At 40.9% G+C, this 141,993-nt stretch overlaps 1 protein-coding gene and 1 long non-coding RNA gene across 6 annotated transcripts; one reads left to right on the forward strand and one right to left on the reverse strand.

Moving 5' to 3' along the window:
• The first annotated feature begins 1,115 nt into the window (after positions 1–1,115).
• On the forward strand, positions 1,116–104,121 carry LOC134529858 (myelin regulatory factor). 5 transcript variants are annotated; one of them, XM_063364373.1, is made up of 23 exons: positions 1,116–1,305; positions 41,399–41,492; positions 43,233–43,364; positions 48,754–48,833; positions 50,404–50,619; positions 61,322–61,552; positions 62,293–62,388; positions 64,433–64,604; positions 65,624–65,723; positions 65,981–66,159; positions 71,081–71,303; positions 74,267–74,482; positions 75,092–75,313; positions 76,668–76,824; positions 77,729–77,885; positions 80,921–80,995; positions 82,770–82,956; positions 87,604–87,706; positions 90,046–90,197; positions 90,820–90,934; positions 93,709–93,895; positions 96,868–97,084; positions 98,028–104,121. In XM_063364373.1, exons 1-23 carry the CDS (start codon positions 1,218–1,220, stop codon positions 98,109–98,111), a joined length of 3,483 nt encoding a protein of 1,160 aa, XP_063220443.1. In that variant the 5' UTR covers positions 1,116–1,217; the 3' UTR covers positions 98,112–104,121. The 5 variants fall into 5 exon arrangements, with proteins under 5 accessions (XP_063220443.1, XP_063220445.1, XP_063220446.1 ...); XM_063364375.1 differs by having other exon boundaries at positions 74,282–74,482; XM_063364376.1 differs by having other exon boundaries at positions 71,099–71,303.
• Positions 104,122–106,240: 2,119 nt separating this feature from the next.
• On the reverse strand, positions 106,241–117,534 carry LOC134529859 (uncharacterized). The gene is made up of 5 exons (XR_010074720.1): positions 117,399–117,534; positions 115,967–116,202; positions 112,015–112,179; positions 108,942–109,085; positions 106,241–106,975 (listed from the first exon to the last, which is right to left on the reverse strand). It is a non-coding gene; the product is annotated as an uncharacterized LOC134529859 (long non-coding RNA).
• Positions 117,535–141,993: the final 24,459 nt, after the last annotated feature.

Genomic DNA, 141,993 nt, shown 5'->3' on the forward strand with positions numbered 1-141,993 from the left:
TTTTTACAGTCCCTATATATAAGTTACATAGATAGGGGCATGCACTTTTCGCGAAAAGATTCCGAGACTAGCTGAAAGTTAAAACACTGTAGAAATGTCTGTATTTCGTGATTGGGTGAGTTTCTTTTAGGTACCTACATCTAATGCCAGTACAACCAATCACAGTAATTCAATACGGAATCAAACGCGTCCTGAGTGGCTCGGTCAAGTAAGGCAACGACTTCTCCCACAGACGGCCGCCAAAAAGAAGAAGGAAACCGCTGGTGTGGGTATACCTTGTTGCAGTCTAATAGGAGTTTAGATTTTTTTCGGGGCGACTGAATTGTTGCCCATTGGAAGGGCAGCACTTCAGGATTTTTCTGACAGTGGTTTATTTGTACAGAGACTGGAAGGGCAGCCCATCCAATTTCTGAAAACACGCTCCTGTAAGAGTTTAAATAATCGTGAAAACTTGCCCATTGGATGGGCAGCCCATCAGGATTTTTCTGACAGTGGTGTGTTTGAAAGGTTGTCTGAATTGTTGCCCGTTGGATGGGCAGCCCATCAGGATTTTTCTGACAGTGGTGTTTTTGAAAGGTTGTCTGTATTGTTGCCCGTTGGATGGGCAGCCCATCAGGATTTTTTCTGACAGTGGTGTTTTTGAAAGCTTGTCTGAATTGTTGCCCGTTGGATGGGCAGCCCTTCAGGATTTTTCTGACAGTGGTTAGTTTGTAAAGTGACCTAACCTAACCTAACCTAACCTAACCTATCCTAAACTAACCACTGTCAGAAAAATCCTGAAGGGCTGCCCATCCAACGGGCAACAATTCAGCTTCCCCCTTTTTTTTTTCGCGAAAAATGCCTGCCCCAATACATAGATGTTGCTTTAAAACAGCATCAAGTGCATGTTGTAGAGTGGGTACTGGCCCGCCGGACAGCTAGCGTCGCGCGATTGGCCGCCGCGCGCTGGAGAGGAGGGGAGGGCGAGCGGGCGGGGGACTGTCACTCGCGCGCTGGAGGGGAGGGGACTGTCACGCGCGGCGCTGGAGGGGAGGGGACTGTCACTCGCGCGCAGGAGGGGAGGGGACAGTCACTCGCGCGCAGGAGGGGAGGGGACAGTCGAGCGCGCGGCGCAGGTGAAGCACCCGGGCCAGTCTCGCCGGACGGCTGGCAGCATGGCGGCAGCGCCTCGCAGCACGTAGGGAGCGGCTGGCGATGGGGCCCCGCGAGGCGCGCTGATGGAGTACCCCTGGCCGCTGGCCCCCGGCGGCGCGAGAGACGGCGAGGACTCCCGCCGCCTCGCGCCCGACCGCGCGCCGGACGGAGGTAGGCTGTCCCCGGGTCGTTGCCACAACGCCGACAGCTAGAAAACTGCTGTGTACCACAACGCCGAAATACAGTAACGCCGAAAAATGTTGCTGCGGGGAGGCCACAGGAGCAAAATGAAAAACAACTGAATGAATTTGTGTGCTAACCTAGTCTAACCTAACCTAACCTTTGTGGCAGTCCTGCAATTACATTTTTTCGGGGTTAATGTATTTCGGCGTTGTGGTAATTCGGCTTTGTGGTACACGGCAGTTTTCCAGCTGTCGGCGTTTGTGGTCAATTTGGCATTCGGCGTTGTGGTATTTCGGCGTTATTGTACGTTCGGCGTTGTGGCGCGTCCCCCTGTCCCCCCCGCCTCGCTCGCCTCGCTGCAGTGGCAGCTTCGCACTGCAACATGAAAACATGAACCCACAGTGAACAAGCCTAAATCAGATCAACCTTGCGATGCAGGACCAGTTTGAAAGTGTCTTCGTTGTGTTGTCCGTGACACCTGTTCAGGTTCATCGCTGGGCTTATCTGGTTTAGGATTCTTCTCTGTGCGTTTATGTTTTCATTTTTCATTCTTAATTTGCGTTCTTCAATTTGTTTTCCCCACGACAAACAGTGCAGAACTGAAATGGCGTTATCCAAGAAATTGTATTAAATGATGGGCTGTGTTCCGCCTACCTGGAGTTCTTATTGCCGTTCTGTTCGCCGTGCGAAGTGCAACTATCGGACCTTATAACTTTATTATTTAGATGAAAGCAAGTATAAATTCAAACCACTTGGGTACGTAGGTACTTTACTAGGTGTTCAGTTCGAAGTGTAAAGTTGCATATTTGGAAAACGTTGGTGTAATTAAAATCAGTGCCTACGAGAGGTGAAAATTATTGAAAGAAAGAACGTGATATTAATATTTTGTTTGCTTTCGTGGGAAAACATACTGCATTTAAGTTCACCATTTTTTTCTGTATTACCTGTTTCTCAACCAACATACAGCGCATCGTTGAACGAATTTTATTTTCAAATCGGCAAACCTCCGAGTATATCGGCTAAAATATTTTAATCAGTAGCCTATTAAGATGTAACACAACTTGGAGTATGCATTTTTTTTTTTAAATTTTTAACTGTAAAGTTATGTTATATACATTTATATTCAATCAAAATTAATACTTCTGGATTCAATTATATTGTATTGAACGGTAACACACATATCACCAATTCGTGGGGAAACATGCAGCACAAACACAATTGTTTTATATGCTTGATGAAGGGTGACACACGCAAAGCAGTTATGGGGATACCCATGTCCCACGCGGTACTTAACACCATCTCTTCAGGGCTGGGAGGTACGTTGACACCACAGCACCAAGGCTGGCTGAAACATCGACTTAAATACCAGCACAATTAGCGTAAACCATACTTAAGTACGTGCATGGTTATTTTAACTTCATTATTTCGCCATAAAATGAGAGGGTCATCACAAAAAGGGGGTTGCTCTAAAGTCGGTTTACGGACGATAATTTTACGTGATCACGTCATAAGAAAACATTGATGAAAAATTGCATACTTTTTAATTTTCAAATATTATTTACAGTTTTTGCAAATTTAATTTAAATAATTTGTTTAAATTTAATCACGAAAAATTAGTTGAAAAGCCCGCCTTAACCTGTTTGATATTATAGAAGATTTTCTCGCACGGTGGTTGGCCGGTTCTTGCACGCTCAGCTCAGGCGGAACGTGACAATTTTTCGTGCGTGCAGCAGGCGTTCATCGATTTATAAGACGTTGTCACGTCAAAAAAATGCCATAGAATTTCTACAAATTGCTTCTGCCGGGGACACCTTTCGAGAGGGCTGTGGACGCGGTTGTATTTAGAGTTCTCAAAGGGAGAAAGCATGTGCAGTAAGGGCGACACTTGTTCGGGCGTCAGATACATTGTCGCCCTTGCGCGCAAGGCACTGAACTGCCGTGTTGTCCACGTGCCTAAGAGGGACTCAAAAGCTGTGCGTTTCTTATCTTACGGTGGTGACGTGTTTCTCTCTGCTGGTCAAACCTGCTGTGAAACAATCTGCATGCAAAAAAGAAGCCAAGGCCCGGTTTTACGTCGCTTGGTTATGCCCAGATGCAGTAGGTCGTCCCATGTTAGTGGGCTCCAAGCTACGTCAGTACTTGGTGCTCGTTGATTAGAGTCAAGCCTGGGACATTGCAGTTCAATCCACGACCCTCGCTGCATGAGCGATAGCGGCTTCCAACTGCGCAAAAACACCAGTTAAAAAATACATTTTTCCCAAGGAATACAATTAAGAGATAAAAATTTCAAACATTCATAAACAACTCCAAAAGGAGCCCTTGGTTAACGGATATTCGAAACACACAACCTGTTATAAATACTTATCAGTATTCAAATTTCACGATAAAAGCGGAAGGACATTGTATTCTTGCTTACTTGTTATTTGAAGGGTTTAATAACCAAGTCGCAACTTGCATTGCATGCGTGGAGCACTTTTACGTTCTTTAACCGGTTTCTGCAGTAGGGAAGATGACTTAAGATTTCTTTTTGGTCGCACGCCATTGCTGGTTGTGCTGTATGTCATAAGACACCGCAATAAGGAACAACAATTATGAACATGCAAACACGCAGAAAATAAGTCGAAATCCACTGATGTCAAAAAAATTTTTAAAAAAAATCACAGAATTTTACGTGATAGGAATTAGCCAGAAAAATATTACTGCAAAGATGGACACAGTGGTCTAACAATGACGAGACTTTTGCAACAAGAACAGAAAATAAAGACGAAAATGACAGACAACACAGCGACAAGCGGACGAACCCAGCGATGATACTAAACATACATGTGGACAACACAAAGACAACACAGAGACAACACAGAGACAACACAGAGACAACACAGAGACAACACAGAGACAACACAGAGACAACACAGAGACAGCACAGAGACAACACAAAGCCAACACAGAGACAACACAGAGACAACACAGAGACAACACAGAGACAACACAGAGACAGCACAGAGACAACACAAAGCCAACACAGAGACAACACAGAGACAACACAGAGACAACACAGAGACAGCACAGAGACAACACAGAGACAACACAGAGACAACACAGAGACAACACAGAGACAACACAGAGACAACACAGAGACAACACAAAGACAACACAGAGATGCACAGGCGAACACAGTAGGCTCCTTAAGAGAGCAGTTGCGACGTTTCGGGAAATGAGATTAAATAAATTTTTTTGCCAATTATTGAGGTTTCTTATGACATACTTAGCACGGCGAACCGACTGCATGGTGTTTACTGTGCTGGATATATATTTTCTGTGAGTCAACTCAGTGCCCCTTAATGTACGAAGATAATCGTAAATTTGCGAAGATCCTTGGGTAATTATGTGACCAGCGTCCTTCATAAACTCAAGGTGAAAATTGTTTACAGTATGAGCTTGATATCTATGGTTTTATACATAAATATATTAATTTTCATCTGAAAGATTATTAATTTAACTCGTAAGTAGCATTGTTTAATTTAAATTAAATTACATTATTGAAATTATATTTTGTACACAAACTTATTACAAGAGTGTATTTTTATTCCTATACTTACTGAACACACAGTCTCTCTTGTATATATCCAAGTGTAAATGATCAATCTATGCTTCCTACAGATTACAACTAACAATAAAAATTGATATAAAAATCAACTTCAAATATTTTTGTTACTATGCAGACATTAAGCACATTAAAGGTAATATAAACTTAGCGAGTATTCACTGTATAGGCCCTATATGTGTACAAAGATATTTGAAGGAAATCCATGATATGACTCATGGAAAATACTTAAGCACTTCAATGTTTAATAATTCTTTTTTCTCACACTTTTAAATGTTCCAAAATCCAAAGCAGCATAATATTATGACAAAATTTAACTTAAATAATTTAAATAATTTAAAAAAAACTATGTGAGTAAATTTTGTTAACATGCATATTTAATTTTATTATCATGTTCTTTATCATGCTCTGACGAGCTTATCTCTGCACCGAAGTAGCTGGATATACTGACGTTTTGACTAAAGCTGCAGTGCCATCTTCAGAGTGCAGTATTCCTGACCGGCCGCTGAACCGTAGGCAAAACTGCTGCCCTGGAGATGAACTCTAAACATGTGACCGAAACGTCGACGTTTTCCACGATACTTCGACGCGAACGAATGTCACAAGACAAATGAATCTAAAAGTTGTTATCTTGTTCACGGTCGCCAACGTCGCTGTGAAAACCACGTGTCTTAAGTTTGCGCATGCATCCAGAGCAATCATTTCTTTAACTTCGTTCTCCCACTTCAACCTTTGAAATAAGTGTTGAGTGCTTAAATTATATTGTAACTACTTTTAAAGAAAACTAATGGGAAACATAGTTCTTATAATTTTGTATGAAATTTAACACAAATATAGTTTTCTTAGAAAAATAATGTCTTAACATGATCAATCCTTTAAGAATAAATTTTAATAAATATTTGGTATCCATTTTATGCGTGTAATTGTTTACCTAGTAATTATTATAAGGTTTAGCCGCACCACGCGGTTCCATTGACGTAAATTTGTAGTATCTTAAAGTCAACATGAATATCTTAACCCGTAAAACAGAAATACCAAATTAATCTTGAAAAAAATGTGGACTAGATGTTTGATTTTAATTTAAATGGTAAAATGCATATATTTGTGTATACGGATCAATTTTTTGTACAAAGTAAACAGGTTATTACTTTATTAGCTTTCTTTTTACGAGTTTCAAAAGTCGAGTGTTCCAAAGTTTATCGCAAATGATAAGCATAAATTTAGGATTACTACATTAAAATATATTTTAGCGAAAATTTGGCAGAAATTATGTACAAATTCACCAGCTGCTAGGGGAGTAGGAAAGTGAGGAGTGAATGAAAGTGAAAGTGTGCTGTTTGCGAAAGTATGTGTGTGTCTGTGTAAGAGTGAGCTATATATCCCCTGATGTATCACATAAACACTTAAAATCATGACACAACGACATTTGTTTCAAGGAAATAAAATATATTTGTATTTTAATTTCGAGCAGTGATAGTGCAGGTTTATTTGTGGAAAAAAACATTTAGTTCAAGCAAGCATTCTTTCTGATTATTACTTTCCCAAAAATAATTTATGTAACGATGAATTGCGGATTTCTCATTTATTTTTGAAGCAATCACCTATAATTTAATACATGTTTTTATATATTTATTTTTTGGATTTGGCATGCAAAGATAGTAGTTATTGGTATATAAAGTTGTTGGTACAAAGGGCTTGGGAATAATCAATTATTATTTTTTAAAACACGTATTGAATAAAGTCTGCACTCAACTAGGTGAGCCTATGGAATTATTAAAACCTCAATGAAGCGCTTCAGTTACACGTCTACTGCCAAAGCGAGTGGACGTGTGAAAATTTAAGCGGCGGCGACTCCAAATGTGTTACAATTAGATGCTTGTTGACCTCTGGGTGTATATTTTTATTTACCGTGGCAATGTTAAATAAATAGGAATAAAAATGCCGGTTTTAACCATGTTGAAGGGCTTAAAACATTTTGGGGCAGTCGTTAATTTTTTTTTAAGTAAGCACCCAACGCAAAGTCAGATTTTTTTTAAAAAAAAGTCAAGACATCGAGCGAATAAACGTTATGTATTACTAAATTGTGTTACTAAAATACAGTAAGGTACAAATGCGTACTGAGTACAGACAGGTCCCTAAAAGAGAGATTATTTTTGGTACGAGCTCAGATTTACCAAACTTAAGTATAATATTTTTATTATACCCCAGAAATTTTTGTGCGAAGAATATTAAAAAAAAAAAATTATAACCTTCCTTGTGATATAAAGTTCAAAATTAAGAAGGGAGCTTCAAATTGCGATATTATTTATGATGGATGTTACATGATCTCATGTAGACGACTGTAAAAGTCACCTAGGCTCTACGAGACCGTGAAAGTTTAATAACAGAGAATACCAATGTTAGATCATACGCAATATCAAGCTGCGAAGCGTTTAAAATACTTTACAGCAAGATGTTGTTAAATGTTGATTTAACGATGGAAAAAATGTAATATAAATGTTCCCAATTAGGCAGGTCATTCCACAACCTTGAGAAACTAAAATATAGTATTTGAAAAACCCCTACGAGGATTGCAAGTATGAACCATCTTCGCTTGAAAACCAGCTTATTATTTTCACAAACCCCTCTCTCTGGGAGGAAAACACGACAAGGTCGAAGCATTACGTAAGCTGTGGTCCTCGGTTAGCACCGTGTCGCGCTGTTGTGTTTGCCGAGGCTGTTACTGCCTCGTCGCCATGTGCCGCAGTGCTGCCAAACTGTCACTGACCGCGAGGCTGTTACTGCCTCGTCGACATGTGCCGCAGTGCTGCTACACTGTCACTGACCGCGAGGCTGTTACTGCCTCGTCGCCATGTGCCGCAGTGCTGCCACACTGTCACTGCCGCGAGGCTGTTACTGCCTCGTCGCCATGTGCCGCAGTGCTGCTACACTGTCACTGACCGCGAGGCTGTTACTGCCTCGTCGCCATGTGCCGCGGTGCTGCTACACTGTCACTGACCGCGAGGCTGTTACTGCCTCGTCGCCATGTGCCGCGGTGCTGCTACACTGTCACTGACCGCGAGGCTGTTACTGCCTCGTCGCCATGTGCCGCGGTGCTGCTACACTGTCACTGACCGCGAGGCTGTTACTGCCTCGTCGCCATGTGCCGCGGTGCTGCTACACTGTCACTGCCGCGAGGCTGTTACTGCCTCGTCGCCATGTGCCGCGGTGCTGCTACACTGTCACTGACCGCGAGGCTGTTACTGCCTCGTCGCCATGTGCCGCGGTGCTGCTACACTGTCACAGACCGCGAGGCTGTTACTGCCTCGTCGCCATGTGCCGCGGTGCTGCTACACTGTCACTGACCGCGAGGCTGTTACTGCCTCGTCGCCATGTGCCGCGGTGCTGCTACACTGTCACTGCCGCGAGGCTGTTACTGCCTCGTCGCCATGTGCCGCGGTGCTGCTACACTGTCACTGACCGCGAGGCTGTTACTGCCTCGTCGCCATGTGCCGCGGTGCTGCTACACTGTCACTGACCGCGAGGCTGTTACTGCCTCGTCGACATGTGCCGCGGTGCTGCTACACTGTCACTGCCGCGAGGCTGTTACTGCCTCGTCGCCATGTGCCGCAGTGCTGCTACACTGTCACTGACCGCGAGGCTGTTACTGCCTCGTCGCCATGTGCCGCAGTGCTGCTACACTGTCACTGACCGCGAGGCTGTTACTGCCTCGTCGACATGTGCCGCAGTGCTGCCACACTGTCACTGCCGCGAGGCTGTTACTGCCTCGTCGCCATGTGCCGCAGTGCTGCTACACTGTCACTGACCGCGAGGCTGTTACTGCCTCGTCGCCATGTGCCGCAGTGCTGCTACACTGTCACTGACCGCGAGGCTGTTACTGCCTCGTCGCCATGTGCCGCAGTGCTGCTACACTGTCACTGACCGCGAAGCTGTTACTGCCTCGTCGCCATGTGCCGCAGTGCTGCTACACTGTCACTGACCGCGAGGCTGTTACTGCCTCGTCGCCATGTGCCGCAGTGCTGCTACACTGTCACTGCCGCGAGGCTGTTACTGCCTCGTCGCCATGTGCCGCAGTGCTGCTACACTGTCACTGACCGCGAGGCTTTTACTGCCTCGTCGCCATGTGCCGCAGTGCTGCTACACTGTCACTGACCGCGAGGCTGTTACTGCCTCGTCGCCATGTGCCGCAGTGCTGCTACACTGTCACTGCCGCGAGGCTGTTACTGCCTCGTCGCCATGTGCCGCAGTGCTGCTACACTGTCACTGACCGCGAGGCTTTTACTGCCTCGTCGCCATGTGCCGCAGTGCTGCTACACTGTCACTGACCGCGAGGCTGTTACTGCCTCGTCGCCATGTGCCGCAGTGCTGCTACACTGTCACTGACCGCGAGGCTGTTACTGCCTCGTCGCCATGTGCCGCAGTGCTGCTACACTGTCACTGCCGCGAGGCTGTTACTGCCTCGTCGCCATGTGCCGCAGTGCTGCTACACTGTCACTGACCGCGAGGCTTTTACTGCCTCGTCGCCATGTGCCGCGGTGCTGCCACACTGTCACTGCCGCGAGGCTGTTACTGCCTCGTCGCCATGTGCCGCGGTGCTGCCACACTGTCACTGACCGCGAGGCTGTTACTGCCTCGTCGCCATGTGCCGCGGTGCTGCCACACTGTCACTGACCGCGAGTCTGTTACTGCCTCGTCGCCATGTGCCGCGGTGCTGCCACACTGTCACTGCCGCGAGGCTGTTACTGCCTCGTCGCCATGTGCCGCAGTGCTGCCACACTGTCACTGACCGCGAGGCTGTTACTGCCTCGTCGCCATGTGCCGCGGTGCTGCTACACTGTCACTGACCGCGAGGCTGTTACTGCCTCGTCGCCATGTGCCGCGGTGCTGCTACACTGTCACTGACCGCGAGGCTGTTACTGCCTCGTCGCCATGTGCCGCAGTGCTGCCACACTGTCACTGACCGCGAGGCTGTTACTGCCTCGTCGCCATGTGCCGCAGTGCTGCTACACTGTCACTGACCGCGAGGCTGTTACTGCCTCGTCGACATGTGCCGCAGTGCTGCCACACTGTCACTGCCGCGAGGCTGTTACTGCCTCGTCGCCATGTGCCGCAGTGCTGCTACACTGTCACTGACCGCGAGGCTGTTACTGCCTCGTCGCCATGTGCCGCAGTGCTGCTACACTGTCACTGACCGCGAGGCTGTTACTGCCTCGTCGCCATGTGCCGCAGTGCTGCTACACTGTCACTGACCGCGAAGCTGTTACTGCCTCGTCGCCATGTGCCGCAGTGCTGCTACACTGTCACTGACCGCGAGGCTGTTACTGCCTCGTCGCCATGTGCCGCAGTGCTGCTACACTGTCACTGCCGCGAGGCTGTTACTGCCTCGTCGCCATGTGCCGCAGTGCTGCTACACTGTCACTGCCGCGAGGCTGTTACTGCCTCGTCGCCATGTGCCGCAGTGCTGCTACACTGTCACTGACCGCGAGGCTTTTACTGCCTCGTCGCCATGTGCCGCAGTGCTGCTACACTGTCACTGACCGCGAGGCTGTTACTGCCTCGTCGCCATGTGCCGCAGTGCTGCTACACTGTCACTGCCGCGAGGCTGTTACTGCCTCGTCGCCATGTGCCGCAGTGCTGCTACACTGTCACTGACCGCGAGGCTTTTACTGCCTCGTCGCCATGTGCCGCAGTGCTGCTACACTGTCACTGACCGCGAGGCTGTTACTGCCTCGTCGCCATGTGCCGCAGTGCTGCTACACTGTCACTGACCGCGAGGCTGTTACTGCCTCGTCGCCATGTGCCGCAGTGCTGCTACACTGTCACTGACCGCGAGGCTGTTACTGCCTCGTCGCCATGTGCCGCAGTGCTGCTACACTGTCACTGCCGCGAGGCTGTTACTGCCTCGTCGCCATGTGCCGCAGTGCTGCTACACTGTCACTGACCGCGAGGCTTTTACTGCCTCGTCGCCATGTGCCGCAGTGCTGCCACACTGTCACTGCCGCGAGGCTGTTACTGCCTCGTCGCCATGTGCCGCGGTGCTGCCACACTGTCACTGACCGCGAGGCTGTTACTGCCTCGTCGCCATGTGCCGCGGTGCTGCCACACTGTCACTGACCGCGAGTCTGTTACTGCCTCGTCGCCATGTGCCGCGGTGCTGCCACACTGTCACTGCCGCGAGGCTGTTACTGCCTCGTCGCCATGTGCCGCAGTGCTGCCACACTGTCACTGACCGCGAGGCTGTTACTGCCTCGTCGCCATGTGCCGCGGTGCTGCTACACTGTCACTGACCGCGAGGCTGTTACTGCCTCGTCGCCATGTGCCGCGGTGCTGCTACACTGTCACTGACCGCGAGGCTGTTACTGCCTCGTCGCCATGTGCCGCAGTGCTGCCACACTGTCACTGACCGCGAGGCTGTTACTGCCTCGTCGACATGTGCCGCAGTGCTGCCACACTGTCACTGCCGCGAGGCTGTTACTGCCTCGTCGCCATGTGCCGCAGTGCTGCTACACTGTCACTGACCGCGAGGCTGTTACTGCCTCGTCGCCATGTGCCGCAGTGCTGCTACACTGTCACTGACCGCGAGGCTGTTACTGCCTCGTCGCCATGTGCCGCAGTGCTGCTACACTGTCACTGCCGCGAGGCTGTTACTGCCTCGTCGCCATGTGCCGCAGTGCTGCTACACTGTCACTGCCGCGAGGCTGTTACTGCCTCGTCGCCATGTGCCGCAGTGCTGCTACACTGTCACTGCCGCGAGGCTGTTACTGCCTCGTCGCCATGTGCCGCAGTGCTGCTACAGAGAGCCGTCACTGTCCACGAGTCACTGGTAACACTGTCACTGACCGCGAGGCTGTTACTGCCTCGTCGCCATGTGCCGCAGTGCTGCTACAGAGAGCCGTCACTGTCCACGAGTCACTGGTAACACTGTCACTGACCGCGAGGCTGTTACTGCCTCGTCGCCATGTGCCGCAGTGCTGCTACAGAGAGCCGTCACTGTCCACGAGTCACTGGTAACACTGTCACTGACCGCGAGGCTGTTACTGCCTCGTCGCCATGTGCCGCAGTGCTGCTACAGAGAGCCGTCACTGTCCACGAGTCACTGGTAACACTGTCACTGACCGCGAGGCTGTTACTGCCTCGTCGCCATGTGCCGCAGTGCTGCTACACTGACACTGCCGCGAGGCTGTTACTGCCTCGTCGCCATGTGCCGCAGTGCTGCTACACTGTCACTGACCGCGAGGCTGTTACTGCCTCGCCGCCATGTGCCGCAGTGCTGCTACACTGTCACTGACCGCGAGGCTGTTACTGCCTCGTCGCCATGTGCCGCAGTGCTGCTACAGAGAGCCGTCACTGTCCACGAGTCACTGGTAACACTGTCACTGACCGCGAGGCTGTTACTGCCTCGTCGCCATGTGCCGCAGTGCTGCTACACTGTCACTGCCGCGAGGCTGTTACTGCCTCGTCGCCATGTGCCGCAGTGCTGCTACACTGTCACTGCCGCGAGGCTGTTACTGCCTCGTCGCCATGTGCCGCAGTGCTGCTACACTGTCACTGACCGCGAGGCTGTTACTGCCTCGCCGCCATGTGCCGCAGTGCTGCTACACTGTCACTGCCCGCGAGGCTGTTACTGCCTCGTCGACATGTGCCGCAGTGCTGCTACACTGTCACTGACCGCGAGGCTGTTACTGCCTCGTCGACATGTGCCGCAGTGCTGCCACACTGTCACTGCCGCGAGGCTGTTACTGCCTCGTCGCCATGTGCCGCAGTGCTGCTACACTGTCACTGACCGCGAGGCTGTTACTGCCTCGTCGCCATGTGCCGCAGTGCTGCTACACTGTCACTGCCGCGAGGCTGTTACTGCCTCGTCGCCATGTGCCGCAGTGCTGCTACAGAGAGCCGTCACTGTCCACGAGTCACTGGTAACACTGTCACTGACCGCGAGGCTGTTACTGCCTCGTCGCCATGTGCCGCAGTGCTGCTACAGAGAGCCGTCACTGTCCACGAGTCACTGGTAACACTGTCACTGACCGCGAGGCTGTTACTGCCTCGTCGCCATGTGCCGCAGTGCTGCTACAGAGAGCCGTCACTGTCCACGAGTCACTGGTAACACTGTCACTGACCGCGAGGCTGTTACTGCCTCGTCGCCATGTGCCGCAGTGCTTCTACAGAGAGCCGTCACTGTCCACGAGTCACTGGTAACACTGTCACTGCCGCGAGGCTGTTACTGCCTCGTCGCCATGTGCCGCAGTGCTGCTACACTGTCACTGACCGCGAGGCTGTTACTGCCTCGTCGCCATGTGCCGCAGTGCTGCTACAGAGAGCCGTCACTGGTAACATTGTCACTGACCGCGAGGCTGTTACTGCCTCGTCGCCATGTGCCGCAGTGCTGCTACAGCGAGCCGTCACTGGTAACACTGTCACTTACCGCGAGGCTGTCACTGTCTCACTGTCACTGGCCACAATGATGCTACTACCACGCCGTCACCTGCCACGAGGCTATTACAACCTCGCCGTAAATGGCCAGATGGCTGTTCCTGCCTCGACGTCACTGGCCGCAAGGATATCACTGCCTCGCCGTCACTGGCCCAATTGATGCTGCTACCTCGTCTTCACTGGCCGCAAGGATATTTATTTTTCGCCGTCACTGGCCTTAGGGCTGTTACTGCCTCACCATCACTGGCTGCGAAGCTGTTATTGCTTCGACGTTACTGGCCGCAATGCTATTATGTCTGGCCGTCACTGGCTATAATGCCGTTACTCCCTCGCCGTTACTGGCTGCAATAATATTACTGCTTGCCAGCACTGGCTATAATGCTGTTAATGGCTGCAATGCTATTACTGCTTGCCATCACTGACTATAGTGCTGTTACTCCCTTTGTGTTACTGGCCGCAATGCTTCTATGCCTCGCTGTCACTGGCTATAATGCTATTGTGCCTCGCCGTCACTGACAGCAAGTGTGTTACTGTCTTACCGCCACTGTGCGGTTGCATGAGCCTCACTCTGCCTGGACGTTGGTGCTTCGTCTCTCTTACACACTCTGGTCTGGTTAGGACCTTTTCATCACACGTTTACACATAGGAAAAACATTTTAATACCGAACAAAGTAAATATTTTTTATAAAACGTTTTAACACATTAATTAATGTTTGTTTTAAAAAAAACTAATAAAATTTACTAAATAAATTTTTACATAATTGTTCCTTAAATTTATTCAACTTTGGGAAAAAAAATAAAGGATATTTCATCGATTGCCACACTTTAGTTTTAAGATCATTATAAAATTAATTTCTGAGGCAAAACAGCAAAATAATTACACCGAAACCCTTAAATTGTTTTCCATCAACATAAATATGTTTTTTTCTGGAGGGATTATTTTTTTTAAGAATGGACATGGCTTCCTTTAATTCTAATTTTTTTTTATTTTTATTATATATGACTTCTGGTTTTGTATAATCATATGTCTACTTTGATACACCACATCACTAAACCACATTTAGAGGCCATTAAAATTAATTTATCATTTACACTTGAAATGTGTTAAGTCGGTGGAAATAAATTAAGTACTTTTGTCCCACGCAAATGAACATTTCATTCCAGTAAGCTTTATTTTTTTTTAGCAAGTTTTAACAATGTTAATGAGAAAAATTATTGTTTCCTTGTTAACCATGTGTTAATTTAATCGTTGCGCTAACGTTTATGCATGCTTAGTTTGTAAATAATTTATTGTAATCCCGGTTAAAAGTTGAGGAAATTGTTGCTGTCTTTCCTATGTGGGTATGACGTGATGCTAAGTTTCACTTATTTTAAATAGTCTTTATTTGTAATTATTAGTTGTATAAATATATAGGTAAGATACACTTATAAAATTTACAGTCAGTGTTTTGATAACACCTGGCCTACGCATCATGACAATATAAATTTTTATAACAGGACAGCAATAATATATCTAACAGATACAATGGCGGCTTCAGGATGACTTTTCGGGAGGGGCTATCGCAGAAAGAAAGGTCGTAGTTGCAAAAACTGAAAATGGTCAGATATTGGCCTTGGAATATTGTTTACAAATTACAGGTTTCAAATACAGAACCTTAGTAGCTCCATGCAACTTTTGATGAGATAAAAGTTAAACATATGAAATTAAATATTTAAGTAAACATAAATATGCACTAATCAATAAAATTGGTCTCGGGAGGGGCTATCGCCCCCACCGCTCCCTTCTGGAGCAGCGCTTGAACAGATATTTAAATGTTTTAAATTAGAGAGAAATTGCTACAATAACATTGTGTTAAATAAAACGCGCTATCGAAATTCCACAATACAGTCGCTATCTAGATATAGCAACAGGGCATTGTTTTATAAGGTTTGTTTTATGTGTTGGATCACTATTGCTAAGTGTTGTGTCCCACAGGTAGATCGTCAAGCATTTGTCGGTATTGTTTCCACAGAACATGAGTGTGAATTGTGATGCTGTTATTTCACTCTAGTAACTCACTCCGCCTTAATATTTTATCATCAACACTGAATTTAAAATTACTTTGATATTTCTTTGTTTTTTTTAAAATAAAATATAAATAGAATATCAACTAGGATAAAACTGTCTAATCTTAATATTAAGTGATTATTACGGAAATGACCACTTGGTAATCAAACATAAAACTAAATAAACGTGAACCATTATTAATGGGTAAAAAATTGCGTTATTCATTTAATATAATATATTTAAATCTGCCATTTTAATAACCGATGGCTTGCAAACATTTGATAAGCAGAAACGAGCACAGGACAATGTAACTAAGAACATAAGAGAGACATTTTCAACCGAGACTCTCTGTGATTTTAGTTGTCCAGAGGAAGCATTCGTTTCAAAAGTTATTAACCTCATTAGTAAAATTGTGGAGATTAAATAAAAAGTTTAATATATATTTACATCTAATTAACTTTTACATCACTCGTGGTAGGAAAGAGTGTACTGAAATACCATGGCGCCATGCCAATATTAAGACTCTCTAGCAATGTTACATGACAAACCGTCTTGTGCGCCAGAGAGTTTACAAGCTAAGAAGTTTGTCTCGTTAGCAGCTACAGCGGTACAAATTTATCATTAAACAGAAATTGTATTTTTTTTTAATCCTTATCACTTTTTTAAAATAGCGCATGTTGGCGCAGTAGTAGTCACTGACTCCAGGATATTTCTGGGATGGTTCCTCTCTTACTAGCCATAACCGACTAGTTCCCTAACACCCCCTCTCCTAGTCGTCTCTAACGACCTCTTCATCAACCAAACTTTCAGCCATAAAAAGTTTCAATAAACTACCAAAGTGCATTGTTTCCCCATTTACACTTAAGTACTTGTACGGTGATTATGCCATCTCGTGTTGGAAATGACAATGATATTCACCGCTTTAGGCCGCAGAAAACCTTTAGGGCAGTCGGAAATCATAAAATAGATGTCAACCTACAACGTCTGTCTTATTTCGATGAAACCAAAAGTTAGACATGTTGGTCTCAGCAATATCATTGCTAACAAATATAAATGTCGACATCAACCTCGACGCGTCAGCTGTTTCAACAAAGCCTTGCGGAGTTCGATATTGACATTTTATTAGTTAAATGTTATTTTAATATTATTTTCTTGATAGTTAGATGCATATATGAGAGTAATTTAATATTAAACATTTTTTTACCTGGGCAAGTTTTGTATCAGCCTTGTTATTTTGTGATAGTTTAGCATCGATATTGTCCTCGAAATGTCACTCTCGATATGTCACTCTCGAGATATTGTCCTCGAAATTTCATTCTGCACTCACTGACCTTGACATGTGGAACAATTTTTTTTCTCAATATTACCGCTTTGACATACATAAAATATCGATATTGACAAGTCGCATAGTCTGTGGCCTGTGACATTACATCGTTTATTTCAAGCCCTTCGCTCTTAGAGAAGCAGTTGGTTGTGTGAGATCACAAGTGCGCGCTTACACCCAGTTCTGGAAAAGAATATATGTTTATAAATTGTATTTCAATTTTTGGGATTTGTGGCCCTATCGCAGTTCCAATTGTATTCATTTTCAACACGGATAACTGGATTATTTACTCTATGACTTTAAGCTGTGATGTTGCAACATTGTAAAAGCACATTTTTAGATGTCTGCGCGTGCTCTCGTCAGAGTGACGTCATATTTTATAAAAAATTTAGTCAACATTGAGACGTAGCACAGCTTGAAGGTTTGTCAGATTCATCGCTAAAGTTTCAGCGTCACGTTTCTGTTGGAAACAGTGAAGCCATAGATACTACCGCAGTACGAACTTTTATGTGGAATTCTCAGAGAGTGAGTGTTGTTCGAGTTTTATTGTACGCAGACAAATTTGCATATTTTGTGGGGATTCGTGGTTGACTGTTGTGAAAATGTATTGCACATTTTAATCTACGAAATATAAACTGATAACCATAAAAATATGCACTAGTTGCATCAATGTTAGAAAACAGAGAAAGAAACTTTAAAAATCTGGTCTACGAAATAATCTTTTTTGGAGTAGATGACATGTAATTAGAAATTTATTTTTCAAATAAAATATATTTTAAAGAATGTATTCCGAAATAAATATTTTATAATGTTCATCAATTAATTTTTTTAATCATTTACTCACATTAAGTGTTATTTTCATAAATATTTTATTGTTTAGTATAGTGCGTTCATCCTTTCATATGTTATGTTATAACTGTACCCTAGGTAAAAATATTAAATTTCCATTTTTTATGAAATAGAGTTGACACGAGAAAAAATAATTTTTGACTAATTAAGAATTTCAAAAGTATTTTGTTAGTTTTAAAATAAAAATTCTATCACTAGCGAAGAAAGCTGAAAATTAAACTTGAAACAAATCGAAAATTTGTTCTTCTGAAAAATCACAAATTTTTTGCATGGTATTCTTAACTTCCGGGACACAGATATGTTCGTAGCCCAGACATTTTGTCCGTCTATTTGTGCATGAATAGGCTATATTACCTGACTGATGCCTTTCAGAAGAATTTTATTAGCTCGCGGCTAAATGATGTTCGCCGCGACATAATATCAGACAGATATCTGTAGTTAGAGATCAAGTAAAATATGCAGGTAAAGATTATATTTTTCATGTTCGTTGTTTAGTATATGTTTAAATGTTTCACACATACATTAAAAAGTACTGTTTAAATGTTTCACACTTTCATTCAAAAGTATTACCAGATTAACTTTTCTTCAGTTAAAATAACTAGTTTTTTATCTGGCCTGCTAGTCCAATTACACCAGAATTTTAAATTAAATTAAATTTAGTGGCATAGTGGCATATTTACAAATAGACATGTTAATTAAAGTTTTTCCTTAGAGCACAACCATTTATTACAGATAATCATTTTTACTCAGCAAGAAATAAAAATTATTTTTTAAGATGTCCTTAAAGAATGTAGGTACTTTTCATTAATAAATAGATCATTTGGATGCTTAAATACTGTGTCATATTGAGGTCATACTTCACAACCAAAATTAAATTTGTCAACAACATTTTTGTCATAAAGAATGTAATTGGTGTTTTTAGATAAGTCGCAGTAGCTGAATTATAAAATGAAATCAGTTTAAGCCTATTGGGCTCAGCTTCCTCTATCTAGTGAAACTCTGGAAAATTCTGAAGTTGGTTATTCCTTTTTGGCTTACTTGTACATACTATTCTGCAGATGTAATTCATGAAAAACAATTGAAACATGTTTAAGGAATTCCCATACATGGCCTCAACTCAGAAATCCACCACCAGGTGACGAAGGAGGTTTGGCAATATTGCTGATGACTCATGCTCTAACAGGGAGAACCACATTGTTTTGTTGCCAGTTGCGTCTCAGCCTTGAGAATTCTGACAGCATGTGAAATGGCTGGGAAATTACTGCTTGTTGTTCTAGGTTCGTGAATATTTGTATTTTGTATTAATTCAGCCCAAATTCTATTTGGTTATCCATGTGGAGAAAGTTTACTCTGAAACCGAAAAAACGAAAACTAAGGGCGCGGTTGCACTGGACTCATAACTACTTCAGGTAAACATGTTAAATTTTTGCATGCGGTTACACACAGTCTGAAAATATTACGTTCGAGGCCATTTCTCATTCAACCTAAACAGATCGGCAAAGTAGTTCAGAACGACGTCTTTTCTACACAAGCCTCTGATTGGCTGTTGAGTGTCGAGAGAATAAACAGTCCTTTGGGGAAAATGAAAAATGGAGAATGTTCCTTGCACAAGTTCGTGTAATATTTTATCGACTGCATCAAAAAGATGAACAAGTAAATATATATATTTTTGTTTCAAAATTGGTTCTGACGGTAATTCTCTAAAAGAGGCACACTTGCTCAAATAAAAAAGGATCCACAACATGCACATTCGATGACTGTAGACATTCGGTTTTGGAGTTGAACACACTTCATACCAACTGCCGTGTAGCCGAACACTTTCGCGTATGTAAACATGTTTACTTAAACCTGTTCACCTGAAGTATTTCGGCGTTCCTCCTCCTTGATACTCCTGCAAAGAAGTATTACAAACATTGTTTGGATGTGAGGTTGGAAACCAGCACTGTAAACGGGCCCGCACGCATTGTATTCGATATGTGCACAGTCCTGAGAGACTGGATAAAATGATCACACCACATGTCTCTTGCTGCTCCCATGATTTGGAAGCAACCATCAGATCACACAGAGACGGTTATTTCTCACCAATAAAAATGGCTGGAATCACCTTTGAAACCATGACAACTGTACAATGTTTTAATTTACCATCTACTATGAGGCCTGTGTGTCACAGTAAAAAACACCCAGAACCCGTGCCTGAGAATGTGACAGTCGGTGAAGATTAATACATGGTGACGAACACGTATCAGACAGAGAAGAAGATATGCATTAACCCCAAACATTTCAAGCCACCTGTGAATAAAATGAGCCACACTTTTTTTTATCTCAAGGGGATCTCAACGATCTTGCTCGTGATTTAAAACTTTCGAAGCAACAGACTTAGCTTTAAGCTTCAGGATTAAAAGGATGGAATCTTCTTTTCGCGATACGAAAGTTATTTTCGTAACCGCCATTTTTTTTCTGAATATTTCTCTAAGAAAGGTGTTATGTTTTTTTTAATGATATCGAATTCGCAATAGAGGCGCCTGGTCATGATTTCAGCGTTAATGAGTGGTACTTGTTCTTAGAGTCTAGCAAAGTTAGTCTGAAAGCAGTACATCTCCACAACGGGAACAAATTTCCTTTTGTTCCGATTCCTCTGGCGCGGCTACAACCCAGATCCCAAGCAACTACACACAACGGCCACGAATCCTGCGATCTTTACATTCGACGCAATCTCACACGAGAAAGGGTACTTTTCGATTGAAAATGTTACATAAATGATTTCCCATTTTTTATCGATATCCCAGAAACACGTGAAATAAAAGTGACTTTTACCCACGGTTCGTTGTAGGTTGCAAGGAGTTTCGTGCATGAGACAGCTCAGGCGTGTGTGGGCAGCCTGAGCACTGACGTCACGAGGCCAGGAGGGCGTTGCGGGCTCTATCGCCCGCGCAGATAGCAGCCCAGGGCAGGAGCCGTGATGCTGTGATGCTGTGATGCGGTGATGCTGTCCAGACCACGCGGCGGGCAGCACTTCGTGACTCTGCTCTTGTTTCCTTGCTCACGCATGTCTAGAGACAATGACCTCCAGGAGAGATTACACGATCCTCTGCCTACTTGGGCAAACGGCGCCCGTTCATTGGGTACTGAATTTTGAGGCGTCCCAATTGGGTAACTTGTGATTGGATACTTCTTTGATTGATTGTCTCTAATTGGCCAAGAGTCCTACATATTAACAGTGAACCAATAGCAGAAACAGCACAACGGTATAATTATTTGAATTTTACCATATCACGAAATGAACCCGCGAATTTTTCCGGTCTCTACGCATGTCATAACTCTCTGTAAACATGTCTATGTATTGATTACATCCGGATTGTAAGCGAAAATAATTTTAAGATTTTTTTAAAAACAATTATTTAAATGAGTTTTCAGGTACAAAACAACCCCCCCCCCCCCCCCCAATTAAAAACGACTTTTATTTAACTCTAACTTCGGACAGCCCTTGTGATGACACTTCCTGGGACATGGAAGCGCAAGTAAATACGTGAGGCGACGGGAATGAAAGTGAAGTGGACGGGAGTCGAACATGAAGTCTACTGCGTCTGCTGCACCGCGAGCCGACCACGTGCGCTGGCATGCACTCGTACATAGTCGCGCTCGTGAACATCCAGGATACATCTTCGTATCCTAGGATACTGTTAATGAAATATCATAGTAATAAAAATCAACTTTGCAAATACGTTATCCTAGTATCACAAAATTAATAATCCAATATTCTCATCAATGGTTGAACACGAGATGTCAAATAACAAAGCACTAACTTTTAAGAAAATTATATTATTACAAGTTATTTCTTGAAATGTTTATTATTTTTAATTTATTGCATAGCTCAGTCCATTGACTTGGCTATTTTACACAAGGTTGGCTACTAACCTCTATTTTGTTACCTCTATTTTTACACATTTTAAAGCGGTATTGTGGTACTTCTTGATCAAACTTTCCACGTTGGATATTAAAAATACAACAAAATTTACCAACCAAATAATATTAAAAGTATATACCTATACACTCCCATTTTCCATATAAGCAGTAGTAAAAGGAAGGAAATTTAAAGTTTTATTTTTCTATTTGAGGTAATCTAAAAAAAAGTGTCTTTACAACGCATAAAGCCAGAGAAATTCCGGGAACTTCAGTTTATATGTATATACCATACATATACATAAAATTAACTCTATATCCATAGTGCTGCAAAGCCTTTATCTGTGCCAACATTTATGTAACCAAAATCTAACAATTGTTTGTAACTTAAAATTTTAAAATAGTTAAGTTTATTAAATCAAAAATAAGTATGAATTCATAAGAACACGAAACTTTTTATTTCCCCGAAACTCTAGGGTACATAAAGAGCCAAATATAATCGTCCTACACAATACAATTGCAAAAATATATTCCAATGAATTTCTATTTGAAGTGCTAAAAAACCTAATGGAAAACAAATAATGTATCTATGTAGTAGGTACTTAACTGCAGGTATAAGCAAGTGAGAGATTATGTTTTAAAGAAATTAAAAATTTGTCATAGCAAAGTTTACAAATATGTGGTGGCATCTGAATAAAAATTATTTATATATAAATATTTTTAAAAAAATTATCATACAAATTTTTATAGAAGAAGCTATAGCAAATATTTTTGTTATATTTTAACTGTATAAAAATATTTTTATCTGTGTAAGCATTACTGATCAAAACACGATCTTGCAGCAGCTTATAAGAAAATGCCAAATAAGTAAAAGGAAAAATATTAAAGAAAGACTTTTAAACACATAAAGAGTGAAATTACATTTGCACATAAAACCCTCTCAAAGCTTAGTGAATATTTGGGGGAATGTAGACTAACAGGTTTTTTTTATAATAATTTTAAATAATATCATAAAACATTTTGAAAAAATCATTTATATAGGCTAAGAAATTGAAGCATTTTAAGGTTAACATTGTCCCGTTCTTAAACCGCGCAGTTTTCTTTAGCATTCTTAAGAACATGTTGAGGAATTACTAGCTAACATCTTATATATAACTTGACATGCGAATGCTGTATGTTGAATTAACTCCATTTCAAAGTCTGCCTTTGAAAAATATGAAGCTAAATAATTGTGGAAATGTATCGTTGAGACCGAACAATGTTTTTCATGGCTTTTATTGCGTTGAATATTTTCTTACTATAAATACTTTATATACTATATGCAATGTGTTTTTAAATAAACACACACTAAAGGCATTTAATAGCATATATAATTTTATGATAATGTTTTGAGTTTTACTTCTTGGCTCTATAATATCATACTAACATTCAAGATTTCTTATCAATAATACGAGTAATTCAAATTGGTCAGTAACTCAAGCGAAACTGTAATTATTGTTAGAAAATAAATAACTCTTTGGGGATGTGATTATGGCAAAAATATAAATACACAATTATCGTTAACTTGAATAAAATACAGTCTCATCAACCAGTATTTATATGATATTCATCTGAGATTCAAATAGGATATTGATAGAGTTGTTAGAAAGCAAAAAAATAATAAATTCGTTTTGAACCTGAAAATTTCATATCTGTGGAAGAATTTTGGTGTCTTTAATCATTTGTTGATGACAATCATAGGATATTAACTGCACTAAGTCCAATAGTGATATCACACTTACTATAATTTATTATGTAGGTCTTCAGATTTCAAATAATTTGGTGGCTAAAAATGAGTTTGGTTTTTTGGCTTTTACAATAAATACTAACACTAATGTAAAAAAAGGCTGAAAAAAGGAAAAATAAAGATGAAAAGAAAAATAAAACATTAAAAAAAAAAGGTGAGGGGATATCCGGAGCCCGGAGTGTAGGTATAAACAAACACCGGAGTTTCATCAACGCATCATTACAAACCTTATTTTATTTATTTATTTTTTATTTATTTAATTACCATTAAAATTTGCCCACTAAAATTGCAATTTTCCAGTGCCTCTAAATATGTAAACAATTAGATATTTTTTCAACATAAAACTACCTGACTCCAAGTGTTTCTGCTCAATTTAATTATTGTCTAAGCTATTGGAATTCTGTTAAGGTTTTTGCGTCAGAAACAACAATCAAATTAGATACATCTATCATTTTTAATATTACGTAAAAAAATATCGTGGGCAATTTTTTCCAGCTTGTGAATCGCATGAAAGAAAAACAAAAAAATTTAACACACTTTTAAAAGTATAAAAATATTAATTTGCAGCAAAATCATAAAACAATTTAAAAATATTTACTAAAAAAATAATCTAAATTACCACTTTATATTTGTTTGAAAATGTCAGAAATTAAAATAGTATTAGTTTGTTCGTAACGCGCAACAATTAAATGCCCAAAAAAACTTGAACTTTACATTGACTGCTGGCGATCGAACCATTTTCACCCGCTCTTGATGTGAATCAGCGCGAAACCGTCCAAAGAAGCGAGCTTAGGTCTGCCGGCTGCTCTCTTTGCAGGTTTAGTAACGGACATCGACAGTGTTTTCAGCTGAGAAGAATCTATTTCGTGAGCGGACGCGGGAAAAAAGAGTGAAACAGTGAAATGGAAGAATGTGAAATACGGAGAGAGTAAACGTTCTCGTTCCTACTTCTCCAGTACCGTTTCTGATTATATGATGGATTACTAACTTGACCACGTGGATCAAATATCTCATTATCATGAGGCAATCAAATAATTTGCTGCGTAAAAAGATTGGCCACTAGTCTAAAAATCTTATGGAAGTTATTAACCTATGCGCTTTTTGAGGACTCGACCAATCAGATATGGTGTTTTCCCTTTTGTATTTACCGTTTTCTTAAACAAATGTAGAATGGAAGCCATAAATTCATGGGAAATATATCTACCCAATTTACAGGTTATTAACTTCTATTGTATGTTAAGGAACGTCACCAAAAAGGGTACTTCAGTGTAACCATTGGTTTCGTTACCTAATATTAGTTACATCCAAGAAAAGGGAAACATTTAAAGTATATATAAGTAGTATAAATTGGCCGATTCTGGTTCCAGGTTTTTCTTATGGGACTGTGACTAGGTGGCTTACTCAGTTGTGGTTTACCAGTCGTCAGGAATCGGCCATATTCGGGCGTGTCCGCTGCTCATTGACTATGATCAGGACCTCAGCGGCCATCTTGGATAATGCCACATTCCCAATATTAGAATCCAGAATTTTTGTAAATCTGTAATTATTTAGCTAGAAATTAAAAAAATAATCCAAAATTCATCAAAAAATTAGTTTATTAAAATAATGATTGATTCGATAGATTCGTGTTCTTGGTTAGATCCTTGACTAATTCAAAAAAAGTTAATTTTTGGTAAAAAAAATATATATAATAAAATATGGCATAAAATCCTAAAAAAAAAACTGCTATAATTCCTCATCTACCAGCTGTCAGTAACCTACCAATGCCATCTTGGCCGCCATGTTGTAATTTCGTAATTATTAACCTAGAAAATAGAGAAAAAATCAAACAATCATAAAAAATTGTTTGTTAAATTAATTATTAACATCCAACATTAATTATCGACATCCAACCTTGTTTAGATCCTTACTCGATGCAATAAAATTACCAAAAAAAGACCGGTTCAAGAAAAACAAAACAAAAATACAAACAAAAAATTTATTAAAGAAATTCTACTAGTACAAATAAAAGCAAATTACTAGCATTTATTGATTTCTACAATCTTTAGACTGTGATGAAAAATCCTTTGCATGCCATGACATGTGTTTTCACGGCAGATCTACACGACAGATGATTAACCAGGCACGTCTAACCAGTTGCCAGGCACATCCAATCGGTGCCCAGTAGCATCCAGTTGGCTGTCATTGGCCAGACACATCAGTCAAGTTGGTGGCAAGCTACGTCCAGTCGTGGGCCAGACACGTCTATTCAGTGGACAGGAACGCATGGCCAATAGGTGGCAAGACATATCCAGTTGGTAGCTAGGCATGACTGTTCAGTAACCAGGCACATAATCGACAGCCAGGTACATTCAGCTTGTGGCCGACATGACCAGTTATCATCTAGGCATGTCCAGTCAGCGACCAGGCTCGACCAGTTGATGGCTAGACACATCCAGCCGGCGGCCAGTCACGACTAGCGACTGGAAAAATTCGCGGTTTGAATGACCTCTAGGATGGACTCCACGATCCTCTATGTGCGCGGGAATATTACACCAGCTCATTGGCTACTGACTCGTGACACCTGCTAACTGGGATGCTTATGATTCGATACTTCTTACGTTGAGGGTCATTCATTGGCTCACAGTCCTTCAGGCAAACTGTGTTCCAATCACTGAAGCGGCAATAAGTTACACGCACTCGGATTCTAGCCTATCGCGAAATGAACCCGCGAATTTTTCCTGTCTATACCTGGAACATAAAATTATAATAAATAATCGTGCTCATATTCGAACATGTTTATAGCTCTATGTATCCTGGACTCGAGCCAAGAACCTCCGCTAGCAAACAGGCCTACCAACAGTACTATTCATGGCCTCCACATTCGATCACGGGTCCTGGACCCAGGATCGTAGACCCCCCTCCCCCACAATTTCACAGTCACGTGCTACATTATAATTGCATGGTTATTTCTAGAGACCCGGAAAATTCGCGGGTTCATTTCGTGTTATGCTAAAATTCAAATAATTATACCTTAGTGCGTCTTCTGCCATTGGTTTACTGTTAATCTGGAGGACTGAGGGCCAATTAGAGACCCTCACTCATAGAAGTGTCGAATCACAGGCCACCCAGTCGAGACGACTCACAAGTCAACAGCCAATGAACAGTTGGCATTTGCCCGAGTGTGTAGAGGATATTGGAGTCTATCCTGGAGGTCATTGAACCCGCGAATTTTCCGGGTCTCTAGTTATTTCTTACCTACACTCTTTTTAGAATGTTATTTAACCTGAAAATACATGGTAAAAGTATGGTTACTATTTTATAAGTCCAAACTAAGCTTTGTTTATAAGATTATTTGACTTGATGGTAACCACAGCGAGTATGTATACACCCAGGGGTCCACCCAGCCCCACCCTGGTGCTATGGTGTTGGTGCAACTCGGCCAGAGCAGCGTGCTCTAAGAGGCCGCGCCTTCAGGCAGCAGGACTGCACGTGACCGACAGGTGACTGGGCGTGACCTTGGGACCAGACCTCGCGCGGACGCTGGTTCGACTCGCGGCGCGAGCCTTTATCTTGGCCCTGAATCACTCGCCGGGAGAGCAAAGCCCGTCACACCTAGCAGTTTTACATTAATAAATAAATCTGTCAAACTAAAAGTGGGTTGTCTGTAAAGTCGGTTTACGGACGATAATTTTACGTGATTACGTCATAAGAAAACATTGATGAAAAATTGCATACTTTTTAATTTTCAAATATTATTTAACAGTTTTTGCAAATTTAATTTAAATAATTTGTTTAAATATAATCACGAAAAATTAGTTGAAGAGCCCGCCTTAACCTGTTTGATATTATAGAAGATTTTCTCGCACGGTGGTTGGCCGGTTCTTGCACGCTCGGCTCAGGCGGAACGTGACAATTTTTCGTGCGTGCAGCCGGCGTTCATCGATTTACAAGACGTTATCACGTCACAATTAGTAAATACGGCATGGCCGATGTGTCCTAGCGAGCAGGCACAAGCTGGCATCTGGTCGACAACTGCAGCTTGTGTGGTCAGAGCGACTTGCCTAACTCAGCACCCTGACCTGGCCCAACCTGCTCGCACACGTATGGCCTTGACTGCAGCGCACAGCTGGGCACTTTCATTCGCCTCACACTCTGGGACACACAAGGATACAGCGAGCTGTCTGTTCTATCTCGTGACGACACAGCCTGAACGATAAACCCACTTGCGGTCGTATTAATACAATTTAATATCAAATATATTCAAGGCTAAATGTATTAATCCGCAACGTAGCTAAATTTGCATAAATAGGTACACTAATAACTAAATAGCACTTACCTGTAGGTAGGAGGCAGTAACTCCTAACAGACGATCGCAGCGATGCAGAAGTAGTTACCTCGATGACGTCTGCCATCAGATTGAAACCTGATGATTCTTTATTTTTATTTTTTTCCTAACCTAACTAAAACTAAGTTTATTTGGGAGGGTCCGGGTTAGGGAGGAACCTAAGTGCGTCTCAGGCCGAAGCCTATACGCCTAGTCATGCTGGGATTAGCCATGCAAGGAGAGGGTCGCATGCATCATGTGCTAGGAGGGGATTGGCCAGCCATGGCAACGATTGGCGCCATGACTAACTCCCCTCGCTCTTTAATCTAGACTATAACTAGAGATAGTTTGGGCGCAGGTAAAACCTGCATAGACACAGGGAAAACCCTGGGCACTGCCATGCGGTATGCACATTTGCATGCATTGATATCGCAGCAGGATACAGAAAACAGAGGGTGGTCTGGATGAAGAGTTGGACAGAGTAGAACGCGTCTACCATGCGGGGGGTTGGGAGCTTGGACTCGTGGTCCGCTATGATCTTTCTTCACTTCTGGATTTTGTAGCCAGCGAAATTTATGTGAAGATTTCTTATTATGTCTCCATCCGAGTGTGGAATTGAAACATCCTTAAAAATCTCTACAGCCTAAGCCAATTTTGCTTTAGACTTTAATCTTGCATGCAAATAATTAATATAAATAAAACAAAAAAAAAACACTGGAGTGATATTATTGTAAGTACGGTTAGTAAAATAATATTGAATCAAATAAAAGAAATTATACAAATACTCAGTATTCAATATTAATATAAACCCGTGTATAAAATGTGTTATTTAATTTAGTAGAATCATCGAGCTAAATTTTAATAAATAATAAAAATCAATAAACATGCTAAATGTTTATGCTAATTTACTTTTTTAAATTTATTTCCTAAGTAATGTAATAATTTATAATGCAAATAAATTATACATACGGAAACATAAACTCACTTATATAAATACACTTGAATAAGTTAAGAAACACCATTACTATAAAAATATTCACAATAATTAAGTATTTTAAACCATATGGGACAGTTTTTAATATAAATCATTAAAGTATAAGATTCAGTAGCACATATATACCTAATATTTATTTGTATCCTGTGAAAATGTCGTTGCAAGGTGCGCGTCTGAAGAAGTGTGACGTGGACATAGGCGCGGGAGGTCTGGCAACACTGCGCAGGTCGGCGGGAAGCGACTGTGACCTTGACGCCCCGACCGGGCGACCTTCGCAGGGAAATCCTGCGCTAGTCCGCCACGGAACCAGGAGAGACTCTGACAGTGGCAACTGAACACACGCTATCTGTCGGCCGGGCCCACAACTACTCGCAAACAATCACTTGGATCCAGAGTTTTAGGTTTATAATGTAATAGTAAAAGAGTTCTAAAGCGACGCGAAAAAAAACTTATTGATGAATTGTAACAAAAAAACACAAGTACTATATAAATGACTATGAGATGCAAAATTTCTAGTATGCGACACCACAAAATACGAAAATTAATTTTCACTGGTTTGTTTGCCTAATCAGTAGAGACCTGCAAAATTCGCGGATTCATTCGGTGATAGGTTAGAAATCAAACACATATACCTCTTAGATAATTTTGCTATTGGCTTACTGTTCATCTTGACGAATCTCAACCAATTATAAACCCTCAACCAAAGAAGGATCGAATCACAGACAAACCAGCTGAGACGACTTACAAGTCGGCAGCCAATGAACTTGCGTTATTTGCCCGAGTGTACAGGGGTATGTGCAGTCTATCCTGAAGGCCATCGAAACCGCGAATTTTGCAGGTCTCTAAAATAATAGCTAATGTATTACTTCTCACAATCAAAATCATTAAATCTGCCATCTAGCGGGCAAGTCCGAAACTGCCTCAGAAACTAGGTGTCGATGTCTCCCGCGCCGGCGAATGGGAAACATGGCGGACGTTGCTGTGGGCCGGATGACCTCGGCGCTCCACTCTTCAATGCCAACTCTGGGATTACGCCGTATTGACTTGTGATTGATAAGGACGGAGCCTGTTGGCCTACCCTACCCAATACCTTACAAGTTAATGGTCGTACATATAACAATACGAACAATACGAAATATACACAAAACATAGCGAAAAGTCTCTTAAAAAATAAAAGTAAATAAAGAGTATAAAAACTCGTCTTCTAAAATATTTATGCAAGGACGCACGAGCTTCCCACAGTAAACTGTTACCAAAATATAACAAAATTGATTTTTTTTTTAATGTGTAAATTTCATTACCCAATGTATGAATTAATTTTTTTTAATAATGCTTAAAATAATTCTTTAACTATTAAAATAAATACGCAGATTTTATTGGTTTAGCTACTCTGTTCATGAGAAACACTTATTTAATAATTAAGTTAAAATAGCTCAGACGTCTGAGATATTGAAAAAAAAAAAAAAATTCTATTAATTGACAAGATACTATTGCGCAGTAAATGACAATGAAAACATTCTAAGATTCTCAAATTACTTTGAACCCTACATTGACCTCTGACCTTGCTGAGCCCGACTCAGCTCTCGCGTGTCTGTCTCAGAAGGAAGTATGCCTCCAACCCACACGCCGAACTAGCCGAGTAGCAGCATCGGAAAATGCAAGTATGTTCTTCAGGAACATGTTCTGCTTACAGCATGAGAGGAATGTGACGTCATGGTCGTCACGCGTTGTTAGAAAGAAAATGTTTCTGTGAAAAGAATTTTAGCGAAAATTAGATAAAATAATCAGACAGTATAAATAAATAAATTAAGATATTAAGTATTAAAAATATGTAGTTCTGACTAAACACATTAACTACTCTTTATAACATTAAGAAAATTCCCAAAAGTGCATTTATGTCAAGCAATAATTAGGGGTAGTAACAAGTCACAAATATATGTGGGAAATAAAGGTGGTACTCCCAAATATTTCTAAGAATTAATACAATTGAACACAAACCAGACTCTTTATGTTCCATCTTAAAAGGTTTCTCTATTATTTACAATAAAATAGTTGTCCAGCTCCAACTTTAAAGACGCACGTCACCCGTGAGAAGCACTGAAGTCCACTAGTTTTAACGGTTTTCAACTTATTTTGTCGTGATGAACCAACCTACAGCCAAATTTTTTGTCGGTTTAATTCAGACTCACCGTGTATATAAGAAACTATAAAGTGTTAAAGATAAAATTTTAAAAAATCTAGAACCTATTTGATATTATTGATTAAACAAGTAACATAAAATTTAATATAATTTTAGAACAAAGTCGTGCTGACAACAAAGCTACAGTTTGCATTATGAATAATTGAATATTGCCCAATTTTTTTTTCTCGTTTAAAATACGCGTTACTTCAACCAGTGAATATACATTAATGACATTATTTGAACAATTAACTTTAAAAAGTTGTCAGGTCAAATTATAAAATGTTACTTTTTGAATAAATAATAAATCTTTTTTGCCTTATGAATAGTACGAATATATTTTTCAATATCCGCATACATTACTGTGTTTAGTGGAACGTTTTCTTGATGTAAACACAACAATGTTCAACTGTAAAACACAATTACCTGCAAATACTTATTGTTTTTAAAAATAAAATTTTCAGCGAATGATTTGCTAGAAAGTAGTATTTAAATACCTTTCTATTTTTTTTTTTTTTTTTTTTTACCGCTTTAGAAGAAATTAAAGGTGAGAAACACCATTCACCAGTTCAGCCTTGAGGCAAAATAAGTCTATTTTTTCCCCAGTTGATAGTTCCTTCTACTTTCTTTTGCATTTGTTTTGGTTGTCTTGTCTTTAAAACATGAGTGCAAGTTCATTGGCGTTATTATTTAATTTTTTTTCTAGGCACTCATAAATAAATAGCGCATAAATTTTTATTTCTTACAAATTTAAACCTCTAGCAATTTAATAATGGCATCGATTTAATGTTAAACAAAACATAACTTATTTCTGATGTATTAAATTTATTCATGCTTTATGTGACATTGAACAAATAAATTATGAATACGACCTCTGACTCGGAACAAATCATAATTCAAAACTGATTACTTAAAATGAGATAAAATAGGGTAGGTTGTTATATTTTTGAATTGTCTTCAGAGTAGCAAAGTGTTTTCAGGCTTGCACTTTGTGATGTAGTTAGTAATCCAACTAATTTTAACATATATCTACATTTTACCACGAAACTTATTTCCTTTTTTTCTCAGTGTGCCCATCCAGATAAAATGTTTAAACCCTTGATCCTGTCAGGAAAATATTTTTCGGGATTAAGACCTAGCACATAAACAAATATTTCGGCCTATGTGAAAACAATTTTTTTTAAATGCGAAAGTCACGTTGAGGAAATTAATATCGTTCGTCAGCAACAGAATTGAAGTACTTCAGGATGTTATTATTTTTAAATGTGGCGTCTCCCCCCACCACCAAAAAAAAAAAGAATTCCTTCAATGCTCCATATGCATCTCATTACTTTTTGTCGTCTATTATGACCTAGATGTCTACGACAAGTAAAATGAATCCATTTCATTTGGTTTTCCGCCCAACTCCAGGCGCATGCTGATGCGAACCTCGACATGAAACTCGCTTCAGCCACTCGCCAGCAGGTGGCCGATACTTGGCAACATTTACTACAGTAAGTGGTAACTGCTGACCACTCGCCAGCAGCTGGCCGATAATTGGCAACATTTACTACAGTAAGTGGTAACTGCTGACCACTCGCCAGCAGCTGACGATATATGGCAACATTTACTACAGTAAGTGGTAACTGCTGACCACTCGCCAGCAGCTGGCCGATACTTGACAACATTTACTACAGTAAGTGGTAACTGCTGACCACTCGTAGCTGGCCGATACTTGGCAACATTTACTACAGTAAGTGGTAACTGCTGACCACTCGCCAGCAGGTGGCCGATACTTGGCAACATTTACTACAGTAAGTGGTAACTGCTGACCACTCGCCAGCAGCTGGCCGATACTTGGCAACATTTACTACAGTAAGTGGTAACTGCTGACCACTCGCCAGCAGGTGGCCGATACTTGGCAACATTTACTACAGTAAGTGGTAACTGCTGACCACTCGCCAGCAGCTGGCCGATACTTGGCAACATTTACTACAGTAAGTGGTAACTGCTGACCACTCGCCAGCAGCTGGCCGATACTAGGCAACATTTACTACAGTAAGTGGTAACTGCTGACCACTCGCCAGCAGGTGGCCGATACTTGGCAACATTTACTACAGTAAGTGGTAACTGCTGACCACTCGCCAGCAGCTGGCCGATACTTGGCAACATTTACTACAGTAAGTGGTAACTGCTGACCACTCGCCAGCAGCTGGCCGATACTAGGCAACATTTACTACAGTAAGTGGTAACTGCTGACCACTCGCCAGTAGCTGGCCGATACTCGGCAACATTTACTACAGTAAGTGGTAACTGCTGACCACTCGCCGGCAGCTGGCCGATACTAGGCAACATTTACTACAGTAAGTGGTAACTGCTGACCACTCGCCAGCAGCTGGCCGATACTTGGCAACATTTACTACAGTAAGTGGTAACTGCTGACCACTCGCCAGCAGCTGGCCGATACTAGGCAACATTTACTACAGTAAGTGGTAACTGCTGACCACTCGCCAGCAGCTGGCCGATACTTGGCAACATTTACTACAGTAAGTGGTAACTGCTGACCACTCGCCAGCAGCTGGCCGATACTTGGCAACATTTACTACAGTAAGTGGTAACTGCTGACCACTCGCCAGCAGCTGGCCGATACTTGGCAACATTTACTACAGTAAGTGGTAACTGCTGACCACTCGCCAGCAGCTGGCCGATACTTGGCAACATTTACTACAGTAAGTGGTAACTGCTGACCACTCGCCAGCAGCTGGCCGATACTTGGCAACATTTACTACAGTAAGTGGTAACTGCTGACCACTCGCCAGCAGCTGGCCGATACTTGGCAACATTTACTACAGTAAGTGGTAACTGCTGACCACTCGCCAGCAGCTGGCCGATACTGGGCAACATTTACTACAGTAAGTGGTAACTGCTGACCACTCGCCAGCAGCTGGCCGATACTTGGCAACATTTACTACAGTAAGTGGTAACTGCTGACCACTCGCCAGCAGCTGGCCGATACTTGGCAACATTTACTACAGTAAGTGGTAACTGCTGACCACTCGCCGGCAGCTGGCCGATACTAGGCAACATTTACTACAGTAAGTGGTAACTGCTGACCACTCGCCAGCAGCTGGCCGATACTTGGCAACATTTACTACAGTAAGTGGTAACTGCTGACCACTCGCCGGCAGCTGGCCGATACTTGGCAACATTTACTACAGTAAGTGGTAACTGCTGACCACTCGCCGGCAGCTGGCCGATACTTGGCAACATTTACTACAGTAAGTGGTAACTGCTGACCACTCGCCAGCAGCTGGCCGATACTTGGCAACATTTACTACAGTAAGTGGTAACTGCTGACCACTCGCCAGCAGCTGGCCGATACTAGGCAACATTTACTACAGTAAGTGGTAACTGCTGACCACTCGCCAGCAGCTGGCCGATACTCGGCAACATTTACTACAGTAAGTGGTAACTGCTGACCACTCGCCAGCAGCTGGCCGATACTCGGCAACATTTACTACAGTAAGTGGTAACTGCTGACCACTCGCCAGCAGCTGGCCGATACTCGGCAACATTTACTACAGTAAGTGGTAACTGCTGACCACTCGTAGCTGGCCGATACTCGGAAACATTTACTACAGTAAATGGTAACTGCTGACCACTCGCCAGCAGCTGGCCGATACTCGGCAATATTTACTACAGTAAGTGGTAACTGCTGACCACTCGTAGCTGGCCGATACTCGGCAACATTTACTACAGTAAATGGTAACTGCTGACCACTCGCCAGCAGCTGGCCGATACTCGGCAACATTTACTACAGTAAGTGGTAACTGCTGACCACTCGTAGCTGGCCGATACTTGGCAACATTTACTACAGTAAGTGGTAACTGCTGACCACTCGCCAGCAGCTGGCCGATACTCGGCAACATTTACTACAGTAAGTGGTAACTGCTGACCACTCGCCAGCAGCTGGCCGATACTCGGCAACATTTACTACAGTAAGTGGTAACTGCTGACCACTCGTAGCTGGCCGATACTTGGCAACATTTACTACAGTAAGTGGTAACTGCTGACCACTCGCCAGCAGCTGGCCGATACTCGGCAACATTTACTACAGTAAGTGGTAACTGCTGACCACTCGTAGCTGGCCGATACTTGGCAACATTTACTACAGTAAGTGGTAACTGCTGACCACTCGCCAGCAGCTGGCCGATACTCGGCAACATTTACTACAGTAATTGGTAACTGCTGACCACTCGCCAGCAGCTGGCCGATACTCGGCAACATTTACTACAGTAAGTGGTAACTGCTGACCACTCGTAGCTGGCCGATACTCGGCAACATTTACTACAGTAAATGGTAACTGCTGACCACTCGCCAGCAGCTGGCCGATACTTGGCAACATTTACTACAGTAAGTGGTAACTGCTGACCACTCGCCAGCAGCTGGCCGATACTTGGCAACATTTACTACAGTAAATGGTAACTGCTGACCACTCGCCCTGGGACACTCTGCACCCTGGCTGCTGCCCTCGTGTCGCCAACACAACAACGCTGTTACTGGCAAACAATTCCAACACTGCCAACTATGTTTACGTACATTTACTACAAATCTTTTTTGAAATATCTGTTTCAATACAATTCAGTTTTGTTTATTGCATCTTTTAGAATCATGTTTGAGTAAAATTTTTTGCATAAAGATATTTGACAAGTGATTCATACAAAAATGTAATGATAAAACACACATCTATGAAAACACAGAAATTACAAAAAATCATAACAAAATATGTAAAAAATTACCATATAAAACCAATATTTAAATCGCTTTAAAAAGTATTTTATTTATACAAAGCTGCATGTTTGAGAAACATGTTACTTGTAAATGTACATATAATTATTGTGTAACTCGCTTGCTTAGTAATAATACCATCTTTACTGCAAAGTTAATTTGTTTATATCTTGTATTTTACATGTAATAATAAACTTTCAACAGTGAAAGTTTTCCAAATTTATAGTTTGATTATAGTTATTTTATTGCTACTATTATTTTTGTGACACCCGAAAGAACGCATGTATAGTTTTTTTTTTTTTATTTCACTTGAAATCTAATAAACAAAAATCCCACAGTACAAAAAATCGAATTAGATCACCTTCTGATTAATTTTGTTTTATTTGAATACGAAGACTTTTACGGGTAAATTATGTAAACACGCAAATGATTTATTCTGTCAACGTGAACACAGAGCCACACGAACGCCTGGAGTTACAGCATGCAGTTATTCACATAAATATAGGCGCGCCCCAACTCCTTCCGTCGGAACGACACGGAAATGATATCACCGCCGAGCATGCACAGCTCGCGTGACCGGCGGGGATATTGACAAAGCGAGCAGGTTGCCATGGCAGCGCGGCGAAACAGCGCCACAGTTCCAACCAGATCTGGATCCGGTCAAGGCTTCCCATCCGCCGAGTGCGTCCAAGCTCGACCCAGCCGCAGAAGAAGCGCTCTTACAGAGGCGAGCATTTAGTGTCGGCCTCCCGGGTCGCTTATTGGCTGCTTAAACGGCCTTCCTTGTCTCTGATTGGCCACTGGGTCGCTTATTGGCTGCTTAAACGGCCTTCCTTGTCTCTGATTGGCCACTGGGTCGCTTATTGGCTGCTTAAACGGCCTTCCTTGTCTCTGATTGGCCACTGGGTCGCTTATTGGCTGCTTAAACGGCCTTCCTTGTCTCTGATTGGCCACTGGGTCGCTTATTGGCTGCTTAAACGGCCTTCCTTGTCTCTGATTGGCCACTGGGTCGCTTATTGGCTGCTTAAACGGCCTTCCTTGTCTCTGATTGGCCACTGGGTCGCTTATTGGCTGCTTAAACGGCCTTCCTTGCCTCGCATTGGTTGGATATGTCTAGGGAATGGAAACATTCGCGGTTTGAATGACCACTAGGATAGACTCCACGATTCTCTATGTACTCGGGCAACTATCACCTGGTCATTGGCTACCGACTCGGGACACCTGTTTACTGCGATTCTTATGATTCGATACTTCTTTTTTTGAGTGTTTGCCACCGGCTCAGAGTCCTTCAGGTAATTTGCGGTCCAATCACTGACGCAGCATTAAGCCAGCCTGTCTCGAAATGAATCCGCGAATTTTTCCGGTCTCTAGATATGCCGTACCTGGGCATAGATTGCCATATTACTGGTCAGTTCAGCCTTTTTGACGTGATAACGTCTAATAAATCGATGAACGCCGGCTGCACGCGCGAAAAGGCATGACTCATTGTCACGTTCCGCCTGAGCCGAGCGTGCAAGAACCGGCCAACCACCGTGCGAGAAAATGTTCTATAATATCAAACAGGTTAAGGCGGGCATTTTAAAAAATTCGATTTATTTGTCCAATTTCGTCATTTCAAATTGACAATTTATTGACATTGATTTGAGTTCAGTTTATTTCTATAAATAATTGTTCGTGATTATATTTAAACAAATTATTAAAATTACATTTGCAAAAACTGTAAATAATATTTGAAAATTAAAGAGTATGCAATTTTTCATCAATGTTTTCTTATGATGTTATCACGTAAAATTATCGTCCGTAAACCGACTTTACAGACATCCCCCCCCCCCCATTTTTTTTAGTGTTTGGCTGGAATGCTGAATGCCTTGGTATTCCGTGATCGTGTCGTTACGTCACCAGACGCGTCAGGTTGAAGCACGCAGTCGTGGACAGGTCTACGCCCGCAGTTGTTCACATCAGAACCTTCATGTGTGGGATCAGAGTTCCGTTACAAGGGATTCACATGACATTCATGGGGTGGAAATCTTTTTGCTATTAAGATAATATGCCAAAATTAAGGGATGTAGAAACCTCTCCCGAACACTCATAGCTTTAAGTTAGGTTAGGAAAAAAAACCTAGGGATCTGAGGCTAGGGTCTCGTGTTGAAGGACTCGGTAATTTCGCAAACCGACCGACTGCCTTTTGGCGACAGACGACCTGATGCTATGTTCATTCTGGAGCAAAGTCCGCGGCAGCAACTCGCGATTAATTGACGTAATTAAACTTATTAATGTATACACAGGCGTACACTACATTCTTAGTTTCTAGTTACACGAGCTGGCTGCAGCCTGGCGGAAAACGACGAAAGTCGCCCCCCAAAAAAACAGTAACGCCCAAAAACCAATGCGCACAGCAATGTGCAAGCCCCCAACCCCCCCGCATGGTAGACTCTTTTCTACTCTGTCCAACTCTTCTTCCGGAACCATCCTTCTGTTTCCCGTAACCAACCTGCTTGATATTAATGCATGACATTTTTGCATCCCGCATGTCAGTGCCCAGGGTTTTTTTTCCCTGTGTCTATGCAGGTTTTACCTGGGCCCAACTTATCTAGTTTTTAGTCTAGCATAGTCAGTGAGGGGAGTTAGTCATAACGCCAATCGCTGCCATGGCTGGCCAATCCCCTCCTATAGCCCGTCCCACTCTTAGATTGCAGTACGAGGCTTATGGCGCGCGCTGTTGCCAAATCTCTAACACATTACGAATTTCAGGAGATGCTTGTCTTTGTAATTTGGATCGAACAAGAAGCATTTTAAGATATCATATCGTAATTTATAATATTTTATACTATTACACATGTAAATGTGTAATAATGCCACTTTTACGTAAATTTCAAATAAAAACTACCTATTGTAGACGAAAATTTCTTATAGTTTTCTTTTCTGTTCTAAAAATCCCATATATATATATAATTATATATATATATATATCACATTTTCATGGGCCCGATAAATGCCGTATTTTTGGACAAGTCATGTCCAAAATTATAAATAAAATACGGCAATGGAAATTCTCGGTCGAGTAAGTTATGGGAAAAATCCGAACAATTGGTTCGAAATGGGGAAGATTTTTTGAAAAACAGAAAAATCGCAACAACTCCCATAATATGAATAATATCGAATCCGTTTTAACGTATGATAACTCGGATTACCTAATGCCGAAAAATGTTTTCTAAATACATTTTTGATACGACCAGCCATAACTGCATGGGTTCGAAAAAAAATTTCACCGGACAAAAAAACGTAACTGCCTTAGTAAACACCTTATCAAATCTGTTTAAATTGTTTGTAATAATATCATAATTATTTTCCAAAACTTTGTCTAAAACAATGTTTGATAAGATGCTTGGCGTTGAGAAGGATAGAAAAATAATTCAAAATTTTGTACCGTGATCGCTATTGAATTCCTTCGTATTTATTTCAAACATTTTACATATTATGTTCAAGAATCGATTATAATATTTTTTGTTGACTAAGGAAGCCATGTATTTGAAATTGCTTGTAGGACAGAACCCCACTTATCTAAACACACGACCCTGTTTCCTCTTACGACGGCAGCGCGCGCTCTTGTACTGATAAGACACATCTTTAACAGCTATTTCCACGGAAACTGTAGAAGCAATTGAGATGGGGCTGCTTTTAAAAACTAATTAAATTCATTGTGAACATTTTTCTCGCTTTCGTCCTCCATCTATTTTTAACAGAAAAAAAGTTTTCCGCGGGTCAACTTTTTGATGTGTCAGTTTGTGAGAAAATGCATTTCAATATATTAAAAAAATTATTTAAGTGAAACCTGTACAGTTTTTGTCTTAACATTTGTTCGGTGGCGTCCTAAGGCATTAATTTACTAATAAAAAAAATCTGAATGAAATACACAAGTAGGTTTTCTTTTTTTGATGTGAAACATATCGGAATACTTCAAAACAGTTCGCAACGAATAAGTTATGTTTTTTAATTTTTTCGGACACTTAAAATATTGTTAAGTATTCAAAATAAGCATTGCCTGATGCGTATTTTGATTCTATACAATATGAAAAAAAGCTTGGTCCAAAAATTAAAATTTTAAATTTCGTTTGATATTTGGCAACAACGCACGAAGAAACAAGGACAGTGCTAACGGCAATCGGCGTGTGTTAGAGAGAGAGAGAATGCGCCCATTTACTTCCACACTGCAATCTAAGAGTGGGATGCTCTATAGCACATGATGCATGCTTCCTCTCTCGCATGGCTTAAACCTGGCATGATTAGAGCGTATAGGCTTCGGCCTGAGACGCACTTAGAGTCTCTCCCTAACCCAGACCTCTCCCAAATACACTTAGTTTTTAGTTAGGTTAAGAAAAAAAAATGTTTCCCAAAAATGTTTCACGAAAACGTTGCATTAAATTTCGGCCTTGAAATTTTACTCCCATCGCACCCAAAGAAGTTTTACTTCAAAAAAAGTTAAAAAATTATCATTACTAGAATATTGTCGTAAAATACACCAACTAATAAATAAAAGAACAATCACACTCATAAGTAATTATACACTGTTTCACCTACCAGAAGTAAAACTAAAAAAAAATCTCTACTACAAAAAAAAATCAAAATCAAAATTCAAAAAATCTTAATGCATCCGAAACATAGGTAACACACGCAAATATACACACAAGCACAACACATACACATAAGAGACTACAAACATACATAATTTTAATTAAATTTTAAATTTGTAAAAAGATTTTAATAGAACCATTTGTATTTTCCCCCACAACCTTCTCGAAATAATATAAAAATCCATATTTATAAAAGTTTTTGATAAAAAATGTTGCACAAAACATACAAACTTATGTAACATATATTTACTCGGAAATATTAATAAGTACACATTTTTAATGAAATTTGCTTTTAAATTCCTCGACTAGATAACACTGTAACCAGTTATTTGTAGATGTAGGCTCAATTCATGATAATATATAAGTTAAGCTCTCCGAAAACACACACCATAAAAGAAGATTATCAGGTTATCAGGTTATACCCGTAATGTAGGTCTGGCAGTTCAGGATTCTTGTCTTAAATGCTTGCAATAGGTATTTTTCTTTCCCTATATGCTTACCATTTTTTGCTTGGCTATATTCCGTACTAATTATTGCCAAATCAGGCCTAGTGTTTCGGAGATTATTGGCCTATATACATGACATTGGTCATGACATGGTTGAAACGTATACAAAAAATTGACAAAAGACACGTGGTTCAGAGATATTTTGAATAAATGCTTGACTTTGGTCATGGCAAATTTAAAAGGCATACCAAGTATTGCCGAAGGTCTCATTGTTCGGAGATTTTTTGTATGCATGCATGCAGGACCACTTCGAAAAAAAAAATATCACTGAAAGAATAGCAAGCAGCCTTCTTACAACAATAGTTAGGCATATCAGACATGAAACAAAGTCCTAAAATGCAAAGTTAGCCCTAAAAGGACAAAGAGTTTACATGATGAGTTGAACAATACAATATAATAATTTAAAATGCTAGGCTAGTGTTTTAATACAAATTTGATAACAGTGCTCCAAAAAATCTAAAACAATGCCAGGATTGTAGTGCTTTAAATGCTCGTAGAATGAAACAGAGATGGACAGATAAATCGTGATTACTTTACATGTTAACAACACGGAGGGTGATTAGATCTTATTGAAACGTAATGATATCTGATACATTCAACCTGTTCTCTCATCAAAATTTCTTGCGCAACTTCTAATGCAATTGTTGGTAACCAATGTTGTCGTCGACACTGACAGATGATGATAAATGTTTAACGTGCTAGCACTCCATACAAAACATTTGGCTGAAACTTTTTTTTTGTAATGTTTCTCTCCACAGGCAGAAATGACTTCGTTGGTGGAATTGATAATGAAGCTCTCGACTTCAGTCAACTTGAAGACTTCATTAACGATGAAAACGAAGGAAATAATACGTGAGTACTAACACTGGCAAATGTTGTGTGAGTATAGTCATATTTTGGTACATTTTTGGTGAATGTCACGCATTGAATCAATAAATTAACGTAAAAGTAACAACATAAAATAAATACGAGTATTTTTTAATGGAAAAAAAAGATACACTTTTTTATGCTATAACTACATATTAGAAAGTTTTACATTTATGAATCTTTGGTCATTACTTCAATAATTTGTTCGAAGAAGGCTGAGTGAAGTATCGTTTAGTAGTGTTTGTTTGTAAATCGACTCAGACCACTCCCGTGATATTGATAGTCAATATTTTAAAAGTAATAACAGATTGTTAGGTAACTGACACAGAAAAATATTAATATTTCGTGGTTAAATAATAATTTTAACTCACAGATAAATAAATAAATGGTAGTACCTACATATCATAGGAATATAAAGTTGTATTTTTCAGAGCGTTTTTGTGAATAAACAATAAGTTTAAAGCAAATATAATTAATAAATGATAGTACCTACATGTCATAGGAATAGAAGTTTTATTTTTCAGAGCGTTTTGGTAAATTTTTAATACGCAAACGAGAGTTATAAAGTGCCCTCTAAAGTAGGGTCTTTCGTGTAGGTAGGAAAGTCCTTGGAATGTTTGAATTCCCCTCCATTCTTTTGTTATATTTCCCCCTCTCCCTTCTTACTCTCCCACTATTGTCGGATTGTCCATTTGGTGGATACCACCTTATGTAATACAGTGTGTCCATAAACGAATAGCCAAGTCATAAAATGTAATAGTATCAAGTGTAAGCGGTGTGGAGTGTTGGTTGTCTCGAAGAGCAACAAACATGCGCGAGCATTTTCTCGCTCGCAGCGCCACCTGCGCAACATGGCGAATCCTGAGCGTGAAGCGTTTTGTGCTCTGCAATTTGCTACGAGTGAACCTGTCATTTCTGTTTAACGTGCGTTTTGTTTAAAGTTTAATTGTGACGCCCCATGTGGCAGAAACATCCGCGGGTGGTCGAGACGACAGAGCTCTTTTAATGCATGTGTATGCCAGATGCGTGAGCTAATAATGCATGTGTATGCCAGGTTCATGAGCTAATAATGAGAGTGTATGCCAGATGCGTGAGCTAATTATTCATGTGTATGCAAGATGCGTGAGCTAATAATGCATGTATATGCCAGCCGCGTGAGCTAATAATGCACGTGTATGCCAAATGCGTGACCTAATAATGCATGTGTATGCCAGATTCGTGAGTTAATAATGATAGTGAATGCCTGATGCGTGAGCTAATAATGCATGTGTATGCCAGATTCGTGAGCTAATAATGAGAGTGTATGCCAAATGCGTGAGCTAATAATGCATGGGTATGCCAGACGCGCGAGCTAATAATGCATGTGCATGCAATATGCGTGAGCTAATAATACATGTGTATGTTAGTGTGTGGCCGGGAAGGGTACCTACCACATATTAGGAAAGATTACAAATGGAGAATTAGCAGTCAGACGTCAAGTTGTTTTTTTCCCCCATTTTATTGTTCTTGATTTTCACATTCCAATATGGCGGATGTTTGTTTACATTTGTATCAGCTGTTCTAGTATTAATTTACTAACGGATGTAGCTAAGCTGTTCGGAGGAAAATTATATCTAAATATTATTGGTTAATATGTTTATATGTATTAGAAGTCCGAGAAAGAATGTTTGTAATACAGATGTAACGACATGAACAGACGGCCGCCATGTTGGCTCGTGTGCGCAGGTACTTCGCGAGCACGCTGGCGCACGAGGCGGCGCGCGGCCAGGCGGCGAGCGCTACCCTGGCGCCGGCAGCAGTCGAGGTCGGCGGCGCGCAGGCAGTGCTGGGCCAGACCGCGCCCGGCTACACCGCGCCGTGAGTGCCCGGCACTTCGCTCCACTCTCCCTTCCAGGCACTTCAGCAGTGCCGTCCACCAGCTGTGGCTCCCATCCCTCCCTTCCAGGCACTTCAGCAGTGCCGTCCAGCAGCTGTGGATCCCAGCCCTCCCTTCACAGCCACTTCAGCAGTGCCGTCCAGCAGCTGTGGCTCCCAACCCTCCCTTCACAGCCACTTCAGCAGTGCCGTCCAGCAGCTGTGGATCCCATCCCTCCCTTCACAGCCACTTCAGCAGTGCCGTCCAGCAGCTGTGGCTCCCAACCCTCCCTTCACAGCCACTTCAGCAGTGCCGTCGAGCAGCTGTGGATCCCATCCCTCCCTTCACAGCCTATTCAGCAGTGCCGTCGAGCAGCTGTGGATCCCATCCCTCCCTTCACAGCCACTCCAGCAGTGCCGTCCACCAGCTGTGGATCCCAACCCTCCCTTCACAGCCACTTCAGCAGTGCCGTCCAGCAGCTGTGGCTCCCAGCCCTCCGTTCACAGCCACTCCAGCAGTGCCGTCCACCAGCTGTGGATCCCAACCCTCCCTTCACAGCCATTCAGCAGTGCCGTAGAGCAGCTGTGGATCCCATCCCTCCCTTCACAGCCACTTCAGCAGTGCCGTCCAGCAGCTGTGGCTCCCAGCCCTCCCTTCACAGCCACTTCAGCAGTGCCGTCGAGCAGCTGTGGATCCCATCCCTCCCTTCACAGCCTATTCAGCAGTGCCGTCGAGCAGCTGTGGATCCCATCCCTCCCTTCACAGCCACTCCAGCAGTGCCGTCCACCAGCTGTGGATCCCAACCCTCCCTTCACAGCCACTTCAGCAGTGCCGTCCAGCAGCTGTGGCTCCCAGCCCTCCGTTCACAGCCACTCCAGCAGTGCCGTCCACCAGCTGTGGATCCCAACCCTCCCTTCACAGCCATTCAGCAGTGCCGTAGAGCAGCTGTGGATCCCATCCCTCCCTTCACAGCCACTTCAGCAGTGCCGTCCAGCAGCTGTGGCTCCCAGCCCTCCCTTCACAGCCACTTCAGCAGTGCCGTCGAGCAGCTGTGGATCCCATCCCTCCCTTCACAGCCTATTCAGCAGTGCCGTCGAGCAGCTGTGGATCCCATCCCTCCCTTCACAGCCACTCCAGCAGTGCCGTCCACCAGCTGTGGATCCCAACCCTCCCTTCACAGCCACTTCAGCAGTGCCGTCCAGCAGCTGTGGCTCCCAGCCCTCCGTTCACAGCCACTCCAGCAGTGCCGTCCACCAGCTGTGGATCCCAGCCCTCCCTTCACAGCCACTCCAGCAGTGCCGTCCAGCAGCTGTGGATCCCATCCCTCCCTTCACAGCCACTTCAGCAGTGCCGTCCAGCAGCTGTGGCTCCCAGCCCTCCCTTCACAGCCACTTCAGCAGTGCCGTCGAGCAGCTGTGGATCCCATCCCTCCCTTCACAGCCTATTCAGCAGTGCCGTCGAGCAGCTGTGGATCCCATCCCTCCCTTCACAGCCACTCCAGCAGTGCCGTCCACCAGCTGTGGATCCCAACCCTCCCTTCACAGCCACTTCAGCAGTGCCGTCCAGCAGCTGTGGCTCCCAGCCCTCCGTTCACAGCCACTCCAGCAGTGCCGTCCACCAGCTGTGGATCCCAACCCTCCCTTCACAGCCATTCAGCAGTGCCGTAGAGCAGCTGTGGATCCCATCCCTCCCTTCACAGCCACTTCAGCAGTGCCGTCGAGCAGCTGTGGATCCCATCCCTCCCTCCACAGCCATTCAGCAGTGCCGTCCAGCAGCTGTGGCTCCCGACCCTCCCTTCACACCACTCAGCAGTGCCGTCCAGCAGCTGTGGATCCCATCCCTCCCTTCACAGCCACTTCAGCAGTGCCGTCCAGCAGCTGTGGCTCCCAGCCCTCCGTTCACAGCCACTCCAGCAGTGCCGTCCACCAGCTGTGGATCCCAACCCTCCCTTCACAGCCATTCAGCAGTGCCGTCGAGCAGCTGTGGATCCCATCCCTCCCTTCACAGCCACTTCAGCAGTGCCGTCGAGCAGCTGTGGATCCCATCCCTCCCTCCACAGCCATTCAGCAGTGCCGTCCAGCAGCTGTGGCTCCCGACCCTCCCTTCACAGCCACTCAGCAGTGCCGTCCAGCAGCTGTGGCTCCCATCCCTCCCTTCACAGCCACTTCAGCAGTGCCGTCGAGCAGCTGTGGATCCCATCCCTCCCTCCACAGCCATTCAGCAGTGCCGTTCAGCAGCTGTGGCTCCCGACCCTCCCTTCACAGCCACTCAGCAGTGCCGTCCAGCAGCTGTGGATCCCATCCCTCCCTTCACAGCCACTTCAGCAGTGCCGTCGAGCAGCTGTGGATCCCATCCCTCCCTCCACAGCCATTCAGCAGTGCCGTCCAGCAGCTGTGGCTCCCGACCCTCCCTTCACAGCCACTCAGCAGTGCCGTCCAGCAGTTGTGGATCCCATCCCTCCCTTCACAGCCACTTCAGCAGTGCCGTCCAGCAGCTGTGGATCCCATCCCTCCCTCCACAGCCATTCAGCAGTGCCGTCCAGCAGCTGTGGCTCCCGACCCTCCCTTCACAGCCACTCAGCAGTGCCGTCCAGCAGTTGTGGATCCCATCCCTCCCTTCACAGCCACTTCAGCAGTGCCGTCGAGCAGCTGTGGATCCCATCCCTCCCTCCACAGCCATTCAGCAGTGCCGTCCAGCAGCTGTGGCTCCCGACCCTCCCTTCACAGCCACTCAGCAGTGCCGTCCAGCAGTTGTGGATCCCATCCCTCCCTTCACAGCCACTTCAGCAGTGCCGTCCAGCAGCTGTGGCTCCCATCCCTCCCTTCACAGCCACTTCAGCAGTGCCGTCGAGCAGCTGTGGATCCCATCCCTCCCTCCACAGCCATTCAGCAGTGCCGTTCAGCAGCTGTGGCTCCCGACCCTCCCTTCACAGCCACTCAGCAGTGCCGTCCAGCAGCTGTGGATCCCATCCCTCCCTTCACAGCCACTTCAGCAGTGCCGTCGAGCAGCTGTGGATCCCATCCCTCCCTCCACAGCCATTCAGCAGTGCCGTCCAGCAGCTGTGGCTCCCGACCCTCCCTTCACAGCCACTTCAGCAGTGCCGTCGAGCAGCTGTGGATCCCATCCTTCCCTTCACAGCCATTCAGGGAATCCTTCAGCCACTTCAGCAGTGCTATTGAGCAGCTGTGGATCGAAACCCTTCCTTAACGGCCATTCAGGGAATGTTGTCAAACAGCTATAAATTCGCACCTTTCAAATACAATGATTTTTTTTGTATCAAGCCATACCATGTAAAGATCTCAGGCTTTCGCGGCCAATGTTTGGAATTGCTTGGCTTCTGGGTTGTAGCTGCGTCGAAGCAGTTAATAACATAGATTATTACAATTTTTCCTGCCCTTTAATGCTCTCGCCTGAGCGGGGAGTGTTTCCCGAAAGGCTGGAGCTGTGGGACTCTGAAGTTAACTGCTCCCTCATGATGGCGACTACAACGTCGAACGAAATGTTGGTGATATCTTCACACTGGAATAGTGAGTCAGTGCAGCCCCTCACAGCTCGTCTCCTGGGAGACTTCCCAACCCAGAGTAGCCGGTGTCGATGGTTCTTACCTCCCCTCCATAGAAGATGGTGATGATGTTGATGAGTTCCACCCACACTGGGATAGTGAGACAGTGCAGCCCCTCACAGCTCGTCTCCTAGGAGACTTTCCAGCCCAGAGTAACCAGCGGCTATGGTGCTGACCCTCCGCCATTGAAGATGGTAATGGAGGCAGTCGATGGTTCGCGAGTTCCATTAGTGGCGTCAGCGGCAAAGATGACACGACGGAGGTGATGGTTACCTTACTGGCTCCAGCAGCGATGTAGGAGAAAGACGGTGGCGAGCCGCGCACCAGTCCACCATTCGATGAAATGTGTTGGTTGGTTTACCCTCTCATAAAGTTGACCTTTAGGCCCCTAGACGGGTGAATGGTCTCACTCGGGAGTTCTTCCCCCACCGCTTTTCTCTCGAACAGCGATGGCCATGACTTCTCCCCACTCTATTTATTACCAGTTGAGGAGATCACCCTCCTTATCTCTCGAAATATTGATTGTAGGTATGGGTGTAGAGGTCCCACAACTCTCTACACTCGTCCAAGTGCAGTCGAAATGACTCTCCGGAATAAGAGACATGTTGCTAACATCAAACTGAAATTTGCTTCCAGCCGTCTGCTGTATTTATAACACAGAGTCCTCCCTTCTCACTCACCTACCCACCAGCCTGGCTTCCTTGCCAGTTCTGAAAGGTGACATGTGCGCTCTCCTCTGACCTGGCTTGTAGACCTGCCTCTTTCCCTCTTCCACCTCGACTCTTCTACATCCATAATAGATAAGTGATTTAGTCCTCTCCAGACGTGGCATCAAGCATTCCCAACCTCTTAATAGCATCATAAATACCTTTGCCGACCAATCTGGCATCATCACCAAAGAAAAATTTCAAGTTGTGATATAACTCAGGGATTAAATAAATTATTTTAATTGAGACTCACATTTACTATCGTAAAATTTAGATTATAACTAACACATCTTACTACTTTATAATTGATATAATATTAGAAGCATTTATCCTACTTTTTTGAGATTGATCAAATACTTGCCACTTCACAAACAAACGATTACCTTTCCGAATATTTTCATGCTACACCAAATAATTTTTGGTTACTTTTTAGGCTGAATTTTGTCCTCATAGTATCCAAAATGTATCGGCGAACCTCGTATATCTTCCATGTAGTACAATTTTGAATGTTAATTCCATATTTTAGCAACAGAATATTTCGGTTGAACAGATTTGAACAAATCCAGTATTTTCAAAACATTTAAGACAAAAGCTTGAAAGACTCCTTTGTAGAAAGTAAATCCACTTAGTTCCAAAATTAAGAGAATTCCTTATCAATCTATAATATCTTAGGTGTTGATACTATGCAAAGTCACGAAAAATCCAAGACACATGCCTCCACTAGCCGAAAACAATATGGTGATACCACCATTATGAAAAGCTCAATGTTAGGGAATGGGGCACTCGATTCCAAGATCACAGCCAGAAATTATGTTATGCAATATGACTGTTGAAATGGCATAATCCAAGATGGCCACGGTAAATGAAGTAATCGACCACCTCGAGTCCCTAAATGACTTCTCCCACCCCTATCACACGACCGACCAAACCTACCTACTTCAAGAGTTTTAAAATATTAGAAAACAAAGAAATGTTTATACTTCTGGCAACTTTTCTTTGAACCAAAGACACGAAACAAATATTAAATTTGTTGCTAACATTCATTTCCGCTGTTTTTACTGATGAAATGCAGTGTTGAAGAGATGCGTCTCTAGGACTTGGTGCATGGTTGCCTTGTTGCAGACACAACTTGCCGGAGAGTCCTCCCGACTCAGGGTCGGAGCCGCCGTACTCGCCGCCTGACGGCAGCTCTCAGCCGTCACGTGAGTAGCTTCCACTCTTCCTTGTACTTTCTGGAAACTACTACTCAATTTCACTCCTGATTACCTGCTGCCATTTCGCGTGGGAAGTTCCATTGTGCAGTTTTATATGTTGCTTTTATTGCATCGAAACATCATAAAACCCTTACTGAAAATATTCCGAAATAAGTGGTAAATCTTGAGGCTGCACAACAGATGGCGTTTAAATAAAAAAACTGCTGCCCTTATACTCGTGACTATACACCCAGCAGTATTTGTATTAACAGTGTATGAGTCGTGGTTTTCAACTTTGTTTTACGATTATATGGTCTATATAACAAAATGTTTTGTTCAGCGTTGAAATGACTTAAAATTGTCTGAAAATACCAATTTTTGTACTATGTATTATTATTTAAGTTTTTTATTTGAGTAATTTTAGTAAACCCAGGAGTCTCTGCTTTTAACCAGGTGACATATCAAAAAGTCATTGTGAGCTCAATAGGATAGGTGGTGGTATTATGGAACGAGTTCGCAACATGAAACAGGACACGCCTACCGGTAACTGTCGTGATTATAATTTTAAGTTCCTGCTGTGTTCTCCAGAGGCAGCAGACATCGGCATGACGTTGCATGCGTTCGTGAATAGAAGGGTTGTGTTTTCTAACCATCAAAACATTTCTCAAGACAAGATTATGCACTAACAAACAGATGACTCGAGAGTATTTAATAATATTATTAAACACTCAAACAGTGGACATATTTTTCTGGATCTTAATCTGATTTCACTTTATTTTTTCAGCTAAGCAATTTCTGTAAAAAAAATCGCATTTTAAGTTAAGTGTTTACATTAGTTTGGAATTAAATGAAAAAGCTAAAGTTTTTAATTAAAAAAATTATAGAGGAAATCTAACGGTTATAGTCAGTGTAAACAATACATCTCAATTGGGAAAATCAGTACTCAAACCTACTGAGACATAGCCCACAGAACCACAAAAATTCAAAATGACTTAATTTTCAACATTGTCATATAGATTGAATTTCCTTTGTTCCCAAGTGACTAGGAGTTAAGGTTCTTTAAATGATTCATGTAAAGGTGAATTTTGATTTAATACAATTTCTTGGACATACGCCATTGCATTTTGCACTGTTTGTCTTGAGAAAAATTCATAAATGCAAAATAAGAAACATGAATGAAAAACTCCCAGAAGACAAGCCTAAATCAACTGATGTCAAACAGATAAACCCATAAATTAACCTAAGGAGGTATTACGGACAACACAACGACGACAGCACAGACGAACACATTCAAACTGAAATATCTGACAGCACGAGAACTCCGTGAAGGAGTTTAGTCATGAAAATATAATAACAGCACAGACCAACACAGTGGTCTAACAACGACGAAAATAACAGTTTATGCAGGCAGACGCAGGACATAAACAAACACAACGACGACAACACCAACGAACGCAGTATGTGTCCTATTACCAAAACAGTTGCGAGGTTTCGGGAGCTGTCATCAGGCCCGAACAGCATGGCGTGTGTCCCAGGAAGTGCAGGAGAGGACTGGGTGGAGGTTGTGGTGTGTGCGCAGACCAGAAAGGGCCCGGCCGAGCGGCAAGTGTGCACGCGGAGCTGCTGGTGCCCAGGCACCCTCACCAGGTGCTGTACCACCAGATCTCCAGCCCGCACGACGCCGCACTGCTGGCCCAGCACCCCGTGCTCACGCCACTGCTGACGCAGGCGCAGGCTGGACTGTCGCCCGGAGGCAGTCGGCTGGGCGCACCGGAGCCGTCCATGCCATCGCTAGGTGCGCGTCTCTCCCAGCACAGCACTCATGTTATCCCCTGGGCCACTCAGACACACTGTGCTCACACCACTGCTGATGTAGTTTCAAACTGGGCAGCTGGGGTTGTGACTGCCGTCCATGCCATCGCTAGGTGCGCGTCTCTCCCAGCACAGCACTCATGTTGTCCCCTGGGCCACTCAGACACACTGTGCTCACACCACTGCTGATGTAGTTTCAAACTGGGCAGCTGGGGTTGTGACTGCCGTCCATGCCATCGCTAGGTGCGCGTCTCTCCCAGCACAGCACTCATGTTGTCCCCTGGGCCACTCAGACACACTGTGCTCACACCACTGCTGATGTAGTTTCAAAGTGGGCAGCTGGGGTTGTGACTGCCGTCCATGCCATCGCTAGGTGCGCGTCTCTCCCAGCACAGCACTCATGTTGTCCCCTGGGCCACTCAGACACACTGTGCTCACACCACTGCTGATGTAGTTTCAAAGTGGGCAGCTGGGGTTGTGACTGCAGTCCATGCCATCGCTAGGTGCGCGTCTCTCCCAGCACAGCACTCATGTTGTCCCCTGGGCCACTCAGACACACTGTGCTCACACCACTGCTGATGTAGTTTCAAACTGGGCAGCTGGGGTTGTGACTGCCGTCCATGCCATCGCTAGGTGCGCATCTCTCCCAGCACAGCACTCATGTTGTCCCCTGGGCCACTCAGACACACTGTGCTCACACCACTGCTGATGTAGTTTCAAACTGGGCAGCTGGGGTTGTGACTGCCGTCCATGCCATCGCTAGGTGCGCGTCTCTCCCAGCACAGCACTCATGTTATCCCCTGGGCCACTCAGACACACTGTGCTCACACCACTGCTGATGTAGTTTCAAACTGGGCAGCTGGGGTTGTGACTGCCGTCCATGCCATCGCTAGGTGCGCGTCTCTCCCAGCACAGCACTCATGTTGTCCCCTGGGCCACTCAGACACACTGTGCTCACACCACTGCTGATGTAGTTTCAAAGTGGGCAGCTGGGGTTGTGACTGCCGTCCATGCCATCGCTAGGTGCGCGTCTCTCCCAGCACAGCACTCATGTTGTCCCCTGGGCCACTCAGACACACTGTGCTCACACCACTGCTGATGTAGTTTCAAAGTGGGCAGCTGGGGTTGTGACTGCCGTCCATGCCATCGCTAGGTGCGCGTCTCTCCCAGCACAGCACTCATGTTGTCCCCTGGGCCACTCAGACACACTGTGCTCACACCACTGCTGATGTAGTTTCAAAGTGGGCAGCTGGGGTTGTGAGTGCAGTCCATGCCATCGCTAGGTGCGCGTCTCTCCCAGCACAGCACTCATGTTGTCCCCTGGGCCACTCAGACACACTGTGCTCACACCACTGCTGATGTAGTTTCAAACTGGGCAGCTGGGGTTGTGACTGCCGTCCATGCCATCGCTAGGTGCGCGTCTCTCCCAGCACAGCACTCATGTTGTCCCCTGGGCCACTCAGACACACTGTGCTCACACCACTGCTGATGTAGTTTCAAAGTGGGCAGCTGGGGTTGTGAGTGCAGTCCATGCCATCGCTAGGTGCGCGTCTCTCCCAGCACAGCACTCATGTTGTCCCCTGGGCCACTCAGACACACTGTGCTCACACCACTGCTGATGTAGTTTCAAAGTGGGCAGCTGGGGTTGTGACTGCCGTCCATGCCATCGCTAGGTGCGCGTCTCTCCCAGCACAGCACTCATGTTGTCCCCTGGGCCACTCAGACACACTGTGCTCACACCACTGCTGATGTAGTTTCAAACTGGGCAGCTGGGGTTGTGACTGCCGTCCATGCCATCGCTAGGTGCGCGTCTCTCCCAGCACAGCACTCATGTTGTCCCCTGGGCCACTCAGACACACTGTGCTCACACCACTGCTGATGTAGTTTCAAAGTGGGCAGCTGGGGTTGTGAGTGCAGTCCATGCCATCGCTAGGTGCGCGTCTCTCCCAGCACAGCACTCATGTTGTCCCCTGGGCCACTCAGACACACTGTGCTCACACCACTGCTGATGTAGTTTCAAAGTGGGCAGCTGGGGTTGTGACTGCCGTCCATGCCATCGCTAGGTGCGCGTCTCTCCCAGCACAGCACTCATGTTGTCCCCTGGGCCACTCAGACACACTGTGCTCACACCACTGCTGATGTAGTTTCAAATTGGGCAGCTGGGGTTGTGACTGCAGTCCATGCCATCGCTAGGTGCGCGTCTCTCCCAGCACAGCACTCATGTTATCCCCTGGGCCACTCAGACACACTGTGCTCACACCACTGCTGATGTAGTTTCAAAGTGGGCAGCTGGGGTTGTGAGTGCAGTCCATGCCATCGCTAGGTGCGCGTCTCTCCCAGCACAGCACTCATGTTATCCCCTGGGCCACTCAGACACACTGTGCTCACACCACTGCTGATGTAGTTTCAAACTGGGCAGCTGGGGTTGTGACTGCCGTCCATGCCATCGCTAGGTGCGCGTCTCTCCCAGCACAGCACTCATGTTATCCCCTGGGCCACTCAGACACACTGTGCTCACACCACTGCTGATGTAGTTTCAAAGTGGGCAGCTGGGGTTGTGACTGCAGTCCATGCCATCGCTAGGTGCGCGTCTCTCCCAGCACAGCACTCATGTTATCCCCTGGGCCACTCAGACACACTGTGCTCACACCACTGCTGATGTAGTTTCAAAGTGGGCAGCTGGGGTTGTGAGTGCAGTCCATGCCATCGCTAGGTGCGCGTCTCTCCCAGCACAGCACTCATGTTATCCCCTGGGCCACTCAGACACACTGTGCTCACACCACTGCTGATGTAGTTTCAAACTGGGCAGCTGGGGTTGTGACTGCCGTCCATGCCATCGCTAGGTGCGCGTCTCTCCCAGCACAGCACTCATGTTATCCCCTGGGCCACTCAGACACACTGTGCTCACACCACTGCTGATGTAGTTTCAAAGTGGGCAGCTGGGGTTGTGAGTGCAGTCCATGCCATCGCTAGGTGCGCGTCTCTCCCAGCACAGCACTTATGTTGTCCCCTGGGCCACTCAGACACACTGTGCTCACACCACTGCTGATGTAGTTTCAAAGTGGGCAGCTGGGGTTGTGACTGCAGTCCATGCCATCGCTAGGTGCGCGTCTCTCCCAGCACAGCACTCATGTTGTCCCCTGGGCCACTCAGACACACTGTGCTCACACCACTGCTGATGTAGTTTCAAAGTGGGCAGCTGGGGTTGTGACTGCCGTCCATGCCATCGCTAGGTGCGCGTCTCTCCCAGCACAGCACTTATGTTGTCCCCTGGGCCACTCAGACACACTGTGCTCACACCACTGCTGATGTAGTTTCAAACTGGGCAGCTGGGGTTGTGACTGCAGTCCATGCCATCGCTAGGTGCGCGTCTCTCCCAGCACAGCACTTATGTTGTCCCCTGGGCCACTCAGACACACTGTGCTCACACCACTGCTGATGTAGTTTCAAACTGGGCAGCTGGGGTTGTGACTGCAGTCCATGCCATCGCTAGGTGCGCGTCTCTCCCAGCACAGCACTCATGTTGTCCCCTGGGCCACTCAGACACACTGTGCTCACACCACTGCTGATGTAGTTTCAAAGTGGGCAGCTGGGGTTGTGACTGCAGTCCATGCCATCGCTAGGTGCGCGTCTCTCCCAGCACAGCACTCATGTTGTCCCCTGGGCCACTCAGACACACTGTGCTCACACCACTGCTGATGTAGTTTCAAAGTGGGCAGCTGGGGTTGTGACTGCAGTCCATGCCATCGCTAGGTGCGCGTCTCTCCCAGCACAGCACTCATGTTGTCCCCTGGGCCACTCAGACACACTGTGCTCACACCACTGCTGATGTAGTTTCAAAGTGGGCAGCTGGGGTTGTGACTGCCGTCCATGCCATCGCTAGGTGCGCGTCTCTCCCAGCACAGCACTCATGTTATCCCCTGGGCCACTCAGACACACTGTGCTCACACCACTGCTGATGTAGTTTCAAAGTGGGCAGCTGGGGTTATGAGTGCAGTCCATGCCATCGCTAGGTGCGCGTCTCTCCCAGCACAGCACTCATGTTGTCCCCTGGGCCACTCAGACACACTGTGCTCACACCACTGTTGATGTAGTTTCAAAGTGGGCAGCTGGGGTTGTGACTGCAGTCCATGCTATCGCTAGGTGCGCGTCTCTCCCAGCACAGCACTCATGTTATCCCCTGGGCCACTCAGACACACTGTGCTCACACCACTGCTGATGTAGTTTCAAACTGGGCAGCTGGGGTTGTGACTGCCGTCCATGCCATCGCTAGGTGCGCGTCTCTCCCAGCACAGCACTCATGTTGTCCCCTGGGCCACTCAGACACACTGTGCTCACACCACTGCTGATGTAGTTTCAAAGTGGGCAGCTGGGGTTGTGACTGCCGTCCATGCCATCGCTAGGTGCGCGTCTCTCCCAGCACAGCACTTATGTTGTCCCCTGGGCCACTCAGACACACTGTGCTCACACCACTGCTGATGTAGTTTCAAAGTGGGCAGCTGGGGTTGTGACTGCAGTCCATGCCATCGCTAGGTGCGCGTCTCTCCCAGCACAGCACTTATGTTGTCCCCTGGGCCACTCAGACACACTGTGCTCACACCACTGCTGATGTAGTTTCAAAGTGGGCAGCTGGGGTTGTGACTGCCGTCCATGCCATCGCTAGGTGCGCGTCTCTCCCAGCACAGCACTTATGTTGTCCCCTGGGCCACTCAGACACACTGTGCTCACACCACTGCTGATGTAGTTTCAAAGTGGGCAGCTGGGGTTGTGACTGCAGTCCATGCCATCGCTAGGTGCGCGTCTCTCCCAGCACAGCACTCATGTTATCCCCTGGGCCACTCAGACACACTGTGCTCACACCACTGCTGATGTAGTTTCAAAGTGGGCAGCTGGGGTTGTGACTGCCGTCCATGCCATCGCTAGGTGCGCGTCTCTCCCAGCACAGCACTTATGTTGTCCCCTGGGCCACTCAGACACACTGTGCTCACACCACTGCTGATGTAGTTTCAAAGTGGGCAGCTGGGGTTGTGACTGCAGTCCATGCCATCGCTAGGTGCGCGTCTCTCCCAGCACAGCACTCATATTGTCCCCTGGGCCACTCAGACACACTGTGCTCACACCACTGCTGATGTAGTTTCAAAGTGGGCAGCTGGGGTTGTGACTGCCGTCCATGCCATCGCTAGGTGCGCGTCTCTCCCAGCACAGCACTTATGTTGTCCCCTGGGCCACTCAGACACACTGTGCTCACACCACTGCTGATGTAGTTTCAAAGTGGGCAGCTGGGGTTGTGACTGCAGTCCATGCCATCGCTAGGTGCGCGTCTCTCCCAGCACAGCACTTATGTTGTCCCCTGGGCCACTCAGACACACTGTGCTCACACCACTGCTGATGTAGTTTCAAAGTGGGCAGCTGGGGTTGTGACTGCCGTCCATGCCATCGCTAGGTGCGCGTCTCTCCCAGCACAGCACTCATGTTATCCCCTGGGCCACTGAGACACACTGTGCTCACACCACTGCTGATGTAGTTTCAAACTGGGCAGCTGGGGTTGTGACTGCCGTCCATGCCATCGCTAGGTGCGCGTCTCTCCCAGCACAGCACTCATGTTGTCCCCTGGGCCACTCAGACACACTGTGCTCACACCACTGCTGATGTAGTTTCAAAGTCGGCAGCTGGGGTTGTGACTGCAGTCCATGCCATCGCTAGGTGCGCGTCTCTCCCAGCACAGCACTCATGTTGTCCCCTGGGCCACTCAGACACACTGTGCTCACACCACTGCTGATGTAGTTTCAAAGTGGGCAGCTGGGGTTGTGACTGCCGTCCATGCCATCGCTAGGTGCGCGTCTCTCCCAGCACAGCACTCATGTTGTCCCCTGGGCCACTCAGACACACTGTGCTCACACCACTGCTGATGTAGTTTCAAAGTGGGCAGCTGGGGTTGTGACTGCAGTCCATGCCATCGCTAGGTGCGCGTCTCTCCCAGCACAGCACTCATGTTATCCCCTGGGCCACTCAGACACACTGTGCTCACACCACTGCTGATGTAGTTTCAAACTGGGCAGCTGGGGTTGTGACTGCCGTCCATGCCATCGCTAGGTGCGCGTCTCTCCCAGCACAGCACTCATGTTATCCCCTGGGCCACTCAGACACACTGTGCTCACACCACTGCTGATGTAGTTTCAAACTGGGCAGCTGGGGTTGTGACTGCCGTCCATGCCATCGCTAGGTGCGCGTCTCTCCCAGCACAGCACTTATGTTATCCCCTGGGCCACTCAGACACACTGTGCTCACACCACTGCTGATGTAGTTTCAAACTGGGCAGCTGGGGTTGTGACTGCCGTCCATGCCATCGCTAGGTGCGCGTCTCTCCCAGCACAGCACTCATGTTATCCCCTGGGCCACTCAGACACACTGTGCTTACACCACTGCTGATGTAGTTTCAAACTGGGCAGCTGGGGTTGTGACTGCCGTCCATGCCATCGCTAGGTGCGCGTCTCTCCCAGCACAGCACTCATGTTATCCCCTGGGCCACTCAGACACACTGTGCTCACACCACTGCTGATGTAGTTTCAAACTGGGCAGCTGGGGTTGTGACTGCCGTCCATGCCATCGCTAGGTGCGCGTCTCTCCCAGCACAGCACTCATGTTATCCCCTGGGCCACTCAGACACACTGTGCTCACACCACTGCTGATGTAGTTTCAAACTGGGCAGCTGGGGTTGTGACTGCCGTCCATGCCATCGCTAGGTGCGCATCTCTCCCAGCACAGCACTCATGTTGTCCCCTGGGCCACTCAGACACACTGTGCTCACACCACTGCTGATGTAGTTTCAAACTGGGCAGCTGGGGTTGTGACTGCCGTCCATGCCATCGCTAGGTGCGCGTCTCTCCCAGCACAGCACTCATATTGTCCCCTGGGCCACTCAGACACACTGTGCTCACACCACTGCTTATGTAGTTTCAAACTGGGCAGCTGGGGTTGTGACTGCCGTCCATGCCATCGCTAGGTGCGCGTCTCTCCCAGCACAGCACTCATGTTGTCCCCTGGGCCACTCAGACACACTGTGCTCACACCACTGCTGATGTAGTTTCAAAGTGGGCAGCTGGGGTTGTGACTGCCGTCCATGCCATCGCTAGGTGCGTGTTTTTCCAACACAGGAGCTTGCTTGCATGCATGCATTCATGTTATCCTTTGGGCAACTACCTCGCTGGCAAAACACACTGTGCTCACACCAATGCTGATGTAGTTTCAAAGTGGGCAGGTGGGGTTGTGACTGCCGTCCATGCCATCGCTAGGTGCACTTCTTTTCCAACACATAAGGTGAGTGTCTGGGAGATTACATCCATGAGCATCTCAACTATGCTTTGCCCCACTTTCTCAGTATAGCCATCAACAACCCACACTCTCCAACCAACTCGAGACTCGCTTCTTGCGAAGCATCAATTAAGAATGCGAGCACCGAGTTCGGATTCACAGCTGTCAAGTCTTGGCAACGACTTTATGATAGCAAAGAACAATTTCATTTGAATACCATCACCACTACCAGTACTGTAGACAGAAGGACTCACACAACGGTCGTCGCTCGTTGAACAAAGCGAGATCTAAGCTGCGTGGCAGAACCTATCAGAGGCTCTGTGCAACTCGTCCTCCGTATAGTCATTCAACTCATTCCATCTGTGCTCGTACACACACGCGACCGGTGCAGGTCTGATCGTCATGGTGTGCTTGTAACAAAACCAAGCACCAAATACACTCCTCTTCACAGCAGAGTAGCGCAGAAGTTGAAGCGTGCTGCGAGACAGTTGTGTCCAGTACGTTCCAAATCAAAGTGTAGAGTTAGCAATGCAAAACAATAAAACCTTGTTATGGTACAAGGAGGCAAAAAAGGAGTTTACTTGGTAAAATATTGTTACGAACTAATGTGGGAAGAACTGGGTTCCTAAGGGATAGCCCAAATAAGTTTTATTACAGTTTTAATAATTACTAATATTTACATTATTAATAAATCATTGTAGTTAAAAATGTCTGGTCACCAATCACTTGCATTTAAAAATGTTTATTCGCAAGTCACTCAATGTCTGTCAAGTTCCGCAGTTCGCACTCCTCGCTGGAGCTAGGCTCGACAGTGGTTCGCCCCTTACCCCGCGCCTGACCACACACACTGTCTCACTCCACTCAGTCGCAGCACTCTCACGGTCCCGTCACTCCGCGTCGCGCCACTCTCGAAGGGGTCTCTCACCCTCTTCGCCGATGTCGCACTTCCCCTCGCTCGCGGAACTCTCCGAACTCTCGGAACTCACTCGGAACTCTTTCGGAGGCCGGCGTCGCTGCTTAAATACCTGTGGCGCCCTTCTCGAACCATGATAGTGGCTGTGACGAGTCGCGTCATCCCCGGCCGACCCGATGCCCGAAACATCGAGAAAGGCGGTGTTTATTCACCCCATTCAGTGCGGCGGCCTCTGTAAGACCGGAATTACCAGGCCACTAAAGGCGATAATAGCCTGAGGTGAGACGATGCGCGGGGAGCGGAGGGGGAGGGTAGTAGCGAGGACCCTTGTAATCCGGCCAGGTATGCATGGCAAGTGGCATGTGACATGAGTGACCGTGCGTGGCCGCCAGCCCACTCCGAACCTGGCGTTCGTAACACTGCCCCCTCCAGGGATACGTTCTCGCAACAGGGGGACTATCTCGTCGCAGGGATACGATCTCGTCACAGGGATGCGGCGCAGGGATACGATTTAGACACAGGAATACAGCACAGGGATACGATTTCATCGCAGGGATACAATCTCATTGGAGGGATACGATGCAGGGATATGATCTCGTCGCGGGGATACGCCACAGGGTAAGATATGGTTACAGGGATACGATCTGGTCACAGGGATACCATCTCGTCGCATGGAAATGTTCTCTCCACAGGAATACGATCGGTCGCAAGATGCGGTATGATACAATACCTTCAACAGTCTTTGGCTCCAAAAGTCATCAGCTCCAGCTGTCTTAGGCGTAACTGCTCAAGCGACATTTGGCTACAATGCAATTTAGTTTCGAAGCTACTAGAATATAAGACTTCAAGGCTACAAGACTCGGAGGCTACAGGACTACGAGGCTATGAAACTAAGAGTCTGCAATGTTCCAGCTGACTACAAGGTTATGAGGTTACGAGTCTACAAGGCTACATGGCTATGAGGTTACAAGGCTACGAGGCTACATGGCAACAAAGGCTACAAGACTACGAGTCTACAGGGCTGTAACTGGTTATAATAGCTCCATTCAGCAGCGAGAGTAATTTATCTCATGCAAATAACGTGTTGCAAGTAGTCCCGATTCTTGCAACAGTTGCCTACATGCTGTGCTTTACAAAGTCGCTGTTTTTATGTGGGATGCAGGATGCTCACTCACGATCACTGAAACCTTTGAACGTAAGAACATCGTGTTGTATTTACATTATGCCACCGGGTTACAGATCTAACTACATATTTGCTACTGCAACACAACCCTGCCATATTGTATGTAGTGCGTGTTTCTCACATATCAGACGATTCAAATCGAACAATTTACATGTATGAATGTTACGACAATATCATAACAAAGAAATTTACATGTCACCATTCTTTGTTAGATTTGATACATCAGTTAAAAGTACCACATTAAATTTTTATAATGGCATAAGTTAAAAAACAACTGGCAAAAAAATTGAAAACCCTTTTTTATGTTTTCTTTATTAGAAACATTATTATCTGCTTTCTTACATGCATGATGTTTCTGACAATTCATTAAAAAAGTATTATTAATTGTGTTATCACAGGGGTTCGCCACTATCTTGGTAATCAGTTATAGTGATAACGTTGGTAAATATAATTTTTTTCGGAAGTAATCACCTGCCGGGCTTTTTCCGTGTTTTTTGAAAACAGTCGGTGTACTTTTGAGTTTATTTCAATTCTATTCTAATAAATTACTTTAATGGTAACATAGAATAAAGGCTTCTACTTATTGAATAAGTGGGGCTTAATTTGTCAAATCATTTGCGATTATGAATTTCAGCCTAAGGAATTTGGTTTGGTCTTCGGATTGCTTTTGGTTTCCTTATCAGCCATACTTCTTAAATATTCTTTCTGCGGTAGTTGCATGTCTCAAACAGAATTATTGGCCCATATGTAAAGAGTAAGGTTGAGGATTTTTTAATATTGTAAAATTATATCTGCGAGATTGTATGCTACTTTATGAAACTGAAGATAGTCAAAATTTATTTTCTCTTTCATATTATTTTTTTGCCTTCTTCTAAAGAAAATAAAAATCTTTCTGTAAGCTTAGCTTTTTTATTACTATCCAAGTTGTTTTATTAAAACAAAATATAATTTTACGAATAACATAGTTTTTCTGCAAACAAATCTAATATGCACTTTATATTCATTACGAGACATGACGAAATAATTCTTTTTCCGATGTCCTAAACCCACAAAATTAATCATTTTCAGTTCTTTAAATATTTAAATTGATTTCATTGCTCTTACCATAATGTAAGGCATTTACTAAAACGCTTTTATGATGTAAATGTTGGGAAGTGCATTCACGAGTAATGAGAGGTCTGTTATGCTTTTTTCTTTATGTATTATAGATATTTATTTTGTTGTTCACGTGTGTCTTTTTGTCTTATAGATTCTTTCTTTGCCTTTCTCTGCACGCAGGTTTGGTGTCAAGTCAACCAACTCTTAGTTTGGGTCTCTCTTCAGAACACCAGCAAGGGTTGGTCACACTCTACTCATCTCTTCAAAATGCACCAAGCAACTCGATATCCCTGTGTGGATCTAAGAAGAGGAAACTCTCTGACGACGGAGAAAGTCCACAGATAGTTTCCCACTTCATTGGGACCAGTTCTTCAGCTGTCAGCAACACAGTGCATGTGAAGCAGGAGCCAGGTATAGGCACTCTCACTCATTAGTTCTAATGATTCATTTATATTTGCTCGTTATGTGGTTTTTGAAGATCTTACAATATACTCGGTAAACTTTGTGAAATAGTATATTGCATCTCATAAATGTATTTAAGATCTGTTTCGAAAATTAATTAATTATTTAAAACAATTTATCTCCTACAAACTTCTTGGACTCAAAATATTTGCTCTCAATCCTTATAAAACTTTTTTGAGTTATAAGAACTTTAAAAATTTAATATTTTATAAGAATTTAAATGAAAATACAATGAAGTTATGGGGAAATGAGAGTAACCAGAGGAATTATGCCGAGACTGGTAAATGTTCACCACTTCCCCCTCTCGATATCAAAATAGATTTTATTTTTAAATAATTTCTCCCCGAATCCACAGGCATACCATAACTTCAACCCTTGTATACCATTATCCAGTATTGAGCACCATAAATATCGGGCATATCAGAAAAAGTTGGTTACAACCCCTGTATTACCACTTCTTATTAAATACACAATGAAAATATTAAATGCAAAATTAACAATAGCTTCTTACTACACACTTATAAACTAATTTAATTTCTACACACTTCATAAGTAATATCAGTATTTCTGACTTCCTTGTACAGTATAATGTAGATATAGTGTAAATGAAAAATCCCAAAAATGTTAATATCATGATCAAAAAATTCTTGGAGTATTTTACAACGGCTGTTTCCTATATTATTTTGCAGCAAATGTTGAGGAGAAAAGAGAAAACCAAAGTGCTTTAAAGAAAGATGATGCAGTGTGTTATCTTCCTGGGGAATTTGGATCTTTCTCAGTGACAGGTAATTATAAATTAAGATGTATCAGGAATATGAGGAGAAAAGGTTATGTGTTGCAATAAAAGGTTATGCAAATTAGGGTAATTAATCACTGACACTCCAATCCACCTACCACTCACAATCAAACTTTTTTTACTGTTCTCCCACTCACTCCTCCCCATCCCCTCCCTACGAGCCAATAATTCATTAATAATTAATTTTTATTAAATACATTTTCTGTTATGAATGTAGGGACCGGAAAAATTCGCGGGTTCAATGACCTCTAGGATGAACTCCATAGTTCTACGTACACTCGGTCAAATGCCACCCACTTATTGGCTGCTGTTTTGTGAGACGTCCCAACGTAGCAGCCTGTGATTCGATAAAGCTTTGGTCGGGTGTTTCTCATTGGCCCATAGTCATCCAGGTGAGTTGCGAGCCAATAGCAGAGGCAGCCTATCGCGAAATGAACCCGCGAATTTTTCCGGTCTCTATTGATTATATATTGATTGTTGTATCTCTAAGGTCGACTCTGCCCCTCCCCTCATCACTTTCCACACTGACTCTCACCACCCCTTTCTACCACAATCTTTCACAAATCACTTTCTTTTTATTTCCCTCTCTCTCCTTTCGAACCTAGTTGAGAAGTTGGGAGGTAGTTGTCGCTGGCTTGTGTTGTCTGCCATCTTGGATGTCACAGTTTGTTAAAGGTGGCATCAGAGTCACTGGGTGTTATGTTTATTTTATAAAAATTGGAGATCGATCCTTGATCACTCCTGGGATCTCGAGGCTAGGAAGCGAGAACCTTGGCCATTGGGCCACCAGCTCAGTTGAAGAGCTAGGCAGTACATCATGTATATGAAGTGGGTTTAGTGAGGGGAAGAAAGGGGGAGGTGACATTAAAAGGTATGAAATTAGTTATTTGGGCATTAGTGGGTATTAATATTAATCAGGGGAGAAGGGGAAGTTGAAGGAAGGGGAGAAAAAGTCAAGGGGGAAGCTAGTAGTAGTTTGGGGCAGGAAGTATGGTAGAAGGGGAAGTGAAATTATAAAATATGAAATTAATGATGATATTAAAATTATTCGGGAGAAGTGAAAATGTAATTCCATAGGTGTCTACCAGGATTGCTAGCATTTTTAATGGGAGCCGGAAATTGTGACCCTATTGTAGTTGCAATGCATACACTATTTGCATCATTCCGCAGTAGAGTGTAGCACATGTCATGCCAGAAATGTCGACTAGAGTGTACTTGTAGTGCACGTGTTACTTGAATCACCACCCGCTAGGGTGTAGCACATGAAATGGCAGTAATAGTGGCCAAAGCACGCAGCATGTGATGTGGAAAGTGTCAGCTAGGAGCACTGGTGATATGGCGCGTGACGCCAGTGGTCGTGCGGGGCCGCCAGCCAGCTCCGAACCTGGGGCGTGTCGCGGTCCTGTCTGCGTTCGTAACAGTATCAAATAAAGTCATAAACATTTTATTTGATATATAATGTATCTTTTAAGACAAAGAGAATGGACTATATCTCAACTAAGTGAGGAAAGTATCCTGCGCATAGAGAAACAATAACATGTGTGAGTTTGCCCGCCAACCCATTTGGATCGTCCCACGATACGTAATTGTCCCTTCTGCTACCATATTCTTTACTTCTTTACAGTCAATATTCTGGATAAAACTGTAATCTTCAGTTTTTATCGAAAATGCAGAGTCTACAAAGTCATTTTACTTTATCTCAGAATATATTTTCACTATGATATAATTTTCATTTAAAACAAACATTTGATGTGTTGTAACTTCGTTTTTTTAGTAGGCACTTTAATGGAGCCCATCCTAAAGGTTCCTGGGTGAAATTTGAGCTGGCATATCCAACTTCAATTTTTAGTTAAGGTTCAACTTAAATGAAAGTCTTTATCAAAGAAACAGTTTTGATCCCCTTTTCCATTTTAAATGTCCCACTTAAAAAAGTGAAGAAGATTGTATAATGCTTCTTCATATTTTGTCTGAAATCTTACTAAGAAAATTGTGAAATGATGTGTTTGTCGTAATTGTTTTCTAAACATGTGCAGACCTGTCTCCGGACTCTAACTCGAACCAGACTGCAGTTCTGGACGACGACTACAGCTTCGACATCCCCGGGGAGTCGAACCTGTACCTGGACTCCAACTACCAGTGCATCCGCTTCCAGCCGTTCCAGCAGACCGCGTGGCACGTGTTGTGCGACCAGAACCTCAAAGACCTGTGAGTGCGCATGCGTCTGCCTCACCGTCGACCCAGTCCTCACGTGATCTCCTTGCGAACGATGACATTGAAGTAGCTTGGCTTCTGGGTTGTAGCCGTGTCCTCTGCGAATAATTCACCGACGATTCGCTCGACATTGCAGTCGCCATCATCAGGGAGCAGTTACCTACTCCTTACCTACATTACCTAGGTAACCTGCTCCCTGATGATGGCGACTGCAACGTCGACCGAAACGTCGGTTGAATTATTCGCCAAGGATACGGCTACAACTCAGAAGTCAAGCTACTTCAGACAATGGCCGTGAAAGCATGCGAACAATAGTTTGCTTTGCTTTAGTAAATTGAAATGCATTTAGAATGACTCCAGACGTCTGGTAAGGTTCGCCCGATTACAATTATATCTTACAAACATATACCACCTTCTTGCCCTGCAAGTAACATGTGTGGATAATAGCATTGAAGTGAATGTGACACACCAATGACCCCCACACCAGTGAAATGAAAATCGACATGTAGTTTCCCGAGGAAGGGTCTACATGAATGGATTATTAAATAAACAAAATTACAGAAAAAAATTGTTGTACTGTGACGGAAACCTATTTTCTCTATCTCTATATTTTTTGTGTGTAGATACTTATCTCCATTTGCTTTATCTTCAAACAACCTATCAGAGATCGTGCTTTGAATTACAAGAGTTCGTTGAAAACAAGAAAACGGACACGGTTATGCGTCTTAAACTGTAATATTATTGTTCAATGCAAAGAAAGTTAGGTGTCAAAGTAGTTCTTTGTTATTTTATTTAATGTACTTCTGCTGCCAGAAAAAGTTTACGATATATATATATATATATATATATGTTGCAGCCTTCATAATTACGATTCAGAATTTTAACTAACAGCTGACTATCAGCTATGACTTTCAAACAATTTTCATAAACGAAACCATTTGAACTAGATGTGTGTTTTTAAATATTTGTCAGTAATAATGTTCTTATAATTGATATTCCATTTCTGTTTTCAGATCTGTGCCATTTTACAAAGTTGATGCTGACAAAGGCTTCAACTTTTCGAACGCAGATGATGCGTTTGTGTGTCAGAAAAAGAATCACTTTCAGGTAGAGGTATCACTGCCCTTAACAAACTTATTTCGTAATACTTTATTTTCAATTTAATTATAATATAATATTTTAAGTTATTGTAAATTATAAAGGTTTAATTTTATGGACATTTTTGCAAACATTTAGTTTTGTTCTTACACACGATTTTAAACATTATTATTTATGAACACTCCTTTTAGTTAAAATATATATGATATGTGGGTGAAGATTTTGTATGCGCATATAAAAATGCACAACTTTGTATGTCAATCTTATTCTAGATCACTTGTCATGCGCAACTGTATGGTGAGCCTCAATTCGTAAAAACTCCTGAGGGGTTGAAGAAAATAACAGGCTTTCATTTACACTTTTATGGTGTTAAAGTGGAAAGTCCATCGCAGACCATCAAAGTCGAGCAATCTCAAAGTGATCGCAGCAAGAAGCCATTTCATCCTGTACCGTAAGTACCACACTGTTTAATATTGGTATTTCCACTGGCTCTATTACAGTTGCAGATAATAGGCAGAAAACTAGCTTATCCAGTCGTGTCATTATAGGCATTTTCTAGCTTTTGCCAAAACTTCAATGAAACATTGACTCTCTGCTTATATATCTCTGCCCATTTTACTATTCTATTCCGACTGGTTTTGTAATGTTTGATAAGAGGTCATAATTCGACATGCTCTAGAGAGATAATGTTTCCTAAGATTACTTACTGCTACAATACTTTAAAAAAGGCGTGTATTAAAGGAAACATACTAATTTTAAATTAAATATAACTGAAGGGAATTTCAAGGCACTACTCTAAAAACGAACCCTTTTGAAAGTGTAGACACTAGTTTTCTCACATAGACATTCGGGGAAAACTAATTGCAGATTCAAAATTTAAAGCATTATATTCCTAAATATTATTATTCAGTACACGATTTTCCTGGGTATCTTTCATGTGTGAAAAATTACTGTAGATACTATTTTTGTCACCTATGATTGAACTTAGACTTTTCTGTCAACCACGTGACATTCACTTGCCGTTTCTCAGATACCAATAAGTGCGTATGCAGAATTTATTGTTGTTTATAATTTGCGTTTATGATCCTGAGGACGTGTACGTAAAATGTTCGTGCGCTGGATTTGACGGACAGATTACACCTGAGTGGTTTTATGAGACTGCCGACTTATTCCTTTTCCGACGTCACCGTCTACATACTCCCCTGCAGACTCCTAGCTGCATCCTGAACTACACTTCCGCGCGCAAACTCATAGCTGTCTCTGGTACGTTATTTAAATTAATCATGCAATGGGGGATTTTGATTTAATACTATTTCTTGGCCATACGTAGGGACAGGAAAAATTCGCGGGTTCAATGACCTGTAGGATGAACTCCATAGTTCTACGTACACTCGGTCAAATGTCACCCACTCATTGGCTGCTGTCTTTTGAGACGTCCCAACGTAGCAGCCTGTGATTCGATAAAGCTTTGGTGGGGCGTTTCTCATTGGCCCAGAGTCTTCCAGGTGAGTTGTGAGCCAATATCAGAGGCAGCACTGAGGTATAACTATTTGTATTTTAGCCTATCGCGAAATGAATTTGCGAATTTTTCCGGTCTCTAGACATACGCCATTGAAGTTTTGCACAGTTTAGCATGAGTAAAATTCATATATACAAAATAAGAAATAAAATTTATAACATAAACCCAAAGAAAAACAACCCTTAATCACCTGATGTCAAACAGATAAACTCAATAATAAACCTAAGTAGATATCATGAACAACACAACGGCGACACACCGACGAATGCAGTCAGTTTCCTGTGACATAACAGCTGCAACGTTTCGGTTTACAAATAATATGTTATCTATTGGAGGTACTGAGAAAACACAAAACATAAATGCCTGGGTAAGAATCAGAACATAGCATTACTACGAACAAAATTTTGTAGTGATAGAATTGTTTTCATGTAAATATACAAATTTACAACCATCTGAAATTTTACATGAATATTTATTTCTATAAAAAAACAATTTAAGTGTATTTACTTCAAATAAATCGGTAATCACACCTCACCGCATTACAGTAGAGCTATCAACTTGTTTATTTATTTATTTATTGCCTTATTTTAAGTGGCGAAGTTAAGGCGTACCGCCTTGTCTTACACTTAACCACATACATTTTTAATAACTAGGTACACATACCAAAAATTGTCACAAATACATTTAAATAAAGACTTAATAAACATATAAATACAAATATGAAAATAATAAATAAAATAGCATATACGATACACATGAGCTACCTGTCCGGTATTCTCTTACATAGTATTTGGTGATTACTCTTATCTCAAAGGCAGTGCGTGCATGTGTGATGCGAGCAAATGTGTTATGACTCTTTTCCTTGCGTAGTTATCAAAATTAATTAAAAAAATATTTTAATGGGTAGGCACGATAGTAATGGGGTTACGTCAGATATCTTTCTCAAACTTTTTTTGTAACGACGATGAGGGCGTCTAATGGTAAAAGAGTATGAGCCAAAACCAAAATTAAAAAGTTGGGTGATTGAATATTTAAAGGATTGCCGTAACAGATATTTCCATATCATAGTAATAGGCTATAATTTTTTATAATATTGAACTTCTCATGGCACCTATAGGCACTAACAGTATTGCGACAATAATATCGCAGTGAAAAAGTCATTTCAAGACTTTGAAGAAGAATAAAGAAGCTCTTGGATGACACTGGTATCGACTAATGGAAACAACAAAACTTTGGGCCTGATATATCGACGTGTTCTAGCTTAATTAATAATATTAATGAAACTTCATAAGAACTAACTTAAAGCGATAAATACAATAAAAGTAACCATAAATAATAAAAAAAGAAAAGGATAAAAATCATGGGGTGGCAATGGTTGATTGCTTCTCAGGCGACACAAGCATTTTCTGTTTCACAACAAACGAAGTCTCAGCCATATTGCAGACTTAGAAACCCTGACGTCACCGAAGAAGACCGAGAAGTTCCCTATCACAGTCTCGAGCCACAAACATGGCCGAGGCCTTACGATTGGCAAGCCACATCCGAGCAAGCCACACAATCGTAATACCATAAGAAACACATTGTCACAAAAGTCTCCAAACCCTTATACTATCAAAACCTAGAAACACACCACTTAGAACTATTATTACTTAAATATTCACGACTTATAAACACTTAACTTATAAATACTTTGCTTAGTAATACAAATAGCTGTATTCGTAACTTAGAAAATGATAAACTAGAAATATCAAAACCTATAAACACAACTTAGAACGATTATACTTAGAAACTTGTAACTAAGAATCACACAACTCCATACCACATAAATAAGAACTGTCATAGGGTTTAAAAAAAAATTACATGTTTAGAACAAGCATTACGTAGAAAATTATGTCTCGTGTGTTTCTAGTTTAATAGTGCCTAAGCTGTATGTTTCTCATTTATGAAAGCACGCCTTTACAACCAACTAACAAGCGCATAAGAACCAAGCTTTAAATCCATAAACATAAGACTATTATGTGGACGATAATTATTTGTAAAAAATATACAATTCCAAGTAGCAAGTAAAATTTTTGAAGCTAGACTTAATACTAATAACTAGGGGTAGGCATTTTTTGCGAAAAAAAAACTGAATACCTATTAGACTGCAACAATGTATATCCACATCAAGTGTTTCTTCCTAGTGATTGGCGGTCGTCTGCGAGAGAAGTCGTTGCCTTATTCGACCGAGACACTCAGGACGCGTTTAATTACGAACTGAATTACTGTGATTGGTGCTCTAACAGCAGACATGCACCTGAAAGAAACTCACCCAATCACTAAACACTGTAGCATCGTCTGTGTTTCGTGATTGGGTGGGTTTCTTACAGATACATATCGATTGTTGCAACACCAATCACAGTGATTCAGTGCTGAAACAAAAGCGTCCTGAGTGGCTCGGTCAAATAAGGCAACGACTTCTCTCACAGACGGCCGCCAATCACAAGGAAGAAACCACAGGCGCGGGTATACCTTGTTGCAGTCTAATATGTGTTCAGATATTTTCGCGAAATCTGCATGCCACTATGCATGCCCCTACTAATAATATGATGAAATTTGTTTCACTTGGCTGATGAGTTGATGTAATACTCCAGTGTAGAGTTGTGTGTGCGCGCTGATGAGTTGATGTATTACTCCAGTGTAGAGTTGTGTGTGTGCACTGATGAGTTGATGTAATACTCCAGTGTAGAGTTGTGTGTGCGCGCTGATGAGTTGATGTATTACTCCAGTGTAGAGTTGTGTGTGTGCGCTGATGAGTTGATGTATTACTCCAATGTAGAGTTGTGTGTGTGCGCTGATGAGTTGATGTATTACTCCAGTGTAGAGTTGTGCGTGTGCGCTGATGAGTTGATGTAATACTCCAGTGTAGAGTTGTGTGTGTGCGCTGATGAGTTGATGTAATACTCCAGTGTAGAGTTGTGTGTGTGCGCTGATGAGTTGATGTATTACTCCAGTGTAGAGTTGTGTGTGTGCGCTGATGAGTTGATGTATTACTCCAGTGTAGAGTTGTGTGTGTGCGCTGATGAGTTGATGTAATACTCCAGTGTAGAGTTGTGTGTGCGCGCTGATGAGTTGATGTATTACTCCAGTGTTGAGTTGTGTGTGTGCGCTGATGAGTTGATGTATTACTCCAGTGTAGAGTTGTGTGTGTGCGCTGATGAGTTGATGTAATACTCCAGTGTAGAGTTGTGTGTGTGCGCTGATGAGTTGATGTAATACTCCAGTGTAGAGTTGTGTGTGTGCGCTGATGAGTTGATGTATTACTCCAGTGTAGAGTTGTGTGTGTGCGCTGATGAGTTGATGTAATACTCCAGTGTAGAGTTGTGTGTGCGCGCTGATGAGTTGATGTATTACTCCAGTGTATAGTTGTGTGTGTGCGCTGATGAGTTGATGTAATACTCCAGTGTAGAGTTGTGTGTGTGCGCTCATGAGTTGATGTATTACTCCAGTGTAGAGTTGTGTGTGTGCGCTGATGAGTTGATGTAATACTCCAGTGTATAGTTGTGTGTGTGCGCTAATGAATTGATGTAATACTCCAGTGTAGAGTTGTGTGTGTGCGCTGATGAGTTGATGTATTACTCCAGTGTAGAGTTGTGTGTGTGCGCTGATGAGTTGATGTAATACTCCAGTGTATAGTTGTGTGTGTGCGCTAATGAGTTGATGTAATACTCCAGTGTAGAGTTGTGTGTGTGCGCTGATGAGTTGATGTATTACTCCAGTGTAGAGTTGTGTGTGTGCGCTGATGAGTTGATGTATTACTCCAGTGTAGAGTTGTGTGTGTGCGCTGATGAGTTGATGTATTACTCCAGTGTAGAGTTGTGTGTGTGTGCAGCATGGACATCCGCAGCGAGCAGGTGACGAAGCTGACGGTGGGCCGGCTGCACTTCAGCGAGACCACCTCCAACAACATGCGCAAGAAGGGAAAGCCCAACCCCGACCAGCGCTACTTCTACCTGGTGGTGGGCCTGCACGCGCACTGCGCCGACAACCTCGACTACCCCGTCGTGTCGCACGCGTCGGAGCGCATCATCGTCAGGGTAACCATCTTCACACGCCTGTCCCATCCCAGTCGGCGCTTCTCTTTCTCCACTCCACTTATCCAGTTTTTGACGTGGTGACGTCTTACAAATAGAGACCGGAAAAATTCGCGAACCCATTTCGCGATAGGCTAGTTAATATACATATAGTAATACCTCAGTGCTGCCTCTGCTATTGGCTCACAACTCACCTGGATGACTCTGGGCCAATGAGAAACGCCCAACCAAAGCTTTATCGAATCACAGGCTGCTACGTTGGGACGTCTCACAATACAGCAGCCAATGAGTGGGTGACATTTGACCGAGTGTACGTAGAACTATGGAGTTCGTCCTGCAGGTCATTGAACCCGCGAACTTTTCCGGTCCCTACTTATAAATCGATGAACGTCGGCTACACGCACGGAAAAGCATGACTCATTGTCACGTTCAGCCTGAGCCGAGCGTGCAAGAACCGGTCGACCACCGTGCGAGAAAATGTTCTGTAATATCAAACAGGTTAAGGCGGGCTTTTTAAAATCAGCAATTTAAAAAATTTGATTTATTTGTCAAATTTTCTTTATTTCAAATTAACAATTTATTGACATTGGTTTGATTTCAGTTTATTTCTATAACTAATTGTTCGTTATTATATTTAAACAAATTATTTAAATAAAATTTGCAAAAACTGTAAATAATATTTGAAAATTAAAACGTATGCAATTTATTATCAATGTTTTCTTATGACGTTATCACGTAAAATTATCGTCCGTAAACCGACTTTACAGACAACCCCCTTCTTTTTTAAACTTCAGTGACACTGGCAGGGCGTGTTCCCGGACCTTAGGAAGTGTCCAGCACATTCAGTCTGCCTGGTTGATCACGTCTCAAAACCCTTTTTTTTTTTTTTACGGGATTTTTATTTTCACTGTTGCTTTCATTGTGGCTGTGGTGGTGAGGGGTCGATCAGGTAGGTTATTCATCATGATCGGTTTCTCTCCTTATTCCTTTCTCCTCTTTGCTTCCATATGCCCCCTCCTCCTGGCATCAGAATTGAAGAGACACAATACATTTTTGCCATGCAGGATTTTACCATTACGCTACATGCTTTGATTAAGTTATTTTGCTTTGGCTTCAGCCATGGCCTTGAACTTTTACACTGCAGCTTCTCCTCCTATTAACGAGCCTAAAGCAGCTGGGGGGGGGGGGGATAAATAAATTGGAGCAGCCCTCCATTCTTTACTTCTTTATTCCGATGTGATTTATTGTTTATTTTCTTTGCGCCCCTAATTATAAATGCCGAGCCAATTTTTTTTTTCACTCTCATTATCTTGTTCATTATTAACACCGCTACATTTTGACTGAACTTCGTTCCACTTCTTTTCTTTATAATTACCTCTGCCTTTTCGACTAACATCCCATTTGCTAAATGTCTGTCTGCTATTTTATTGCTTCGCAAGTATGTTATGCCATGTTCTATGCATGCTATGTCGAGAGCATGAATCCATGTGTCAACTCATGCCAGCTATTTAGCAAGCTTTGTGCAAAGTCCATAGAATAGACAGCTTGACAGGTGGAACTCTATGTGCAACTTGTTTAACACAGACTTTACCAAATATTTACCTTTCACACTCCTCTTGGCACACGACATAATTTTGCAATGATAAGTTAATCTATGCGTATATAATAGTTTACTAAGGTATTAGTAGTAAAGCGGAGATGGTTCAACCACAGTTTTCATTGCATGTGATTATTATTCAAAATGATGTTAGTAATTAGCTGGAGGAAATGACCCGGCCCTTTATTGCCAATAACCATTTGTCGCATAATCGCGGAACTTCGAATTGTTGCACGACATTGCTTCTTCTTTCTCTTCTGGATTATGTTTATGGTCTTCGTTCGGAAAAGGTTTACTTATATTCCAATTTGCTGCACAATGTCGATAGGGGTAAATATCTTCAGTTTCGTGAAAATTACCACGTAGTTCCCCCAGCAATGCCCTTACCAAATCTGTTTTCATTTTCCATGACATTGCATGGGACATTCAGTCCATAGCCCAACAGTTTTATGCAATGGGATGTCACACAGCCATTGATTGTTTCTGTTTGGTTCAAATGTAGTCAAACTAGAAAATGTCTGGTTCGAAATAATTGAAATCTCATAATATTGTTTAAATGGATAATATAAAAATCAAACAGGTTTATTCCGAGCATGTTTGCACCTACATGACATTTAAGAAATTCAAATCTGTGTTTTCTGTTGGGACTCGAATGATGGTTATGGCTTTCTGGTCACAGTAAAGGAAATTCATCTACAAAAGGGTTATTATTGATGCGGACTGCATCCTTTTATAGTCTTATGTTCGTGAAGAATGTACTTCGTGATCTCCAAGTTGTAAGTGGTTGACATAAACACAGCACATGCCATGCTTGTCTCTTACTAAAGATGGTTACTATTAGGTTGGCAGGGCACCTTGTGATGCTGCCGATAGGACCACCAAGACACACATTGATAAGATCTCTTAGGATTGGGGTCACACACACTGTATCTATTGACAGATAATTTATAATTAATTCTGAGAATTCTAAAAAGCATTGTTGCATTCACACATTATGTTTTTATTCAATATAAGTAGCTAAATGAAAAGGAATTAAGATCTAAAAAACTGAATTTCACCGTGGTGACATACCTACAACAAGCTGAGGGAATCAGTCGGAAGTTTTTCACTGGGATTCGAGAAAAATTGCCCCAATCAAGGTGAAGCAGGATATTGTGGAACCGAAAACTCTGTTGTCTGACACTTGTGAAGTGGTGCATCATGAGATTAAACATAAGTTAAGTGAACTGAAGGATATTTTGACAGCATCATGCAACTTCCAAAGGGGCAAAGGGGTATTAAGCACAGTCTGTAACAGTCTGGAGAATAACTGGGCTCATTATCATAGGTACTGTAACTTGCCATGGAACTCTCTGCCTGAAGACACTAGGCTTTCCTGTTTCAGGCTTCGAACCCCGGGCAGTTTGAAAGTGACGTGGAGCTTTGCTGGCAAAAAGGTCACACGTCGGATTCCATATACCACGTGGGTCGGGTCGGCATCAACAATGACCGACCTGACGAGTCCTTGGTGGTCCACGGCAACGTGAAGGTCACCGGTCACATTGTGCACCCGAGTGACCAGCGAGCGAAGGAGATCATCCAAGAGGTAATGTCAGTTAACTCTTCGTTAGTTATGAACTGCCTCTTTTTAAGTACTCAAACATTAGCTATGAATAAATTGGAAAATGTGGCCAAGCACTGTTTTCTTTTATCAACTGTACACAATGTTAACACAAGTCATTGAATGGAGGGTTGTCAATGACTGTGGTCGCTAATAATTTATGCTCATGTGGCATAAGTAGAGGGTTGGATCCAAACATATGGCATGAATTTAATTTATGAGAATCAAGCGGCACCCAAGTTGTTTAAAGACCCAAATCAATCTTGGAGTCTCTCACCTTAGAGCCTCTGAACATAAAAAGGGTGAAGTAAACATCTACCTTTGTCTTTTCCGAAATTCTTTTGACAAACATGTATTTCTTTTTAGAGTCTGCAGTCTTGTTGGTAATGGAAAAAACACGAACAATCGGAAAATCTTTGTCGAAGTATGTGTTCAGATCGTTCACGTGTCACCAAGGTGCTCGGGGTTGGATTCTGGTGGAACTGCGTGGGAAGAGGGGTCGTGTCCCAGCAGAAGAGCCCGAGTGATGGAGCTGTGAGCGCACTTGAGAGTGTGGGTGAGGGATTGTCACGAGCGGGTGCGTGGTGTCGGCAGTGCGACTCGGAGCAGCAGCTGCGCAACGTGCGCAGTCTGCGGCTGGTGCAGTTCCACTACCTGCCCGAGTTCGCGCTGCAGGCGGGGCTGCCCGGCCTGGCGCTGGACACGGGCGTCGTGGCGCAGCAGGTGCAACAAGTGCTGCCCGACGCCGTGCACAGTGCCGGAGACGTGGTGCTGCCCAGCGGCCAGCGCATACACGACCTGCTGCTCGTCAACAAGGTGCCTGTCCCGACACTCCAGACCACGCGGTTCTCTTGTTGTGCTACTGTGCAAGTATTCAGTACCTATGCAAGTGTGCAACTATGCGAGTATGCAAGTGTGCAAGTGTGTACTAATGAAAAATTTATCATTTCAATTTTATGGCCAAAGTCAAGGTCCATGAACTCTGCTAGGGTTTTTTTTTTTTTTTTTTAGGAATATTGGTCTTCTTTGAGGCATATTGCTCCTTTTTCGAGGAATTTTTCTTTTCTGGATTTTTTGAGGGGGAAAAATGTGAAACTTTTTTCCTCTAAAAAAGGATTTTTTCCCCTTGAAATAGGGAAATGTTTAGGAAATTTAAGAGTTTTTGAGTCATTTGTGAGGAATTTGAAGAATTTTGACACCGAGATGGCTGTCAGCTCCTTAGTTTCTCTTCGGAAACCCTCCCCGCAGGAACCAATATATAATACTAAATTTGTATCAACATATTAATTTGTAGTTACATTAATGCTCTTTTTTTGGCTTCTAGATATTTGATACAGACATTTAAAACTGTATTATTTTAAAAATCTATTTATTTATTCACTATATACTTATCTCCAGTCACATTTAAGGAAACCTAAAATAATTATTTGCTAATGTTATATTTGATGCCCCACGATTATGTGCCATATTACTTGATAGTTGAAATACAGTGTTTATAAAAGATTGTCCCAGTTTCAATGGTATATTATAACAGTTTAATTTAGACTACTTACAACAAATCATACATCAAATTGAAGGTAAACTAACATTTTTTTCTTACAAATGTTTAATATGTACACCTTTTGTTATGCGGTACACATCAAACCTAAAGTTTTAATTTTTCCCAAAATTTTGTTAACACGTCACGGAGTAACGGAAGCAATGGCCTCTTCAATTCTGTGTCTCAACTCTGGCAAATCATTAGGTAGCGGCGGAACGTTGACACGATCTTTCATAAAGCCCCAAAGGCGTTACGTCAGGTGAACGTGGAGGCCAGCGAAAAAGAGCTCTGTCGTCTCGACCATTACGACCAATCCAACGGTCAGGGACTTCGACGTTCAACCGCTCTCGTACAAACGAAACGCACTTTGAACTAAATTAAAGATTCACTCTTAGAAAACTATAGAACACAAAACGCTTTACGCTCAGGAGTCGCCATTTTGCGAAGGTGGCGCTGCAAGCGAGAAAACACAAAGCAGTACTCGCGAATGTTTGTTGCTCTTTGAGACCTTGAACCGCTTACAGTTGATACTATTAAAATTTATAACTGGGACATTGTTTTATGGACATACTCAATGTTATTGTGGTGTTTAAAATAATTTTACAAACTAGCAGTAAACAATTTTTCCAGGATCGCCTCTTCATGGAAAATGTTGGTGCTGTGAAGGAGCTTGGCCGACTAACTGACGGTTTGGTAACTCGAGTTGGCAAGCTCGAAAAAATTAACCGTAAAATAGTCAAGTGCATTCGATTAGACAGCGTAAGGTCAACAACGAGCATATCTACAGGTGAGTGCTTGCGTAAATTGTACTATTATATAAGAAAGGATTTACTGTTTTTGCGCCATTTGTCCCTGAATTTTCACAATGTCGACCAACATAATTTATAAAAGTGAAATCTTAATATAAGTTATATTTTTTCAAAGTTCACTTCACTTATAATATATTTTGAACTTTAAATATGCTAACCTTTGAAATGTATAACCTACATAATATAATTTTAAAAATGTATGTATCACTACATAATTTACAAATCTCCCAATAGATATGTATGTTAAACATTTGGGACATTTGATGTTATTTTAACGAAAATTTTAACGAAAAATCTAGTGTTTGATGTTTGAAAATTGGCTTTTACATAAACGGTTTTATTTATTTTATTTTTTCCTTACCCCAAAAATTTAAATATTAAAAATTGTAGGCCTAATTTTTTACCAAAAAGTTGACATGCAGAATGAAACACCTGATAAACATTATGCAGAATGTATGTTGATATATTTTATAGTAAACGTCACTTATAACAAAGTAATTATCAATCTTCTGAAATGTTTTGGGGTGATCAGAACTGAAATTAAAATGCAAATTCAAATAATTTTTTTAAAATTATTTTTTAGTGATGCTGTCATTCATTTGCATTTAATAACATTTTGGTAGGAATCAGTGTTGGCTAGAGAACAGCAGCAAGGTGCAAATAAATGTCTCCTTGAAACTGCACTCTCCTGAAGTAGGGCGGTGTGGTATGTTCTGGATTATTTCCCTCATGCGATCGGAATTTTCGTAACGCTTGTAAATTGTAGCCCCCTCAGAAAAGAAATTTTACTTAAAAAATATATGATTATATTTGTAAATATTTTTGTATCAACAATGTTCTTTGTAATTTTTTGCTAAACAATTTAAACTGAATTTGTTTCAGTTTCCAGTAAGTCATCAATGTCTAGCTGTAAAAGGCATAGAAGGCACCGATGCTGCAACAGCAGTCACAGTACAAATGATACCAAGGATAGATGTTTCTGCAGCTTTAAGTTCATCTACATTGCCATTGGTTTGCTGTTACTTACAATGGCATTCTGGTAAGAACTTTATGCAACTACCAAAAAATTATATATCTTAGGTAGTAGAATTTGGGCTTCGATTGCAATGTGATTAAACGGCCTGAAGGCTTGAAGAATGGGACTTGACTTCGGCTGGATCTCAAAGCGCTCATTGTATTTGCATGTTGGAGAATTGCCTATCCCATTTTTAGCAGAATTTCTGTTTTTTATTTAATTTTCCCTTCAAAATAAAAAAATATATGTAAACAGGCTTTTATAAGGTAAGTTAGCCAAATAAGGCCCCCCTTAATTATAAAATTAAAAACACATAGTATGAAGATAGTAAAATTTATGAATGTTGGACAGCAGCCTTCTTAAACATGTGTACTTCGATAATACACGATCAGAAGTACCAAAAGTAAGCTAGTTGTATGTACCAAATGACATTATCCAAAAATCATGCAAAGGGCCATATTAGGAACACCTGTTCCGAATAAGGCCCAGCAGCAGTACCAAATAAGGCCCATGTTTAAATAACTGCCAATTGAAGTCAAATAACAATAAAAAATAATGAAATTATCTATACATTACAAGGTTCAATGGTGGTAGTCCACATTCAGATAATTTGAATTACATTGTAACATTTTAGAACCTCAATCGATAAATATTAAAATTTTACAGCTGAACATGTAAATACTAAAAGTTCGCACTGGAATCACAAACCAGAAATTTTAAAGAAAAGTCACAGCTGAAAATGAACATGTAGGTACGCAATATGTCTGTGAAACTAAGTAGCCTTACAAGCACAAACTGGGCAAATGAAATTTGGTATTTTGTCAGCAGTAAGCCCCACACATTCTTCATGAACATAGTGGCTACACTTTACACACAGTCTCATGTAAGCACTCATGTCCTCTGTGCAAATGAAACAATACCAGGCTTCTTTTCCTTTCTTCTTCGTGTCACTCGACCCAATAGCAAGATGTTTTTGTGTGGCAGGTTCAGAGTGTTTTTTATTTATTTTAACATTGGAACTTCCTGGGGCAGCATTGTCTGGCTTGTCTTGATTTTGATCATTCTGAGTCTTCATTTTGTCTTCAAATAATGTCTTCGTTATCTCAACAGCTTTGTAGCTAAGCGATTTTTTTCGATTAACATTATTCTTTTTCATCACCTCAGGTGTCCATAGGATATCTTTGAATGAAATGTTTAAACTAGGTTCTGTGCCATCACAGGATACAAGAGAAGAGTCACTTGAATCACTTGTTCCCGACGATGAGTCTTCTAAATACCTTAGTTTGTCAGCTATTTTTCGAGTTTTCTCTTTTACCTGCCCATGCTTGCTCTCTTTTGGGTTAACTGGGGCTGCAGATTGTGATCCTTGTGCTGTTTCATCTGGGTTTTCTATTCTGGTAAGTTCTAAAGGAGTGTAAGCACTCTCGTGGATAACAGTAGGGTCAAATGGGTAAATGCCAGTTGCAGAAAACCCACTTGCTACATTACTAGGCGTAGCAGCTTTGGTCCAAACCTTACTAAATATTTTCCCAAAAATACTTTTGGTTATTGTGCGGTCTTGAATGTTTGTCTGCTTTGACCAATGTAGTGACACTTCATCATCCCAAAATGTTTCATGAGGACCGAAAACTGATTTATCAAAAGGCTGCAGCTTATGTGTTGTGTTGCTTGGTAAGCAGAATAGTGTAATTCCGTAGGCTTCAGCAGCTTCCACAATGCATATGTCCAAGTGTGATGATGCACCATCAAAGATAAGCAAAATGTTACCTTGTAGTTTGAATTTCGCAAATTTTTTTGAAAATATTTTTTACAAAATATTTTTTTTATTAACCTTTTAAGAAGGTTTTTAAAAATGTTTATTCTACAATAAATAATCGTTTTAGTGTTTTACAAAAAGCTTTAGTGCTGCAACAATGAGATAAAAATTTCAGAAAACTGATGTTCCAAATAAGGCCCGCGGGCCTTATTTGGTTCTCCAAAGTGGGCCTTATTTGGAGTTTGTGGCAAACACAAACTTTTTTTAAGTGTTTTACTCACAGTTTAATACACAACAAGAGTTCAGAATATATAACCATACTAACATATTCTGTAAACTACGGGCTTTAAAATGGTATATAGATACTTTGTGTCAGTTACATTACCTTAATGTGAAGTCGTTTTTCACGATTCGTCGAAATTAGTAACCACAGCCACTACGAATTCCTTGCTGGTCTTTAATGCGTGTAAAATGGCGAACAGTTCGCGTCCCAACAAGTAGTACCTGCACTGACCTCTAGATGCCAGAGGCTGTCCGCAGCATGTCTCGTCCGGTGAAAACCTCTTTGCTATCCTAGTAAACTCAATGACGGGCCTTATTTGGACCCGGGCCTTATTTGGTCAAGGTACCTTATATCTGTGTGTGTCTATGTTTGTGGTATTACTGGATAAGTGGTCAGTATAGCAAGTATTCGCTAGGGACTAGTCTTTTTTCTGGGACACATTACATTTTTTAATCTTATGGGCATACTTATAGTGAAGTTTCATTTATCTTCACACATAATGTTGGTTATTTTTTACTTTATTAATGCTTAAATATAATGTATTGCAAGCTCATGTGTATGTTTTCGCGATGGAATAATGTTCTATTTTCGAAGTGTGTATTGAGTTTTCATTCATGTGTGATTATGTTTTACTTGTCTACTGAGGTGTGCTGTGTTGGGCGTGTGTCTTTGCAGGTATTTTATTATTTTATGTTTGTATTTTATTTTAACAAATAACCTGATGTGTACAAACCTAAAACTTTATTTCAGTTATAACATTTAGCTGAAAGTGATAAGCACTTTCTCAGAGCTTGGAGCGTGTGTGGATGTGCCCCTTACTCTAACAAGATGAATTATTGGTTCAATGAATTTCAACCTAGCACTTGGTGTTGCTTCCCTGAAAGACCATGGTTTGTGTCTGATATTCTCTAAACTACTTAAGCAGAATTTCCACTATAAATATTCAGTAACTTAAATCCTCCATAATGTAATCCTGTCTTATTATACGTTACTTCATTGTGAATTATTTTCTTGTTGCAGCTTGATGGCGTTAACAGCATTACACTTTTTACATATGCGTAAGCATACCATGATATGTGGCAATCTGTTTGGAAGGTAAGAGCAAGATTTTTGCTGTCGGCCATTTTACTAATAAACTCTTTCACATTTAAAATGTACCAATGTGTACAAAAATAAATTTGAAAAATGCCGAATATTGGAAGTCAAAAATGGTATAAAAATTACTTTATAATTACAGCAGAATAAAATTAGATTGTAAGTAAATAAAAAGTTTTAAAATATATACTGAGAACGTTTAAATAATATTGTAGCTAAACACACTTAACTGCTAAAGCTTTTTTAAATAATCCTTCCCGAAAAAGATTACTGGCAAACTGATGCTGCTACCACTACAAAGGGATATATATATATACTACTCAAACCAGTATGACATCATGGCATCCATATTGGATACATCTTGTATTATTTTTTTCTTATAACTAAATACTAATTTAAAAACAACTTACATTTATTTTTAAACTTCTAGTGAGTAAAATCAGTCTCAAGGAACATGTCTTTACAGATTACAATAAAAATTACAATTAAAATTCATAACTATCTTTCAGTAATGACTCACATAATTAACTACTGAACGACCATACAAGAGAGAGAGAGCTTCACCAAGCTCTTCCCTAATTCTTCCTAATGTGTTAACTTAATAGCATCAATAAACCATAATTTATAATTAAACTTAAGAAAAGATAGTCCTGCACTCACATTTTTAAAGAAGCTGAACATTTCTTGATCTATCACTTTAGCCTCTCCTGCCCTTGGAAACCCAAAATAACTTAACAATTTCAAACTTGGACTGTACCGACTCGCTACCAAGTCTGGCAGCATCCCGACCAGTTAGCATACCCTGACTGCATGCCGGTCTCAGTTACTACTTGTTACCACTGACGTGAGACATAGCCTCCGCCAGAATGAGTCTCGAGCTCACACTAACTCCCGCTTGAATCCCCGAGCACCGCCGCGCCTACCAGAACAATCCGTGGTTGTTGGACCCACATTTCACAAACAACTGACCAGGACAGCTGAGCAGGCTACCCCCTCCACCCAGACGTGTGGCCACACCGCGCGGAGGTTTGCCAGTTCTCGCTGCCAGTGACCGCGCAAGGCGCACAGCTGAACAAACGAACTACAAAAGAATTTGACCAATCTGCACATCAGCCGCGCAACCACGCCCACCGCACGCCCCAGTTACCGCTCATGCAACCCTCGCGGCGAGTGAACATTTTATTTCAAGAACCGTGGAAATTTCAACCCGCGACAATATTAGATTTGTATGAACTATCTGTTACAGTAGAGTCCCGCTAATCCGAACCCCGCTAATCCGAAAATCCGCCTAATCCGAACAGGGCTAGGACGAAAAAAGAAATATTTTTATAACAATTATGAACCTTGAAAAGCAAAGAAAAACAAGTTCTTTTTCAAGTAATGTCTTACGTTTATTAATATGTACATAAGAAATGATGTATCTATTTCTCCTTCAACTAAAAAGAAAAAAAATATGATTACGTACATAGTACTTAAATATTTACGTATTTATATTATGCTAAATACGCTAAATAATAAAGGTGTGTTTTGTGTCTGATCTTTAATATTTGACACATCAGATGTTAAATAGCCCACGCCTCATAAAGACCATAAATGGCATTATATAAGAAAATTCCGCCTAGTCCGAACAGGGTTCGGTCCCAATTAGTTCGGATCAGCGGGACTCTACCGTACATGAATGGTGAGCTGTTACAATGATGATGTGCCTGTAGTTAAGTCAGAAACTAACTATAACTGACAGCGAGGGTGCCACATGCCAGCTGCTGTCTCGCAGGAAGGAGGCGGCACTGAACGCCTCCAGCAGCCCCCACGAGGACTGCGCCGGGTGCAACGGCAGTTCCGCCGAGATGTCGCCCAGCGAGCCCGTGCCAGCTGCCGGGCTGTCAGCCCCGGCTGTGGGGCGGCCCAGCGCGTGTAGAGCTGCCCCGAACCTGCTCGACTCGGCCGACACCGCCTGCCAGGTAGTCCCCTCCTCGTCCACTGGTGTGCCTGCGAGGTGAACCAGTTTATTTTACAAACCCGTGTTTTTAATAGAATGGCCATGAAAAAATGTCCCAGTTACGAAATTTATTAGCACCAACTGTAAGCATTGTAGAGGGGTCGTTACCTCAACACCGAAATACCATAACGCCGAATGTCAAAATTGACCACAACACCGACAGCTAGAAAACTGCTGTGTACCACAACGCCGAAATAACAACTGAATGAATTTGTGTGTGTTTCTTAAATGTACCTTAACGCCGAAATACCACAATCAAACCTAACCTTACCTAACCTAACCTAGCGTAATATAACCTAGCCTATCTAGCCTAGCCTATCCTAGCCTAGCCTAACCTAACCTAGCCTAACCTAACCTAGCCTAACCTAACCTAGTCTAACCTAACCTAACCTTTGTGGCAGTCCTGCAATGACATTTTTCGGCGTTAGTGTATTTCGGCGTTGTGGTGCGTCCCCATTGTGTAGTGTTTTGGTTCAAGGTCACAGTTAAATGATAACTCAAACAGTTTATATAAGCGCATGCGCGAGTACTGCTCTGTTGTTTTCTCGCTCGCAGCGTTAAAGAATAGCTCTTTCTCCAATTAGTAGAGAGTGAACCTGTAAACTTTATATGTGCAACAGGATGGAGCCCCTCCCCATTGGAATCTCTTTGCACGAGAGTGGTTGAACGTCGAAGTACCTGACAGTTGGATTGGTCGTAATGGTCGAGACGACAGAGCTCTTTTTCGCTGGCCTCCACGTTCATCTGACTTAATGCCATGCAATTTTTTCCCTTTGAGGCTTTATAAAAGATCGTGTCAACATTCCACTGCTACCTAATGATTTGCCAGGATTGAGACACAGAATTAAAGAGGCTATTGCTTCCCATTACTCCGGATGTGTTAACCGAAGTGTGGGAAGAATTGGACTTTAGGTTGGATGTGTACCATAACTAAATGTTGTGCATATTGAAAATTTGTAAAGAAAAAAAAAGTAGTTTAAGTTTAATTTGATGTATGATGTGTTGCAAAAGGTCTAAATTAAACTTTTATAATATACCATTGAAAGTGGGACATTCTTTTATGGACACCCTATTTATAAGACTTTGACTCTTTTGTCGCCTTTCACCATCCCAAATTACATACTTAAATCTAAGAGTTTTACTAGTTTGATTTTATCATCCTCACTTAAAGAGTTTTCGCTTGCCAATGGAAAACACCCATATCTCAGCCAGGTATTTGAACCTCGAAACTTTATAGTCTTAAGTTCGGTGTACAGCTGAAAATGCTTAAGAGTCGAAACTGTAAAAAGCTTGATTTATATAAGTATGTATTTTAAATATGGCTTTATATATTAAATTCTACGTATTTGTTGTCATCAACAGCCATGTCATTAGAGACAGAACACCGAATAAAGGACTTAAAAGTGGCCACCTCCTTCTATAATAAACTATATCAACACCTACTTTTAGTGATTTTTTTTAGCATTGAAAACTTAGAACAGGATTACGGAACTAGAATTTGAACTCGGTTTCTCCAAAAAGCGAGCCCATCTTAACTTGATGCACTTTTCTCTGTACATATTGTACTCGAATCTTTCCTCGTGAATAGCAGGCTTGAAATGAAATGTAGGGCTTGTGAGAAGGTAGGGTCATTGGGATTACGAATGATGCGGGTTGCGGGCATAAATAAATGAGGCAGTCATGCAACTTAGCAAAAGACCACATATAAGGCTGGGAACATTAAAAATACTAAACATGTTCTGTTATTCAAAACATAAATGTTTATATTTTACTTCAGTATAATGTAGTTATTTAAATTTATTTAGTAGCATGCATAAACCATTTTTTTTCGACTGTTTATCTGTAAACCTGAAAGTTTAGAGGTTGTCTTAAGAAATTTTTATTCATTATTGTTTAACTACTCTTTCTATTTTTCTTGGATACTCCAGAAGTACTGTATATATCGGTTCATCCGAGCCCTGATACAGGTGCGTGAATTATGGATTGTCTCCCAACATCTTGGATTGTGATGTCATGGCGGCCGTCATAAGTGACCTTGATCTTTAACCTTGACCTTTGACCTTGAAATTTGATCTTTACCTTCAAAATTCCTTAAAACATTATCCAAAGTAATTCAAAATTTGCCAGAATTGACAAAAATTCGTCGAAACAACGGGATTTTTTCAGTGTTTATGAAAACATTTTCAAAAAAAAAAATCTTTAAAAAATCTTAAACATTTAAACTTCCTTTTTCGAGAGAAATATTCCCTTTTAGAGTGAAAATGTCCATATCGTTCACCAAAATGGTCAAAGGCTTGAAAAGACCCCAAAGAGGCATAAATTCTTCCAAAATATTATTTTAAAAATTGACTTCAAGTCTCCAAAATCATGACCTAGACCATTTGAATAATGCCTATCTGCAATTTTGTTTTCTAAAACTTTCCGCCATCTTTGTTTTCTAGTTGTTTCCGCCATTTTTAATTATGATGTCATATCAGCCATATTGATATTTCGTAATTAATACCCAAAAAAACTGTAAAAGTTTTAAATATTATAAAAATGTATTTTGTTACAATTTTAATAAAATTTAAAAACTAAATGCACTTACATCATGGAGCTTCGAGTCCTAGATTCGAACCCGGTAAGGGCAAACATAAATGTAGACAGTTCCTTCCTCCATGGAGGCTACCCGTAGAATGACCTCCCACCACTATTATCAAGGCAGATGTTACGAAAAACTATATGATGTCAAGGCAACTATATGGGATCCACCATTTTGTTTTCGTCTGCTAGTGTTCACTGCCACAATATTAGTTTTTTCTTATCTAATAGCCATTTTGTCAGCCATTTTGGCCACTATATTGGAAATCTGATTATTAACCTAGAAACTAAGAAAAATTACTAAAAATAATTTTAAAAAATACTCATAAAAATATTGATCAAAACGATTGATTCCAGTTTTTGGTTCGATTCTTGGTTGATGCAAAAAATATATTTTAAGTTAAAATAATATTTCTATTAAATATCATCTCAATTTATTATTTTAAGAAATTTAAAAAAAAAACATAATTTTTACAAATAAATTTTATTGCATAAATTCTACACTACTGCATTATAAAAAAGCTAATTAATAAAGTCTTTAGCGTTTCTCGATTTCTATGGTCATCCTTCTGTGCGAAGTGAGTCCTTCACATGTCTGGGCGTGTAATTTCAGGACATTTCCACATGACCGTCGATTACAGCCTATAGCACACAGCTGAGAGTTCTCAGCATTGTTAAAATGGCAAAAAAAAATATATTTCATAATGCCTTGCACTGAACATGTGCGCAAATACCTTGCCACAGAAGATACATTTTGGTCGTATTTAAGAGGCCACTCCAGTGTTTTAGGGGCACTACGCAACCTGCGTTAACCCCATAAGATTCAATGCTATTTTCATTTTGCTTATAACTTATTAACTAATATAGATTTCGAAATGATGCTTGCTTGATATGTAAGACAACGATGCTCTTATCAAAGCACCTTTCTTCAAAAACGTGCATAAATTATTGTTCAAACCTAGACAATACACTTATGCATATTAGTAAAGATTAGTATAAAACCATAATTTATGCACGTTTTTGAAGAAAGGGGCTTTGATAAGAGCATCGTTGTCTTACATGTCAAGCAAGCATCATTTCGAAATCTATATTAGTTAATAAGTTATAAGAAAATTAAAATAGCATTTAATCTTATGAGGTTAACGCGGGTTGCGTAGTGCCCCTGAAACACTGGAGTGGCCTCTTAATGTGCAAACAGTCGTTGACAATTCTTGATATGACTTTTCAAGTCTCCAAAAGTACAACACCTGCTGCACTAATTAATACATTTAGAGGTATTATTAAAATCGTGTATTACAAACTTGAGAAACTTACAGTTCTTGATGTTGTCATATAGGTGCAGCTGGGTAATGGAACAATACCAGTTGTTGATTCCTTGGTTATCGATTTCAGTGCTGCTGATGAAAGTGTATTCATTGAAGTCTCCAGTATTTTTGAGCTGATAGATAATATTTTAGATGCTACAGTCGAGATAATCATGCTCGTTGGCATCACTGACACCAGGATCTCTGTTTATGATGGCGTTGACATAAATGTTGTTGTATGTGATATGTCAAACTAGGCCAAAGAACCTTCAATTGTGATTGTAGAGATTACATCAAGGTCTTTGTAGTTTCAGCTTCAAGTTCAAGTAACGATGTTTACTGAAAGACTCGCCCACTTTTTTGTTCCTTTTTCTAACACTAGTCATGCCGAAGTTAGTAATTCTGTAAATATGTTCACATAGGCACCACCCCCATGTATTGAGAAATGCGTTGATGATTTGTTGCCAACTCCCAAAATGCATGTTATCAAATTTATGAGCACTGAGTAATGCAAATGGCTTGAAATTCACTATTATCTTGGCCTTCTTGCTGTCGTGAAACCTTTTTGTGCACTGATATCCTGGAATTCCTGTCGCCTTAAAACTTTTTATGTATTCTTATCTCAGCCGTACTGTTGCTTTAAACCATGTCAGGGTAAAATCTGCATCTGAATATGCTTTTTTTACACTACTTACTGTACATTAATGCTTATTATTTTTTAACAGGCATTCTGCTGCCAAACCAATCAAATTGTTCACCAGCCAGTGGACCTGACGTCTACGACATTTAACAAAGTGGTCACTGGGAACGAGCTACCACAGCTTCAAAGTAAGTTGCAAATTTATGTTAAAGTAATTTAATGATTTACTAAAGTTTTGACAAAAAAACTACTGATCTCTTTGTTCTGTACCATATGAAGATTTTTTTTAAAAATAGGCGAGTGCAGGCATTTTACTAAAAAATTAAACTTAAAGTTTGTGTGAGACAGTGGGGTTTAAGCACACATTTCAAAATTCTTAGTTATGATGCAGAGACATAGCATGTTTAAGTCGGTCCCCGGCTTGCTTATGCGGTTATATGTTATCTGTAACACTTAGTTATACATACCTTATAATACTGTTAACAACAATATAGCATAAACGCATGCAGTGCAAACATTTACAGATGATTACACGAAATTTTCCACGATGAAATTTTATTTTAAATAAAAACATTTTATTTTTAGAAATAATTGGAACTTATAATTTTTATTTTTAAGCCATTATTAAATATTTGAAATCTTGTCTTTTCATTTCAATTTAGAACAATTATTAATTAATAGAAATACTGTAATTTCGTGAATATATTGGGTAGCTAAGTAGACCTGAAGCAGATATACATTGGCTTCGCGTTGATGATTTATTTTCAGTGCTCTTTTCACATCATTGACGACACTGAGCCACTAGTAATCACGTGTAACCCACCCAAGTATGTGACCACGTTATCGAACCAATGAGCGTTCTAAAAATGCTTGAATTTTATATAGGTAAGTGGAGTCTAGCCTGGAGTGAAGTAAATCCGCTAAATATTCTTGAATCTATTACTTTATTTTTCCAGAATGCGCATAATTATAGAACTAATTTTACTTACATCTAATTATCGAATGATAAAATATTTATGTACCAAAGATATCATGTGAATGTTTCACTTGCATGTTACTGTGTCACGCAGTTGACGGCATGTGATACCGAACTAACGCTTGCATTTTCCTACGTAAACTTTTAAAATAACAACACCGAATAACGTTTTGGCCTGTTAAACCATCGTTCCCTTAAAAGTATAAAAACACTTTCCTAAAAACGTTTTTATTAGTATGTACTGTATACAAAACGTTGTATAGCTATAGCATACTATATTGTTATAATAGTATGTAGGTATTATGTAGAAAACTTACCTTGGAAAAACTTCCTTTGTTGGTAAAAACTACAGAAACACATGTTATTTTATACTTCTGAATAAACAGTACATAACTGCGGTGTACATACGCACGGGGTCGAACTATTGAATAGGCTTGCGGCTGGAGTCACGTTGGGACAGGTTCGTGAGTCGTCATCGTCTCAAATTCGTGACGGCCGGTTCAAGAGGAGGCCGGTTTGATGTTGCTCGGTTAAGATAAATTGTGCAGTAAAACATTTAACCACAGTGGCACTTTTTCCCTGTTTCCCAAAAAAAATCAGGATGAAAAGGATATTTCAATTATTTTTTCGAAAGTTTTTCTGTCCTGCAGCAAACAAACATATTGTTACGAACGCCGACAGGACCGCGACACGATGCCAGGCTTGGAGCTGGCTGGCGGCCCTGCACGGCCACTGGCGTCACGCGCCGTCCACTGACATAGGTATGCCGCGCGTGCCTGGCCGGATTACAAGGGTCCTCGCTACCCCCTGCCCCTCCGCACCCCGCGCATCGTCCTTCCTCGGCGCCGTTATCTATCGCTGAGCGGCCTCGGGAATTCCGCGGGCCACCGCGCGGAGTGCCAAGAATAAACACCACCTTTCTGGACTTTTCGGGCGTCCGGTCGACCAGGGTGATACGACTCGTCACAGCCGCTCTCGTCGGTTCGAGAAGGGCGCCCCAGGTACTTGAGCAGCGACGCCGGCCTCCGCGGGAGTTCTGAGCGGGTCCCGCGACCGTTCCGGAGTTCCAAGAGTTCCGCTAGCGAAGGGAAATGCGACATCGGCGAAGAGGGTGAGAGACCCCCTCGAGAGTGCGACTGAGTGGCGCGAGACTGTATCTGTGGACAGGCGCGAGGTAAGGGGCGAACCACTGCTGAGCCTGGCTCCAGCGAGGAGTGTGAACTGCGGAACTTGACTTACTCGTGGAACAATTTTTAACGTTAGAATCTTTACACCCTTCCCTTACCCTGGACTTAAACACATAATCTCTCGCACAGGAAGTCGGCATGCAACCATGCGCTAAGGAGATCGACAAATCAATGCGGGTAGTAGATTGTTCGGTGTTGCGTTTAAAATTTGGGTTACTACATCAAATGAGGCAGTTTAAAATGTCAATTTTTGGCTATGTTGAGGGGCATCTGCCTCAACAATAAGTATGTTTGCTGTTCACCACAGCCTACGAAGCAGACATGTATTTTTGTTTGAGTGCTGGACACATATTTGTGTATGCAGGTCAACAGGGAGAGCTGAGCAACACTGTTCTGAGTTCTCCTGAGACAACAGCAGTTAACAGTGAAGACGGCAGCAAGAACTCTAACAAAATATCGCTTGGCAATTTCGATTCATATTCCAGCCGAACGAGTAGCCAACCATTTAACAAACAAGTAAGTATACACAATTATCCCACTGCCTTAAATTAATCATGGCCTCATCGTCATAACTTAAAAAATGCAACGTTAAGATTATTTTTTTATATTAGGTGACTAAACATTAATTGAAATGATCTACTTATACACTTGGGTTATGGGATCCCCTTTCTTTTTTGTGGTAGTGTTTTGTAGCCTCTATATAGTACACCACAACAATAACCTAAACTTAATTAAATTACATCATCCATGTTTAAAGTGTGAGAGTTATGGAGCAGATAAAATACGAAACTTTTATTTTATAGTGCCCATCTTATTGGCACAGATATTTGAAGCATCAGCTAGTTGTCTTTGTGGAAGATTCTGGTCTTGAATACTAGCGAAAGCATGGGTGCATAAATGGTTTTTTACTTTAAGATTGGTTTAAGCCAAGCTACTATCGTTAAAGAAGGGGTGGTAACAGTTCCAATTAAAAATATACCCAAAACGTTTCTAAGGTGGTAACTTACATGATAAACTTTTGCTGGCTTATTATGTCAAAGATTTGTTCATCCGACTTATTTCTTGCGGAAAATTGATCTCTTACCAGTTGTAACTAAAAGCGAGTATACTTATGTAAAATTCTCCAACTTTGTTTCAGCCAGTGGTTTGGCCGAAACCACATTCAGTCAAGAAAAATACATCAAGGCAGCGTCGTGAAACCTATAACTGGAGCGACCAAGAAAACCTATTCGGCAGTGCAGAAACATCGCAAGGTAAACTCAAGCTGTCCCTTCTTGTGTTTGTCCAACCGACCACTTTTGAAATTTGTGATGGGTATTGTGCTTTTAAGTAAATCAATTTTTTGCTGACAACCTGTATTCTCTTTTGTTTAAGACTCAAGCCTGATTTGTGTTTACTTCCATTATGAAGATTCGTGCGTGTTCCTACGCAGGTTTTTTTCTTCTTAAATATTCAGTTAACACATTTTGAGATACAGCTATGTTAACAATAGTTTAACATGTTTCAATGTAGTGTTTACTAGACGCAAAATACACGAAGTTTGGAAATTGCTGTGCATTAATTAAGTAGGTGGTTGGGAATTCCCAACAAAGCAAGTTTTGTTAAAAGATCATATGTTTGGAAACTAAGAGACATGAACATTAATGCGGAAATGTTAATTCCGCGCGCATATAGGGTGAGACTACAGTGACTGAGAGGAACAATGTTGTATACAAATGCTCTGTTGGAAGCAGGGTGACAAATTTTATTGAAAGAGATTACAAAATTGAGCATTTAAAAGAAGCTTTATAAACCGGTACGTTCAAGACCACGGCCATGCCGGACTATCAAACGTCAGTATATTTTTTATTTGAAAATAAAAAAAATAATAGCTAAATTTAATGTGCATGCGATATAGAGGCATAATATTGAGTTAATCTCACATTGTTGGAACATTTATTACGATTATTTTGTGGTTCATTAAGGAAATTTTGAAACATTTAATAGTGAAACAACAGTTTACGTAAGTAAAGTTCTTCTTCCGAATAAATACAAACTTAAGGAAGGTATATACGTGGAATGTTTTTTTTCTACCTCTGATGGGCTACAGATAAAGACCAATTTACATAAAATAATAATTTTACTACCAAAAGTTCAGCAGATCTTACTTATTTTTCTACATAATCGTCCAAACGGCTGAGGCATCTGTCATATCGTGACACAAGCTTCTCGATGCCTTCTTCGAAGAAGTCAGCCGCCAGTGAATAGAGATACAGGGCCAGCGCCTGGACTCCTCTCCCGCACGACGCCGCTGTGAGGCGGGTGGACTAACCGCGAGGCGCACTCACTTGTGGAATAACGTCAGAAAGAACTGAGTTACCTAAGGCTCAGTGTATCGCCTTATGTCTTGATCACTGAGGCCTCAGAGGCTACATGTTGATTAGTATGTCGAGAAAAACTAAAGACGTACAAGGGATGTCCGTAAAGTAAGTACTGTTTGGTAATTTAAAAAAAAATAGCGAGAAAAGGTTTTTTTTTTTAAGTTTTACTTTACTACATATCTACTTCACATTGTCACATAGTCACCACTCAGTTCCAAGCACTTTCCGTTAGTTGCATCAGTTTCTTTAAACCCTCTGCATAAAAGTTCGCCGCCTGGAAATTAAACCAGTTGACAATGTTAATTTTGAAATTTTTGCGATAATTTTTGACCCACATTTCATTCAATAATCCAAAATGACTTTTTTTCGTTTCAAAAAACGGTAGCCATCATTTTTCGACTCTGGTACGGAGATCGCTTGAATGTTTTCCGGAGATGTTTACTGAGCGCCTGTACACGTATTGTGTATTCGAAGTCCGTGTTGCCTATGGTCAAGGCATCACTTCCATTCGCAGGCAGTGAACTTCTTTGCAGAGCGGTTAAATAAACTGGTAGAGCGTTGCGAAAAGTGATTGTAACTCTGTGGTGACTATATGGAAATGTGATGTAGATATGTGGTAAACTAAAACTGTCAAATAAAAACTTTTTCTCGGGAATTAATTTTTTTAATGACCAAATGGTACTTACGGACATCCTTCGTAGATTCTCACAGCACAAAAATTTTGAAGCCAACACCGGAAACCTTTGAAAGGCACACAAACGTACATTGTTTCAATCGCACGTCTCTCATCGAAAAAGAAAGCATTGACCAGCGTTTTCGTAGCACGTGGTGTCTTACACCGGGCTGCTGGTTTCTGGAGTGTTCGGCCAACTGTGAAGGTGTGTGTTCGTCTCGTCACGGGCTGATCGACACTTCCAGTCAGTGGAGCGCAGCTCTGATTCACGCTCTGTTCAACTTCCTGTCCGACTGTTCGCGCCTGTAAATTTGCAGGGTTGTGTTTCAAGACACGCTCCTTTACCAGAATAGCTTATTTCGGCATTCCCTGCCACCCACTAGATGCATGTTCTGCGATTTCTAAACATCGTGTATAAATATTTCCCATCGGCGTGACAGTGTGTGAACCTACGTTGTAGAATTAAAACATTTTTTAACGTGATAACGTCTTATAAATCGATGAACGCCGGCTGCACGCACGAAACATTTTCACGTTCCACCTGAGCCGAGCGTGCAAGAATCGGCCAACCACCGTGCGAGAAAATCTTCGATAATATCAAACCGGTTAAGGCGGGCTTTTAACTAATTGTTCGTGATTATATTTAAACAAATTATTTAAATTAAATTTGCAAAAACTGTAAATAATATTTGAAAATGAAAAAGTATACAACTTTTCAATGTTTTCTTATGACGTTATCACGTAAAATTATCGTCCATAAATCAACTTTACAGACAACACCCTTTTTTTAATTCAGCTTATTTAAATATAGCTTATATTCAGTTCCAGTTCAGAATTTGAATACAGTTATTGCATTAGTATCACAAATGCTCGTTCAGTGCGATCAACATAAAAAATTAAATATTAGATGCATCTCCGAAACATTTTGCGGAAGTATGATATTATTTGAAGAATCTGTATGTGTTTGAAGAGTGAATGCACGTATGCTTCACAGACGCAGACTACGGCGGCATCGTGCTGACACTGCAAGGCCAGCAGTTCAACCAGACTCTGGGGCCAGAGTTCTGCGCCCTCGGCAGTCTGGAATACTCCAAGTGCTGTGATAGGACAGCCCACAACTACACCTTCTTGATACGCCTGAGCAAGTACATGCCCGACCAGGCGCTTCTGCTTCATTTCCAGTGAGTCACGTCAGCTGCGAATATGTCTACCATTTTATGATTGTTTATTTCTATTTCCATGTGTCGTCTCACCATAATAGGACTGTGCACCTTACCGCGAAGCTGTGTTTAGACTTTTGGTAGAAAAACAACTTAGAAACATTTCAAATACTGAATGTAGCAAAAATAATCCAAAAACTTTTATCTTTTGCGTATTTGATTTCTTCTCGTTGAGCTATTAAATAATATTTATTTTGACAGTAAAAAAATTTAAAATAGTAATTTCCACCGTAATTTTTTCAGTCTGAAAATTTTTAAATGAAAGAGTCACCACTAAATATCAGAGATGTTCTGCCAAGAAAAATACAGCATGACATTGCTTTGCCTCACATATAGAGGCGACTAGGCATCTGATACAAGTGCAAGAGTCGCTCATAGAGGTCTGGCACTTACAGACGTCGGATGTGCAAATAAACCCAGTTTACAGGACTTAAGCTAAGGTCACTAGTGTTCCTAGTGTTCCTATTCGTTAGAAAACAGATATATTAATGTTTTCCGAGTGACATCCTAATGCTACAGCATCTACCCCCCTCCCCCCCTCCTCCATCCATTATGGCGAAAATAATTTACATAATTTTCCTCTGAACCTTCAAACTACTTTCAAAATCATCATTATTATCATTACAAATATTCAGTTTTTAAGGATACGTCGTAGCTTATTTATTGATTATTACGGAACACTCCTGCGAGAGAAAAATACTTGTTTGTCTACAAATTTGTACTTAGGTAATTGCAAGTTTCCGCCCTTTATGGGGTGCTCCTGATAGGAGCCTACCTAATCTAAGGACTTGAAGATTTTTCAAACCAACCTAACACTAAATTTTATTTAAATTTACAATTTTTACCAACATAACAAAAAATTTCATTTTACAAATAAATGTTCTGATTTACAAAATAATGTTTACCGACAAACTAGCAACCTAAGTTTGACTCACAAATTAAACTCTATACCTTAACATAGAGCATCCCAAACTTTTATTTGAGTCATTAGCAACTAAATTTTAATTATATAAAACATTAAACCGTCTTAACCAAGGACAATATCTTCTCGCCGCGGGAGCTAGTCTCCCGAGCGTAACGCTCAACTTAGGGATCGTCCATTAATCACGTGAGGCTCGAAAGGGGGGGGGGGAGGGGGTCGGGAAAAATCACGAAATATCACAAGGGGGGAGGGGGGGGGGGGTGTAGAGAGATATCACGTGTATTTTTTTTTCCGCCCGATTTCTACTTAAACGAAAAGCGATGCGTGCCCTTGACTCGCCGTAGCCAGGCAACAATATCCCCGCCCGACGCAACATGAACCACCCGGCTCGGCTTGCCAGTCGCTAGTAAGACTGTGATTTTGGCGCCGAATACATGCGTAAATCACATATAAGCCTTTCCTTTATTATTTTTATGCCAGTGAGAATAAACCTGCAACCTAAATGTGTGTCTGGACATTTTTATCACTGTGCTTAATTTTCCAGAATTAAATTAGATTATACCTATATTTAAAGATAATATTCCGAAATTTTTAAAAAATATTTTGCACCAAAAAATACACGTGATTTATTAGGGGGGGGGGGGGGGTTTGTCTGAAATCTCACCACAAATCACTAGGGGGAGGGGGGGTTAAAAATTTGCTAAAAAAAAATCACGTGATTAATGGACGACCCCTTACCACTTACATTATAACTGCGTGATGACCTTGACTCGCCTTTAAGGCGGACGGACAGCAACTCATTTTCCAACTAAGTCAATTGACTTGACTCCGACTACATATTGAACTGCACTAACTCGTTACCACTGGTCCTATCGGCCAGACTGAGCCTGACTTCTAGATGATGAACCACGACTCAGACCCAGAGACTACGGAACCATACAGACGTATCATAAGGTCCGATTTTAGACGAGGCAGGTGAAGCCAAAAGGAGGGGGGGGGGGTATATCAGTGAACTACACGTACCAATATGGCGTCCGTTTGTTTACAAATGGATCGGCTGTACCTGTATTGGAGGTTAAATCGTAAAAAAATTTCAACTCATAGCATCACATTTGTAATATGAAGATTCTTTTTGGACTTTTAAAATATACAAGGGCTGTTTTTTTCTCAACCTCCGATGGGCTATAAAAAAGGACAAATTTACATAACATAATAATTTTACTACCAAAAGTTTAGCAGGGTATTACTACATAATAGCCAAAACGATCGAGGCATCTGTCTTATCGTGACACAAGCTTCTCGATGCTCTCTTCGAAGAAGTCAGCCGCCAGTGAATAGAGATACAGGGCCAGCGCCTGGACTCCTCTCCCGCACGACGCCGCTGTGAAGCGGGTGGACTAACCGCGAGGCGCACTGGCTCCCGCGTCAAGAGGTGTCGTAAGAGATGCGAATAGTGGGGCAGAATGCGCCGCGCTATTAGTCCACCCGCCTCACAGCGGCGTTGTGCGGGAGAGGGAGCCCAGGCGCTGGCCCTGTATCTCTATTCACTGGCGGCTAACATCGAATCCTCCCGCAATGGGCTGGAGCCGCGCCATCCAGCCCCTGAGCAGACCTCCGACCAGCCGCGCGGGCTGCCTGCTCGGGCGTCGGCACGACGGCAGACCGCTTCTCCCTGGGTCACGACCCCGCCCGGCCCTGCAGAGTGGATCACCTTAAATTCCAATATTTACAGCTGTTACAGTATTGTATTATATGTTTTACGATAAATACTGTTTGGCACAACCAGAATGCCACAGTACGCATTATAAAGAGTTTCAGATTAACTTCTGTGCCTAAATTACTTTAAAATTATATAATTTCTTCAGAAAATCATAACGTATGCATAAAAGTAAAACTTAACAGAATAAAACCATAAAATTTACTAATTCTAACATCTTTTTTTTATTTAATTGATAAATATTATTTAAATAATTCAGATGTTTATGTTTGATTATTAAATTTGTTGAACCAGATTCGTGAGAATAGCACACATCCAGACAGTTGAGAAATGTGGACAGCCCGAGGTAGCCATGGAATGCCCGTGGAACAAACATAAACCTAACTGGACTTCAGTGATAGAGAACCACCAACAAGAGCACAGCAGAGCTCTCTGGACGTTTCACGTTCATGCTGGTTCATTTGCACTTTTTGCGCAGACTTACAGGATTCCTCTCGTTCACTCCGATATAGTAAGTAATACTTTTATTTTCATAAAAATATTGTATTTTGGTATTTTCAGCAATAGAACATAAGAGTATTGGTATAAAAATATATCATTTTGTGATTTAATAATTGGTGGTTCTTAAACATCCTACTATATTCTCCAAAGATTAATTAATAATAAAACAAAGAAAATGTTTCAGGCATGCTCCTGTAATATTACAGAAACATTACAATATATCAGTAAGATTACAAAAAATTATGTAATGTGTTCTATGGTTAATGATTAAAAATAATTTCCATCTGTTTTTGGTACAAACTGGAATACTTTGGTATTTATACGTGGAGAATTTAAGCCACTTTGGGAACAGTTAATTTTTTCAAAAGTAAAACAGTATGAGTTAAGAATTTTAAATTTTTCATGTGAAATCTTCTCTCGAAAATGGGAAATTTTAGAATTTTCATTTTTTGTTTTTATATTATTTTTTTGATGAAAAATGAGAATTTTTGAGTTATTTTGGCAAATTTTGGTGAATTTTCAGTTAGTTTTGGCAAATATTTGGAGAATTTTTAAAGTTCAATATCAAAGGTCTCCAGCTGCTTAATGACGGCTGGTAGATGAGAAATTTAAGCACCTTTGGGGACATTCAGTTCTTTTAAAGGCAAAAACCATTTTGAGTAGTTAAGAATATTATAAAATTTTTATGGGAAATTTTCCTTTGATAATTGAAAACTTTTGAATTTTCAGATTTTTTAAAAACATTTTTTGTGAATTTTCCATTTTGGCATTTTTGGCAACATTTTGAAAGTTAAGGTCAACCAAGATGGCGGCCGTGGCATCATAATCAAAGATAGTGGACACCGGCTCCAACTTCTCACTCGCTTTCCAGTAGAATGCCTATTTATTTACTACTCTAATGTCTTTCTGTTTCCATACAATGTCAACTAATGTATGCAATTTTTTTTTTCCAGAATGCATGTGATCTACCACCAAGTAAACTTGGAAGTGAATACCTAGAATACAACCTTAAGTTTTACAGAGACTGTACTGAATGACATTGTAATAGGTTCCTTTCAGTGCAAAGTTTTATTTAGAAAACAGTTGTGCATTTTGCATGAAAACAAGAAGTTTATCTGTGACTCTCAAGCATTGAGATACTGTTATGTTATGGATTACTCAGTTTTTAATGAATTTTAACCAACAACTGCATCAGAAGAGGAGTCTTATGCAGTTCATATTTAATTTAAATGATTTTATTAGTTCTCGTTACCACCTAACATATATAAAACTGTATGCATACTGAAGTTACTGACTGGAACATTTGCCTCTGATAATGAAATTCATAAATTAGACTTAATGTGTACATACTATATGCATAAATAAATGAAAATTAGATTCTATTTGGCCTGATTTTGCATATACTTAACTGCTAAAAACCAATCAGTCATATATTCAAGAAGTGTGAAAACTTATGTATGTGTGTATTAAATGTGATTTTGTTTTATGTATACAGAGTTTATTGTGTTGATAAAATTAATAAACCATGTTTTATACTTCTAGATATGGGAATGTCTTAACATCTGTAATACTTATACTAATAATAATAAAATGATATTATCAGTACAATATAAGTGCGAACATACAGTAATTTTAGTAGAATATCAATAAGCAGATAAAAGTATATTACTATAGCAACCATGTTTAGATCGTTATTATAAAACGTTTGCACGTGTTTGCAACATGGATAGTATGAACTTCAGATTCAGTAGATCAGACAGTGCTGAATTTTAAAAGGAACTGTGATGTAGATAGTATTTAAAGAAAATGACCACATCTGAAAACATGAAAAATTATATTTAATATATTTTGCCTATATGACAATTTCCAAGTGCTATGGTTAAAGGGTAGGATTTATACTGCTTACATTTCACATGTATAGTTAAGAAATCCTTAGCCTCACAACTTTTCTGATACAAAATGCATGACATTTTTAAAATGTGCATGAAACATTATCTCTATTACATTTGTAAATCACAAACTGTCAGAGTAGTTATGTTTTATGTCTTACAGAACAGACTGCAGCTTGGGGGAGATGGAAAGCAACTTTGTGTATTGAATGTTTATTAATATTTAGTAAAACCTTTAGTAAATATTCAGTAAAATACTACAAATTTTCTTGAATGAAACTGAAAGCATCTTAAATTATTATTTCAGGGTTAAAATATTTTTCTCCAAAATTTCTTTAAGACCATTATGTTTCTCTTTTTGATAATTCAAAATTGGTAACATAGTTCCATAAGAAATAATTATCACTGCATATTAATTGTCATATATTTATTTCAAACATTTTTAATTATTTAGGTGAATGAATAGAATAATATATTTTTTAATGAATAATTACTATAGAAATTGTATAAAGTATAAATATTTTCACATAACATTAAAAAAATACTTTAATTTTAACTCAGAAAATAATAAATTCAATAATGTAAAATAACACACAAAATTATTCTAGTTTCTTGAAAAATTAATGAAAAACTACTTTCATTGTTAAATTAAATATAATGCAATAATAATCTATAATTATTTTAGGAAGACGTTTGTACGTGCCATCTTTTTATTTATATAACACAGAAGAAACGTATCTCAAAAACTTTACCAAAAATCTTTACATTTTTATTGTGTGTAAGTAGCAGTTTTGTGCTAAGCATAATCTTTAATGGTGATGATGAAAATGTTGATCCTTACCCCTTACATGAATCATATCAAGATGTTTGGAGCCCATTTTCCTAAATATGAAGGTATTTAAGTGTTCAGTGTTGCTTTCTTCATTTTTGTGATATGTATTTTAATTTAGGAAAAACAATAATTTTACTAATCAAAACCAAGCCAATTAAAATTATGTTATTACATTTTTTAAATATGTCTTACAAGATGAATTTCTAATATAATTTTAAAATTAAAATAAAATAATTATTCGACCAAAAGTTTGATGTCGAATATCATTTAAAACCATAAAAATATAATAAAACATATTCTAATTAAATGTTGCTAATGGTTTACCTGTTGGCTGGTTACCGTTTGACTGCAGGCATTTGATTTTTTTTTTAATTGTAAGGTAAAATTTTAATTAAAACAACATACACAATATGATAATCTATTCTTAGAAACAAAAATAATTTTTAACTACAATCAAACTTTATCAAACTTTTTAAACTAACACAAAATATTCCTTAATGTATATTACAGATAATCCAGAAGGAATATTTTTGGAAATAAATATTGACATTTTTAGCACTTTCATATGTCTCCTTTTAAGTAAAATATTAGAAAAGTAAAACTAGGGATGAATGCTGGGTTAAGCTTATGGGGTCGAAGTAAACAAAAAAAAAAAATACACGGAGTTTTTGTGCTGGTGGCTTTCGCGAAAGACTTCAATAAAACAATGTTGCAAAAATTGTTGCACAAACACACATTCCTTGAATGTTAATTGTAATTCTATTTTCTTGTCAGAGGAGTAACAAGACATAGGTCAAAATAAACACACATAATGAATTAGAATAAAATAATAATATGTGTCTGAGCATATAACTGCTATATGTTGAGGGTAAAAATTGAGATGATCTTCTTATACTTAAAAATGTACAGCAGAAATTTCAAAATAGCAACACAAATATGATTTACCTAGGTTAAATATAACAGAGAAATATAATTCCTCAAAATTGGTCTAATACTTACTAAATTAATTTAAAATTGTTAATTTTTTTACTAGCACAACTTGAAAATGCTCAGTGAAAGTGTTTCTCATTGCGTGATCTGCTGTAGTAGTAACTGTGACCTCTATCTTTTTTTTCCTATAATATCTTAGTTACGAAACACTTGTTCAAACTATGTAACATCATAAATTAAACCACAGTACAAGAAAGCATAAATTAAAACATATATGTTGTTTGTAATAGTATTTTGATCCAAATTTTATTTAAAGTATGTTTTCTTATTTATTCAGTCTGTACCTTCCCGACATACGTATTTCTGTTAGTAATAATTGGCATTACCAAATGGTTAATAATTCAAGATCTACAGTAAAATGTTTTATTTTTAATTTCATATTCTGCACAATAAACTTATGTTAGTAGATTTTCTTGTTGGGAAATGTGGCAATAACATAAGAGTATAACTTTTTTTAAAATTAGAAACTTTGCAAATTCATCCACTTACAAGATATCACGAATAGAGCTCATTAAAATAAATGTTACAAAATTATTTTTAATTTAACTCCAATAAAAACAGCCGGAGTTTGTCACCCTCCAAAATCTTATAACTCTCACAAGGTCCGGTAAGGTGTAAAAAAACTCTTCATACAAATATTAATCTCAATAGAAGCAGATTTCTGATCTATTGAAATCTTTTCAAGTTGTGCAAATCTCAAATGTAATAAGAAGAACCATTTTCTGGCTTCATTAAAGAAAATTATCCGTGAAACTTCAACAATTTCGTCCTTGATTTCTGCAGCTTTAAGAAATGCGAAAAATTCTATATTTAAAATATAAAGAGGAAGTTTTTATGAAATAATTGAACGGGTTTATGTGAAACCACTGTATAATTCTCTCTGTGAATTCTCCATTAATTTATGCTGATTTCTATCAGTTTAGCTATTGTGTATTTTTTTTAATTTTCACTTTACTGAAACATGAAAAAATGTCCACCAGTGTCGCTCATACAAAAATCATTTAAACCAACATAAACTGTAAATGTATAAGCCACATAAAGTATTGAAAATGTGATTGATATAATTTAATTTTTCATCAATTTTTAGTTCATTTTCTACTTAAAAAGTATTTTTAATCTCAATTATATTTAATTTATGCTCATATAACACTTGTTTAGTGAGGGGTTTGTTAAATATCACATTATCATTACTAGTTCATTCAAGAATACTTGTTCCCTTTACATATTAAAATTTACTTGAATGATGTTAATTTATTTATTTTGAAGTAATATTAATTTCAACATACAAAAAAAATCATATTTACTTTTGAACGCAGATAAAAATTCATGGGTCTACAAGCGTACACAACGTGACTAATTGTATGAGTTTATGTCAGTACCACCTGTCTAATGAAGTATTTCAAACTGTATTTTGTAATCATTTTGGCAGTTCCATTAGCACTTTTAAATAATTTAACCTTGTTTTGTATTTTTGGTAGCTCACCAATAACATATTCCCCTCCAAATCTTACTTAAATATAAATTTCACCTTTAGCCATGCTTGCCACATGCTAACCTAATTTATTTTTACACAGTTTACTACGACACTGACTCTAGTGAAATCTTTCGCAACCACGAACACTCGCGGTTGAGGGAACAGTGAATTATCTAAGCGAGATAGCCTGCCAGTGCATTTTAAAACTTTACATACTTGTTTTAAAATTTAATAACACCACCAAATTGATCGAGGTAAGAATTTTTTAATGTTTCAAATACACTTGAGAGGAATTATAGTTTGGGTTATCGAGAGAATTTGAGTTTAAATTCTAACTGAAAGTAGCAAACAAGATTCCTTCAAAAGTGGTATAAATTCAAGATTGCAGCCAGTTTCCCGGCTGCCAAGTCTGTATCTTATTTTAAAAATATTATATACAACTATTTTGAATTCATTATCATACTCATGGTTATCTTTAATTATTATTTCTTGCATTGTATTAAATACTTAGAAACACTTTGGTGCTACGGCACCACCATTCAAGTTATCAGACTGTCACAAGTATAGAAAAAAAAAATAAGGGAGATATTCTTAACTTGATTATCTGTGAAGTTATTGCTTACCTGTCCATGAAAGCCTGCCTAATTATAACACTGAAACTATAATTTTGTCTTTTAACTTATACATACATTAAAAGATTATATCTGTGCAAGTACAAATTGCTATGTTTCTGAAAAAGTAATACAGTGATATTTTAAAGATACCAACTTTACTACTGTTGTTAAAGCTAGTTAAGCTAGTATTTGTAACAATTGTAAAATACTTGTAGTCACATTCATATTCTCATATTCAACAAAAATAATTATTATAAATATACATTAGGTAAGTTACTTTTGTTAGTTTAATATTACTTTTAATGTGAAAGATTACAAATTTGTATTACAATATGTAGTGACTTTTAGATGTTTCATGTTTATCCTTAAAATTTATAATACAATGACTCATTTTAGTTCATACAGCGATATATAAGGTATGATGTTGATTCCATTGTTATATTTCATCTAACAGCATGCAATATTGCTCTTGTTTGAATTCAAGACATCACAATTAAATTCAATAAGATTAAATATTGTTTTTTATGAAATATACATATTAATAACTGTTGAAAGGTATTCAGAATGTAGTAAGGTACGTACGTATGTAGAAATCATTATTTTTCTTTAAGTGACTTGCCACCGAAAAAAATTCTACAAAATTGTATTCAAATAGATGAGGTATTGTCTTGTAAATGGAAAAAAGAACACACATTTTACTAAATATTTTATTTTCAACAATTGACTACAAGAAATGGCAAAATAAATACAAAACCAAAGTGTAAACTATAATCTGTAATAATCATTAAGTTTGTTGAATCATGTAATACGTAAGTTTTATATCTTCCTTAGTGTTGCATCTGTACAAAGCTTGGCTTGCACAAAACTTTCACGCATGTAATAGTGTCGTAGTATTAAGTTTGTTGCATTACATGTCCTACAAAAATTGTATTTCTGAAACTGGAAATATAAGGAACTAACAACAAATAATTTATCACGAAAGCTTTTAAGTTTATTTGAGAAATATTTTGTACCTAGGGGTATATGATATTATGTGTCACTGTCTCAGTAATATGACTGTCATGTAACAGGTAATGATATTGAACTAAATGCAATTATTTAACATGTTGCTAGCAGATTAGTTGTTAATGTAAAAAGGAAAGTAAGAAAATGGAAAATGTAAAATGTATACTAGTTCTCATTCATATTAGGGAGGAATAGTCTTTCTCTGTATACACAAAAAGTGAAATAAATTTTGTCAGAATTTTATTTGGGGTATTATTTTTCTTGATTAAGTACCTTATCGGCTTATTAGAGATATCATTTTTAGATTATAAGTCAATTACGCATCAAACGTACTTCATACTATAACACAACTAGCCCAGAAAATTTAAGTTTTGAAAATATACATTTATATTTTCAACAGGAACAATATATCTATAGTGTGTAACTATAAACAAGAAGTTTAGCTTAGCATTTAAATAAATTATCTACTTAATGCACTTATAAAAAACCTAAAAGCCCTATAGTGTTTATGACAGATTTTTGTGTTTTGTGTGGATGAATATTCTAAGTGACATTTAAAAAAGAATTTCACATTTAATTACAGCATAATCAATTATTATATGTAATATAATTATTGACATACTTCTAGATTTGTGCGCCATTCTGCCGAAGTTTGTTTTTGTAACAAGGTAAGTCTGGGATGGCCATGTCTGCATGATTACATGGTAAGAGTGTGAAGCCATTTTTTTTTCCTTTGGCTAATTGTTGCGTCATATTGGTTATAGCCCAAAACATTAGCTGAAGTGCAGTTTTTGCGGCGTGGAAACAGTTTTAAATTACTTTGTTTATGAAAGTAACTGTTTTTAACGGTGGAGATTCTAACTTATACTTATCAACCTTCATCACACGTGGTCAAGCACCATTTCCGCAATGCTTTGGGCGGAATAATATGGCAATGACGAAGTTAAATAATCTCTTCAACTATGTAACAGCATGCTATCTCCTTATAATTCCCAACTCCACGAGATAAGTGGTATCCATTTGTACTTGTTTGTATTTAGTATGAATTATTTAAAGAATAATTATTTATAGGAATATTTTGGTGACCTACCACTAATAAATAGGAATTTAGTTTTGACACAGGTTTTATTTGAAGAAAGATAAAATTTTGGATGTGCCAAAAATTATAAATAATTTTGTGGTTATGAAATTAATTATTGCATAATAAACTACTTATTCTAACAGTGGGACATGGTTTTTACAGCATATATTATTATATTATCTGAGTCAATTGCAGTCAGTCATACATTCTAATTTATTTGGTGGTTAAGAATTGAGGTGCATCTGAAAAAAATTAAATAGAAACTTTTTCTTTATTTATGTCATGTTTTCTAATAATTTTGTAAAAAAAACTAAATTATGTTAAATAATTTTTTGGTAGTTTTTCATTTTAATGGTTAAGATACATCAAAAATAGGTTAATGTAGCTACATTAAAGTACCATAAAATAGTGTGAATAATCAGTTAGGTTAACAACCTAAATTTAAAATATGTAATTCGTAACCATCCATTCAAATGGTTTTACGATATAAATTTAGCTAATCTCACATCGGTAACACCTGCTAAGGGGGGCTTCATAATAAATAAAATTCCTAAAATATGAAAAGGGTGATTCACGTTTTACTTAAAGGTAAATTTTCTGTGAAAAGTTGGCACACCTGTAATTGTCAGAGCCTGTGTCTGGTGCATTAGCCTGCTCCGTGAGACACAAGGCGTCTCTGCCTTCCTAACGAGATGCGGATATCAGAAAATCTAAAAAAGACTTAGTATCATTGCTCTCCAGACGTGGAATAAATCTTAACGCTTGCAAAAAATAACTTTGTATTGAAATGAGAATTGTTGGATGGGAGATTCCCCCCTTCCCCCCCACTCAAAGAGCACACGGCAAGATGCGGGGCAAAGCTCCAAAAATAAGAAAAGAGGTTGAAAAATACTAACTCTATGGCATTTACTAATCAATTAAAACAAGTCAATTATGGGAGCTTCGTGAGACTAGGTCTGACCCCGCAGTCGCATAGGACTGCAGCTCGGGTTACACCGCGGGACGTAAGTCACGTCAACAATATCACTAATTTAAATCTGAGACGCTGCCAGCCTGTATCTGGGTGGCTGAAATGTAACATCTAAATTGCGCAAGAATATATGCCATCCATCTTGCTGGTTGAAGTCATAAAGCAACGTCTTTAAGACACAGCACTGACGGCAGAGCGCGTCACAGGGTGCTTACTTACCACCTCAAAACATGCTTTTATAAAATTCCAAATAAACAAAATCTCAAGATAAAATTTGTAATTATTATAGAATGTTTCACAAACTGAAATACTTCCTCTTTTAATATAACTTTTAATGTGGTATAAAACAAAAATACAATCTTACAAATAAATATCAAATAAATACAACTATGTCTTAAATTTCACAGCACAAGCAAAGTACCAAAAGAAAACCCAAATCTACAGTCTTTTTTTACTTCAGTTTGACTATTTTTAGTTATAACAATAAACATGCATCTGCAAAGTTATTGAGATAACTATGTCCACCTAACAGCCAGTGCCATACATGGTGATTTCTCATACCTGAAGAAGTTTCAGAGTTTTGATACCAAACAATTAAAGTAAATACTTTATTCTAAGATTGAAATAAATGTTCAACATCTCGTAGAGATCTAAAATACATACTGTAGCATAAAGTGAGATATTTTATAAAGTGACGCACTTTGTTATTAGATTCACTATATATAAAATAAATGATCATATTTTAATACTTTCACTAATATATATATATAAGCAAAAATCAAATATTCTCATCAACATCATTTTTATCATTGAAACAATGTGCACTGGTGGGTGAGAGAGTGGAGTTACAAGTGTGCATCAAGTGGGGGACACAACAAATCCAAAAGGTTTTCAGTCGTGATCATGTTTCCTTGTCCATCTCCCTTCTGCATCACATATTGAATAACATCATTAATTTGTTCTGCTGGAACTTTTGGGCCAATCCCAGGCACATCTCGCTTCATGCTGTTGCCGGCAGCTGCAGTATCATTCTCACAGAATTCTTTCTGCAACATGTAATTAGTACCAACCATCTTGAGTGATACTTCATATATGTTTTACTCAAAAATTATATCTTACCAAAAAAAAAGATGAAAACTGAAACTAAAATTGTTTCCCAAGCCATATGTAGATGCTAAATATTATAAGCTACAAATAAAATATTGTATGGAGAAAAAAAATGTTAAATGCAAGAGCTTCAAAAAAAGGCACAAAAACTTTGCTACTGAGTGAAAAAAAATTTTTTTTGTATTGGCTTGGTTCCCATCCACAAAATTTCCATAGCAAATGTTTAAGAGAATATGTAGGCGAAAGAAAATTGCTTGAGTTTTTTTTTACAATATTCAACCACCTATACCTTTCCAGTGAAGAAGTAAAATCCACAGCAAACTGCCAAATAACCTACAGAAAGTTCAGTCAACTGGGTCAGTTGCTTTGCTGTGCCAAGAAAATACAAGACACAGAACACTGAATAAGTGGCCACACTTATTTCCCATGACACACCATTTTCTAAAACCAATGCTTTGACAATATTATTTTAACTTGAATAATATCAATGATATCATCTCTGCACTCGTTCCATGAAATAATCTAAAGGCATTGATGATAAAAATATTTTGGGATGTCTTTCTTCACTGCGAGAACACTACGTGTACTGTGCATACAGCTAAATTGGGAGCGCTCTCGATTGGAATATGAATGAAGTGAATATTTCATCACAATCGACAGCATTAAAGACAGATAGAGGTTGAAACTGCCAGATGAAGCAGTGACGGAAGGCATTGATGGGAGAAGTGAGAGTAACTCACTGTAACATATTGTTACGAACGTGAGCAGGGCCTGGCTGGCGGCCCCGCATGGCCGCCACAACGTGAGACATGCCGCGCGCGCCTGGTGGATTACAAGGGTCGTCGCTTCCCCCCTCCCCCCTCAACCTGACACCTTGCAGCTGGGGAGTTCCGTGGGCCGTCGCGCAAGTCTCCGACGCCTGTCTCGATATTTCTGGCATCAGGTCGGCGCAGGATGACGCGACTGGCCCCAGCCGCGCTCGCGACTCCTGAAGTGGCGCCTGGGCCTATATAAGCCCAGGACGGCGGCCGGTGAGAGAGTTTTCCCGCGGCGATAGTGCCACAGGTGCGGCAGAGTTCCGGGGCGAGAGACTGGGCGAGAGAGTCTGTGCAATAGTGTCGCAGGTGCGGCGGAGTTCCTTGGCAGTAGAGTTTAGTTCTGGGGCGATAGTCCGGGCGATAGTGCCGCGGGTGAGGCAGAGTTCCAAGGGTGAGGAGTTCCTCGGCGAGCGAGTTTCTCGGCGATAGTTGGGTGGCGAGAGTGCCGTGGGTGCGGCAAGAGTCCAGAGAGAAGTTCCAAGCGAAACGTCGAGCGGATCCTCGGCGAAGGGAAGTGCGACGACGGAGTCCCGCGACGTAGGCCCACGAGGGGTGCTGCGGCGAGAGTTGCGCCAGAGGTGCAGCCCAGCGAGGTGTGCGGTGTGTAAAAACCGAGTGACTGGGGAATAAACATTTTTAAATGTAATTTATTATTAGGCATTTTTTGAAGATTATTTGTTAGTGATGTAAATATTGTCAATCAATAAAACTGTGTAGTAAAATCTTTAACTGTGCTATCCATTCACGAACCCAGTAGTTTTCCCACTGTGATTATTATTTTGTTTTAATAATCCGTAACAATATATGTTTTCCAATTGCAAAAAATCCAAGTTAAATGCCAGTTGGGTATAATATATAGATTGCCTTGGTGGGAGGAAAGTGATCTGACCACTCAAACACTGTAGGTGCCTGCAAGCCTACATACCGGCCAAAATAAACCTCCAATAATCAACACTATGCAACTAAACAACACTTGAAAACCAAAACAACAAAATGTTTTAAGTGTTTTGCCTTTGAATAAAATTTACAAATATTAAAAAAATTATAATGAGGGCACTCAAAAAACCTTCAACAGCCATGTACTTACTTTTTGTGGAAAACCAGTCCCAGCACCTAGACTTGCCAGAAACGAATAGAGATCACAAAACAGTTGAGTTGGAATTCTGGCGACTTCAGTGTCACTACTGCTTCCTAACAGTCTGATCAGCAGCACCATTGTTTCAGTCAATGACTATAAAACAAATAATTACACAACATTTTTAAAACTAACTTATGCTACTAATCTGAAATCTCAAACAAAGTTATATGTAGGATGACTAAATGTTAAAACATAGTTTAAGTAACAGTTACAGTAAAACTTCCTTTTTATACCACCAGATTAAATATTCTCTTTTTTGCATTGTGTTAATGAAGACTCAGCACAGCTTTTCCTCTTTTCAACATTTTTTTAATTTCACATTCTCTTTTCATATAAATTAAGAAGTGTTTAAAAAATAATTTTTCACTGTACTATTTAAAAAAAAAGTTACTTTTCAGATTCATAGCAATTGTTGAAACCATGTTAGCTACCAACAAGGTAGGTGGTAAGTATCAATAAACTGTCTTGGCTGCTGAACTTCCGACTTGCATCACACTGGTGTTCTCAGCTAACTTCCCTCGTGCAACACAAGTCTTGGCACAACTCAGTACCATCCACTTAATTGCATTGTCCTGTCCTGAAACTCTCAGTTTTATGCAAGAGTGGGAGGACCATTGAACTCCTTCACTAGTCAGCTCCTTCTACAAATGAAGGGTACAGGAAAAGAACAGGGAATGTCACAATTGTTGTGTTTTACTCTTTTAAACATGGCAATTTCATTTTCAATCAATAGTTTCTACAAAATATTAACAGATGTCACTAAAAATGTGTTTTAGTCCATGCCCGAGGGGAATGAAACTGGGAATGTCCATAACATATTGATAAAGAAGAAGGATTGTCCTAACATTGAGAGCTGTAATTTTGAGATTAGGATTCCCGTGTGTTATTGACGTTGACTTTGAGTGAAAAACATTTATTTTAAAGAGCTTTCCGACTCTGATAAGGATGAAAACGATAGTTAATAAATCAATAAAGAAAAGAAAGAAGACCAGAAGAACTGAAGATGTCATGAAAATATTGAACCTTATAACTCATGAACAAGGAGCACTGTGTAACTGCTCAAGATTCAGGTGTTTCGATAATTTGAGTGAAGATAATCGGCGAAATATTGTTCAATGCTTCAATTAATTGGCTAGTGTCTCACATTTAAGAAATTCTATGAACGAATCAGTAGAGCATCCAGAGGAAAGTTATGAGAATGCTATCCATCATAATAAAGGTAAGGATAATAACTGTCAAAATGAACAAAGAAACAAGTAAGTTCCACATTTATGATTGCTGATTGATAATATAGGCTTGCTTGACATGAATGAAAAGTTAGGGAAGATACCGGAGAGTAGAACAATGATGAGTTTGTCACTACTAGTGGTCGAAATGTAACATTACCAGGAAAGTACAAAGATTTTTATATGTAAGTTAAAGTTTAAACATGCAGCCTTTTGGGTTTTAATTGGTTGTGAATTGAGAAAAGTTTTTAATGTTTTGTTTGATGTGTCTATTTATTATGTTTATTTCTTTGTTTTTATTATAAAGGGGAAAGATGTAAAATGTCGTATGGCCAGGCTCTGAGGCCAAAGTGCCTATTGGGTCGTTGAACATCCAGAAAGGTCAGAGGTTGTAGTATGTCATCAGATGTATGTTTAATATGATGAAACTAAAGATCTGAATAATGGTATAATGAAATATGGTGTCTCATTATAGCTGAAACATGAAACAGATGCAGCACCTCATTCAGATAATGAAGCCACTCACTGAAACCTAATGTAAAAAAAATTAATTCGTAGCTCTTTAGTAATAAACAAACTTTAAACAGAGTCAATTTTCTGACATAAGAAACTATATTTTTAATTACTGCACATTAACAATACAACCACATGAATGTCAACAAAAATAACAAATAAAATTTCATATTTAATGTATGCAATTAATGCAAAAGTGTTTGCCTATCATTTTGCATTAAGAGTTCATGAATTGAGCATATCATAAAAGAGTAAAAATAGCTTTTATTAAAGAACACATTTCATATTTACTTCTGAATCATTTATTTTTTACTTTAAAAGCTAAGAATACAAAAATCATCAATAAATTTTAAAATGCTGAAAACATTTATAATTATTATTTTTGGAATTAACTTTTCTGTCACTGTTGGATTTCTGTAGTGAACACCTGATCAAATCGGAGCCCCTACACTCACCTACAATGGCATGTAAAATGTGGAATGATCTTCCTGGAGAGCTATCTCGTTCAAGAAACATCTGAGGCCTTCCTACTGCAAAACTGGTTTAACTAAAGGCTATGTTAAATTTATGCACTGTACTGCTTTTTCACATAGGATTATCTTTCTCTGTTTTTATTGTATTGCATAAGTATGAAGTTTACCTAGCATTTAATTATGTATTCATAGCATTTTTGTTTTGTTTTATCACCTAACAATTGTAAAACAGCAAAGAATAAATAAATAAAATAAATAAAATTTGACTTCTAGATAGGTACTGTAATTGAAAATAATCTGTTTGGGCTTCTTGTTGTCAAGCCAAAAAAGAAAAACATATCTTGATACAAATTTCTAATACAAAGATCTAATGGTGGTCATTTTTTTTTTCTTCATATAAAATGAGATACAGTGGAAATATAACTACGTAACTCCAATGTACAAAGAAAAGTTCAAATACTTATGTACATGCAAAAAATAACGTGAAAATGTTTCTATGAAAACATCATCATTATATTTCAAATTATAACAGTCATAATCAGTTTGATAGAAAAACTTGTAAAATTACTCAAATTCTCGTTGAAAATTATACTTCTGCGGTAAATCAATCTTCTGTGGTTTTAAATATTGCAACAAATAATATTAACAATAAAAAAAATTAAAACAGTAACTTTCAATCCGAAACACATTACATAAACTAACAGAAAAGTAAAATATGACTTCAAAGATTATACTTTTCCAAATGCAAGCACAAATTATTATTTTCAACCTTTTTTTTTTATCACATTAGTGTTGTTCATAATCGCTCACCTTTCCAACATAACCAGCTGCTACGGCAATAAACTTTGGCCAGTCCACCAAATCAGTGTGATTCCAATCCAAAATTTCCAGAAGCTTATCTTCTTTCAGGCATAAATTTTTCCACTGCTCAGTCACAGCATCTTTTGTAATGGTCATTGTATCACTGAAGCCAAACTAACAGTAGAAAAATAGTATTTCAAAATTATACATAATGCCATCATAATACTGATTTTTAATAGGTATAGACCTCTACTTTTACCCTAGAAGCAAATTTGAGGGTGGTTTACACATAAAACTTAACATACTATTGGAATAAAATTCACCACACATACATTTTCATGCCTCACATGGGATTTAAACCTAAAACCTTTGGTATGAAAGGTTGGAGATGGGTGGCACCTATATCTATGAAAACACCAGACACACTAAAAGGTTTAAGATAGGGTTTCACATTGCACTATTATGCAAAGAGGCTTAAGGCCATAGAACCCCCATGATTACTGTGGGCTCGGAGAAGTGAAACTAATTTAATATACCACCAATCATTACACAGTGTCTGTTGCTTCCAACTACACTCCATTCGTTCACTACTGTACATAGCTTTTATCCTTCATTATAGTGCTATTTCAATACTTCAATTGCTACAAGATAATGAAATATGCAAAAAGTTTACATTTATTCCAAAAAATATTAGTAATAATATTTTTAAAAATAAAGAAGCATATGCTTCTTGCGTCGCCGTACAGCTGAGCGATTCCTTCCCCTCCCTTCCTCGTTTCCCCCTCCCTGGCTACCTCTTTCGATGGTTAGATTTCCCCTCCGCATCCCCACACCTTCCCCTGTAGTGTGTTAGTCCGCCGCAGCTCCAGCACCCTCTACTTGTGCTTATAAGGGCCTGCAAGCTCTCGTCTCGGGTCGTTCGGTTGCGGTCGGGGAAGCAGCTTGTACTGGTCAGTATCAGCGATGACTGTAACTTGCATTCGGTAACGTCACTCTTGCTGCACGATGTGGCCGTGCACTTTTTTCACATACCTTTGTCTCGCCCGTGTAAGTTAACTTTATTCAGCCACGTTGTTTGTTGAGCCATTTGGGCTAGTATGGGCCTTTCTCTTTGTGTCTCGCTGTACTGCCAGTCTTCGTATGTGGTTTGCATTGCCACTGGTGAACGTAATGTTTATTTCTTGTATTAATAAATTTATTGATTGCTGTACCTTTTGTGTACGCCGCCCCGATATTGGCCGCCTTGTTTTGTCGTGGAGCTGTTATCAGTTCCTTAATTAACTCATTTGTTTGCAGTTTAACATCTTTCGCATTATTTGTTGCGCGAGCCAATATCGTGTTCGGGCTTGTGTAACCTCTCCCCTGGCCACACCGAACCTCCGTGTTAGGGCTTACCTGTTTGATTTTGTCTAAATTGTATCAGTGTTTCTTGGAATCATTTTTATGGCCTGCGTAGCCCGCCCTTTTGATATTGTCGTATTTTAATAGTTTTGTATTTTAATGTAACATTTTTTCTGTACAGCGTACATATCATAACGGTTCACGTTATTTTGTTAAGAATTGATACTCATACATTTATTAATAAATTCATAAACAGGGTAACGAATGTGGTTGGTCCTGTTTTCTAAGCAACATACCTACCTCTCTGAATAACTACATTTTTTCACCCTAATAGCTTGCAGTCTGGTCGAACCCGTGAGTCCACCGGGCTGCAATAAAATTAAAATAAAAACAATACAATTTAAGATCACTAGAAGGTATTTACAGTATAATTAAACTAAAAAATAAAATTGGTATAAAATGTTTTTTAAGGTGCGTGTACTTATGCACAAGCATTAGAAGTTATACTTACTTGGTGTAATAAAAAAACTAACTTTAATTTTGCATGGACATAATTAATAGAAATAAAATAATATATGATACTAGTTGCAGTACCTGGCGTTGCCTGGGCTGAACAAAGGGTGATATGTTGTCCATGAGTTAAATCAAAATGGATAGCACTATATGACAGTGTGGTGGACATAGAGAAATGACACACAACTGCTGTTTGTATGTCTATGACCTATGATTTTCTGTTTACCCATGGTAGTCTGTTGAACGATTTAGAAGTTGATGCTGGGGGGGACTCCTTGCCACCGGGCGGAAGCCCAATCACAAGTGTATCAATCAATCAATTAATCAATCAATCAATCAATCCTGGAGGAGCATTATAAGGTAGTGCCTGTTCCTCTGCTTCTACCTTAACCCTACATGGACTTTGCATTACTGGCAGCTTTCTGACAACCACACCTCTGTTTCCCTCCCCAGCACTTTCCCATTGAGTCCGGAGCAGCTCTGTTTCCCTTGGTCGCCAGAGCCCCGTCGCCTGAACAGGCGTAACTAGGATGCCATTGTTCTCCAGCTTTGAATGTTAAGACGTTCTGATGAAGACAAACTCTGAAGGGCTACAATACACTTCTAAGGTGGGACTGAGAGGTATAAAGTCCGGGAGGCCTCGCAGAGCAATGAAGTGAAGAGGGCGAGCGATAGCGGGCGACGAGCGACAGTGTCGGTGCGCATATCGACGACTTGACACGGTTTAACGACACAGTGGATGAGTGAGTAGCGCGAAGCAGTGCGTTGGGACTGAGCTGAGGTGCATGGTAACAGCTCGGCTCGACAGTGGACTTACGAAAGTGTGATTAATTTGTGGACAAACATTTTAATTGTTGTATTTAAATTAATTTTGTGAATATTAGCTAATAAACAAACTTTAATTAATTATTTGGGCTATTCTCTTGTACCTGAGTTTCCCCACTTGTAACAATACTTACCTACAAGCTTAAATTGCATGGTAAAAATATACGAATAAATTTTTTCTGAGTTCAAACGTAATAGTATAATATAAGTACATGTACTTTGTTTCATATACCCTACCAACATTCACAATAGGTAGCAATTATCTATCCTAAAAAGTTTGATTACATTACAATTGTTATATTAAAAAAATCTTCAACTTTATAAGCAATGGTAAATTAGTAAATTAAAAAGTTTATGACAGAATGTCACTTAATATAAGGCATAGCTTCTGAAATAAGAAATAAAATGCTTGCCTTGTGAAAATACAATTTCTATATTGCTTCTATATCATTTCAACATGCAGAGTTCATTTAAAATTGCTATATCTACAGAGAAATAGCCCTTTTTTTATCTCCTAACAAATTTAATTTGCAGGAAATATGGCCTTTTCAAACAGACTGACTCAAATCAGAGACAGAATCACAGCCTCATGCACATCTGTATAAAAATACATGCATCCCTAACAGCGATCAAACTATTTTCAGTGGCATATGCAGTGGGGCATGAAAATCGACCCCCCCCCCCCCCCTTCCTTCTAAATCATAAAAAATCTTATAAAAATCTATTATTACCACCAACAAAAGAAAAGAATTTTAAAGCAAACAGTGGGCAGAGTGGTTCTTCCACCCTCCTAAAATGAAATTCTGCATAAGCTCCTGAGATTTTAATTACCAAGCAGGTATTTAACCCTTTCCTGCCTGGCGGTACTTGTGAGTCCCACAATGTTTGAAGCCCCATAGAAATAGTGTGTGCATGTTTGAAACCACATGCTGACTGTCGGGACCTCTGGGTCCCTGTATAGCTCCGCTCTGCCAGTTGTCGAAGAAGTTCGATTGACAGCCAAGAGGTTGCAGCACTAAAACGGCAGCACTGCACCAGTCTGGAGCGCCCTTTTTTTTTGTTTGTTGAGCTGGACATATGATAAATGCCTGTCAGGACTTAAAAGTCCCATCATTAAAAAAAATATTAAATATAAATAAAAAAATTTGGAAAAAATTATGGCCTCCTTTTATGCCTACTTAAATATAAAAATGAAATAAAAATTACAAAATTCAATTTTTTTACATTTCTAGACAGGAAAGGGTTAATGTTTATTGGCAAACTAAAATTTGACTAAACGAACCTTCTTGAGTAGCATCTTCAAATATTCTGGAGTAAGGCCAGCAGATGTAACAACTGGAGGAAATTCCAATCTTTCTTTCACTGGTGGAATTTCACCAGAAGCCTTTGCTCTAAAATAAGCTGCAGACCACTCCAAAATATCATAGGGCTGAGTTCGAATAGCATCTTTGGAGTATTCCTTTAAAATGTCCGGAAAATTTTGAGGAATTTTTAACTGCGAAGAGCACATCATGCTGGCTGAAAAAAAAGTTATGGAGATTATATTAAAAAAAAATAAAAGTGAATGTTTAAAAATATCTTACCAGAAATAAATATTTATGAATATAAACAAGCTATATTTATATTTAAAACAGACAAGTTTGTAAGTTTAACACTTATGTGAAACTATATTTTAATACTAAAAACTAAATTTGATCATTATAATGAAATTTTTAACTTTAAATATTTCTGAAGAAAATAAAAACAGCTGCTATATAGTTGCTAGCAATAACATAGTGAATAGTTATTGCACAAATAAATTTTTTATTTTTTTTAGTTTCATAGTGCAAAAGCAGGTAAGATTTATTTTACCGGAAAACAAAAATCTTTTGTTAATTAAATTACGATTCCATTTTTTTACATTTATTAATTTCAAAATGGTGTATGTACGATGGTGAATGCTGAAATACAACAGGGTACATAATACTCACCCAGGAAAGGAAAAAAAATGGCAGCACCTGCAGGTATTGTAATGTAAGCTATATGATAAGTTCTCAGAAACCAGTAAGAATTTTGAAATACTGTTTTCAGGGTAAGTAGAAGAATGTCTGTAGTACTGGGCAAAATCAATTTTAGAATTTTATTATTTTATTTACAGAAAAGCAGTGACGTAAGAATTTTACCTTTCACCTACATGACATGTAAAATATAGGATGATCTACCAGAACAGCTATTCACTATTAAAAAAATATCAGTCCTTCTTATTACAAAACCAGTTTAATTAAAGGCTATTTATATGTCTTAGGTACTGTACTGCTTTTTATATGTTTCGTTTTCATTGATATGAATAGGTAGTTAAACTAATATGTATTCATAGTTGGTTTTACATCAAAGTGCCAAATATTACATTTACTAAATGAATACATGACCAAAATAATTAATAAATAAATTATTAAATAAAGTGTATTAAAGGTAAAGTGTAAATAGTTAAAGAGTCACTGCTTTATCATAGACAGAAATATGATAATTCCGAAAGTGATGTTAACACTTCTCAAACCTTCCTTTATTTACTCTGAAAACAGTGTTTCATAATTACTGCTGACTTCTAAGAATTACGTTATTTTTATTTTTACGTGAATATTAACAAGTATTATAATAAAACAACATGAAATAAGTCCTAAGTGTGTGTATTGGTAACGGAGTTTAAAAATAATGTGGTTCTCAGTTGTACCTACCTTAGTGATGTTTATTTTGATACAAAAGACAAATGTTCTTACATTCAAATTATTTCAAAACCTTTCATTGGTGAATTGTTTATTGTTGTTTTACGGCAATTGTGTGTGTTATGGAAAGCCAAAGATCGCGTAGTGTAGTAGGCCAATATATGAAAGTAGCTTTTTAAAAAAGAAGCTACGTTTTTTGCGCATTCTAGTGGTATCGACTGATATTGCGGCGATTGAGCATTAATGAAAGGGTAATTTGGCTGTTTAGAATGTACGTTTTTTCCAAGTTTTCTTCAATTGTAGTTGTTTATTATTGCTGAAAAAGTTTGTGCAATATTTGGTTGTAACATTTATGCTGTTGCTAACTCCTCGAAGATTTTTTGAAAGTAAACTTCTTTAGGTGCGTTAGTGCCGAAGTATACTTCTTGTGGTGGCATTGACCTATATTTTGACGCCAACCGTAAGTGTCTCTCTGTCGCACAAGCCGTTTTGCCACATTGTAGCTCGCCCTCATTGATGAGTGGATACAACGAACCCATCGGTAGTGTGAGTGAGTGCAGTGAAGAGAACGACAATGAGGTCGATGGGTCGCAGCTATCGATTGGTGTTGATATATTCATCCGTCGCTGCAGTGTATGTACTCAGTACTCATACACAGAATATAGCCCCCAAACATTGTTATTTATGCATTTAATCACTAATTGTTGATTGTGAATCAAAGTAACTTCCTCGATTTGTTTCTTACGTAAAATAATATGGTTCACTGTGCGACTTCGCCGCAAATCTCAGCCCTAGTTGTTCCCGCACTCTGCGTACTTCGCGCGGGAAACTTGGTCATCGGTGGCCCGGGGCTGCTAAGGCCCCGCCCAGGGGATAGTCACTAGATAGGGCCTACGATGGCTTATTAAAGACTGTGGAAAAGACTTGTGCCAATGTGAGAAAGCTATTTTAAACTAATTAATTTTATAATTTTATGTTGAATAATTTAACTTTGATGAAGGAATCTGATTTTATTTTCGAAATTTACTTTAGTTTACTTGTTTAAAATCATTCATGTTAAATACATTATTTCTTTGATATTTTGAATGTAGGTTTTGGTGCCACTGTTCGTTTAAAAATTTAAAACTGTTATAGTTTGAATTTGAAACGAATGCAATTTGGTATTACTTTGAGTTATTTAAAAATTTGAGATGGAAAAAGTTAAGAAGAAAACTTTTGGAAGATGTTGGGTGCCGCACTGTGAAAATATTAAGCCTAGAAACGATGTGAAAAATTTTAGTCGAAAATTATTATTTGACAATCTACAAGTAAACATGGGGTTGTTAGGTTATGTGTTTTTGTTGGACTTCAGAATAAGTTATTAATTTGATGGATAGATGATAAACTAAGTTATTCTCCGAACGATTCTAATTAAAAAAATATTTTGGAGGGGTGGGGGCGGAATTCAAAATATTTCGATTAATCTGGAATAAAAGTAACACCCCAGATCCTATACAATATGGAGCCCTAGATCCTGCGGTATTGGGACAAACAAAATTACCTTCTTAAACAATAACAATGAATTCAATTTTGTACGTACATTTAATAAATAAAAAACAGTTCAAAAACTATTTTAAAAACATAATTTAACATTATGCATTAATAAAATACGTATTTAAATTACATTTTTGCATGGTTTATTTCACGCTGGTTGTTGATATTATTACAATACATAGTGGCGGTTATCTGAGAAAAAAATAAGGAAAGAGGTTCAACCTGGGAGTGAAATCTCTCTCTACTTCTATACTCCTTGGCCCCTCCAGTAGCCACTCGCTCGGCACAGGGGTTAGATGTGTCTGCACAGCACGGAGTCTACAACATTTTGCTATCACCGACTAATATCCGTAGTGTCAGTTTCTTAGTCCATTTGCATCGGACCCGTGGGCCGGCCTCTCCTGCTGTAGGCCACGTCCCCACATGAAGAACATGAACGTGAGAGCTTTCGCCCATGTTTACCCACAGATACCCACCTTATCAAATGGACGGCTTTTATATAAAAAGAACCAAGCGCCATTTTTTATATTTTTGAGATATACCCATAACTGAATGCATGAAACACACTAAATTCTTTAAAAAAATAGACCTAAGTGATATATAGGCTGTGCTCCTATCTGTGAGCACTTGAACCAACAACCATTTTACATAGAGGTTTTCTACTTTTATTTAAACCGAACCAAGTGACATTTGGCGGTTGGTTCTGTTTAAAGAAAATTTAATGTGTATTTTCTTTCTTGATTTAAAAAGAACCAAGTGATATTATGTTGATTGTACAGTAATAATATTGTTAAATCAAACACTGTTGGATTCAATTTGTTTTTAATTCAATGTAGATTTTGAAATACTGAGGGTACAAAATTCTATAAGTTAATATTAGATTTGTTATTGTGTTTTTTTTAACATGATCATGATGTATAGGCCTATTGTCAAAAGGATCATACAAATTATGATGAAGACTGGGATGATAGTGTTCAAGATCCAGACTACACTCCACATTTAGATTCAGGCAATCAAGGTGAATATAGAGAGACCAAAGACATAAAGGAAGAGAATGAATATAATAGTAATGTACCTGAAAAGTAAGATGGACAAACGACTCAAAATAAGAAAGGAGGTAGACCTAAAAAGGGGAGAAAACGAAAGCATGTCAGTCAAACATGTCAGTCATGGAAAAAACTAAGACAGCAACAAACCTCATTTCGTAGTTAAAGGTACTTACTGTAGTCCCAAGGAATTCAATGATTTTAATTGCAACTGCTCCAAACGATGCAAAGACAATGTTAATATTGATTTCAGGAAAAAAATGTTTGAGAAATTTTGGGATTTAGGATCTTATGATTGCCAGACTGCTTTCATTGCTGCACATATTCAAGAGGTATATGTTAAAAGAAAGAGGTCATCATCTAACAAACGACAATACACTAGAAAATACGAACTGGATAAAGTGAATGTCTGCAGAGAAATGTTTAGTAGGTACTCATACCTTTGGAGTATCAACAAAACGAGTCAACACATCACTGAACAAAATTCGCTCCGATTGTGTAACTGACTAGAGAGGAACTCAAGAAAAGGTGTACCTCGAATTTCTCCAGTTGAAATTAAAAAAATTAAGGACCACATCAACAAGTTTCCTAGGTATAAATCACACTACTGTCGGCGGGTGAGTGGTGATACAGAATACCTATCTACAGAACTTACAGATTTAAAAATGTATGAATTATACAAAGAGGAAAATGAAGGAAATGGAGCAGTAAGTTTTAGTTGCTACAGAATTATACTTCACAGATATTTTAATATCAAACGAAAAAAAGCTCAAAAAAGATACATGCAATGCATGTGACAGATTTTATGCAGCAATGCAAAACTGCAACATCATTGAAAAGGAAACAATTATGAATGAGTTAAATGTGCATCAGTCAGTAGCTGAAGAAGCAAGAGATGCAATGAATCGTGAACTTAAGACTGCAAAGGAATGTGAAAATGTGGAAACGTTAAGTTATGGCATGGAGAAAACATTGCCTCTGCCTAGAATCCCAAAAAATATAATTTATTACAAGAGGCAAATATGGGTTTATAATACTGGGATAGACTCTGGGAAAGAATCCAATAGTTAATTTTATGTTTGGGTAGAAGGCACTGCCGGAAGAGGTGCCCAAGAAGTGGGTTCCAGCTTGCGAAAGCATGTTGTTACTCATGTCGGAAAAAAATTTCACAGACATCATTTTGTGGTCTGACTCGTGTGGGGGCCAGGATAGGAATATCAAAATGGAACTAATGATGAACACATTGTTTGGTGATCTAAACCCACTGAATTCTGTCACACTTACCTCCCGAATGATTCTGATTTTGGCGATGTGGAATCTGCCCTAAAACAACAGCGACTATATACTTTGGAGGACTACATAAATGTAATGGAAGGATGCCGTAAAAAGAGAAAATTTGTTGTGACATAAATGCAGAATTATGACTTTAAAGGGACCAGTGAAATAGAGAAAGAGATCACCAACAGGAAGATTTACACAGAAGGAAATAAAATTAACTGGCTCACACTTCGTCAAATTAAATTGGAGAGATGTAAACCACAAGTTCTTCAGATGAAGACCAGCCATTCTCAAGAAACTTTCATTGATGTTAACATTAACAAAAACAAGCGACGAGGGAGACTCATATGGATTTCAATCATCTAAATTAATTTCGCTGTGGCCTGAAGGAAAGCCTATAAGTAAGGAAAAGCTTAAGGATATTAAATCTATTCGTCATCTTATACCTTAAGGAGTCTGGCATTTTTATCAGAAATTTCAGTCGAGTACAGAGGTTGAAGATGACATAGATGGCTTTGGGAATAACGCAGAATTCACAATGGAAGATGAATAATAAATTGCTTATGTGTTTTATGCTGAAATGTGTAAGTAATAGTTTCTCGTAACCAACTGACTTTTAAGAACATTTTTGTAATTTATTTGTCATCTCATATGGTATAAGTTATGCTTTCAATGTATCTGGCATTTTTAACACAAAGCTTATATCCGACAGATGAAGAACACTTGCCAGATTGTTTTAAGACCGATTATGTAGATTTACAATGGACAATTACTGAACAATGGATATTGAGGTAATTAAAATGGTGTATTATTTGTTTGTTTGACAACGTGACCATGGCATTCATGTTCCATTATACTTGGTTCTTTTTAAAGAAACTCTACTTAATTTTATTCAAAGAGAACCAACAGACATTTTTACTGATTAAACTATGATAGGAAGATAATTCACAATGTTATGCATAATAATAAAGCAGCTTATTATACATGTTAAAATATTTTACAGTGATTTTTTTATGTAGATGTTTCATTATTTTTTTGACATATCAATACTTTGAACAGTCTTTTCTCAGTTGTGACTGAATGGCGCTTGGTTCCATTTATATAAAAGCCGTCCAAATGTAACATGGTTTCATTGCTAGTTCACTATGTAAACAAACCAAACTCTTATTTTAGCGAGACGTGTCAGATGTCTAGTTTCCGCGCCCGTGATCTGAACTAGGTGCATTTGTAATTGAGTTTTTTGTAGTGTTAATTATTTCGGGTTGTGTCACCCTAAAGTGTTCTGCCGTGTATTAGTGTTCATTATGTATTATGCCACGAACTTAACATGTTTTACAATCTATAGCTGCTTACCACGACCTGTGGACCTGCACTTTGCATACTGAGTCCTAACTGTAACGCTCTTGTTCTATTAGTGCACCGGTCCATGCTCCGGTATCGTAACGTAACGAGCTGGGTGCTGTGGTAGCACCATGTACGAGTGACTGCAATGTAATAAACCCATACAGTTTTACCATATATCCTGTTCTCATTTAATCGCCGGAAAAAACTCTTGAGAGCTTGCCGGGCATGAAATTCACATATGCTTATCTATAGACAGCCCAGACGGTGACACATTCAGGCGGAAGCATACAGACATACCCTTGGTGGAGTGATACATGCTTGGAGGTCAATAGATGCGGTACCTACTTGAGTTTTGGCGCGATAGTACTGACGAACCACTTTGGCTTCCATGTCTCCCCTCAGTAGCTTCACATTGTCACACTAGGTAGGATGCTTCCAGCACTCCGAGGATTTCACCTTTGGTAATACCTGAGCTAAAATATCCTGTCTGTCGTAATTAATCTCAGTCATTTACGTTTATATTTGGAGCCTACCTTGGAGGCGTGACTGCATAATTTATTTTTAATAAATCTGTTTGCCAGAAGTTTTCATTAACACGAATATTCTGTTCAACCACGAGGTTGCTTTGAACCTCTGTAAACTGGTCGTGCTGCCAAGCTTTTCACATTTTACTTTTGTATTGTAAACATTGTACAAGGAATGTATGTCGAGCAGCGTGTAATAAAACTCAGTTTCGCCTACCTCGTGTTCGCCCCACATCTGACCACGTGTGTGTTGAGGATGCCTGTCGGCATGCGGAACACCATAAAAGCCACTGCATTACTGATTGAAGTGTGTCTGAGCTATGTCACTACCCTAGATCGAGTCTCTACCAGGTCCATGCCCCTATGCACGGTGGCGCCAATTAATACTAACACCTCTCGATAACGAAACCCTCGGCCACGTCAAGTGGCTTTCGCACTGTGGGCCTTACAACAGTAGGCCACGCCACGCACGTTTGTTCTGTGCTGTCTGGTTTGCGGTGGCCGTAGCATTCAGTGTATCCTCAATCCCAGCGTAATGCTTTTTTTTAAATTTCCTTTTGGTCCACTACTGTCTAAATTGGGTTCGGCTTAATTGATGTTATATAAATTTTTTATTATTATTAATACAATCTGTGTCTTTATCATAATACACTTTTTGTAGTGTTGGTTAATATAGTTTTTCTGGTTTATCGTAGCTTATGCCAATTTGAAATAGCTTGTCATCTTGTTCTTATTTTTTTTTTCACGAGTTGCGGATACCTTAGAGCCCTATTGTGTACTGTATACTTAAAATAGTTTTTTTTTATCTTTCAATATAATAATTTTTATTGTATTAAGTTAATTTGTTTTTGTGATGTTTATAGTGCACAACTTTATATTTCCTTTGGCTTTTGAAACCTTATGTACTTTCAAGTAATATATCTTTGTATAGCCAGAAATAAACTGTCCCAAAATTAATTTAAAATTTTGTTGGATGCTCAGATTTATCAGTATTGTTTCACACACACACACACTCAACCACTTTCTGCTGCCTATACTACGTACAATAAGCTCTTTGTTACCGTAGTGCAGATGTTCCCAGATGGTTTCAGTTTTAAGGTGTACGGTACCTACTTCCAACTTCTGTTTTAATTTATTTGCTTTCAAGGATTATTTTTTTTTTTGCAATACTAATTTTAAAAAAAATTTTTTTTTTGTATTTTTCATAGTAATTCTCAGTGCATTTACATTCAGTATCTGCATTGTTATCTTTTGTTAACAATTTAGAAAGTTTTTTTAAAATTTATATTCTTCAACATAAACAAATTAACCATCATAATTTATGATGACTGTTGTATCTCGAATATAAAAATTATGACCACCTCCTCCTAAACTATATTTTGGATTTATAGTGTAAGGCTTTGAAATGTCTTCCCAAGTTAATGAGTATAATTTTTTAAAGGTTTAATCCCAGACATCTTCTCTAGAAAAATTTCTCTTTCAAACAATGTTTCTTTTGGTGGTGGATTATCTAAATTATTTACAGCTGCAGAAAATAGTGTCATTTAAAAAAAAATGTTCTTCACTTACTTGTTCTACCTTTTGTACATATTTTGTAATTCATGTATCAAATGTAGAGTCCTCTTTATCATTTCATAATCAGCTTCATGATTCTTTTTATAATTTAGAAATTTTTCAATGAGCTATTTCATTTGAAAAACTTGATATGATGAACCTTTCATTATATATAATTTTTTTCTATATAAATGAGAAATAAAAGATTTGAAAGTTCTGAAAGACAATTTGTTTTCTGCTACAGAGCAAACAGGAGTAGATTTCAATTTTGAACAATAGAATTGAATTTGATATTCACATTGGAGATGGATTCTCATTTACTAATGATGCTTATTTTAATGAGCAATTGAGATAAACAAGAAGATAAAGTTGCAGATATATAAAAATTTGGATAATATTCATATTTGTTCTAACTTTTTTCTTTATAAGTTTTCTTAAGTAGATATCTTGAAACATGGGAATGTATTTGCAGATGTTGATAAATCAGGTATTACATCAACATTGTTGAATGCTTTGTTACGATCACCAGGTAAACCAAATTTAGAGCTTATTGTGATAATAAATAGAAGAAAAAAAATATATTCCAACTAATAAAACAAATGAAATAATTCCCACTATGGAATCTTTTTGGTTTAATTAGAGATAATGCAGAAATTTATTAGAAAGGGGGTTATAAAATAATCTTCATTCGTAATTCATCTAACAAATGTTTAAATGTTCTTCAGAATAAAAAGGCAGATGGTTCAGTTGATAGAGATAATGATGTTCCATGTAAAATTATCTAAAAATTAGAAACTATGTGGAATATTGTTAAATGTGAATCTAATACAGCTAATGCAATTTAAAAATATGTATATATAAACATCCTAAAATTCTTACAAGTTTTAATTAATGGCAGTTCTTGGAGGAGGGGAGATAATCTAAATTATTTGTATTGAAACATACATGCATATTGTCAAATATTTAAAAACTGGTATTTTTGTGTGTTACCCAACTTGCGACATATTAAAAATGAGATGACTGCAAATAAATCTATTCATTTACCATCCAAGTTGAATCAAAAATATTTGGAATAGTGAAATTAGTATGTGGTGGCGACATGAGGCGGTGGTGTTTGGAAAGGTTTTGGTTTGGTTGGTTTGAAAACATGGCGGGTGCCAAGATGAGTTCTTGAGCAGGTGGAAACTAGTCTAGCCCCGGGCCTACCCAGTACTTTCAAAATTGATAGTTGGAAATAAAGACTTTTAAAAAAATACAAAATTCACATTAAATGTCTGGTTTATTTTGAAAACTATAAGAAAAGTAAATCAACAAAAACCAACTGTAATCCTTTGACCTTCTGAGAAGAACAGTTTGAAATAAAATGAAACTATACATTCACCTGCAGGTTTGTAACATTTTACATGAATGTACTGACATCGTACGGCCGAAGGCCACCCCAAAGCCCGACCTGCACCCGCCAGTACTCGGCTCTGCTAACGGAAAGCACCCCTAGCCATGGCCCACCTGAGTCAAGTGAGCGGATCGCAGCCCAAGGTAGAGAATAGCGAACCATTTTAATTACACATGCAACGCACTTCCCGTGCCTAAAAAATTCCCCACACAATAATTATATAATCAGAAACAAACAAAAGCCCCTAACTAATAGAGTGTGACGTAGGAGTGCCCGGGTCACTCACACGTATTAAGTAAACAATACGTGTGTGAGTGCCCCCCTTGCGGCCTTCAGCCTAACTTAAATACAGCAACTAATTAACATCAGTGTGCAACCCAGTGCTTACATAATTGATTAGCCCCAGAGCGGTTAACAAGAGACAGACAGTCTCTGGTGTGACGTTACAAATCCAAACTTTATTACGTGAAACACTAAATTGCAATTATTTAAGAGAGTATTTTGTCAGATCTTGTCATTAGTAATAATATTAGGAATTTTAAGCGGCCTTCAGCCTTTTGTAAACATAGTAATTTCCGAATAACGGAACTTGGGAAACTTTGGCGCGAGAGAACGGCCGAGCCCTTCCCTCGCGCCAGGGTCACACGCCAGTTGAGAGCAGCTCGCGGGCCGGGGCGGACGTGCGTTCCACGGGGAGTCATCACCCTTTGTTCACCGACCGAGCACTTCTGGTAAATATAGTCATTTAAAACATCAACCTTTTCTCTTACAATTAAACTCCCCGTGTGTCCCCGGTCCTTTTCCGGTGTAGGGACTAACCCAGCCGCTCATTAATAAAACTCCCCGCACCAGTGGTTACGCAGGGCAGTTCAACGTACGGCACGGGCCGACTCCCGCCACCGCAGAACTTTAACTAAAAGCCGTGTGCACCGGCACCGGCCACAACGACACTTCGCTTGTGAACCTAATTTAGCCTACGGACCGCGGCCCACGCAAGTGGCCCGGCCCGCAACGTAGAGACGATTTACGGGATTGGCCGACAAACAATAAAGCTTCCCCCCCCCCCCCCCCACCCTCGACTGGCGTAAGGGCTTAATAAGTAAACACACGTAGAGGCACGCAGGTGTCCCTCTTAGATAACGTGTGGAGTGTAATCGTGTACGTAAGAGCACCACAGTGTGCAGTTTTTTCAAGTGTAATAGTGTAACCAAAACATCTACGTGTTCCGACGCCTCACTGGCAGTCATGTACCGCCGAGTAGATCTCGCGCCCAATGTAATGAACCAGTGTAAATCGTGAACAATAAAACGTCCACCCCGCACCTCCCGTGCGCGACGTGCGACCCGTAGAAGAACCAGAACAGTGTATGTAAATTAACATAAACAACCCAACCTAATCAGGAACCAAATTCCATCACCGCCGACGGTTCTAGCGGGCCACGCTGGGGCAACGAACCCACGACCATCACACGGTTAGACACCGAGCTAACCTGCCCCCCCTCCCCCCCCGGAACAGAAATCTCTAAGAAAGCCAGCCACTCCGCTAGGACCTGCGCCCGACCTCGAACACGAGACCGCGGCGGACGGCAGTACGAGTTGGGTTGTAATATTCACCTTATATTAACACAAGTTTAATCCTAAAAATTAATTTTGTGACCTTTATAGGTATTAAAGTGTAGTTTGTTTATATTTATATATATATATATATACATATTAGACATATTAGACTTCAGAGAGAAATAAATTACCCTCAGAAAGCCACAAAACTTACCAATTTGCATCTGAATTTTAAAAATTCCCCGACCCACCCTCTGATGTGGGGCCAGACTCCCGCCCCTGCTGTAAAGTCCGGGCCAACCCAAACATAATTCCTGCAGCCACCTCTGGTCTAGTTATGTCCTTGGAGGTCAATTATTATTCATTTTGGGGAAGATCTTTATGTGTGATTGTATATTATATATAGGAAAATAACTATAGGCAAAAATTAAAAAAAAAAATATTAAATTTATTGTAGATTTTAATAACACATTATAGGTTTGAAATTTATATTACACAAAATTAAAATATATACATATGAATTTCAGTAGCCTGTAACAAAACATGCACAATTCGATACAATAAAAATAAGAAAGCTAAACAATTTAAAACATATTTATATACAAATTGAAAGTATTGGTGTTTTCATAGCGTTAGCTAAACATAGTTATATTATTCTCTATCAAATTAGGGCAGTAGCAAATATTAATAACTAAACTAAAACTGACACCATTCAACAAAAAGTTTAATTATAGTGTATATACTCCCGATCCTTTCCAGTATTCAAAGTTTAACAGACTGGAAATTAAGCAACAGATATAAATTATCATAATTTTTTCTCAATGGAATGAAAACACACAAAAATTGCTGCCATAACAAAAAAAAATATTGTTAAAAAGAAAATTAAAAAAATACACACACGTAGCACACACAAACATATGGAATACACAAAATTTATCCATACATTGTACATTATTAATTACTTTTTATATTTACAGTTACATTCTCAACCATTCACTTATTACAACTATTTAAAAAACTATATAAATAACTTCTTTTCAGTATGAAAGATAATAATCTTATTTATTTGCTTCAACAAGGTAATACTATATACATACATATGTGGAACACACACCAAGTTAAAAAATAAAGCTTGCTTCTCTCAATCCAGTGTGGTTTCTTTGGTAATAACAGTATGCTTGTACTAACAGACACGAACATGCAAATACATAACACATGTGTATAAACAAACATTAAATGACTAACTAAGATGAAGTTTTATAACATTTTGCATCTTTCATTTGTCAAAAGCATGACTGGTTACTACAAAATAATTACATGACATGAAAATCAAAAGTTATAAGTTATGGATAGAAAGATAACACAGTTTACTGAATTAACAGATAGTGATAATACAAATATTACACTACAAGAAACATAAATATATATAAGGAGTGTAATGTCCGGTGGAAGGCATGAAACAGTTTTCTTCTTGCAAATGACAATATGTGAATAAAATTTTGCCTCTGCAAACCAAAAAATCATAAGAGAAAACAATGACTGATGCAGTGTATCGTGTGAACGAGGCTGCCCATGATCGACTGTGATACGTGAGCATGGGCAACTTGCTGACTGCTCTGTAGACTGACAGGTGTGGTCTTTACAAAGCGAGAAACAGCAGAGCCAGAACAGTGTGTTATAAATTAAGCTAGCTATGCTTGCCAGTCTTTTTTCATGTCAACGTTAAAATGTGAGAAGATAGAAGTCAATAATGGTAGGAGATGTTTAAATATATAATTATTTATGTAAATAACACTAAATTTTACTATATTTACTTTGTCAAAAAATACATAAAAATAATCATACCACCACCACCAAAACAAATTGAATACTATCTCAAAACTTAAAACAACCAACAAGTAGTGTTACTTACTGAATGACAGTACCATAAAAGGCATTTTGTTTAACTACAGTAGACTCTTGATTATCCAGGTGTGGGTCATCTGGTTTGCGGATTAGCAGTGCCACTAATCACGTTCATTAACCATAAATCAAAAAAATTATTTTTGACTTTTTATTTCCGTGCACGCACAATGGCAACGGCACTTGTGAGCATTAAATACAATGCAACGAATTAGTAATGCGACGAATTAGTAAATGATGAGTCAAAAAACAAGATTTTGCTTTGCCTAAATAGTTGTTCGCTTCCTTCATTGCATATAATTATTTCCGACGATGCCCAAGTGTTCAGCAAACGTTTATATTCCGCCATCCTGCATGTCAACAGCAGCTCTGGAGAGAAAAGCCAGAAGCTTTCAGGGCTAGTTTACCTTGTGCCACTAGGATGCACTAGTGCATCACGGCAGGCACACATTTAGTAAACAATAGTGTCTGGAACTACGTTAACAGGTTAAATAATTTTTCTAATAATAGAAACTGGTAAGTTTATTCTTTTTAAATTCTTATTATAACTCAAATATATCTCCTGTATCAATTATTATTTTGTAACTCAGAAATGTTGGTAGTGCCTACATAGGAAACAATACAATACAATACAATACAATACAATACAATACATGCATTTTTAAATATAATTTTATGTTGTTTAATCTCTAAATGTTATTCAACATTTATTTAAATGTACTTCAAATGTATTTAGATATGTATTAGTACTGTAAATTAATTTTAACGGGGTAGTGTCTTGATTAAAATGGTAGTCAGCAATCACACTTACCTATTAGGAAAACAAATAATTTTGATTAAAACACTCTTTTATGGAAAAAAGTATGTGACTAGCACTGTTTGGTAAGTGCTCTGTTTTACTGGAACACATTAGGGCGTTAGTACTCATCACTGTTCTGGAAGACAAAGTAACAGTCATTTTGTAATTTAAATATTATTAAAGCACCAACAAATTTATTTGTGTTCATGTATGTGCAATGCTGAGCTACCCAGAGATTAGGAGTGTTACAGAACTTGCAGACTTTAAAGTAGTTTATTTCCCATAAAATAGTGAAAAAAGTGACCAAAAAGATAACTAACTACCATTTGGAAAAGTGTCTTATTAAAACTAACATATGAACATAAAAACATGACAAGGGATTCTCGTTCAAAAATATTGACAAACTTATGCAATGAATATTAAAAACAATAGCATATACATATAGGAAGCTATATGTTAAATAAACAATCTCTGAAACAAGATTATAACAATAATTCTAACGTTTACCTACTTCTTAGTACACAAGTTTGTGCTACTTTTTTTTTTAGCAGCATTGTAATCAAAGTTAAGATAAAAGAAACAAGCGGAAAATTATAATAATAAAAATCCAAATAATTTAAAAAAATACTTTAGGAGTTAAAATTAGAATAAAATGTCTGAATTAAATGGTCTATTTCATACAGTAATAATAACATTATGCTCTAATGAAATTTCAAAATATTGTAAATTAATTCCATAGTTTCTTCAAACAATGCTGAGATTGCTTCTTAAATATCTAGATTAATAAATGATAATTCATACACAACAAAACATAATAACTAGTTACCACCATACAGTTGTCATTTTAATTGAATCAATCTTAAACCTTTTAGAAAAATTATGTGATATAATTTTTGATTTTCATTATTAAATGGAGATCTGAATACGTCTACAGCATGTTTCTTTTCAACTTCTTCTTCTCTTACATTATGTACAGTCTCATGCATAGCTTGTGCTACTCCTATTCCTTCCATGATCTTCCAATCAACAGTCTTTTTTAATCTTACACTTGCTTCTTGAAACAATTTTTCTTACTCTTTTCTCCAACCCTTCAAGCTTTACTTCATTAGTTGCAACTGATGCAAATTGTTTCATTAAGTTTATCTTCTTTATTTTCTCTGAAGCCCTTTCTTCTTCTGCCTTTGAATTTTTATTTTATTTTTCTGTTAGTTAATCCTTCTTTGGGTTTGACAAGCCAGTGTCCAAGTTCTTTGGTCATCAGTACCAACTGCCGTTTTATGTAAACATTTTCATGGTCAAATGAAGCAACTAAGTTATACAGACAACTTTAAGGCTTTAAAATATGTTCACATTAGCGAAACTACGAATCGCAAGAGGAAAGGTACGTATAAAAAAATATAGATATAAATTTTAGAGATGTGAAAACATTACTGAAAATAAATATATAAAAATTCACAGGAAATTGTTCTAACAAAAACCACCAAACTGAAAATAACACTAATTAATACTTCCCAAAACTATGATCAGTTTATACACAAAAAACACTTCTGTAACAAAGTTTGTACCATCGTTCATTAGTGTTTTGATTTGTTTACACATACCAATGTAACCAATTTACCTTTCCATAACACCTGAATGATTTGAACATCAAGAAATCGAGCAATCACTAAAACAAAGCTAGTGTGTATCGAGTATCTTCATGAGTATCAATTTAATAATTATAATAAAATGCTCTTTAAATGAAAAAGTGAGGTTTAAACTACACAGAGAAAACGTTCATGTTTGTTTACTAGCACAGCGTTTAGGAAAAATAATGGTTGGACAAGAAATGATGTCAGTTGTTTAGATGGATAGTAAACTCATTGTTATGGTCCCTGCTTGAAATTTTTTTCCAAATGGACAATTTATTGAAAATAAAGGAAACAAAAATTCAACAAACATTAATTTTATAATGTGGTACATGCAGCAATTTCATAGCTAGCAAAAAGTGACTTCAATTAAAATTTAGTGACCAAAAGTCACTTTTTAAAAATTATGTGATTTTTTTTAAAAAAAATTAAGTTGACTTTTAGTGAAAAAAAGTGACCTACTTTGAGACCTGACTTGGGTGCCTGTGTTAATAAAGCTGTCATTTGACAAAGTAGTCATTAAGAATGTAGTACGACCGTTTATCTTGAAAAAAGAATACCCGAAGTTATGGTTTGGTAAGTTTCAACTGAATATTTTGTAATGAGTAGGATACTATGATACATGGTTCAATTAGATGGAGTAACATTATCTTGTGGGTCTAATTTTATTAGATGGGAATAACTTCTGTTTAATCCATTTTGTAACTTTTTTTCATAGATTTTGCATTCAAGAGTAGGTTTATTGATGTGTAAACATCTTCGCTCTCAATATATGGCATTTGGTAGGAGCAAGGCTAAACCAAAACAGAGCTGACTTACAAGTGATCCTTAATGCAAGAAGGAGTGCATGTGACTAGAAGAACCTTGCAAAAGACACAGAAGCATACACAACATTGCTAAGGCAAGCAAACAAATACGCGAAGCACAAAAAATTATTAAACACACGCCATTACATACAGCTAACATCATGACACCTCAATGTATTGAGGGCTGATCGCGCATTGCCGGTGATTTCGAGATGTTAACTATGGGCGCCACCACGTGGAAGGGCACGTGGACCCGGCGGAGTCTCTCACTCAGGGCGTGACGTAGCCCAAGTGGGGACGAGTTACCAGCCCTTTCTATCCTAGCTACCCAGACCTGGCCCGCTCTAGGCGTCGGGCACGCCACACTCCTAGACTCACTCACCACGTGATTAAATAAGTACTCACTTTATATTTATTCTCCAGATTTAATTTCACTAACACGTCTCTCTACACGCCCGTTACACGTTACACATTACACGGTTAAAAAGCCTGAGGCACGAATCGGTTTAGGTGAGGGCATGGTCCACACACGTGGCCATACTGCAAAGTATACTTATTACACGGTGATGAAAAACTCGACTGAGACAATTAATTAATTAAACAGCCCGCTGGCCGAGAGCTGCCCCGAGGATGACGAGCGAAAGAGATTCAGAAACACTTAACGAGACAGAATTACTTGGTCAGTGCAGAACAAAGGTTGAGGTCCCCGGGGTGCTGGCGCGTCTGCTCTCGGTCAGTGATGAAGATGGACTGGGCTGAGCTCATCGCTCGCAGGTGGCAACATGGCGCCCTTCGCGCCAACACAATTACCGTTACTGTATTCTACGACTCCGTGCCCCGGCGAAAGTTGAGTAAATTACAGATAAACATTAAAAATATATAAAAATTACTGACAATGGAAAGTTTGTTACTATTTACTTATTTAATGATAATTCATATAAAAGCATTCCTATCCTCGTCCAAGTCCGTGCCTGTTCGGGTCCGCCCGGGCAACGTCTATAGTTATTTAAGGTAACTTATTTAAATTAAAGAAACACAAGTAAACTACACAGCACTGGGGCGAAGATGGATGAAAACAACAAAAAGGCTTACAATTAATATTAACATAGCAATTTTAGGGATCGCCGCACTGCTTCTAAGCGCCCTCTTGTGGTAGTTCGTGGCGCGCAATTCAAACACACGACTACGTACATGGCGGTACAAATGCCGGGGAAGGGGAGAGGAATGTTGAGGAAACGGAGACTGACTAGGCTCATGGGGCGTAGCCCCGGCTGACGTCAATTGCCCCCCCCCTCGAATAGCCGGTCATGTCGACGTTTCCGCTGGGTCGCCTGTGGGCGTGGTCGCCCCCTTATCAACAACAGCTGTGCTTCCTCGCGATCCCTCGGGGTCGTAGCGTGTATCGCGGAGCCGGAACTGGGTCTTGTGACGCCCGGTCTCCCCTCTCTTCCCGCGGTGTTTCGTCTTCCTGCGGTTCGGTTACTGTCACCCTGAACGTGGAGTCTGCCAACGAGTAATGCAGCGGCCATAATGGCTCGTCCGGCGAACCCGGCCTACTCTCTACTTCCTCCGGCCACCTTATCAGTGGTTGGGATGTCGACTGGCCCTCCGTCACTCCGGGCATGTCCCTGAGAAATCCCCTGAAAGGCGAGACGTCACTCCCCGAGTCTTCGAACAGCCGCCTCGGCCGGACATCTGTGACTGCGAGGGGCGTCGCCTGTCCCGCCCCCAGGTCCGGGAAGCCTCTGAACCCGTCCCCGTCTGTTGGGGTGGACGTGACCAGCTGTGCGGCCGCCCTCCCGTCTGTCTCGTCCGCCGCCTCCGTCTCTCTCTGCCGCGTCCCTGCTCCGTCACGTCTCGTTCCCGTCTCTTCCGCCCCGCCCGCCGCCTCCGTCTCTTCCTGCCCCGTCTCCGCCTCGTCCGCCGCCTCCGTCTCTTCCTGCCGCGTCCCTGCTCCGTCACGTCTCGTTTCCGTCTCTTCCGCCCCGTCCGCCGCCTCCGTCTCTTCCTGCCCCGTCTCCGCCTCGTCCGCCGCCTCCGTCTCTTCCTGTGCCAAGCGCACATCGTCCCGGTGATATTTCGCGGCCCGGCCTGAGGGTAACTTTATCACGACCGCCGTGGGCCCCGCCTTGACCACCGCCACCGGGCCAAACCACTTTGGCGCCAGGCCGGCGCAGAAGTTGCGTCGGCCGGAGGAGAGGGGGTGGAGCCTCGCGTAAACCAGCTGGCCTGGTTTCAGTTCAGGGGGCGGGCGGGTCGTCTCGGGTGTGCGTTGTGCTTGGTAAGCTGCCTGGTTACGTCGCGCCCTATCGTGCGTCTCGGCCAATCGCCTCAGGCGTCCTTCGGGGCTCTCTACGTCCGGGTCCGTTTGTTGTTGCCGCACGTGATATTCCCCGGGGAGGGTGAGGTTCCGCCCCTGGACCATGGTGGCTGGTGTTTCGCCGGTTGCCGCGTTCACCCGTCGCCGGATGCAGTACAGAACGTCCGGGATGTGCGTGTCCCATTGGGCGTGGTCATCCGCGAGCCTCAACCGCAGTTGAACCTTCACCTCTTGGTTGCGTCGTTCCGTGGGGTTCGCGCGGGGGTGGTACACGGGGGTGGTGTGTAGGATTACCCGCCATTTTCTCCCCAGCTGCGCCCACCGGCGCCCGACAAATTGGGTGGCATTGTCCGACAACAGGACCCGGGGGTACCCCCACCTAGGAAAAAACTCAGTTTCCAGGCTGCGTGCAATGGTGCCGGCGCGGATGTTCGCCAGGGGGTAGGCCTCCACCCAACGCGTGTAGCAGTCTGTCACCACCAACAAAAATCTTTTCCCTCGGGGCGTGCGGGGATATGGTCCCATTAGGTCTATGGCGACTGTATGGAATGGCTCGGTGGGCTGCCTGGGTACCTGCTGGGCTGTCCCGTCGGTGCGGCGCGCCTTGTGCCTCTGGCAATGTTTACATCTCCTCACGCAGTCCCGTACAAACTTGTTTACCCCTGGCCAGTAGAACTGTTCCCGCAGATCGCGTCGCGTCTGGTCTGCGCCGGGGTGTCCGGCTAGCCTGTTCACGTGATACATGTCAAACACCTCCCGGCGGGTGGCGGCTGGCGCGAACGTCCGCCATTGGCCAGCTGTCCCCTTAGGTCGCGCCTGCAGTGTCCCGTCCAATACACGGTAGCCTTCACATTCTCCGCTCCCGCAACGGCGCACGATCTCCTGTGTGTCTGTGTCCGTGAGTTGGGCCGCTCGCACGTAGGCGTCTAAGTCATCAAGCTCCGCGCCTGGCGGTAATGTCGGTGTGACGTTAAGGTTTAGGGCACACAATGCGGCTTGGGTGGTCGGGGTGCGCGGGGTCCTGGGTATGCGCCCGCTGGGTGGTGGCAAAAGCTCCTCCCACTCCGCATCGTCACAGGCTGTGACGGTGACGTCCGGATCTCGCGACAGCTCGTCCGCTAGTTCGTTCTGTTTTCCCGGTACATGCTCGACTTCGAAATCTAAGGCCTGTAGAAGCATGGCCCAACGCGTCAGCTTCGAACGTCGCCCCTGCATCGTGGCCAGCCATTTGAGACATTGGCTGTCAGTTCTCAGTACGAATTTCTGCCCCTCCAGGTGTGGGCGGTAGCGTCTGAGGGCCCAAACTACGCCTAGACACTCACGCTCGTTCACGCTATACCGCTGCTCGACGTCGCCGAACTTGGCGCTTGCATATTCAATCACCCGAGGCTCGCCGTCGTCGCCGAGTTGTAACAGGATGGCCCCGATGCCCTTCTCGCTCGCGTCTGTTTGTACGATCAGGGGTCTGCCTGGGTCCAGCCGCGCGAGTAAGTGGCACTGTTGAAATCTGCGTTTTAGCTCGTCAAAAGCGTTCTGGGCTTCCACGGTCCACCTGAACGGACGTTTGGGTGACAGCTGTTCTGTCATCGGCGCCGCTACTACCGAGAACTCTGGGACGAAGGCTCGCAGCCAGTTAGCTAGCCCCAAGAACTTTTGCAGTTGCTTGCGCGTGCGTGGGGGCTCCTTGTTGATAATTACACTCAGCTGTTTTTCCGTGGGTCGGTTTCCGTCCGCGTTAACCACTAAGCCCAGGAAATCTAGTTCTGTGGTCCCCAGGTGGCATTTTTCGCGATTGCATGTCAGACCATGGCTCGCCAGGCGTTCCAAGACTAATGCTAAATGATGCGCATGTTCTTCCCACGTCTGAGACCAAACAATTATGTCGTCCAGATACGCGGCCGCAAACTTGCCCGAGTAGTTGTCTAAGACCCGTGTCATCATCCCTTGGAAGGTAGCGGGGGCGTCCTGTAGGCCGAATGGCATCGCGCAAAACTGAAATCTCCGCCCGTCTGGGGCTGTGAACGCCGTCTTGGGTCGGTCCGCCGGACGTATCGGCACCTGCCAATACCCAGATTTTAGGTCGAGGGAAGAAAATATCTTGGCGTTACCCAGGCCTGAAAGTGTGTCGGCCATGTTCAGCAGGGGGGGTGGGGCATTAATTGTCACTCTATTGATAGGTTTGAAATTGACACAGAAGCGTAGTTTCCCGTCTTTTTTTTCTGCCAACACGACCTGGAAATTATACGGACTTTCGCTAGGCTCAATTATCCCGTCATGCAACATGTCCTGAACCTGGTCTAGGATGGTCTGTTTACCAACGTGGCCGTAGCTACCGGGTGGGATAAACATTGGCTCGTGAGGATGGGTCGGGATGGCATGCTCAGCTATGGTGGTACGTTTCAGCGGGTCCGCGGACGCAAACACATTACACTGATGATCGAGGACCTGCTGGATGGTAGCACGAAACTCGGGGGGAACTCCGTGCTGGAACTCGTCGAGACTGACCTGGTTTACTGCTGGTGGAGTAGGCTTACCCAGCCCGTGGATGGTCCGCCGCCCCTGGGTGCCGACGTGGACGCAGCCGGCCCGGATGTCGATGGCTGCGTGCTGCTCGTAGAGCCAGGGTAGCCCCAGAATGACGTCATCACGTAACTGCTCCACCACCAGCGCCGTCGTGACGGACCGTTGGTCCCGCACGTCCACCTCCAGCGTCGCGACGCCCTGGGTGTAGCAGGCGTCCCCCGTGGTAGCCAGCTGGAGTTGGCCCGGGTGGTACTCGAAGTTGTCACGGCCAATCACGCGTGCCGCCACACAGTTGTGGCTGGCGGCGGTGTCAACAAGCGCGTGGACTGCGCGCCCGTTGACAACCACCGGAATGCGCAACAGGTCGGCCTCCGCCGCTCCCACGTGACCCAGGAGAGGCCCCGCCGCCGTAGGTCTGTTGTTGTTAGGTGAGGCGGGGGAGGTGGGCTGTCTTAGCGCGCCGCCCCCTGCCGTCCGTTTCCCGACGGCTGCTGCGCCGCGAAGTCAGGCCGGAACTTGTTCCTCACCGGGCAGTTCTCGTGCCAATGGAACGTGCCTGGTGGACACGTGTGGCACTGAGGTGGTGGGCTGCCGCCGGTAGTCCGTCTCCGCCATGTCAGCTGCGCGTGGCCGCTCGGTCCGGGTTCGTCGCGCCTAGCTTGGTCTCGGGTGGGCGCCGTGTAGGGCACCAGCGCCTTGGTGTCGGCGGGCGTCGTGTCTTCCTGCTTGGTGCTCAGGGTGGCGTGGATCCTGGTCGGTCTGACAGCTCGTAGGTCCTGCTCTAAGACGCGCGCCTGTTGGACGAACTCCTCTGCCGGACGCCGCGTCATCGGGCGTAAATACGGGCGAAATTCCGGGCGCATCAGCTCAACTACCCGCTCCAGCACTCCGGTAGGTTCTTCTCCGGGAAACAGCCGCTTGTACAGACGTATTTTTTTCATGATAAACGCCTCCGCCGCCTCCGTCGCGCCTTGCTCGAGACAATACAGCTCCGTCCGCACTCTCATCTCTGTCTTCACGTCCGCGAATCTGGCCTCGAACAATCTCGCGAACTCGGTCCACGGCATGTCATACTCCTGGACGATCTGCCACCACGTCTTGGCGTCGCCTTTGAGCGCGGTGCTCACCCTGTTCGCCCACTCACACTCCGGCACTCCGTAGCGATTCAGGCGTTCCCGACACGCGTGTACAAATCTCCGCGGATCGTCGCTGGTTCTGCCCGCAAATTCCGGTAGCTCCACGTGTCCTATGAGAGGTACCCTGCTCCGTGGTGTGTCGGCGGCGTCTCTCACCGGGCTGCGGCCTGACGGGCCCGCTATTCTCACGTGGTGGCACCACTGGCACGTGTACCACCCGTCTTGAAAGGAGATTATTTCGGACTTCGCGAGACACGCCGTGTGCTTGAACGCGCGACAGTTCCGGCACCAGCCTCCCTCCCGCGTCTTGCCCTCACACTCCGCATCCGTGCACTTCCCGTGTCCCGCCTCAAACTGATCCGCCCGTTCTGCCTGCTCGTGGTTCGGCTGCGCTTCATACTGTCCTACGCACACGCACGTGTCCGTCCACGAAGAAATCGCCGTCCCGCTCACCTGGCGCGGTCGCGCGCACATAACACAATATAAGCTATTCTTTTGAAACAACTCACTTGCCTTAATCGCGCCCGGATTTTTGTCAAGTCCGTGGTTGTCCGACATGGTCGTGTGGTGGTGAGGCCGGTCGATTGCCCCTCTTCCCTTCGCTACGCGACGCGACGCGGATGGCGGTACACACACACACTGACCTGGCCCGGCTGCTGTTGTCGCGAGGAATGCGGCCACCTGGCTGCTCGCAGCGAATTCCTGGAAGCGCGCGCCCGGCTGGTCACGTGGCCGGCGCGCCAGAGTCCCGCTATACGCTCCGCGCGAACAATAGTTCCAGCGCGAACTTTAGTTCCGCGCGCTCCGCGTAACAACCGCCTATCTCACACGCTCGTACAGGTCTGGTTTTCGCGGAAGATGTAACTCGCCCCACGCTCTTGGGCGCCATTTGAGGGCTGATCGCGCATTGCCGGTGATTTCGAGATGTTAACTATGGGCGCCACCACGTGGAAGGGCACGTGGACCCGGCGGAGTCTCTCACTCAGGGCGTGACGTAGCCCAAGTGGGGACGAGTTACCAGCCCTTTCTATCCTAGCTACCCAGACCTGGCCCGCTCTAGGCGTCGGGCACGCCACACTCCTAGACTCACTCACCACGTGATTAAATAAGTACTCACTTTATATTTATTCTCCAGATTTAATTTCACTAACACGTCTCTCTACACGCCCGTTACACGTTACACATTACACGGTTAAAAAGCCTGAGGCACGAATCGGTTTAGGTGAGGGCATGGTCCACACACGTGGCCATACTGCAAAGTATACTTATTACACGGTGATGAAAAACTCGACTGAGACAATTAATTAATTAAACAGCCCGCTGGCCGAGAGCTGCCCCGAGGATGACGAGCGAAAGAGATTCAGAAACACTTAACGAGACAGAATTACTTGGTCAGTGCAGAACAAAGGTTGAGGTCCCCGGGGTGCTGGCGCGTCTGCTCTCGGTCAGTGATGAAGATGGACTGGGCTGAGCTCATCGCTCGCAGGTGGCAACATGGCGCCCTTCGCGCCAACACAATTACCGTTACTGTATTCTACGACTCCGTGCCCCGGCGAAAGTTGAGTAAATTACAGATAAACATTAAAAATATATAAAAATTACTGACAATGGAAAGTTTGTTACTATTTACTTATTTAATGATAATTCATATAAAAGCATTCCTATCCTCGTCCAAGTCCGTGCCTGTTCGGGTCCGCCCGGGCAACGTCTATAGTTATTTAAGGTAACTTATTTAAATTAAAGAAACACAAGTAAACTACACAGCACTGGGGCGAAGATGGATGAAAACAACAAAAAGGCTTACAATTAATATTAACATAGCAATTTTAGGGATCGCCGCACTGCTTCTAAGCGCCCTCTTGTGGTAGTTCGTGGCGCGCAATTCAAACACACGACTACGTACATGGCGGTACAAATGCCGGGGAAGGGGAGAGGAATGTTGAGGAAACGGAGACTGACTAGGCTCATGGGGCGTAGCCCCGGCTGACGTCAGTATAAAGATGTGTTCAAGAACAGAATACATAAATTTTATTAAATTGAAAACTATCACAAAATGAAAGATTAAACAAGATAAACACATGAAAGGGAGCCGAATCCCATTCTTTGCACAGAGAGAGACTCAAACAACAGCCAAGTGTTGTAATGATGTCGCGTTAAGCTCAAGCAAGTATCCATGTTCATGAGAACAATTATACGATACTGGCGTGGTATTTAGAGCAATTAAATGACTACGGGAAAGATGTTACTAGTTAACACGAATATTAAAGCTGCAAAAATAATTTAAGGGGGTGTTCAGATTTAAGTACACCAGCTAGAAATTTATGACAATATATAAATCACTATGAGGCTTGAAATGGCAAAATGCTAAATAACCTGAACAGATAAATGTACTTTACTGAAAACAAGAGCAGCAAAATAATTAAAACCAAAGATGAACTGACATGGTGGTAGTCGAAAGTGAATTTCACCAAAGTCAAATATTATACAGAAATGTGTGCAACAGAGTTAGACCACCAGGAACTATCGCAAATGAGATAAATTATACAAACATTGCCATGGCCACCTCGTAGCAATGTACAGCGGGGCCTCGCTCTAGGAAGTGCACTAACAGAACAAGACCCAAATGAAGGGTTACAAGCTTATTTCAACAAACTGATTAAGACAAGAGCACAACCAATAAGGGCACAGAGGGAGTGGAGGGGGAAAGGGGAATGACAAGGATGCAGCCCAAAGTCTTCGGCTCTTACGGCACCCGGGGCAACTCTACCCGTGAAGTTTACTGTCAAAATATGAAATAATTTCAGCATGCAAAAGTTTTCTAAACAAAATTTCACCACAGAAAGTAATTTTAAATGCCTCATTTTGGCCAAAAGAAAGCAAAACCACAACGTGTTTCACAGCATTTAACAAAATGTGTGTGCAAAGTTATTCATATTTGGAAGCTTCTTATGAGAAAGTTAAATTATTCTCAGTACAATCAAAATGAATTTTTGCAGTCATACATCTCAGGAATAATATCATATCACTAAAAAATAAATACAGTCACTCTAGGAGTAAATCAAAAGAGTAAATGTTTATGTTGAGTTACGCAGGATGTCATGACAAATAAAATGTGTGAAATGAGCGCTATGTGTAACATACTGTTAAACCTTATAAAATATGTGGACTTTGTATATTTTTAGTGAATCAATCCATAACTGTAAAAAAGTCTTTCAACATTCTTAATTTGTGTTGACTTAAAAAAAATGTACATTTCCTAGTTCAA

This window comes from Bacillus rossius, chromosome 2 (assembly GCF_032445375.1).
Source record: "Bacillus rossius redtenbacheri isolate Brsri chromosome 2, Brsri_v3, whole genome shotgun sequence".
Classification (NCBI taxonomy): domain Eukaryota; kingdom Metazoa; phylum Arthropoda; class Insecta; order Phasmatodea; family Bacillidae; genus Bacillus; species Bacillus rossius.

Coding starts and splice junctions, on each gene's coding strand:
- LOC134529858 (XM_063364373.1), top strand. CDS start 1,218: ATGGAGTACCCCTGGCCGCTGGCCCCCGGCGGCGCGAGAGACGGCGAG. Junction 62,389..64,432: donor TGGATCTTTCTCAGTGACAG/GTAATTATAAAT, acceptor AAACATGTGCAG/ACCTGTCTCCGGACTCTAAC. Junction 66,160..71,080: donor AAGCCATTTCATCCTGTACC/GTAAGTACCACA, acceptor ACTCCAGTGTAG/AGTTGTGTGTGTGTGCAGCA.